At 29.7% G+C, this 144,179-nt stretch overlaps 12 protein-coding genes, 3 long non-coding RNA genes and 1 other non-coding gene across 27 annotated transcripts; 7 read left to right on the top strand and 9 right to left on the bottom strand.

Moving 5' to 3' along the window:
- Positions 1 to 24,889: 24,889 nt before the first annotated feature.
- On the bottom strand, positions 24,890 to 26,279 carry LOC123269465. Its single transcript, XR_006510421.1, has 2 exons — positions 25,994 to 26,279; positions 24,890 to 25,343 (listed from the first exon to the last, which is right to left on the bottom strand). It is a non-coding gene; the product is annotated as an uncharacterized LOC123269465 (long non-coding RNA).
- A 1,313-nt stretch (positions 26,280 to 27,592) lies between these two features.
- On the top strand, positions 27,593 to 29,991 carry LOC123269786 (ribonuclease Oy-like). Its single transcript, XM_044735619.1, has 2 exons — positions 27,593 to 27,600; positions 29,014 to 29,991. The coding sequence occupies exons 1-2, from the start codon at positions 27,593 to 27,595 to the stop codon at positions 29,546 to 29,548; spliced, it is 543 nt and encodes a 180-aa protein (XP_044591554.1). The 3' UTR covers positions 29,549 to 29,991.
- Positions 29,992 to 35,991: 6,000 nt separating this feature from the next.
- Positions 35,992 to 63,517, bottom strand: LOC123268424 (membralin). 2 transcript variants are annotated; one of them, XM_044733451.1, is made up of 13 exons: positions 62,882 to 63,517; positions 61,540 to 62,093; positions 60,539 to 60,774; positions 60,249 to 60,462; positions 60,037 to 60,175; positions 59,522 to 59,765; positions 59,358 to 59,448; positions 57,671 to 57,728; positions 56,508 to 56,591; positions 52,335 to 52,467; positions 39,086 to 39,185; positions 37,042 to 37,408; positions 35,992 to 36,489 (listed from the first exon to the last, which is right to left on the bottom strand). In XM_044733451.1, the coding sequence occupies exons 2-13, from the start codon at positions 61,873 to 61,875 to the stop codon at positions 36,260 to 36,262; spliced, it is 2,232 nt and encodes a 743-aa protein (XP_044589386.1). In that variant the 5' UTR covers positions 61,876 to 62,093; positions 62,882 to 63,517; the 3' UTR covers positions 35,992 to 36,259. The 2 variants fall into 2 exon arrangements, with proteins under 2 accessions (XP_044589386.1, XP_044589387.1); XM_044733452.1 differs by having other exon boundaries at positions 59,522 to 59,756.
- Positions 46,920 to 46,991, top strand: Trnat-cgu. Its single transcript has one exon. It is a non-coding gene; the product is annotated as a tRNA-Thr (tRNA).
- A 507-nt stretch (positions 63,518 to 64,024) lies between the features above and the next one.
- LOC123268407 (ATP-dependent zinc metalloprotease YME1L) lies at positions 64,025 to 69,172 on the top strand. 5 transcript variants are annotated; one of them, XM_044733427.1, is made up of 7 exons: positions 64,051 to 64,110; positions 64,595 to 64,723; positions 64,788 to 64,980; positions 65,071 to 65,222; positions 66,015 to 66,261; positions 66,628 to 67,883; positions 68,929 to 69,172. In XM_044733427.1, the coding sequence occupies exons 1-7, from the start codon at positions 64,066 to 64,068 to the stop codon at positions 69,115 to 69,117; spliced, it is 2,211 nt and encodes a 736-aa protein (XP_044589362.1). In that variant the 5' UTR covers positions 64,051 to 64,065; the 3' UTR covers positions 69,118 to 69,172. The 5 variants fall into 5 exon arrangements, with proteins under 5 accessions (XP_044589358.1, XP_044589362.1, XP_044589361.1 ...); XM_044733426.1 differs by having other exon boundaries at positions 64,788 to 65,007; XM_044733423.1 differs by having other exon boundaries at positions 64,025 to 64,110; positions 64,788 to 65,222.
- A 1,937-nt stretch (positions 69,173 to 71,109) lies between these two features.
- Positions 71,110 to 78,514, bottom strand: LOC123268401 (putative uncharacterized protein DDB_G0289263). Of its 4 annotated transcripts, XM_044733412.1 has the most exons (7): positions 77,729 to 77,912; positions 77,029 to 77,247; positions 76,727 to 76,989; positions 76,388 to 76,642; positions 75,161 to 75,350; positions 74,876 to 75,092; positions 71,110 to 74,487 (listed from the first exon to the last, which is right to left on the bottom strand). In XM_044733412.1, the coding sequence occupies exons 2-7, from the start codon at positions 77,176 to 77,178 to the stop codon at positions 71,312 to 71,314; spliced, it is 4,251 nt and encodes a 1,416-aa protein (XP_044589347.1). In that variant the 5' UTR covers positions 77,179 to 77,247; positions 77,729 to 77,912; the 3' UTR covers positions 71,110 to 71,311. The 4 variants fall into 4 exon arrangements, with proteins under 4 accessions (XP_044589347.1, XP_044589346.1, XP_044589345.1 ...); XM_044733411.1 differs by lacking the exon at positions 77,729 to 77,912 and adding an exon at positions 78,380 to 78,514 and having other exon boundaries at positions 76,727 to 77,247; XM_044733410.1 differs by lacking the exon at positions 77,729 to 77,912 and adding an exon at positions 78,234 to 78,496 and having other exon boundaries at positions 76,727 to 77,247.
- LOC123268422 lies at positions 76,452 to 78,137 on the top strand. Its single transcript, XR_006510228.1, has 3 exons — positions 76,452 to 76,563; positions 76,770 to 76,957; positions 77,905 to 78,137. It is a non-coding gene; the product is annotated as an uncharacterized LOC123268422 (long non-coding RNA).
- A 1,374-nt stretch (positions 78,515 to 79,888) lies between the features above and the next one.
- Positions 79,889 to 81,755, top strand: LOC123268423. Its single transcript, XR_006510229.1, has 2 exons — positions 79,889 to 81,044; positions 81,722 to 81,755. It is a non-coding gene; the product is annotated as an uncharacterized LOC123268423 (long non-coding RNA).
- Positions 81,756 to 91,512: 9,757 nt separating this feature from the next.
- On the top strand, positions 91,513 to 100,359 carry LOC123268410 (phosphatidylinositol 5-phosphate 4-kinase type-2 alpha). Of its 2 annotated transcripts, XM_044733432.1 has the most exons (10): positions 91,513 to 92,024; positions 92,095 to 92,234; positions 93,625 to 93,722; positions 95,904 to 96,014; positions 96,159 to 96,398; positions 97,404 to 97,542; positions 98,271 to 98,570; positions 98,667 to 98,842; positions 98,903 to 99,045; positions 99,808 to 100,359. In XM_044733432.1, the coding sequence occupies exons 2-10, from the start codon at positions 92,100 to 92,102 to the stop codon at positions 99,993 to 99,995; spliced, it is 1,530 nt and encodes a 509-aa protein (XP_044589367.1). In that variant the 5' UTR covers positions 91,513 to 92,024; positions 92,095 to 92,099; the 3' UTR covers positions 99,996 to 100,359. The 2 variants fall into 2 exon arrangements, with proteins under 2 accessions (XP_044589367.1, XP_044589368.1); XM_044733433.1 differs by lacking the exon at positions 96,159 to 96,398 and having other exon boundaries at positions 91,528 to 92,024.
- Positions 100,360 to 100,706: 347 nt separating this feature from the next.
- On the bottom strand, positions 100,707 to 104,770 carry LOC123268404 (kinesin-like protein KIF23). The gene is made up of 3 exons (XM_044733419.1): positions 104,597 to 104,770; positions 103,664 to 104,477; positions 100,707 to 102,880 (listed from the first exon to the last, which is right to left on the bottom strand). Exons 1-3 carry the CDS (start codon positions 104,605 to 104,607, stop codon positions 101,201 to 101,203), a joined length of 2,505 nt encoding a protein of 834 aa, XP_044589354.1. The 5' UTR covers positions 104,608 to 104,770; the 3' UTR covers positions 100,707 to 101,200.
- A 720-nt stretch (positions 104,771 to 105,490) lies between these two features.
- Positions 105,491 to 106,163, bottom strand: LOC123268419 (CDGSH iron-sulfur domain-containing protein 3, mitochondrial). The gene is made up of 2 exons (XM_044733447.1): positions 106,016 to 106,163; positions 105,491 to 105,915 (listed from the first exon to the last, which is right to left on the bottom strand). Exons 1-2 carry the CDS (start codon positions 106,076 to 106,078, stop codon positions 105,544 to 105,546), a joined length of 435 nt encoding a protein of 144 aa, XP_044589382.1. The 5' UTR covers positions 106,079 to 106,163; the 3' UTR covers positions 105,491 to 105,543.
- A 704-nt stretch (positions 106,164 to 106,867) lies between these two features.
- On the top strand, positions 106,868 to 110,633 carry LOC123268406 (chondroitin sulfate synthase 2). Its single transcript, XM_044733421.1, has 3 exons — positions 106,868 to 108,760; positions 109,708 to 109,965; positions 110,030 to 110,633. The coding sequence occupies exons 1-3, from the start codon at positions 107,099 to 107,101 to the stop codon at positions 110,465 to 110,467; spliced, it is 2,358 nt and encodes a 785-aa protein (XP_044589356.1). The 5' UTR covers positions 106,868 to 107,098; the 3' UTR covers positions 110,468 to 110,633.
- On the bottom strand, positions 110,495 to 113,986 carry LOC123268413 (ell-associated factor Eaf). The gene is made up of 5 exons (XM_044733437.1): positions 113,633 to 113,986; positions 113,189 to 113,394; positions 111,842 to 112,379; positions 111,451 to 111,764; positions 110,495 to 110,854 (listed from the first exon to the last, which is right to left on the bottom strand). Exons 2-5 carry the CDS (start codon positions 113,298 to 113,300, stop codon positions 110,739 to 110,741), a joined length of 1,080 nt encoding a protein of 359 aa, XP_044589372.1. The 5' UTR covers positions 113,301 to 113,394; positions 113,633 to 113,986; the 3' UTR covers positions 110,495 to 110,738.
- Positions 113,987 to 117,861: 3,875 nt separating this feature from the next.
- Positions 117,862 to 122,855, bottom strand: LOC123268411 (growth/differentiation factor 8-like). 2 transcript variants are annotated; one of them, XM_044733434.1, is made up of 3 exons: positions 121,666 to 122,855; positions 119,167 to 119,911; positions 117,862 to 118,175 (listed from the first exon to the last, which is right to left on the bottom strand). In XM_044733434.1, the coding sequence occupies exons 1-3, from the start codon at positions 122,135 to 122,137 to the stop codon at positions 117,956 to 117,958; spliced, it is 1,437 nt and encodes a 478-aa protein (XP_044589369.1). In that variant the 5' UTR covers positions 122,138 to 122,855; the 3' UTR covers positions 117,862 to 117,955. The 2 variants fall into 2 exon arrangements, with proteins under 2 accessions (XP_044589369.1, XP_044589370.1); XM_044733435.1 differs by lacking the exon at positions 121,666 to 122,855 and adding an exon at positions 121,391 to 121,611.
- Positions 122,856 to 123,533: 678 nt separating this feature from the next.
- Positions 123,534 to 129,439, bottom strand: LOC123268405 (endothelin-converting enzyme homolog). The gene is made up of 12 exons (XM_044733420.1): positions 129,040 to 129,439; positions 128,591 to 128,707; positions 127,598 to 127,763; positions 127,312 to 127,521; positions 126,939 to 127,243; positions 126,513 to 126,611; positions 126,287 to 126,457; positions 126,026 to 126,180; positions 125,427 to 125,649; positions 124,757 to 125,363; positions 124,541 to 124,683; positions 123,534 to 123,958 (listed from the first exon to the last, which is right to left on the bottom strand). Exons 1-12 carry the CDS (start codon positions 129,049 to 129,051, stop codon positions 123,782 to 123,784), a joined length of 2,385 nt encoding a protein of 794 aa, XP_044589355.1. The 5' UTR covers positions 129,052 to 129,439; the 3' UTR covers positions 123,534 to 123,781.
- A 2,878-nt stretch (positions 129,440 to 132,317) lies between these two features.
- On the bottom strand, positions 132,318 to 141,633 carry LOC123268403 (zinc finger CCCH domain-containing protein 13-like). Of its 2 annotated transcripts, none has more exons than XM_044733417.1 (8): positions 141,385 to 141,633; positions 140,343 to 140,386; positions 138,909 to 139,048; positions 138,595 to 138,798; positions 136,242 to 136,873; positions 134,792 to 134,970; positions 134,199 to 134,364; positions 132,318 to 133,624 (listed from the first exon to the last, which is right to left on the bottom strand). In XM_044733417.1, exons 2-8 carry the CDS (start codon positions 140,374 to 140,376, stop codon positions 132,424 to 132,426), a joined length of 2,556 nt encoding a protein of 851 aa, XP_044589352.1. In that variant the 5' UTR covers positions 140,377 to 140,386; positions 141,385 to 141,633; the 3' UTR covers positions 132,318 to 132,423. The 2 variants fall into 2 exon arrangements, with proteins under 2 accessions (XP_044589352.1, XP_044589353.1); XM_044733418.1 differs by having other exon boundaries at positions 132,319 to 133,624; positions 134,792 to 134,967; positions 141,385 to 141,632.
- Between the last annotated feature and the right edge of the window lie 2,546 nt (positions 141,634 to 144,179).

Below are 144,179 nucleotides of genomic sequence, written 5' to 3'. Positions count from 1 at the left end.
TTTCCACTCGATAGATTTTATTTCATTTTTCCGGCTGAATAATTCTATCCAACTGTATATATAAATGCGTGAATCGCTAAACTAATAATTTACGCTTATATTTGGCTGGTATGTATTTATTAAACTCGAAAATTGGAAGTGAAATCCAGATCTCAAATTACTTCATACTTCTGCTACCCGCAACAATACGTACAACTACATGTTTGATTTGGTATTACCTTTCATCAAATGATACCAGAAAATATTAAATCAACTTTATATACGTACATATATATATACGTATATAAACAGACATTCTTTGCATACATCAAATTCCTCAAAACAAACAAACAAAGGCAAACGAATAAACTCTCAGTATTAATATTATAATATTTAATTAAATAAATTTTAGTTTGTTATAATAATAATAATAATAATTATTATTAAAGAAAGAGAGGGATGGAGGAAAGTTAAATATAAAATAATTATAAAGGAGATATAAATTTAATTGAATTGAATCGAAAGTTTGTGTGTAGAGAGAGTAACCGTGGTAAGCAACAAAAAGTTAATATCGCCATACCGGGAAATCCTAAATTATTTAATGAACAAGGAAGAAAATTTTTGGCTCGATATATATAAAAGATAACTTCTGTTGGAGCAACACTTTAGATATCACCACTGGCTTATTAAACCGCGAGTACAATTTTTTTTTTATTTCTTCGGGTGTATGAGGAACTTTTTTTACCGTTAATGTAATTGTCATATTATTATTTTTATTGTCTCCCATTCAGGATTTTATTTAATTCCATTTTTTCTCAATGAAGTAATTACTGCCGGATAATAAAAATATTTTATGGTAATGGTAATGGTAAATATAATAATTTGATAATTAATAAAATATTTATAATGTAATTCACAAGTATAATTACTCAAGGGAAAACGATAACATTTCTCAGGTTACCCAAGAAGAGGAATAATTCCCGATGGTGGTAGGTAGAAGTTGGTGGTAGGTGGTTCGTTCCCGGTGCTCGGGTAGAATTGACGTCTGCTGGGATATGACAGAGTAGTCAAGGAAGTCGTAATAACTCAAGTTGTTGGTGATACAAAGTGGAATAATTAGAATATAATTCGAATCAGTGGCAGTGAGCTGTAAGCCCTACAACCCGAAGGGTGTTTTCTCAGTCTACCGTTTTCTTAGTCTCACCATCTTGGATTAACTTAACTCTTGCTACTTCGACCCTCTACCTCTCAACCCTCTTCTATATATATCAATCCATCATCTCAATCCGCCTTTGACCAACTCTTGTCTCTTTCATCTTTGCCTCTTCCCCCTCCACTCTTTTTCGCTACTCTTGATAACTTTCTTTCCAATATATCTTTTCTAAACCTTATTATATCCATCATCAATCTATTTATTTATAAAACTCATCAGTCCTGCTAAATATTTTCGGATTAAACTTTCATCGCTGTGCTCTGAAAAAAAAAAAAAAAAAAACATTTTATTAATTCAATAAATTTTGTTTTTTATTAATAGTGTTGAAAAGATAACTTTGCTTATTGTTCTTTATTCTAGAATATTAATTATTTTAATGAAATTAAAATAATTTTAAATATGCCCAAGACTAAACTCGAACCCTGTTCAGTCTGAGTCATTATTAAAGACTGCTCCGACTTGAGATTATTTTTTTTTTTTTTTTTTTCAATTATTTAGTTAGTTAATTAAATACGAAAAAAAAAAAAAAAAATAAATAAATAAATAAAATGAGTTAAGCGAATCACAGAATGTTATCCAAAGTTTGAGTTCAACTAGAAATGTTTGACGTGAAAATCCTGTTAACTGCACACACTCTAACACACACACACACACCTTAAATCACCTAACAAGATTTTCAACATTAAATTTTAGTCTTTACTCTGGGCTGGCAGTGAGAATATATCCAACTAAATAGCGGTAGTGGGAGGTTTAATAAGGCGTTTTAAATAAAACAGAGAGGGAAAAGGAAAAGTTGAGAGAATGTGTTGACATATAGATTGGGTTTAATGGTGAATGTCCTGAGTAAAGCAGGACTTACGTCGCCAATATTGTTAGACGTACTTAGGTTATTTAATGGCCACTCTTTAAATTCAAAGATATTAAATCTTTAACAGCTGGCTGGCTGGCTGGCTGGCGGTATACATACCGTAAGTATTAAGATTCCCTCTATTTATTCTTATTCTCACTTGGGGATTTATTTATAGACCACATCAAACCATTATTTGCCGAAAGAGATTTAATACAACAGTTTTTTAGCGAAACTATTCCGGCGGCATAAACGTTCTTTAATAACTATTTTATAGAATACAACCCCTTTTAGGTCGTCATCGTCGAAACGTAAACACTTTCATTCATTTACGGAAAGTCGTTTCGTGTTTACGTTTTACGATACACTTTTTAATCATTTAACAGTTTTCTTTAACAGCTTTGACACTTTTTTTTTTTTTATTATTTTTTACACCCTCGTAACTGGGAATAATTTTAATCTTCTTGTATAACGGTTAAAAGTTGGAGAAAAATGAGAAAAATTTGTTTTTTTTTTTTTTTTACGTGTGCATGTCTGTTTCATTTATCTATCTGGTATTAAAAACACATCCAAAATGGTTCATTGGATTTAACTTTGAGTTTATATTTACACGTAAATCCAGTAGTAAATTCTTCCTCCCCAACTGGCTGTTACGTTTCCATTCGTTTCTATTGTTACATAAAAATGTCAATGAAAAAGAGAACACAACAGCACAACAACACAACAATACCACTGCAGAGACGTTAAAAGTTTTTTAAAAAAAACATGTCACTGAGTAAAAGTAATTTTTAGCTTTGTCTATTCCGTTAATTTATATTTAGCTGGGTGGTAGCTTTGTCCCAAGCGCTCTCTTCCTATTCCTAAATAATTCAATTAAATTCCTGTCGGGTTAATCTTATTAAATAACAATAGAGTCAATCCCTTTGGAGGTACCAACCTTAACTTTTACTCCTTTTGTTTACTTTTGATTTATTTCAATTTAAAATTAAACTCCAAGTAAAGTGGCAATTTGACTGGACAGTGATTCGACACTTATTGAAGCGATTATTCCACCATCGGAGGATACCCAGATGGACAGCAAAGGAAGGAATAAATGACGTTAAATTTAACAGGATTCACTCAACCACCTACTCCAATATTGATTCAAATATTCGTTTTGTTCTTTTTATACTTTTATTCAAATAAAATATAATTATAAAATGATTGACTTTATAATTAAAAAAAAAAAAAATAATTTTATTTGTTTTTGAGAAATAAAAAATATTAAAAAATTTGCCAAAGACTTGAACCCTGTACGGTCCGCACTATAAAAAAAGACTCATACTAGTTAGCAATTTCAAATTTTTTAGATTAAAAATTATAATGTTATGATTATTGAGTTAAATTATTTAGATTTAAAGGACTGTAAATGATGATACAAAATATTAACAGTGGATAAATATTTACCTTTACAATAATAAACGTAACTAATTTAAATATTGACCATAACAATCAATCAACGAAAGAATTTAAATAAATAAAATAAAATCTGTTGTGTTTTGATTTCCAGTTGATTCGTTACACTTTACATAGGAATAATTTTACGATCGGTAGACAGACAACATAAATAGATACAGATACTGATTCAGAATATTAACTCTCGGGAGAGACCATCAGAGAGATGGTACTGTAGTGGTAATATTTGTGTAGTTTCACTGGATCCAACAACGTTAACGTAAATACATAAATTTCAACAAACACAATCATACAGTCATACTGTCTGGATGGTTTAACATATATCTATATATATCTACACCCTATGCACCCTGTATGGACAATATTCACGTGCTGCACGTGCGTTATACTGAATATCATTTTGACACGCCCCATGAATCCTACTAGTTCATTTTCAAGATACACTCGCCGCTACATCGGTAACATATGCAGTTTCATGTTTACAAATTACCTCCTAAAATTCTGTAATTTTATTTTATTCTATTCTATTATAAATAGATATAACAATAATAATAATAATAATAATATTATTATTATTATTATTATTATTGTTATATTGATTTTATGCAATTACCTGTGTTCAAATCAAATGAATTGAACAAAATAAAAATAAGCTACCACCACCGCAAGAATACCTGATAGAAATAAAATGGAAAACAATAACTTTTTCATTTTCATGCTGGAAGATATTACTAAGATATAAACGTTAAAAAAAAAAAAAAAAAAAAAAAAAAAAAAAAGAAGATGTAAAAAATATAAAAATAAGAGACAGAAGTACTATAAAAGTAAAGCAAAACATTTCTTCGCAAGAAAATAAAAAAAAAAAAAAAAATACAACTGTGAGTAGATCTCGAGTAGTTGTGTGCGATCGAGTATATTATTACGTCTGGAGATACCGAAAGTACCCTGTTGCCAACCACCTTTATACATTATATCGAATCTCTTATCTTATATATTCAAATATTCCACTTGTATGTTCATATTAATATTTTATTTTGTTTTGTCAATTAATTTAAAATTTTGAATGTCCGCGTATATATTAATTTAGGATTATGTAATTCGACGGGTAGGGTAAATATAAGCCGGTCACACATTGCCGAAGCACGCGTCCAACTTTCTGACCCTTTATACTCTGCTAAATTACGATTAATATTCACAAAACCATTAATTTGATAAATATTTTTATTTTAATTTTACCGAGTAAATTATGGTTTATAAATTACAAATTATAATTTTAGTGCATTATGTATAATGTATGATTGTTTAAATGACAATGGATTAATAGACATAAAATAATAATAGTAAGAGTAATTGTATGCGTGCGAAGCTAGTTGGGGAATGTGCTGGATTCGAAATTGTTCAACGAACCTCCGACAAACCACGTTGCGGTCTGTGGGTAGATCATTAAATTGTAATTGTTATATGTCACGCTTCTGCGTGCGATAAACTTGGCTCACAGTATACTTGCTCTGTTGTTGTTGTTGTTGTTGTTGTTGTTGTTGTTGTTGTTGTTGTGTTTATAACTTTGTTGATAAATTCACTAAACGCTGTATTACGTACCTTCGTCAAAAGAAATCGATACTAATCATAATTGGATTTATACATCGGGACTACAGACCAATTGAGGTACACTGTTGAAAGTAATTAGGATGAAATATTATAAATTTGTGGTTGTGGAATTAAAATAAAAGAATTTTATTCAGTCGAAATTTTTCTTGGTTTAGGTTAAAGCTTTCTTTTATGTAACAAAATTCGTAATGTCATACTCGGTGAAGGATTTAATCTATCTTAACGTGGATTTCTCAATGAAATTAAGCCCGGAATCTAGTCGTCAAGTTAAGATTTAGTCATCTAGCCGAATAGAGAACAGCTTGTATAGGTAGAGGTTATCCGTTCTCTTGTGTTTTATCCTCTTGCAGTGTTCAGCTCTGACCTACGGGCATTTTATCTTCAGATCCTCCCCGTTTCAATCTACTCACACTTTTATTACCAATCAACCTTAAACGTTTTTTTAGTAATTTCTTAAAGTTTTTACGCATTGAATCTTTCCCATTAGAGGACACTCTTTTCCAATTTGTAAAAACTCCTCGGCGTAGTAAAAATAACTTTGAAAATAATTGAAATAGCAATAATAAAATAGTTCGATATATATGGGAGCCGCGGAGGCAGGAATGATATATAACAGCTGTCAAGTACGTCGAGGGGGTTGTTAAATCCAAGTTGCGAAAGAAGTACCAAGTAATCCATCCACTCATCCTTGAGTAATTAAAACTTATAATTTGCACCGCGGAAAACTCGCTTTCGCCTTTCCATCATTCTCTACTACTTTTATTATTCTCACATTATTCTCCTTCCATCCGATATCACCTCTCTTAACCAATAACTTTGTCATCTTTCACTCAATAAATTCAACGTTTATTTCAACAACAACAACAACAACAACATCAGTATATATTTTATTCGGAAAATAAAACAAGTAAATTTAATGCAGATGATTGATCCGCTATATTTGAGATTCGTGACTTGTCAACTGTAAAATAAACCTCTTGTTGTTGTTTTATTCCCTGTTCACTCAATTACGCCTTTATTTTCTTCGATACGCTTTATTGTTATTATTTTTTTTTATTCAATATTTAATATTTCAAATTTAAATACTCATAATACACCTACTGGATAACCCGTGGCATGTCGTGTAAGTTTGTACATATTTAAATTAATTAAAACGCTTAATTGAGAAATAAAATGTTATGTCCTCAACTCACCAAATTGAATTTTATTAAACGTTGTAATATTCCCAGCGCAACTTTACTGACTCATTTATTTCCATGGTAATCATAGTTTAATTTGTTTCAAACTTTATATTATGTTTAAAACATTCTTCAGTTATTTTTATTTCTATGTTTAAACGCTAACTAAAATTAGTTTGTCCCAACATGATAAAGTTACTAATATTTTGTTTATTAACTCATTTGAATAATCAAAATTTGACATATTTACATTATAATAAGGCTTTTTTTGCGCTCGTGTTTTGGCACACATATATTATCAATAGATGGCATTACATGCTTTTATAAAAATTATTGTTGAGATGATTTTTCGTTTGAAATACTAATAAAAGTTAAGTCACTTGAAATTTTATAAAAACTAAAACCTTTTTAGGTAAACGTCAAAAAGATATAAGAAAAAGCCGTAGATGGCAGTACAGGTCTGGCAGTTATTGTCAACATTATACGAACATACTATCAAAACAACCGTAAGCTCTATTTGGAAGAACAAAGTGCCCTTCGTTACCTGCCAACCGACAACAAAAGACATCACCTAAAGATGCGCGAGTATAAAAGTTAATGTACCAGACAACTCCATTCATTCTCCTTTTTATTTACTCCACACTAGATACCTTCTCCCGATAAAATATAATACCATAACATTAGTCAGACTTCTATCACATTTTCACCCTCGTCTTATTAAATTACCACTTCAACAAAATATATTTTTTTTTTATAAATTAATAATAAATAAATTACCCTCTGATTTTAGAGGAAGATTTTCAGTAATTATCTCTCAGTAACCTTATCCGTGACGTCCATCGACAACCACTTAGCACACCGAAATAGAGATCCGTATTAATTAATAAAAACGCGTTATCAATTACTTTGCTTTTTGTTTTAAAAATTTATCAACAAATGTTTTATTTTTTTATTTTTTAAATGAAAAAATTTAAATATCAAAGAGCTTTTGTAATAATAATATTATTGCGCTTCAAAAGACCGAATATATTTTGCAGAAAAACAAATTACACGGAACAATATAAAACAATTTAAAAAATGAGTTGATTTAATTAAATATTCCAGAAGCATATTAAATGCAGCACGGGTAAATTAAAAATAAATTGGAGATTGCATGTCGATAAAGTGTTATAAAAATAACTAGTGTTTATTAATTAAAAATCGGGATAATGAATTGATTAATTAACCAAAACAATGGAATAGACGAGAGACAGCGGACAGAGATATTGAAGACTAGTCGAAAAATTTAAAAATAAAAATAATAAAGAAGTGAGTGAAGAAGGACTTGATAAAAAGTAGAAACGAGAAACGATTGAAGAGTTTAAACCAGTCTGACAATGTCCAAGTGATAACCACTGCATTCGACGTTGTCAAACAATAAAGGCTTTTCATACAAAGGCTCTGTGACATTCCTATCCATTGGAACATACTTCAAGTGTATACCAGTACCACTAGCTCTCCCAATACTACTCGTACTTTTCTATATATATATCTATATAGCTGATGTAGAAAGGGTTTTGCGTAGACTAGATAAAATAAAAACTCCAACCTGAACTACTCAATATTAAAATACTTGAGCATATTACCTATCCGTACAGAAAGAAAGGTTAACATTTTGGTCGAAAAATTTTCTATTGGACTCAAGAAAATTCTTTTACTTAATTTAATAAATTTTTTGAGAAATTGAAAATAATATTTAATACGCCCGGGGCTCGAACCCTGTTCAGTCCGGGCTATTAAAAAATACTGATATCACTTAGCCATCTCAAATAATCTAAAGTTAATATCATAATGTTTAGATTATTGAATTAAATTATTTAGTTTTAGAGTACTTGGACTTTCTTTTTTATAACTTTGAAATTTAACCTTTACAATTGAGTAACGAATTCTTTTCTTTTTTCTTGGACACGTTGGCCCTCCGAAGTAAACTTTCCGGCAAAAGTTTTATTTATTTTATCGTATTATCTTAGACATTTTTTTCCACTTTAGTCTACGAAATGTTTAAAACTTTAAAAACAATTTGCTCATTTCAAAATCAAAGATAAAATTTAGCGAATATTATCCTGGAAAAAATTCGTGACGAACAATTTGTTTTGGGTCGTACCAATCCATAATCCGATAGGTATATGAAAAGATTTGATACGAAGAATTTCCATATCTCCGTTTCGTTGTAAAAATCCACCGGATCAGAGAAACTCGTGATCTCGGATTCATGAAAAATATATTTATATATTTAGGTTGCTTTACTTTGGTTATTTTATCTGTGGCATAAAACTTTTCAACATTTTTTTATTCTGTGTATTGGTAGTATTTTTTAAAAATATTTTACAGGCGTGTAATTAATAAATAATGAATTATTATCTGACAAATGAAATGAAAATAAGTACTTAATAAAAAGGTAAAGATTGTCGTACTTAAAAAGTTTCTGGTGGAAATATTTTTTAGTAAAAGGACCCGAAGCGTTTAGTGGCGTATGAATAATGAGGTAGTGAAGGTGGTTTAAACGAATAAAAAAATTGAAAAAAAAAAAATTAAAATAAAAAAAGAAATATAACTGAGCATGACGAACCGGGTAAAGCAAAGAGTTCACTGCTGCTACTCTTGGTACTCCGTGGAGTACACTGCGAATAATAATAAAAAATATAAAATGATATAATAATAATAAAAAAAGAGATTGAATGAGAAAGAAGACTAGTTGTACAAGTTGAGTGTAAGGGTAGTCAAGGAATAAGAATAAGAATAAGAGTAAGAAGAAGCCAAAGAGAATACGGAAATGTCAGAAGATGAAGAAAAAAATATTATAATGGAGTGAGACCTGAAAATGTAAACTTGGGAAATGAGAAGTCTGTGAACTGTTGGAATGTTGGAATGTTGGAATGTAACCTTAACATTTAAAATATATTATATTAAATATCCATCGAGATCCAATATTTTGGATAATAATTAAGTTATTTAAGGTTGTTAATTATTATGAGAAATTTATTATTCACTTTGAGTATGTTGCTTGTACATACACTGAATTAATGCGTGATTTACATTAATTGGAATAATTTCTGCTAAGTCAAACAGCGTCTAAACAGTGGTTAGTATTCGGTGGTAAATTTTAGTGATTTGCTTAAAGCTCCCGGCATATACACTTTATACACAAACCGTACAAGCCTTATTCTATACGTTGTGTATGTTGCCTCCGGTCGCACTTCCTTGGCCTCTTTATCTTTAGTAATAATGCTTTCGGTTAATTTTAGGTTCTTGTCCAAATTTTCAATTATTTAAAGAATCAATAATATTTAATAGTTAAAATGAACCTTTTATCCAGCGGAAAAATACCCTTTTAATGTGAAAATATCACACATGACTGAAAATAAAAATTAATTATTTTTTCTGTCAGAATATTGAAACAAACCGGGATAAAAGTTTGATGATCCAAGTAGAATGGACAAAATAATATATTATTTTGATGCTGTGAATTTTTCCGTATTCATCGGTGGATAAAATATGTAAAATATACACGCTAAAATATCTCAGTCCAGTCGATATTTTTTATTTATTTTGATTTTTTTTCTTTTTCTGAATTCAACGTTTACATTATTTTTGTTTGTCTTTTATTTTAAAACACGCTAATATATTTTACTTTTATTACTGCTATTGTTATTATTATTATTATTAGCATTGTTATATGAAAAAATAATATGAATAGTACTAAATAAAACTGTCCATTGTTTCAAGTACATACCTTTACCAATAATGATAATAATAATAATAATAATATTAATAATAAAATTGTTTTTGTTCCAGATAAACAATCCAGGAAAAAGTTTATACGTTCTCACAGGTAAAAATATTAATTAAAATAAAATATTTGTATGTTTTGCTGAGAGAATTAAAATAAAACAGCAAAGTATGTATAAACGGGTAGCAAATGGACGCGCTTAGCGATTAACATTTATGCATCAGAAGAGTGCTCGAAAACGGGCGGTAAGTCCATTAGCCGGTGGTCTAAAACTTTAAAAGGAACAAAATACACTGAACAAATAAAAAAATAGCATAATCCGAACGTAACGTAGGTAATAATAACCGAACAACCCTCGAATGTATGCCCACTGAAAATTCTTATTCGACAACAACCTCTACTACAGTCTACAGAGTGTTACTCTTTCTCTCTTTTACTTTTAATATATTAATATATTAATATACAAGCCCCGAATGTGTTACGGAAGGCTGCCCTTATGTTATTAAGCTGTTATTATTGAAGCTTTTTTTTACACTCTCTGCTTTGTTTAAATCTCATCTCGGAATGAATAGTAATATACGTATTGATGTTTGCGAATATATAAAATAAAAATAAAAGGAAGGAAAGAGAGTGAAAGTCTTGTCTCTGAAAGTATAAAGTACAGAAGCTCTGATACTGTGATGTGGGTGGAATTCTGGCCAGGGGATAGGAGGTGACGGTGTGATTGGGTCGTTGCCACTTAACATGCAAATTTACCGGTGGCGCAACTGCTCGAGGCTAGACACCAGTCAACCGGGCCAATACTTTAATTTACATTTAAAATTGCTCAAGGGTTGACAGCAACAGCAAAAGCAACAGCAACAGCTACAACACTATCTTCTACATCACCATTTCGCTGTTCATTATCGACGCTTTTTATAAATCTCATCATCTTTTCTTTTTACGCTTTTTATTAATCTATCGATTATAAATAACATAAACTATACTTTCAGTAATCAAACTCCATATTGCTATATTTATTAACAACAAAGTTTAGTTTGTTGAAAAGAAAAAATTTTTAATTAAAATAATTGTTTGGTAGTATTTATAGTTTTAAAATCTCACCAATTTATATTTATTTATATTTTTGTTGTTCCCCTTTATTTAAACCGGGAGAATGATACTTGGGGAGAGAGTCCGGGGACCGGTTTGTATATCATATCGTATCATATCATATCCGAGTTCTCAGCTCTGTTTGAAACAAACACAGAGAGGCTCATCGGGCAAAGCTTTGCCAATCGTGCTTTTTGTTCGGCGGTGAGGATTTGGTAGTGTCACGCGCTGCCGACCGTTTCACATTACTTGACGATATCACGTCGCACCACCACCACCACCACACTCATCGCGCTACTGATAATACACCCTTCGTTCTCTCGATGATATCGTTCCTCCTGTCATTGTCTATCCACAAACTTTCAAACCCTGTCAATGAAAAACGTGACAGCTACCCAACACAACTTTATATTATTTATTTGTCTTTTTTCATTCGATTGTTTATTTTAATCATTTTGTTTCGATTAAATTAAAATATTTTTTGTTTTTAATGGCTAAACTTTGAAGTATTGGAGCATCAGAGGAAAATAAAAAAATTTATTTCGTTCATTAGCATAAGCGATAGTAAAGGAAATTTATAATACAAGCCGGTAGTCATTAAATTTAAATGAAAAAAAACTCGGTAGTAAATGAGAGAATAATTAATAAGTAACGTTGCTCTAGAATCTCATGTTCCGAACAAAATTGTTTAGGTTTAAATATTTAACTGAAGGGAAACATCAGTTGAGCCGTAAAATCACGGTGTAACGAGTGATTGAAACACAAGTGAACTGAGGGCGTAACTACCAGCGTAACAAGGATGCGGTTACATTGAACCTCGGAATACATTGCTAGAAGTTTAATTTAATACGGTACATGCTTGCGTGACGCAGAAAGGCAAGTGTTGTTGTTCTTCCTCCTACCCGATATATATTTACCACTCACCCTTGATGATCATCATCACGATGGTGCTTCAGCTTTTCACACTCAAAAAAGGGTTACTTAACTCTTGTAAATTTTGGTAAAAACATTTTTTTATCCTCTATTATTCATTCAATTTATTCTCCACACATTGACGGCAAAAAAATATAATAATAAACACCCGAGACTCGTCTTTGTAATAAATAATTACAAAAATATAATAATTTTTTTTCAAGGCTATTATTTTAATAGTATTATTTTTTCTCATTTAAATGTTTTATTTTGCTACTCACATTCCAGCTGTCGACATCGCTGTCACAGTACATATACGTGGAAAAACAAATGTTTTTAACCCGTACCGTTTTTACGATTTTACTCAGAGCTTTTACTCACGCACTCACTTATATAAGTGTAAGCTTAAATACAGACGGATGTTGAAAAAAATAAAAAACAATATTATATACGACATAAACGGACTGAAATGACAACTGTTGTACGCATTATAATTTTTTATAAATTTATTTCTTAGGCTTTTAAAGGCCATTAATTATTATGATTATTTTCTTGACCTTACTAGTTATTGTAAGCCTAGTTTAAAATAACTAAAATTCCCCGGCACGTTTTAAATACTTTGATTTGAATATTTATGAGAAAATTAATGAGCAGGATCGTTAAATTCACGGCGATATTATCATTGAAATGATACCGAGATTTTATTTTTTATTTATTCAATAGAATATATTGATTAGGAAAAAAAGTTTGTTCTTTTGTCTTACCGTTGATTTTTAAGGGGGATTAATTTTTTATTATATAAAATACTTACTATTATATAAAAGATATTTTTAAAGTGGTGAAGCATAAGCTCTATTCCAAAGAGATTTCAAACTCGGAGAAACTTGATTCTTTTGAAAGCTCGAGCTTTCAAAAGTTCCGAGGTATCTTATTGAAGAAAAGCCTGTGAGACCCAAGACCAAGTACATAAGGCTCCTTCTCGCCCTTCGTCATCGGATTAAACATTTGGTAACCGATTGTGTAAATACACGGAGGAAAAAGAGAATTTGATTGTCGGAAAATAAGAATTTTATTCTTAAGCTCGCTGTAATTACTCGGAAAATATTCTCGGACAATCTGTGGTCTTATAAATTTTATTGTTTAAGCTCTGCTTGTGAGAAACACGGCACCTAGCGGATAAAACTCGAAAATAATGAAATTTTATTTTATTTTCCGGAAATTAAAAATAATGCGTGCAGATTATTAAATTCTCAGAGTGGTTATAATGGCAACGTAGTAGGAATTTAGTTTTTCTCGGGTCCATTCTATTGAAACGTTTCGGATTCCAATAAGGAATTGAGCCAAGATATTCAACTGAGACACGTACGAATATTCTAAATCCTTGTATAGAAAATATACCGAGCAGCTTTTCCCCAGAATTTAAGATTAAATTGTTTATTCTAAACTTTTATAAATATAAATATTGTTAAACGTTTAAAATAAAATTATTTTATTGCCAATTTATTTATGTTATCACGGAAGAGAACCCGTTTATCGCTCAAACGATAATCACTCTTGCTTGGTAAAAAACTGATCAAAAGAAAATCACTTTATTAGATAATTTTTTTACTCTTGTTAAAAAAAAAAAAAAAACGCTACTCATTTAATATCGTCAACAAAGCAAAAAGTGTCATAATAAAAAAAATTCAATAGAGGATTTAAATTAAAAGTTGTTTGTATATAATTGAACCGTTGAATTATTTTTTGTTTATATTTTATAATTAAATTCAAATGGCTAAGTGGAATGGATCTTTATTAACAGCGCGGATCGGACAGGGTTCGAGTCCAGTCTTGGGCACTTTTAGTTTATTAAAAAATTAATAATCTCAAATTAAAAAATAAATAATTTTTTATTAGTGTATAAAAATTGATATTTAATTGTAAAATAAAACGCAGAGACAAAGTGCATGATCGGGAAGGGTAAATGTCGTAATTTCAATTACTGCAAACATAATTATAGTGACATGTCAATTATTGGGGAACAGTGTAGGTACATCTAGCCGATGGTAGCGAATAAGTGGGCCAATACTGACATTCTCTGTACACAAACCATGATGACAGTGTCTACCTTTAAAGAGTATCGATCGGAATCTCTTTGACAACCTTTTTGCACTCATTAACTCTCGAAAGTGCTCGGTTATAAAACTCGAATATAATTTTTTTGCATCCTACCATAACTCTTTGAAAGCAATACTAATTGATCACAAAAACATGTTTATGTTTATGTTTATGTTTATTGTTTATTGTTTATTGTTAGGCGGAACTAATAAAAGATGCCGTGGGTGAAATTCAAGATTTGTCAATTTGAGCTTGCAATATGAAAACATCGTAGAGGATATCGAACATGAAAGAGGGAAAAATGAGTCGTAGAATGAGGCCAGACGACAAGAAGTATAAAGTCAAAATAAAATTAATGGAAAAAAGATAAAAAAAAGAGAAGAAAAGAAGGAAAAGAGAAAAATTCTTAAAGGGAGAAGCTCTTCGTTTGCGATGGATTCTTAAGAGACGCGCAAGTATTTTTTACTTTTTTTTATTTTTTTATTTTTTTAGTTTTTTCTTTATTCCTCGGAGCAAGCAGTTTGATCTGTCGACACCTTGAAATCGAAGCTGTTATGAGTATAAGTATAAGTATAAGGATGAGTAGTCTTTGCTGTACGTGCTTTATCCTTATCTTGCTTTATTACAACGTCCCCTTTTTCTTTTCACTATCTCGGCGTCTCTTATTTTTTTTCCATTTGACCCAACCTCATTGGCTTCTTTATCCCTACTGATGTCGTCTTTGCTGGTGCTTCTTCTCTGCTTATACTTTTGGTTCCTCCTCTCGAACTACTTCTGCTTCTGCATCACTAGCATCAAATTTCAAATCACAATTACATCTGTAGACCCGGGTAGCAAACTCGGGTAATGTGATATGCAATTTAACTCAATAAAATTGTTATTTTTTTATTACTTTAATTAACAACTTTTTTTTTTTAATTTTATTCAAGATTAATTTTTGTTTTTCTACCAATATCTCAAAATTTATAATATTTTCACCGGAAAAAAAATGTTGTTTTATTGCCAATAGTAATCAAATATTTTAAAAACTTTATTTACAACTATCGAAATTTTTTTCCGAAACATATATATTTGATATCAAAAAAGAAAAATATCGAGTTAATTTGAGTAAAACTGCGCCCGGAATATTTATCAAATAATAATTCGACATAAAAACGGGAAAATAAAATTACAGTGGAGTATCAGGAATATTAAAAAAAAAAAAAAAAAAAAAAAAAAAAAAAAAAAGAATATGCAGATCACGAAGCTCGGGTCTGATGTGGTCTGTGTCGTGCAGCATCCTTTCTTCAGTAATTTTTAGGTTGAATAAAACAACACACGCTCGAAATTCCATAGTATGTTCATTAAATGCGTATTTGTCTCTCTGCGTAGGGTACTGCGTGCTGTTATAAATTATGCGCCGCGAGTCGTCGAATGTGCAGTGAGCCGGCGACCGCGAAATGAAGCGAGCACCCGACGATTATCCTAGCAATTAGAGCCGAGGTCCGAAATGGAAATTTACGAGACACGAATTTTCGATTACCACTGGCGACCTATAACCCTTCAACCCGCTGACCATCCTATTCATCACAAACAATCCTTGATATTATTTTTTTTTTTTTTTTTCAACACCAAACTTAACTTGAATTAAAAACAAGGTATTAATATTTGTTATAAGACTGGTGATCTTTGCCACCCTGGTGAAAATGATAATGGGGAGTCTTTTATAACAATTATTAAATAAATCCAGTTAAATGTGGTAGCGGGTTACCAAGATTTACCTCATCTGTTATTTCATCTCCCGGGTCCGTTTTCGAGGTATATTAAGACCGAGTGAGAAAATTTATATTGTGAAATAGTTGTTAGTGATGGTCGTCGTCGTCGTCGTCGACTTAACTGTGATAATAAGATATGAATGTAGAGGTCGGAACCCCCAGTGGGTGGGTAACCAGGTGTAAGGCATATGCAGCGATAGTTTTTAGTCATTTGTAACTTGAACGGCGAGGCTCCGAGGTTTCGCTTTATTGCTGTAATAAAGATCTTGGTTTCCTTCTGAAAAGCTTCTCCGAGCCGGTAAACTAAATTCTCTACCCGTTATGCTTCTTCTTCTTCTTCTTGGTCTGTTTTCTGTTGTTATATACCAATATTGTAGTCGTAGGTAGTTAGCAAAGTAGCTGGAGGCTTCCCGAGCTATCCCGTGGCCGACTACTACGATTTATGTAGATTAGAGACTCGGATGGAAAAAAATAAGGAAATTTCACAAAGTGAAAAACTGAAAACGATAAACATTAAGAAAATATAAAAAGAAATAAAGTCACAACACTATAAATAATAAACTCTTTCGTATACTTTTATATTGCAGATTATGTCTTTTCTGATATTAAACGCCCAACTTTTTCTTTTTTCTTTTTTATTATACGTCAAACTTTTTACTTTTTTACCATTACTTTCCCGAATAATTATTATTGTTACTGCTAATGGTTGTTAATTTTAATTAATATCAGTACCTGATACACTTTAATTACTTAGTTGTGTATTATTTACGTATATGTGATAAGGCAGTTCAACGCACGACAACTAATTACATAATGGATTTTAATCAACAATTCGTCCTTTTACATCGTATACTTTATTAAATTTCTTATCGAGTACAATGGAGCATTTTTTTTTTAATGAAATTACATTAAAATTTTTTTAATTATAAATTTTCACTATATTAATTTAATTATAATATAAATATTCTTGGGCAATACTTATAGTTTTGAAGGTGATTTTTAGTTTGAGCAGTTATCTTAAATATTCGTTGAACGGGAGGACAAGGAAAAGCAATCTGCGATTCCCATCCAACCGCAAAGTACATTGGGTTTCATGAACTGACAAATCCCATTATAATGCTACGTGACATCGAGTTAATAAAATCAATGACCGTGAAGAATTTAAAATACTTTGTTAATCATAGCGAACCTTTAAACACCGATAATCCTATATAATGATCCATTATTTATACGTTTTACGATAAAATAATATTATTTTTATAAGATATAATACATTGAAAAATTTAAAAGTGGAAAGAAAATGCAGAAAAATAGCTCAATTTCGGTCTCCGGAATTGCTTACATCTCCGTTGTGACAACAAGTGCAGGAGTTTAAATAATGCACTGTTTTATTCGAGAAAAATGTAGTACGGCTCGTCCCAAAGAACGGTTGTCGGTTATAAGGTTAAGGGGAGAGAGAGGGACGGAATCGTCTAGAGAGCACCTGCTACTGATGACAGTATTTTTTCATTTATTATTTTCACTTGCCTCCATCATTTATAATTTACACAAGCCCACCCTCTAATATTATTAAATTATTAATAACAACAACAACAATAATTGCAAAGTTTTTTTCCTTAATAAAGTACAAGGTAAAGTTGTATTACACATAATACATAATATATTTAAGTTATTGAACACGTTATGTCAGTTTTCCACTCGATTGGAAGAAATCGAACAAACTCGAGGCGTGAAAAGCTCGAATAAGAGGCATCGCTTCACCAACAACTATTCCTCCTCTTCCTCTTGCTCCTGCAACTGCTGTTGTGGTGGTTTTTGTTATTGTTGTTGTTGTTATTATTATTATTATTATTATTGTATCGAGCGATGAAGCTTGACATGACTGAAACCAACAGTTGGGGCCAGTGAATGCTGACAGTTATGAGTGATCGATCGACGTCATCAAACATCTTGGCACATTGTTGGTTGATATTTTCACGGGGATCTTTTTCCTTCTTTTCACCTTCCATGTTCGACGTTATTTTTTATTGCCCACTCGTTGAAGCGATCAATAACTTTCATTTATTATTTTACGAATAAGTATAATTAATGTGTCTTTTTTTTTTTTTTATGTCGAGATTTGAATCTTTCTAATGTGTTGTAAGATGTGTAGCTAGTGCACCTCTGAGTGTTGTCAGGAGTCACGGATTCTGGCATAAGTATGCATCAAGTTAACCTGAGACAGTCTGAAATATTAAGCAGCCAAGGAGTGATATACAATCTCCACTATAAATATATATATATATATTCTAACCGTCCTTCTCCTTGTCTCTGGAAATGTTTACTTGACGAGTTTTCTTGGGTTCCTGGGTTCCGTTACTTTATTATACCTATATTGATGTATAAGAAGGAACGGGGTTAGTTTATGGTTGTATTTTCTGGAGGTGGTATTCAACAGTCTGGTTCAGTATTTCGCCAACTCTATTTCTGCTAGTCGCTCTAGGATTCGTTTGATGAATAATGCACACAAATTTTGAGATACTGTCTATACAGCTGTACAGTAAGGATAGGGTTACCCTAACTTGTCTGAATCATAGGTAAAATAATTTAGGAAACTAACCAAACTACTTGCTTTTGAGGTTTAATGATCACTTGTGCGAGCTTTAACTAAATTTTGTTTAGGAAAAATAAATCTATCAAACGGAAATATATTAATATTAAGTATACCCAAGGCGGGACTCGAACCCTGTCCGGTTTGGGCTGTTAGTAAAGACTGATAATACTTAGCAATGTAGGCAAAAATATTTAAGTAAGAGTGAAATATTAAAAGTAATATCTGGTGACTAAAAAAGTAAAAGTTTGTACGACAGATTCCTTACAAAGTTTGACTTATTTAGCCCTTGGGTCTGTGATATCTGGAGAGTTAAAAGCCCAAAGCCCACTAAAGAGAACAAACTCTCAAGCATAAAAGAGAAAAGGGATTTGAGGAGTAGTGTTGGGAAATGAAATGGCAAAATATGGTGAAAGGACGCAAATGCTCTTTTGTTGGTCACCCTTTCTCTCTTTCTCTCTTTCTCAGGGAGCATTTTATACAACAACCGAGAAGTTTATTAATTGTGCGTTTTGTTATGCTAATTTAAAGGGTACCGAGACTATATCTTACTCCTTGCTATATCCGCCTTTAAAAGATCACTCGGGAATTTAAATTTATTTCTGCTGACAATTTGAAACTTTATAAAACACAGACCTACCCCATCGTCCATTCCATTTCTTTTTGGTTACTTTTTTACCGTTTAATTCTTGTAAATAATAAATATTTTTTCATTAATTTGTCATTATTGGAAAAAATATACATTTTTTTTCTTTTCTTTTTTTTTAGGGGATCAATACTTATAAATTGTAAGAATTGTAAGCAGTGTTGTGTTTCTTAACAATGGTACACTCAGTCGGGTAATAAGCCGTTTGATCCATTGAGATTCTAGTTAGTGAGGGTGCAGAATAATGCTCAATCCAAGAATAACTTTTTTCTACAACAACTAAAAATAAAAGCTTAGTTTAATAAGTGGGTGTGATTTCTCCTCTACTCGGGGTTTTTAAATCATTAATGCACGATTCAAACAACAAAAAATATAAATAAAAATATCGAGTGCCATTATTGAAACTTTCAACAATAATTTATGGAAATATTGAAATAAAAAACGTGCTTTTAAATAAATTCAATAACTAAACAGTAACGAGACTCGGGATTAATAATACGATAATCCAATTAGTTTTTTTTTTTTTTTTTTTTTTTTTTTTTTTTTTTTTTTTTATATGAATTTGAAAGCTTTGAAATAGTTAACAGTCGTTATTACGATATGTATATGGAATTCTTTTACTCTGTTGAGAATTAAAGGTTAACAATATATGATTGAAATAGTAGTAGTTTCCTCACTTGGAAAAAATGTCTCTGAAATGATGATGAAATCCAGTCCATTGTCGAGATTTATTGAGTAACTGCCAATAGCCTCGAATCTTGAATTGAATTTGACTAGTGAGCCATGTATGCGCCATTTAATATACAGAGATCGTACATTTCTCAATACGGAGCAACAAGAAAAAGAAGAAGAAGAAGAAGAAGAAGAATAGAGTTTAGGGAGGCAGAGAAGCGCGATACTCTTCAATCTATTACTTTTTTATATTTATTGACTATTTTAGTTGTTTTTCTCGTTACAGAACTTGATATCCGTACAACGATTGTATTGTACGGAGTACTTGGTATACTTGATATTAGGAGCGCTGAATGTTGATTTTATGAATCTCCGTATCCAGTTGAATTCCCTCTATACAAGAACATAATAGTTGGATATAACTTTATTTTTTAATATATTTATTGAAGATTCCTGAAAAGGTTTTAATCTTGTTGAAATTCTTCATAATAAGAATTGATCAAAGGTATTCTATAATCAATAAAACGAATTCTATTTTTATCTATTGTGATGACTAAGAATCAAATACACTGCTCGTTGTCTCAACCTCATTTTTATAAATTTAATTTATTAATTTCTTGAATAATTTAACTGAATAAAAATAAAATAAATTGTTAGAAATCTTGTTTGTGTATAGATATGGTAAAGGGGTATGTGTTCCTAAACCGCGTGATTAAATGGAAATCAATAATCAACAAGAACCACAATAGCCGGAACAGACTTGGTGGAAGAGCATACCAGCACCCTTGTGCTCTCAAAGTGTATAACGACGCAGTTATACCCGAGGGCCACAGGATATTGCCAACGATGGTGAAATCAACATACAGGAAACAAAGCCAGAGCTCTATCAACAAATTAGTCAACTCCTTGATAATACTATTGTGCATGTCCGATTAAAACAACACAAAGAGATTATTATTATTATTATTATTATTATTTTTATTATCTCACTATATATTGTTTGTGTTTGATCATCATTATTAATTAATTAATTAATTCGATGAGACATCAATAATTATTGTTTTTACGGTTCGGTATTTTCACTATTTTATAATTATAATTGTAATTTCCCTTAATGATATTCAGCTCACGTGTTTTCACACAAGGACGCAACGTGAATTAATAGTCAGGGGATCATTTAATCTCGGATCTCGGATCTCGGATCTGCTTTATAATACATTTGGAGAATCAAGCGTTCGTTATTAGCCCGTGAATACTGGTTTAATGAGCAGCCACCAGAGTACCTCCACTAATTTCCTCAATGACAATGATATCTCTCGCCATTCAATTAATTACAATCACAATTACAATTAGGTTGACATGAAAAAATTTTTTTAAAAATAACACCGACAGTGTAATCATTTCATCAGAGCCAAAAATTCTCAGCTTAGCCAGTGTTATCACGTATTTTTAACGTTAATCTTAATTATAAAAAAGTCATTGCTGAACAGAATTTAATTCGTTGGCAACAAGTCGCCGCGGGGATCCGAGAAAACAAAATTTTATTTGAAAGTTTCCCCAGTCTTGGAGCTTTACTTTCCTTTTCTCTCCTTTTCTCTCCTTTTCTCTCTTATCTGTCTCTGTGAGCCCAAAAGTAGTTTTACTGCGCTCTAGGGTTCCTCAGGGTCGCGGGTGATGGAACAAAATTCATTTGGTCAAATTAAACAGAGTTTAGCAATTTACTCTTAATTCATTTGTCAAGCCAGCAGAGCAGGCGTCCATCAGCTTCCCTCACCAGTATTTTCTTCCTTTCCTGCTTTCCGACAGCATTTTTTTTACTTATTCTACTTTATCTCACTATTTTATACCTTACTTTATTGTTTAATCTTTTTTATTTTCTTTGGAATTTCAAAGCGTGAAAAATATTTTTGGATATGTGTAAGGTTGAGACAACGAGTAGAGAGTGTGTACTTAAACACAAGCGCAGTAAACTCCTTTTGTATATTTTAAAAAAGCAATAAAAAGTTTAATAAACTTTAAAAGTTGAAATTAGTAGTAAAAGCAGTGTCAAGTGTCAACTGATAAACTTTACAGTCTGATAGAGAAAGAAAGGAAGTTTAATAAACAGCTAGTCTTATTAGAAACAAACTGTTAGTTTGTTAGAGTACCATCGGGAGTGTTATTTTATAAAGGCATCGATGCGTATTTTCTCAACTACTTAGATATATTTACCTTTACTACTGAGCTACCCAAAATAATTCAAGTTGTTTTAATTACTTGGGTAAGATAATTTACTATTTTAAATAATCATTAATGAATTCACATATTGTTATTACTTAAATAACTTTGTTAGTTTGTTATCTGAAAAGTTTTCACTAATTAATCCAATTAATTTAATGATAAAATTTTATAAGTAAAAATAAAAGTAATTAGTATAGCGATAAGATAATTTTATGAGATTGGTTCAGTAATAACGAATTCCTAAACCGAATAAATCCATTAGAGTCCGCGAGAGATATGGCGTACATCAAAAGCTATCGACGCGTAAATTCCCAACGCGAACCATTCGACCAGTATCACTCGATTATATTGCGGTGTAAGCATATATAGTACCAAGGGTATTAAACCGTAAACCACTCTATATCGGTACAGGAAGGGCAAATACCCAATGAGAAATTTTATTAAACCAAAAAAAAAAAACAATCATAACAACTATTCTACGCTAAATATTTTCATATTTGTTATCGATTAAATTTTTTTTTCTTTATTGTCTAATTTTTTAAAACAGTCAACAGCATCCATTGAAGCCACAAGAAGATCTCAACATGGAACTTCTGATGGAACTTCTGATGGAACTTCTGAGGCCAGGTTGGCGACGCGTATTCTTGGGGAATTAACACATATTCGCGATGTTATTGCTTGAGAATACACGTATTTGCCTGGCCGATAACATCGCTCATCATCTTCAATCAACTTATTTTGGAATTTAATTGTATAATTAATTAGTATTAAGTGATTTGGCTATCAAACTACTTTAAAAGCAAAACAAATGTAAGAAGAAAAACTTCAATGAGGTGGAAAAATTTTGTCAAATTGACGATGAAAAAGTTTTTGATCCGTGGACAAACCAGAGCCAGAGTCTCACGTGGAAATCATTAATCTTCCGAGGTTTATTTTCTTTTTCTTAGCTTGAAGGTGCTACAAGTTGCGGTAAATTAAATCTAAAAAAGTTTTTCATCGCCGACTTACGATCTATACTCTTTTTATTGATCACTAATTATTCTCAGAACAATTTAATAGTGAATTACTTTTTAAACTGGTTGGTTATTTATTCAAGTATATACAAATTACTTTAAATGAAAAGAGCTTTTTCAGAAGTCAACAGCCCTTGGTGAGAGGAAACTCTTAAAAAGTTTACAAAAACTCTTTTCACCTCTGGTAATAATTAACATTATTTACAATATCTCGGATAATTATTTCCAAACAAATAAAGCTAATTCTGTTTATATAAAGTTAATTATTGTAGTGTATTATTTGGATTGTAAGCTTGAGATAGCTTGAAATTGCACTAATCTTCAGAATGTATATAGTTATGGGTAAAAGCTCTTACATATTGTACGTACATTAGTCCCGGACAGTGGGAGATGGAGAGTAGGAGCTACTAGAGTGTATGATACAGAGAGTAGTGGTTATTAGATATATCCAATTTAGATCACAGGTGAATCTACGATCTATAATCTAGATCTAGAATTTACAACAGGTACTGATGGATGCACAAAGACACGCGTCAATGTTGGATCGAATGTTATTAGAGACCTTTGAATCAAAATCATCAAAGAGGAGTGACTTCCAGTACTAACAAGAGCTTAACATCTCTCTCTCCTAAATCTACACTGCACTTACCACTAATTCAATTAGACTACCATACCTATCAGTTAAAATATATATTATTTATTTACTCGTGAGAAATATATTTATTAATTATTAATATATATATATATATTATAATTATGTAATATGAACCCCCACGTAACTATTTGTGAGACCAAAACTAATGAGATTTGTACTCGCAATTATAAGCTATAAAATTATCAGACTAATGCGGTAATTTGCAATTTATATAACTCCCGGTGCGGTAAAAGCAAATCGATAGATTATCTAAAATTAAAACATATTGAAATGACATGGAAATCTTTAGCTTTAATAATAAATAAAATGGCAAACGTTTTGTTGTGGAAAATCAATTACACATCCATTTATCTTGTCCGCAGCAATTACAATTAAAATGTCATTGTTGATATTGTATACGGTAGAGTGTGTAGTAAAAAATTTACGGTGAGAAAAAGGTTACATTAGCAAATCAAATTATTTTAAAATTACAGTGGGTGATAAAATTAGCAGGAATTTATTATATGATAATGATAATAAAAATGAGTAACGATTGGTTTAATTAAAAAAGTATTATTTAGATGATAAATAATGAAATAAATTTATTAGGGATAATGAATCAATTTGGTAAAAATAAAAAAGTCATTTAAAGAACGGAGAAGAATAAATGTTGGGTAAGTGTATTGGGGAGGTTGGGCACATTGATTTGGGGTTGATACGAAATGATTGCCCCCCGGGGGTCAAACAATTGACGTCGACCGGCTTCCAAGATAAACTCTTGGCACATCTTCATTAGAGTTGCCCGGTTCTTAGGTTGCTCTGGTTTTCCGACTATTTGTGGTGTGAGCTAACCATTCTTATTGCTGTCTAGAAACAACACAAACCCTTATACAATATATATATATCTTTTATCTTCTCAGTGAGGTTTATACCGGCCTCTCACTACTACTTAAGCCACAAACTCGAGAATAACCGGAATAATAGTAGTAGTAGTAGTAGTGGTTCTGTCTGGAACAACCAACAGCCTGCTCCTTAAAATGTCCGTTCATTTAATACCACTTTAGTTGACTCTACTCACTATCACTTTTGACATTGTTCTGGGTAACATCACATTTATCCCAAAATACCTTATTAATTAGTTTGTTGATTAATCACCTAATTATCTCTCTTTCTTGGTAAGAGTAAAACATTTTCTATCTTTTATAATCACCCCCGTTGGTATAATTTTTTCCACACTCAATGAAAGGCAAAACGATAAAACCAGAAGTTACTTATAATAAGTACAGAGGAGGAACAAAATGGAAATAAAAATAATAAAAAAGAGATAAAGAGTGAAGGAGCTCGAGTAAAAAAGGGAGGAAAAAAAAATAAAACAAGAAAAATACTTCCGTAGAGGGAAATTTCAATATCCTGGCGTTACTCTCGACCGTTCGTTCTCCCATCGGCACTGGAGTACCACCACCTACTCCTCTACCTCACCAGTTACACTTTCTTCCTCTTTGGTGGTTCGTTGGTTCGTTGGTTCGGTGGTTCGGTGGTTCGTGACTCGGTGAGACATCCAGGGATCACTTGTTCCACCGCAAAACTCTACTGACTCTCTTCTTTTTCTTCTTGTTCTTCTTCCAGACGACATTGGGACCCGACTCGAGACTCAAGACTAGAAACTGGAGACACCAAGGGTAGTATCGGCTAATTTAATTCGTAAACCCAAGAAATATAAAAGTAAGAGAGATAGACTATCAAGAGTAGTCTCTGAGTAAAGTGGCGATAGGGACTTTTAAAAAAATAAAAAAAAAAAAAAGTGGAAGCTGGTATAAAGACATTGTCGTTGTAAAAAAAAGGTAGGGGTTACACTCCTCAATGCCATAGGCACTTAATATTTTTTTCTTATACTTTACTTATTTTTCTTGTTTAGTTTTCTTTCTTCCGACTCTTTTATCGCGCATAAAAATGCTTTCTTGCATTTGGCTTTTTAACTTTTCTTACATCATCAAATTATTAATGGCCAAATAAAAAAATATCTTGAGGAATTCTTTCCGAAAAATATTGAGCAACAAAGTTAAATAATAAAAGTTGGATCGTTATTTAGATGAAATCCGACAAATCACAAAGTTTTACAAAAAAATAATAATAATAATAATAATGAAACGCAAGAAAAAAAGCCAAGTGAACAATCAAAAAAAAAAGTAACAAAGAAAGGTAAGAGCCTGGTTATTCTATTGGAGGATATAAGAGCTCTAACAAAGGCGACATAAGTTACGTAAAGTGGACCGTACATTCGCGGTATGTTATTATATCTTATATGTTACCTTACTTTTTTCAGTGTACGCTGACCCTTATTGACCCCCTTACAGCAGCACCAACAACAACAACAACAACAACAATAGTTGTATATACCTTGGTGGTTAGTTTTGTCAGGAAATCTCGTGGTAATCCCGGTAACGAATGTTATTGATGCCCATGAAAGATCCCAACAACCCGGATACCACTCTCTTATTATTGTCATTTTATACGACAGTCTCCAAAGACTAACAACTTTTTTTTTTCTTCTTTTTTTTTATACCACAAATATCACGTTAATACACCCTCTGCCTCTTTTTATTGCCTAAACTAATTTACAAAAAAAAAAAAAAAAAAAAAAAAAAAAAAAAAAAAAAAATTTAAATTTTATTGAACAATAAATCAAACTTTTTTTTATTACCTCAATATTGAAAAATGTAAAAGCACACTTTTATATGTGGAATGTCGTGATAAAATTTAAGAAAAGTTGTACTGTAAAATTTGGTAAACAAATAAAAATATTCTTTCGTGTCAATTTATCCGAGCGTCTGGACAATTATTTACAGACAGCTGGACTACAAAGGTAAATAATTAAATTAAATTTATGTATTATTTATTGAAGTGATAAATGATAATTAATGATTGTACCTGTTGGAGAATGTTTTATTTAAATAGAGTGCAATTATTTTTGGATGAAAGACATTTAGCAACTGGCAGAACAGGATGTTTGGTGCGATTGACAAATCCTTAGGCAAAATCCCCGATTTCCCTTAAACTTCAACAAGTTGGGACTGGCTTATCCGCCGGAAGTTCTCTTCAACTCCTCAGCTCCTAACCTACCAAATTAGAAACAGACTTTATAGTTTTTTATATTAACTTGCACTGTATTTCCACTGGATAAATAATAAAAATATATTTTATTGGATCAACAGTAAATAAAAACAAGGCAATAAACCCGGTCTTGTAAATACAAAACAATCTTATATATATATTCTTCTTTATTTTTCTTCGACAAACTCTCAATCAGTTTATAATTGGCTGGTAACGCCATCTATCAGAAAAAATTCAAAAGACAATAAACTGACCGATTTTATGTCGGAATGCTCGAAAGAATTTAATAAAGATACAAAGAGTTTAAAAGTTTGTTAATTTGTAAAGAATTTACGGTGAGTTTGTTAACTCTTATCAGAGTATTGATTAAACAATAAATATTGGAGATTTTACCGGTGTAACAATCTCTCTTTTTTCTTTATTACGACAGAGATAAGTAAAATAGATGAGGTGATGAAAGTGTGAAATATAAATTTAGCAGTCACTTGGCGTTTCTATGAAATCTTATAGGTTAGGTGGGAGAGTTAAAGTTCAAATCAAGAAATGTAAGACCTAAGACCTAAGACGAGGACAAAAAAATATAAAAAGGTGGATTCACCTTCAAGAAAGGGATAAGGATAATCCGACAAATAAAAAAAAGCAACTGAAAAAGTAAGAAGCGTGTTGAAAGAAGAAACGTACGTTGGGTAATGGCATCCAGGAGCTTTTATACGGGCAAATATACATTTTTATTTTTCATTTCTTCTTTTTTTTTTTTCGATCTTTTACATTATTCTTCAATGATACACCTGTCATATGTACAATGCATGTGTAAATTCAATATTTTAGCTTAAAGATCTCGGCAAAGGAATTCCATTACATTCTGTCATCTTTTTAACAATCCTTTTTAGACTAAATTCACTTTTTTTTTTTATCATCTTCTTTGTCAAGACACGGATAATAATTTATTTATTGGTTTTAATTTAGGTTAATGCTGAAAAAGTGAAACAATAATAGACATCGCGGTGTATAGGAAGACAGAGAAGAAGAAGAAGAAGAAGAAGAAAAAGACCCTGCGGCAAACTCTTGAGCAAGTGGATTCCAGGCTTTAGGGTGTGACTTTTTGACTTATTGGCACTGCCTGAATAAATTTAATTCAACCATTTTCAGCTGATACAAGAGAGAAAGTTTAAAAAAATAAAAAAATAAAACAAGAAGAAATAGAATGACACAAAGTGAATGTTGTGTGTTGTAAAGAGACTCGAGAATTTAATTTATATTAAATCTATTCAAATTTTATTTTCTATTTGGTGGATCATCTTAAATATATACTCACTGTAAATAATTTGTTTTATCATATGTCTAGTGAGGTAAAACATCTTTCAACTACGTCATATGTACTAAAGAAAGGGTCGAGTGTTATAAATAAACTTGGGTGTCATCTGGTGCACCCTGATAAACTCCTTGAAAGCTATCATCCGTTAAATAAAGATTAATTCCATACTCTTAGATGATAAACAATCTATATATTATATAGTATATAAGATATTATTTTTTACGACAGTTTTGATTTATTAAAAAATATATTAAATATATTTGTAATTGGCTAGTTGAATAATTATATAATGTAATGCTGAGTAATGTTATAATTTAAATTTAATTCATCAATGTCAAACAACTTGTAGAAGAAGACAGCTTGGAGTGATGAAAAGAAATATGCATTAAACGTTGAATTAAAATGAAAGAAGACTTTAAACTCAAACTCCAGATAAAGGATCTAATAAAAGTTGTAAAAGCAAGATCACCCGACTTTTTCACTTCCTGTCAATTATCTTTTTTATACAAATGTCTTGTAATTGGTTATCGTGACAACCAACCGGATATCTTCAATTTAACCTTTAACTTAATAATTTCACCATTTTACATGACTTATCGATGCCCATTTATCCTCTTACTTCTTAAAGTAACAAATTATCCCAATCTTTCATTCCATCTACATTTAAATACACTTTTTCCTCAATAAAGATAATTTAATTGATAATCTTATCTGTTGATTGATTTTTTGTTATCTTCCCACTATAAATAACAGCTCTCATTATCAATTACATAACATTTAGTTTAAACTTTTAATCATTCAAATGATTTTTTTCAATTTAATTATTTCTTCACTATTTATTTTTACAAATGGGTTCGTATAATTTTTTAATACTTTTCTGAATAAATTCAAAATAAAAATTTTTCCAGACTTCTGCTTGAAAATTCAGAAGAACATAATAATTTTGATTATTTTATTCTGACTCAAATGTGGCCACCGACCTTCTGCTACAGTTGGAGACTTTTGTCTTCCAAAAATACGTGCAGGCTACCGAGAAAAAAAATTTGGACCATTCACGGATTCTGGCCGGCAATTACTCAAACAAGCGGACCGAATTACTGCTCGGAAAAATGGAAGCTCAATCTCGACTTGCTTGAAGAAATTCAACAGGAATTGGACACCAAGTGGATTGATGTCAAGAACAACACCGACCCTCATAGTTTTTTGAAATATGAGTGGGCCAAACACGGAACTTGTGCGGTTTCTCATCCGAAATTAAACAACGAGTTAAAGTACTTTAAAAATACTTTGGAAATGTTCAACAGCTTCGACGCCACTAAAATACTGACCAAAGCGGGATTTCACGCCGGGGGAAAATATTTTGTCCAAGATCTTATTAAGAGTATTGAAAGTTTCACCGGAAAAAATTGCAGGATCGACTGTATTTTTGATGTAAGTCTTTAATTATTTAATTTTGAAATTGTTTTTACAGATTTTTAAATTGCAGAGGCAACGAAAGGAATATTATTTGTATCAGGTTAAAATTTGCTTCGACAAATCATTCAAACCCATTGATTGCAACAAAAGTAATAAAAGTTACAGCAACTGTTGGTTAAAAAAAAAAGTATTTTATTTAGAGAGTGTACCGAATAATCGAAGAGATCTGTAATTTAAAATTAATTATACAAAAATATAATAAAAAGTTTAGAGCATGAAAACAATTTAAAAGTTGGTATTAAATTTAAAGCGAGCGATGAATTATAAAAATAAGGACGGAGACGTTAGAATGTTTGGACTCGGAAAAATGCCCAGCTGGAAAATACTCGAATGAAAATATATAAAATTTATAAGATTTAATATTGTCAAATGCCCAGATATATTTCAATTTAAACTTTACTATTGTTTTATTCTACAAGTATGTTTTTTTTTTTTTTTATGTAATTAAATATAAATTTTTGTAAAAAAAAAAAACTTTTTATATTTTCAATATTGGATTGAGATTTGTTTATTTGATGTAATAAAGGTAAATCAGGATGTTATCAATTGAATAAAAAATATTGGATGAATATGGAGTATATTTTATAAAAATGTATTTACCAATATTGGAACTTCCGGTTGAGGAACTTCCGTTTCTATAAATTTAAACTTTTCTTTTTATATAAAAAGTTATGCCCGTCAGAAATTTATAAATATATTAAAAATAATTGATATATTTTATTGATATTGGTGAGAAATATAATTATTTGATGTATATTATTATATTATTTGGGTGTATATGTATAATAATATTAGATTTTAGTGGTCCCGTCAAATGAAGAAGAAGAAGAAGAAGAAGAAGTAGAAGGATATTAAACGACATTACGAGCAAGCTAATAATAACAATATGACGCACGTAAGAACTGGTAATTGAATAAATAAGGGTAAAAAAAGTGAAAAAAGAAATAAGAAAGAAGGAAGGTTGATTTTGAAGTAGAGTATATAACCCTGGGTGGTGATGCTTCACGTCTTCACAGTTTTTTCCTGTTCCTGGTTGGATTATTCGCTTATTGGTTCATTGTGGATTCCTCTTGTCTTTTATGAGTTTCACGTGTCATGAATAACTAAATACATCACTTGTTCGTCACCCTTGTCAACTTTATTTAAATAATAATTAATATCGATAGAGGTTCTAAGCTCTAATAACTTGACTGTTGAATTTGTAAAAATTTAACTGATGTTTTTTCTTTTTTTGTGACAATAACAACAATTGGGATTTGATAGAAAAAAAAATAGTGAGTTTTCTATTGATGTACGTTTTTAAAAAAAAATCCTTGCATTCCTTTGTTTATTCATTTTTCCAACTATAATAACTTTAATAAGTAAAGAATTTTTTTATTATTTTCGAGTTTTTTATCCGTAATGAATGGTGAAGAGTGAACACATGTGTATTGTACGATAACATTGTTAAAATCAATTGGAATCAAAGCCGGATTAAATGCAGAACAATGAAAGCTATGCAGCTTGGACATTTTTTAGTTTTTTTTTTTATTGACTAACAAATGAATGTACATGAATTTAAAGCTTTTTCTTTTACATACTCCCTGCTTGATCGAATCAAAAGTATTGAATAATTCGATAATTAAAAAAATAGTATCAGAGTAAATTTACTGGGGAAAGGTATTGTTGTAAAAAATATAAAAAAAATAAAATCTGAAATTGTTGAGATCAAACGGGTGGGTTTATAAAAGTTTATAAATGAGATCGACTATTTTCATTTGCCTTGGGGATTTTACATTTAAGGACCTTTGAACACTACATTCAGGATTAATTAATGTTTTGATAGAGGTTTTACCTACAAAGTCTAATATTTGTCAGAGAAAATATTCGCAGTTGTGCTCAAATATATATTAATCGAAAATCGTACATCTCATTTCCGAGATAATGTTTGTTAATCCTATTGAAGAATAAAAAATTATTTATTTACCAAATTTTTAAACCCCGAAGCCTTAGCTTATAATAATAAAATTAGTTAAAGAGTAATGGATATAAAATAATAAGACAGTAAAAATAATAAATAAAAAAAGTTCATAAAACAAAAGAAAATAAAGAATATGAATTTGAACATTTCGCAATTTTAATATTTTAGTAATTATAGTTATTTATCTACACTGATAGAAAAACAATCTTGATTCAAGAAACTTTTTTTCTTCAAAACTTGAACTCTTGAAACTAGATATAGATATATTTCTTTCAAGAATTTTTGTCTCTTGGTTCAAGATAGCATTGATTCAAGATGTTACCGACTTGTGTTAAGAATGGCTTTTTTTTTTTTGAGTCATTAATTAATTTACTTATTTCCAAGAAATAATTTTTATTTGGTACAACAATTAAAGACTATTTAGTTATTGAAATATACTTTGATGAATTATTTTAAGTTTTTTAAACGATAATGTTGTTATTTTGATAGATAATATAGCTCTTAAGCCAAGAAAATCTAAATCAAGACAAGAAATTCTTAAAGCAAAATAATCATTTGTCTTCGAAGATAAATTCTTAGATCAAGAAAATATCTCTTGAGTCAACATAAATTTTCTATCAGTGTAGCAGTATGATGTGTAGCACTAAATACATATCATAAAAACATATTTATATTATAACATATAATTTTTATTCCGTCAATAAAATTGTTTTTTTTAATTAATTAACTTAATAAGTTTGTGATCGTTGAAACGTAATAGAGTAGTAGCAGTAACTGGAAATATAATATAATGAATTGAGATGAGGACAAGTTGTGATCGATTAAGACGTAGATTTTAACGTTGGGATGTTCAACGAGGCGTATATTAGTACTGAAATTCCAAGTAACAAGTAGAGAAAAGCTCTTGCGTACTGTTAACGAGGAGCTGCCTATCCGTTCATCCGTTATTTACTTTCTCGCATTTATACCCAGATACTGATACTGATACAAATATCTATTTTCTGCTCTACCTGGTGAAACTAAAATTATACATTATGCCTAATAACCACTGACGCGAACAATCTTTTGCTTGACACTATAATTATCTTACAACTAGATTTATTATCATTATAATCGTTATAAAATTTGTTGTTATGGTCATTAACTAATTACGTTATTGTCCCGCGGGCAAAAACTCCATTATAAATTTACAATGTAAAAGCTCCTCGACAAAGCACACAGAGAGAACAAATTAATAACGCATCAACGTCCAACTTTCTTTTTTTACAATTTCATTCAAATTATCCACATTGCTTCTATTCAAAAAAGTTTATACAAAAACAATTAATAATTTAAAGCATATATATTTATCATTTAACGTTAAAAAGAAGAAAAGAAGAGGATTTTGATGGTAAATCTCTGTTGAGCAGTTGAGCTTTCAGTATTTCCCGAGCTGTGAGCTACCAACGAACGTTTCTCTTGTAACACATGCACACTAAAATCCAGGATCCAGAGTATTTTATCCGGAAAATCTTTAAACTGACTATCTCAACGCAACAGTACTCTCTAAACATTATTTCCAAGCCATTCGATCCAGATATTCGGTTTCCAAACACTATCTATATATCTATATAATGTATAATACTATTGTTGTCTTCTCTTCACCCTGTCATCACCGTGTCACGTTACTCGCGAGCGAGACCCGCTAGGATAACAGCCTGCGAATCGATATCACCCAGATAAAATCGATTGATTAATGTGTCGATGACCTCTCAATATCATTCACATTATTATATAAATTAATCGTTTATTCGAGAAACCCCATAAGTAATATTTTTTTCGAAATCGGGTTTATTGGATTTTTTCGTTCTTTTAATTACCCCTCACTTATACCAGCGCCAAAAAATATTAAATCCGTGTTCAAGACCTAACCAATCGGTCGATATAAATCTCGTTTAGTTGAGAATCTCCATAAGTCAGTGACTTAAGGAGTTTTTCGAATAAAAATTCAATTTCAAAATTCCAAAAATAAATTTCTTTTTTTTTTTTTTCAAAAAAATTTCTGAGAAGAAAAATTTAGTTCAATGCAAAATACTTAAATTTTCATAATTTTCTTAGTATGGGTTTAAAAAAATTAAATTAAATTATTGTTTTATTATTTGATGTGATTTCACTGACTTTAATTTTAAATTAGAAAGTAAATTTACTGTTAAATACTTGAATTTTAATGAGTTTTACAATATTCGCTTGATGAATTAAAATTATAAATATATTGTTTTATTGTTGACTCTGATTTAAATGATTTAAATTTTGAAATTAATTATAACCAAAGAAAAATACATTATATTTACTGTTAAATACTTTGATTTAAATAATTGATCGCAATTTTTATTTTATAAAATTAGATTGTGATAAATTTAAATGTTGTTTTATTGTTGACTCTCAGTTCACTAATTTCAATTTAAAAATAGATGATTTACTATAATCTTTGCTAATTGTACTTCCCAATACATATTTTGTACTTTATTTTATAAATATAATAAATAATTGACAGAAAAAAATGAATATTAAATGAATTAGTGAGAAACCCTATAAGTCGTAATTAACAATTAAATTTTTTCATGCTCTAATATTTTTCCGAGATACTAACATTATTATTATTATTATTATTATTGATCATTGGTTCATGATGTTAATGCAAACTTAACCGAGAAAAATATTTTTTGTTTCTCCTGAAAAATTTAGTATTTTTGACTTATGGGGTTTCTCAAATAAACGATTCAAATAAAAGGGGGCATTTATTAAAAAATCCAAGTAATTAGCAAATATATTTGGCTATTCGGTTGTGATTAATTTATGACGTAACCCAACTAGAACTGAAACTGGTAAACTGTTAGGAACTGTTTGATATCTAGGAACTAACAGAGAAGAGAGAATTATCCCTGAGGACATACTTTCAGGTTCTCTAGATTGGTTATACGCGAGACGGTTCTCAAGAAAAACTCAAACGATCCGAGGTAATCAAGAGTCACATCTCTCTTGGGATATTTTTGTAATATATATATATATATGTTGTCAACTGACGGTACAGGTTACCTTTCAACCTTCTGCTGCTCTATCGGACAGTCTACAATTTACCAAAACTTTTAGATTCAACTATTATCATTAATCACTACCATTTCAAAAAAATTCAAACATTTTTAATAAATATTTAGTTAATTAGCTAAGTAATATCACTTTTTATTAACAGCGCGGACTGAACAGGGTTCGAGTCCTATCTTGGGTATATTTTATTTTATTTTTAATTTTTAAAAATCAAAATGTTTAGAATTTAAATTACTGTAAGCAACGCTATTCTTATTGTCGAGGCTGACGGCTGTCGAGTATCGTGAGGCCCGAGATCTGTGACGTAAGGTCTTACCCCCAGCCCGTGACAAGACTCGCCCCCACTCAACGAGGGTTGAGAGGACTACGAGAGAGATTGTTAGGGGCATTCCGACGCCACCCTTCATGAGGACCTCACGCGATGGGTCCTAATACAACGTCACCCAGTCATTGTCATCCCTTAATTATATTGGCTTTCATTAACTGTCTCATTCCGTAGTCATTGTCGGGTTATTACTTGTAGATGTATAAATAAATATGAGTGGTATACAAAATATAAACCTCGAGTCTTACATTACCCTTTTTTTTTTTTTTTTTTTTTTTTATATAATCAGTAATTACTAAACAATTTTGTCTTTTAATAATAATAATAATTGACTCTAAAGGAGCGTATTCTGTAAACGACAGTCTATTGTTTCCGGGATAAGCCGTTTTTATTAAACCGGATGATTATTAAACGTTGTCGAGAATATCAGTGACGGACTGGAGATAATAGTAATCGATCGATTTAAATTTTGTCATTAAATTGTCTAGCTCATCAAATCCATTTTAATTGTCGGCTACTTAAAAAATCAGAGTTTATCTTTAGTCCGACAAAAGTTTTACCGATAAATAAAATTACATGTCCGTTTTTGTTCCCCCGACAGCAGTTTTGAAATAGTTTTAAAAGTGAATAGTACGATTAATTAAATTTAATAGAGACATTATTGGGAACAAAACCGAATAGATTGAGTAAAATGTATAGACATAGAGATAAAGATAGAGGGCGGTGATAAAGGGCATACCTCTGAAGACAGTCGCCATTGAATTCTCACGATTTACTTGTAATTATTCGGTAATGAAAATAAATCGTTACATTTGTTCCAGTATTGAGTCACTTGTCACTTTGTTCGCTCCGGTAGAATATATATTCTTCTCTCTCTCTCTTTCTGGTTCTGAATAATCGGACCTCTGGGATCTTCCTTCTAAGTCACTCTCACACCACCTGTTTGATTCCTAACATTAGAACCTCATTCTCTGTTTAAACTTTAACAGAATAAAATTATTACTGGCAAATACTTACATTTTATCATTTTACAACTCGTCAATTAACAAATTATTTATTTATTTTTATTAATCATATACAAAGCGAGCATATTGAGACAACCTCAAAATTACAATAATTATTTAAGTATTTTGCTTCTTAAAATAAAAAAATTTTTAATAACATCAATTATTAAAATATAATAATAAAAATAAATTAATTTCTAATCAACAATTTTTGAATGATACAAGCTAAATGATATAAATTTTGAAAAAATGTTAATTTAATTATATTAAACTTAACAGTTAAGAAAATAAAAACTATCTATCAATTAATGGGTAATATCAGTTTGAGGAGAAAGCTCCCTAGAAGAGGATTGTGGTTCTGTTGGTTCAATAACTTCAAATTCTTCGCATGTTGACCCTTGTTTGTTGTCATTACTCAAATCATCATCATCAGCGTCTTGTTTATCTTGTTCTTGTTCTAATTTTTTCGATACTATTGATTGTGTATCGGTAGATGTCGTCGCTTCACCCAACGACGTCCTTTCATTTTCAGTTGCTGAATATATACAATAAAAATTCAATAGAGCATTTTATAATAATGAATGAAAATTTGAAATTGCATACACTTTTATTGAGTTTCATTCTCTGATACCAGACAATATTCTATGGAGACTAAATCAAAGTCTATTGAAATTTAAAATATATATATATATATATATATGCATATTCGATACGCGCAATTTTTATATATCTTTTATTTTCATCATCATCATCTTCTGCTATACAATATCAATATTCAATATATTTATGTAAACAATAGAGTTGAGAACAATTAGAATAATAATGTTTGTTATAACGAACATGCAGAAGGTACATGAGTTTATAATTTCAGGGATATTTAATTAAGTTATATTTAATAGATTGAATCACGAAACTGTAATTCACGGTTCTATAAATTACACTTCAATATTAGTCCACAAAATCCTTTCATTCATTAATATACATTGATTAACACAAATACGTAAATATAAATGTCAATAGATAATTGCTCTGTTGATCTATTGAATTATTTAAAAAAAAAAATAATAATTATTATTATTATACAAACCTTTAATAGTTGGTAAGTTAATAAATTGCCTTGATACTGTTTCCGCAACTTCAGAACCGGAATTATTATTAGTTACAAGTTGTTGGTGGGAATCATTTGGATCAAAATCTAACTGAGAAAGTTCATTAATGTAATTTTGCTGGGTTTGATCTGTGGTCGGCGTCAAAGGACTCGGACTGTCCGAAGAAGGAGTTGTAGCCGGAGACGGACCAGGAGTTGTAGCTGCTGTACTTGGTCCAGGAGATTGACCAGTACCAGCACCAGCACCTCCAGTTGGTGCATGATTTCGCAAGAGAATCTGCTGCAATTGCGCCTGCTGTAGTATCACCGGGAGCTCGTAGTGATGGAAAAAATACAGCATAGAGTGCTGGTAGGATAAAACAAAATTAGATTTTTTTCCAATTTATTTAAAATAAAGTTATATTAAATCTAGTATTGAAAATTATTTGAATATCATGACTGACAAATCAGTCCACTAAAAAAGTTTTTTAAATCTCGATACTCGGTAACAAACACTAGTTAGAGTTACTACCCACGGGAGTAAAAGAGAAAACAAACTCTCGGTACTGGTAATATAGAACGAATTTCCCAAATTTCCATATAAATTTACCAGAGACGAGATGATACAAGTGAGCTACTACCGGGAGTTCCAATCGCTATCTCTATATCTGCTCATTCATCTCTTTTCATTCTACTTTTTTTTTTTTTTTCTAGTGGTTTGATTATTAGGTGTAGTGGCTCTCTTTATCAGCTCCGAGGTACTTTCTTGTTTCAAACTTCCTCTAATATAAAGATTTGACATAAAAAAAAAAAATAAAATATATTACACAATCGACATTTCTTCTTTATTATTTTTGTCTAAAAATATTATTCTATCGATCAGCAATTACAGGAAGAAAAAAAGCAAGTTGTTATTTAATAAAAAAATGTAACAAGTAAATGTGATGCCAATGACACGTGACAAATCGTTTCTATAAATTTCAGTGACCTACGCAGTGTTATATTTATTCCAAGGATAAAAAAATTATTTGTAACTTGACAGACCCTTATTAGATTTTTCATTTTTTTGTATAATAATTTGTGATTGAGTTATTTAAAACCAGTGAATTTGCACACGACACTTGTCAATTTATCGAAAGAACTAAACTAACAAAGACTTTTGATATTTGATATTTAATATATTGTTCGGATAAAAAGCACCGTGATATAAAATTTATTTTTCGATTGACATTTTACAGAAAAAAATGAAAATCGTAATAATTCCTTTGAATATTATATTGTTAATTAGCTTAACAGAACAGATGGATTTTGTAAAATTAAATGTTATTGATAATGAAGCCCCGGGGGTTAATCGTCAAAGACCGTTGAGCCATAGCTGAAAATCAAAATTACCTCCGGCCATACCCTGGTTAATTTATCGCGATATAAATTTTAGCTCGTTTCATCGTAAAACCACACCAACTATCAATCTAATCAACTAATTATTACTGTCTTTGTTAATTAAATAAATGAATGAAATAATTTCATCAATATAATATTCTATATTGATATATAAATGTAAATTATAATAATATAATAACATTGTTGTCGCTACGGTGGGTCTTTACTGCGACTGACAGGAATGAGGTTGCAAATTTTCGCCCCAATAAATAAATACTACTACAAAATACAAGAAAACTGTCAGACTGGTAAACTTTATGCCAATTGTTGTGAAGAAAATAAATAATAAAACCGTTGGGCTTTTGACAGCATAATCAATTGTAATAATTGAAATTGACGGAATAACAATTATTTTATTATAATTATTAATTATTAACGTTAAATGATATATGAGTGTACACCAGAGTAATCCAGTGAATAAATTATAAACAATACAATGTTTCGGGATATTCAACACGGATGAGTAGACACAAAGCTTTGATCTTTCAAGAAGAAGGTAGACAAGACAGTATAAGGTTGTATTATAAGGAAACGTCACTTGCAGCTGACTGCGAAAATGTAATCTGTGAAGAGAGACGAGAGAAGAGAAGATAAATCCACTCACCTGGATGAAGAGCCACGATGTGACGAGTGCAAGACTGCTGTACTGTCCATTAAATCGATAATGATAAGCGTAAAATGAAAAATGATAAAGATAGAAGAATCTGTAACAGAAAATTTCAATATCCGATCATTAATATAATACATATACATTATTTTTTATTATTATTTCAATTAACTTAAAAGTTGTTAAAATAGTAAATCGATTTTACTTTTTATTTAAATAATAATTTACACCCTCTTACCAAATGTTTTAAAAAGGAATAAAAGTTTAATTAAAGGTATCATTTGAATGCTAATCCAACCTCTTCTTATTAGAGTTGAATACATCTAAGAAGTTTAAAACCACAAAAGGTTCATTCTCGGTTTATATTCTCTTATACAGTTTCTTAAGTGGAGAGAGAAAAAGAAAAAAAAAAAAAAAAAAAAAAAAAAAAAATACGTGTTGGAATAAAATTAAAGGAAACGGTTGTTTTAATTAGACACTAAATCTGTTGTTACTTTTTTAATTTAAAAAATTGATATATTCAGTGTTAAAAGGTAACTTTTAAGATTTCTAAAAGTTTGATAGAGGATCCAACTGATGTTCCTTTCAATGACACTCTCATTGTTGAGATTATTCAGATTCCTAAAGCTCAATGCCTTTCAAAGTATTTTCACCCTTCAACAATCTTGTTTTTCTCTTTCTCTATTTATTGTCAAACAAGTCCATCTTCTTATAACAAAAAAAAAAAAAACAACAACAAGAATTGCGTAAGAAAAAGATATCTGTGAAATTTAGTATGTATGTATTTATATTTAAGTAAAAAGAAAAATATTATAGATGGAATGAGATGATAAAGCTGGTGAGAGGATAGTAGGGTGTACTACTCTGAAATCCAGCGTTACGTATTCCCATAACATCATCTCTAAAGCCGTACAAGAGAGTTTCAGTTGTGGATATACCAGACGTCATATTATGCATCTATCTCTTCTTCTTCTTGTTCTTCTTCAGTATAACACTATAATAGTGTCAAGTATTTTTATTTTAAATATAAAATATATTTTTGTTTAGTTAATTGAATAATAAATAATAAAAGGTTGTAGATACAATTAAATTTAGTTATTTTCTGTGCTATAATGTAACTATATTGTCAATCAATCCACGGTATATAAAAGCAATCTGAGCTCAGGTCGACGGGGGATATGCTGTATATACGGTAAAAGAGAAAGAGGAGGCAGGAAACCCCGCGGGGTATTGAGTGGCCAGCAACCAGATGAAGAAAGAAGAAAGACAAAGTTGAAATACATAGTCTGAGAAATAGAAGACACAAGACACAAGACACAAGACAGAACAAAGTACAAACAATTCGGCTTTCACACGAGAAACCATCTCCTATTTCTCTTGTTTCTCTTCTTTATCTTATTTCTCAATAGTCTCCTATTCCTAGACTCCTTTCTTTGACAACTCTCTTTATTCAGGATCCTCCTGGTTGATAAACAGAAAACAATGATATTTGAACAAAAATCAGTGTGTCGCTTGAAAAATTATTATTAAAAATGATTATATTGATAAAATCTCTTACCCGATCACTGGAGAAATAAAAATCTAGTTTGAAAGCAGAGATACAAATTCAAAAGACACCGAAGAAATAAAAAAATATATAAAATAAAGTCTGAAGAAGCGATAAGTGGTACGACGATGAAGAATGAGAAAGCGAAATCAACTCTCTATGGTGAATGTCACATCTATGAACAGACTACTCGAGTGCTGTGAAAATATCGGCGGCTTCTTCAAGAGGCTTCACTGCCAATCCGATTGAACATCAGTTATCAAAGGAAAAAAGGTTACTATCAGCTCCCAAGATCTAATCTCTTATTTCATTTTTTTTATTTTTTTTTACTCATTCCTAAATCTTTTCCCTCCAATCAAAAATACAACAATTAATATTTTAATTCTCATAAATATATGCAGGAGATGGAGGATGAAATAGAAGAAAATCATAGAAGCGAACCTTGACGACAGTAAATAATACCTGGATGATTGTTCGACTGGTTTCTCTTGTACCGGTAAATAAGGTTATGTGACCATTCTTACCCTTGGGAGCACGGTCCTATTTCTTTACTCGGACCACCGGAAAATGAAATATCACTAGAATCCATCCCAGGCAAAGGTGAGCACAAGATAAATACACCAGAGTTTTAGTTTTATAAATAAATCGTCGGATCAAACATCTGGATGTTCCTTTTTTTTCTTTTTGATACATTAAAACAATCTTCCAGACACAAATACTGAATTTCCAACATTGAATTGATATCAGATATTGATATCAGTCAGTTGTCATTGCGGTAATTAATATTAACGGAGCAGATAAAAGGCTTCATTGAGGAATAATTGGAAATCTGATTCTTAGAAATTGTAAAAAAAAAATTCAAACAGCCTGGATGAATAAATTTAAGAAGGTTGTGAAAATAATAAAAAGGTCTGATCCCACCTTTTCTCAATCTTAAGAGACTTATCATGCTCTAGTCATACTAAAGGAATATTTACATATTTTGGAATTTATATCTCTCAATTCATAAAAACGTACGAGCTAGTCCGCTGGTGGTGAGTCACAGGAGAATTCTAAGTTTTTTTTTTTTTTTTTCTTTTATGAAATGCAAAATACGTATTTCAAGTATGTCTGATGATTATTCCTACAGTACAACAAGAAATAATGCCAGAGGATTGTTATTTTCCCTTAAAGAGAGGAATGAAGTAATGAAAAGAAAATAATTTCCGGGTGGTATATAGAACATGAGCCAGAAAATGGGCAAGAGATGTTGAATCGACGGGAGGCCAAAGGGCCAACACAACAGGGTAGTTGCATTACTCTGGAGCATTTGAAATCTGGGTGACCGTCAACCTTTATACCGGTAGATTATTCACGTACGTCCTTTCGACACCAGCATTCACCTATAAATCGATATCAACTAAATCCAACAAAAGACACCTATAACACCTATAGAAGCAACCTCGCTTTGTTCTCTTCAATACACTGTTCCACCTTTGAACATCATCTATTGGCCTTTAACGTCCAGTAACAAGTGCTTTTAATATATTTTCATCAGTAGTACTGGTAACTCTCTAGTCAGCCATTATTTTTTCATTATTTAATAATGTCGAAAAAATAATCCCCATTTGCTCTGGAAAACATTTTAAATAATAATAATAACAATAATGATAATAATAACAGAGTTGTTTATAAAATTTTAATACTAGCTCTTCTTTTATGGCTCAGAATTTTCATAGTGAGATTCCAACGACAGCTTTCGACGCGGCGGCGACGCAATACCACTCCACTAATTAGACATTAGCGCAACAAACAACCTCGAGGTGTGCTCCCCCGAGCAAACCCTGCCCAACCCAACCCACCATCAGCAGATCACCACCACCACCACTACTGCTACTACTACTACTACTTCTACTACTACTACTACTACTACTACTACTAGCATTGGTACCATTATCACCAACAACTCTCTTGCTGCTCTTGTTCTTCCTCTACTATCCTCTTTACACTCTATTCATCTTTGTCTTTCAGCTTTACATCTATACTACACATATATACAATCTGGTAGCCTCTCATCCTACTATCAAAAGCCATTCTACTGCCAACTACCTAACGTTATACTTCGGTTTCTCTCATCCTCCGCATCACCTACTCTACTTCATCCTGTCGGCGAAATGTTCAAGTTACAAATTAACTTGTAGGGATACCAGTTTCCACTTCAACACACATACGCACTATCAATTTTTATTTTAAATTTTTATTATTTTAAATCGTTTATAACCAATCGCAATATTATTTATATTTCTCTAAATATTCCATAAACAACAATATTGTTCTTCAGCTAATATATGTTGCCTTTTCCGAAAACTCGGAGTCCAACTGTGTTTTCAGACTACAGGCCAATATCAATAACTTGTACATTGTCAAAAGCGCTAGAAAGATGTGTCAATGATCAAATTATTAATTATTTAACTGTCAATGGAATTATTGATTATTACCAAACTGGCTTTCGGGAAGGTCTGAATACACAGGATGCTGTTTTGAGGTTATGTGATGATATTAGATTAGGCATTGATAACAAAATGATTTTAATATTTAAATTAAAGGCTATAGGTTTTGGAGATCTTGCTATTGATTGGATTGTATCATACTTAAAAGATAGGCTGCAAGCAATTAGAATTGATAATTCTGGTATATCAGACTGGAAAGAAATTTTGAGTGGTGTTCCGCAGGGCAGTGTCCTTGGACCACTACTTTATTCCATTTATGTTACAGATTTGGGTGTATTACTTAAGTTAAGCGCTGTAAGCACTTGTTTTATGCTGATGATTTACTTAACATGTAAACCTTGTGATATAAAAAGCTCTGTAAGAATTCTGAATGAGGAAATTGTTATAATTCTGAAGTGGTGTATTATAAACGGTCTTAAACTAAATCCTAACAAAACAAAGGCAGTGATTTTTGGATCAGCACAAAAATTGGCTGATGTTCAATGTGAAGTGATTCCAAATAAATAGTTGTAAATGATACTATAGTTGACTATTGTAAATCAGTAAAGTATCTAGGAGTCATACTTCAAGACACTCTAACTTGGTCCTTAAAAATTACTGAGGTTTGCAAAAGTAGCATGAGAGTATTTGCACAGTTAAAGATGAATGGAGATGTTTTTTCATTGCCTGTTAGGAAAAGATTGGTCACTACTCTAATTTATCCTATTTTTGATTATTGCGCGGCTATTTATACTGATATTACAGGTCAACAACAGACTAGACTTCAGAGAAAATTAAATGCTTGTGTACGATACATTTTTAAAATATCAAAGTATGAACATGTTACTTAATATTATACTGAGCTTCGTTGGCTGACAGTTCTAGGCGTAAATTTTTCTTATCGTGTCTTATTTATAAAGCATTGTATCTTAATCAAAAGCCTCTAATTAGGCGAGACTTAGAAATTCTTGAGCCTCGCCTACGCCGAGGAGATATTCGTCAAGAGTATCTTGAGTTATCTGTTTATCATTCAGCGAAGTATGAAAAATCATTCTTGATATCTGCGGTTAAAATCTGGAATCAATTACCAGCTGATTGTACGACGCTACCAACGTTTATGGAGTTTCGAACTGCTTGTTATGAATATTTTTTACAATCTGATAGATCATAATATGTATTCATTGTATTAGAATTTAGTGATGATTGAGTGATTGAGTGTTTAACACACTATATTATAGATACTACTTAACACACTACTTTATATATTATATTAAGATTTTTTGTATCAATTTTGGATGGCCGCAAGGAGTTTCGACTTCATGGCCAATTAAATAAATAAATAATAATAATGTATCTTTTTTTTGTTTTTTCATGTGTATATTTATAAAAAAGACACGAAAAATAAAAAAAAAAAAAACTTTATTAGTTGTTTATTTTGATCCCGTGGAAAACTATTCGTAATTAACTTCCATTATGGTTGAGTTTGCACCGCCCAGAGATTTTTCCTCTATTTTCAGTTCCTCTAGCCCCTTTGTTTCTTTTCACATGTAGTAACTTTTATTTATTTTTTTTTCATTGTTCTGGCATTGAATATCAGTGAACCATGATACTTTTTCGGGTCTTTACTGTCTTTGAGATTCCAATCTTCAAGCACTTGATTCGATTAACTTTATTACATTAACATTAATAAAAATGTATATTTAATATATGAAGATCGGTGTTTTAAATTTAATAAATCAAAGATAGTTAATATTATAAGCCAGCTACCCCCGATCCAAATTGTTGGAGAATGTCTAATTTTTCATTATTAATTGTTCACCATAATATTTTATCGTTATGAAGTCTCAATACCATCAGAGAAAATTTAGGTGACGATAATAATTAAAATTTGTTTAGACAATTATTATTAGAGAAAGATGTAATTTTTTACTCAGTGTAACTTTTTTCAGTGACTGAAAATGAAAAAATTCCTGGCCAAATGAGAATTACTCAGTCTAGCTGAATAGTAATTACGGATTCGCTCTGTGCGCGACTTCAGCGCCATGGCACGTTTGAACTACAGGGGGCTATTGTAATATATTTATTATGTATTGAATGGCTGTCAGAAATAATAATATCGAATGATAAATAAAAATGTTTTTAATTAAAGGAAATATTTATAATAAATATTTGTTAATGTAAAGTGTTCTTGTGCATTAAAAAGTGAAATGTAAGTATATTTAATACCGAAAAAGTAGCATAGAAGTTAGCACACATAAAGATAGGTTAACTGAAATCAGACTGAATTCAAATAAAAAAGAAAATAGAGAAAAATTATAAGAAAACTTGAATAAACATTTAATTATTTTTTTTATAAGTAAATTTAGATTAAACGAAATTACCAAAATATTTTATTGTTTCAAAATTCTACAAATTAAATGTGCTGATTGTTTTAGAGTACAAAAATAGATTATGTTTGCTAACTAAAATTAACATATTACAATTCAATAATAAAGCTGGGAAAAATTTTTAATCGATTAAATTTATCATTTTTATTTTTAAATTTGGATTTAAAATGGAAACCATAATAAAACGGATTTCATTTTTGATGCATTTTTATCAATTTTAACTTTAATTGACCTAGTATCGTCGATAATTTCTGTTTGAGTCTCTGCATTACATATTTCATTTTTAACATATCTATTACATATAAATGTGTGAAAATTGACATCAGACTCTGAATGGAAGTTAACTTGACACTCTTGATCAACTCTCAAATGAGTTACTGTCGGCGGATCTTCAGTAATCATTTCTTGTAATTCATTAACTTCAGGCTCAGGATTGAGTGCTGAAGATGCATTTTTGTTCTGCCGGCGGTCCATTAAGCGCTTAAATCTGAAAAATTTATTACACAAAAGTTCATATTATTTGATTGCTGATAATCACAAATTTTAATAGCGACAGTATTTATTTATAAAATAATATCTAAAATTTATAGTAATACTCTCCTTTTTAGTTTTTAAATTATGTTAATTTCAATATATTATTACTCACCTATTCATGACCATTAACTCATTAACTTTTTGAGATTTATAAACTGTAGGAAATTTAGTAGGAATGTAGCTGGGACTCGATTCTATGTCAGACTTTTGGCCTCCAATAAAATGATCACTACAAATATAATCATGTGCCTTTGGAGTCCACAATGAGCCATCAATACTGCAAGGAAAATTGAAAATTTTTAATATTTAATATTTAAAATTTATGATCATTGGTATGGATAATCTTTTAGTTTAATATAATAAGTAGCAAAGAGTAAATGAATCTTAAATAATAAATGAAAAGTTTATAATAAAAAAATTCAATCTTATTTTTAATATATAATTAATAATTATTAACTATGCTAAATTTATAAATGTTTAAAAAATTTTTTTTTAATTAATAATAATATTTCCAAGCATTTTTAAACTTACTATTTTTTAAGTTTTACTCCTTTCAAGATTTTTATTATTACCGATAGTAAGGTTATGATTCTACTTACTTTTGTCTCCCAACAGCGGCTATCCATTTTTCCCTTTGATTTATTTTCCAACTTGCTGTTGGAAATTTATAAAAATGACAAGCACTTTTTCTACCTGTATTCTTACAACTAACAACACAACAACTTTTGTGACTCATTTTATGTTATGTTATTTAAATAAATTTTAAATAACAATTCAATTTGTATATTTAGCTAACTCGAAACATAAAACAGCCCCCGTAGTATCGGATATAGCCACGGGTAGCGCTGACGGTAAATCAGTTTCTCCCCACCATGGCTTCGCACTGAGCGAATAGGTCTCGGATAGTTTAACTGGTAGAGCATTTGGCGCGTAACCAAAAGATCCAGGTTCGAGTCCTGGTCTGGGATGTCCGAATTATTTTTTCAGTCACTGAAAAAAGTTACACTGAGTAAAAAATTACATCTTTCTCTAATAATAATTGTCTAAACAAATTTTAATTATTATCGTCACCTAAATTTTCTCTGATGGTATTGAGACTTCATACCGATAAAATATTATAGTGAAAAATTAGTCATTCTCCAACAATTTGGATCGGGTAGCTGGCTTATAATATTAACTATCTTTGATTTATTAAAATTAATAAAAATAATGATAATTAGTATAAAATGATATAAAAAGGGAAAATTTAATTAGCAATGTTAATCAGAGAGTTGATCCATTATAGGAGTTAGATGGGTACCAATAAAGACCGACAAATCTGGGTGATAGCTAGTAATTCGAAGCAAGCCTTACTCCAAGGATTACTCACTGAACTGTATTATTGTTAATTCCATATGAACGCTTTCTGTTCCACAGTGGGATTATAGTTTCTCTCTGTCTCAGTATCCAACTATTCTCATTAGTATTACTATTATTATTATTATTGTTGTTATCATAGCCTATCAATACTAATAACGTCTTTGTGACTTAATGTGTACATATTTGATGTATATTATATATATATATATATATATAATGTTTGATTGACTAACAAGTACTAGGTACTCTACTAGTAACCCATGCCAGGGGCATTTATTGCTTCAACTTAGTATAACAGAGAAACTCACTATTTTAATTGGAATCCACTGACAGCATCAGCATATACAATAATAATAATAATAATAATAATAATAATAATAATAAAGCTCACTGGTAGAGTTGAGTTGAGCATAATCCAGACAAGAACCAGGAACCAGAAGGCAACAAGGATTTTACTGTTGAGATTTAACGAGAAAAGGAAAACATGAATCGCCTGGAGGAGTATAAACAAATTATACATGGATAAGGTTTAGCTGGGTTGAGTTTGGTGGATGATGATGATGATGATGATGATTACGAAAAGTAGGACTAAATGCGGACCATCACCCAAGGCGTCGAAGCGTGCCGGTATTTATAAATGGAAGCGACGTAGCCATTACTATGCAAATAGATTCCCAGTGACACCATACCAAGTGAATACCAGGGTGTAGTAGAGCAGTACAGAACACCCTGGCAGTCTACCCCGAGTTCTAGGTTGGTTGGTTGTCCGACACCCGACGCCCGAACGCCCGACGACCGACGCCACCGGAACACCGTTTAATAGAGTGTCATTTCGCTGTACCACGCCACACCCGATATATCCCAAGTAATGAAATTGTCCAACCGTTAACATTCGACCGTTTGTTTCACGATCCAATGAATCTGCTATACTATCATTACTATTAATGTTCCTTAAATATTTAATTGTCATATTTATAAAATTATATCAAGTTTAATTTTTTTTTTTTTCTTTTTTTAATTTATTTTCATACTATTAAATCCAACTAAAACAGTATGTATAGAGTTATATACAAGGTATCTTCTTATTGTTTTTTGTTACCACCATAAAGGGACAAACTAGAGACATTTATACTAATTTGGGCGAAACTCTGGAACCCGTAACAAAAATAAAAAAGAAATTACAGGACTAAATAAAGATGCAAAAGTATGTAATACTGGGTACACAGTTGGGTGTCATCACCGTCAATTCTCGTTCTGTCTAACGGCGCGTTAGAACCCGCTACTGCTGGTAAAACTACTTCTCACATCATCAATTTATATTATCTCTATCATTGTTTTGTTAATTATAATTAAAATAACTTTAACAAAACGCTCAAGTTTAAATATTTGAATCCATCAAATATACAATAAAACTTTTTCTATGTATGTGTATTTTTATTTAAATTTAAACAAAATATATACTGGCAGTTTGGAAATGAATTTTCATTGAGTACAACACTAAAACGTTAGCGAACTATTCATCACAAGCAAAAAGCAGAAATAATGGGTTCTATGCCAAGTACAGAATGTCAACTTTCGTGTCGACATTTTCTACTGTCACACAGTACAAAATAAAAATATATAAAAAATAAATAAATAAAACTCGAGTAAATGCAAGAGAGAAAGGAAGAGTAAGAGCATAGTCATCATAATAATTTAAAAAAAAAAAAAAAAAGCAACATTTTTCAATGGTTTCACCTCACACAACCTAACACAAAAGTAAAGCCATTTGGTATTCTCACCAGGTCACTTTCTATCCGGAACGATCAATTGCTCTGGCTAATTATCCTTCGGAGACTAATTTTCTTGGTGGCGCTCCTTCGTGTTGCCGTCGTTTCACCCATCGATTTTTATTTTATTCCTTTGCCAAGTGTAAATAAAAGTTTAATAACAAACAAACTTTTAACTCGATCGATTTTATCTTGATATGTCTTAAATATAATTTATCGCAATTTTTTATTTATTAATTAAAAAGAAAAAAAATAAATTGGTTAATTTGTTAAACATTAAATGACGGTGACTCTCGCCAGTATGAATTAAAGTTTAAGTATGCTAGAAAGAATCTTGTTTTAAGTCTATATGTATATTTATATATTAAGAAATGCGAAATAATGGACCCGTTGAAAATGATGCCGAGTACGTCCATCAGCGTCGGCTCCAGCTCTCGAGTTGGCGCCTGCCTGACGGACGCTATTCTAGATATCACTCTCTCACCCTCTGAATTTTCTCTCATTCTCTTTCTACCCTCTTTAAAGGTAGACGGACACAGACGCTGTGATTAAAACGCCACGAGTAGTATCGGAACCCCCGTCTCGAATTCATTTCTGTATACATTCTTACCCTTCCCTTCCCCAATCTCTTTTACCTTTCTTTACATCTCCTTCATTTGTTCCGTCTTTTACTTTTTCCGCGATAAAATAACTCTTAAATAAATAAATCGATAGTTTAATTAACTACTTCTTAAACAAAATTATTAAAAAAAAAAAAAAAAAACAGATTGAGGAAAAAAATAATGGTAAAATTATTAAAATAAAAAAAAAAACCTAGAGGGATATATCATTGGAATGACAACCGACCGCATCAGGCAATTCGAAAACCGCGTGGTAGTATACCACATTCACACAGCGCAATAACAATCATTATTTATCATAGAGAGCGAAGTACGGTGATAATGAAATTTCACAAACAGGATACGATTTTGTGTTGCATCAGGAATAGGAGATCATCACCGGACGTTCCTCTCATCTCTATATTATAACCCGACCGGATGACGCTAGTCTTTGTGGCGTGGGTAATGTTTGCTCTGTAATTTTGGCTCGAGCCCTATAGTTATAGCTATACACCGGGATGTATCTCGGGATATTTGGGGTGCTGTGCTGATGCCCACGGCTAAACAGACAACGCTCCAACTAACCCTATTTTTAAATAACTTACATTCTTGCAATAAAAAATCTCTGTTTTACTTTCAACCGTTCTTCTTTAATTTATCATAAAATTCAGTGAAAGTAAAAATAATTTCGAAAAAATTACAGAGACCAAGCCAGGAATCGAACCCTGCTCAGTTCCAGTTATTAAAAAAGACTGAAATAAAAATATTTATTTGAAAATTAAAAGATCAATTCAGTGAAATAACAGATTGGAAATTGTTGTCGTACAAAAAACTAGAGCTGAATAAAAAAATAATATTCTTTGACAGAAATCGTGTGCCTGTTATTTATATAATTGCTTAACAAGTTAAATTATGGACTTTATTCAATCATAATCATAGAAGGATACTGGGAGAAGCTGGGTTATTTGCAGACAAGCCCAGCTGATTGCTGTATATAAACCCCGTTGATGATTAACAACCCCATCATCGAGATGACGTCTATAAAAATTACCCTACTATTTTAATAAAATTTATATTTTATTTTAGTTATTTTTTTAAAATAAAATTTAATAGCAAAAGTGTGGAACCTCGGATAAACTGTGAGTAGTTCCGGTCAATTGTGTTTACCTATAAGTGAATTCTGTCAAACATGTGCGTGCTCCGTCCGATAACTGCCGGCTAGATAGAGGTACTCGCGTTGATCCGATAACAATTCACTTGTGGAGTTGGTAATGCGAGACGGTCCACGCCCCTACATCCATCATACGTGCCAAGTCACCCCTAGCTCTCCTAACTCTCCTAACTCTTACCACCCCTTTCCTCCCACCACGCTGGGTTTCTCTCTCCTCTTACCACCTTTATCGATGAACCCTATCGTCGGTTAGTACCCACTAACATTCATCCCTCTTATTCTATCAACCAAGCCCTTGCCGCTTCTAATGATGATACTTTTATACTTAACAAATAACCAACTTCCTTTGAAAATTATTTTACATAAAATATATCATCAAACTACTGATTATCATCATCACGAAAAATTAATCTGTCATTTCACGGGTCGTTTACGCTACTAAAAAATTAACATGTTTAATAAAATGACAATATAAAAACTTATTCTATATTATATTATCTTTGATTAAATGGAATTGATGAGACAGAGAGTGAGCGGTTTATAGTTTTGGTGTTTGAGAATCCGTGAGAGATATTCAAACAGAGTTGGAAAGATAATTTTAGGATTCCGAGTAATATAATGTATAATAGTTGGGGGATTTTGGTAATTGAACGGCATGTTACTTGATGTTGTTAGAAGTACTACTATCCTGTAGTATATACTGGGGAAAATTAGGTTAATTATTACTTAACCAGAAGCTTATACTGCTCTACAGTTCCTTAGTGCTTTGTTCCTCATTTCGAGGATTACTAAATTCACTTTACTGTTTACTGATTCCGCTATCAAAGTTATCTAATAAAATAATATATTTTAAAATTTTTTATCCAGAATGGTATTTTAAACTTTGTATGTTGGTTGGCTCTTTGTAGTGGACGGTAACAATGTAAAAATAAATTCTTGAAATAAATATACGGATTTATACATTGAAAAAAGTTATAATAAAACTAAGAGTTAAAGTCCTGTGCCATGCGATGTAGGAATTTGATATCTTTATAATACTTTTCAGGGATACTTGTATCGTTTCTTTGATGCTTTTCAAAAGGAATCACTTTTTATGTATATTTTTTAAACTTATTTCATTCATTTTTACTTTTTTCCTTTTCTATTTTGAATAGACACGTAGATCAATTCATGTTTTAGTCTGTTGACTAGGAATAAAGAAAACCAACGGTTGGTGTATCCGCCTGAGGCTACTTTGTTTGCTGCTTACCTGTTCCTTAATACTTTTTAATTAAAAAATCTTTTTTATTCTCTTGTTGCTTTGGACTTTGTCCACAGTACTTGCAAAAAAATGTTTTTCCCCTCTTTTAATTGTTTAACTTTAATATCATGCTGTTGCTGAAGTTGCCAGACTATATAAAATATACAACTCACCGTAACCAGTGTCTCTTGGTGATTGGCGTATGACAGCAGATAACGTCATACTGATCGGCGATCCAAACAATCAGGATAATGTAAAATGCAGTGGTTGTATCATTAAAAAATTCCGACATTATTGTCTCCATTCCTGTAATATTAATCAATAAAATAAAATGATTAATCAATTGTTAAATTGGGCAATTAAACTCAAAAGTTTGTCTACTTAGAGGCAATTAAATTTAAATATTTAATAAAGTCTAAGTCCAAGTAAAAAGTTGTTTCAATATGGTGTCACACTATGGCCAGAGCAAGTAAGAAAATTTAAAAGAGAGTTTCAGCTGGCAAGACGCCGATAAAGATCCACTTTCCTCTTCTCCTTCGGGAACGCAGAGAGGACGATGAGAGATGGGAGATGCAAGATGGAAGATGGAATGAAATGGGATGAGATAGAAGTGACTAATGGTTCAACGCTGTTAAGTTCATTTGATGGAAATTTCCCCTGCAGTTTGAGCAAAAGCAACCCGAAGTCGTACGTTGAATTGCCAGAGAATCCCAGCTCCCTTCGCAACCTCAATACTAATCGGAAATTTATACGAGTAGCTTTGTCATTCTATCTTACACCAGATTCATTTCTTTTCTTTTTTTTTTTTTTTTTTTTTTTAATTTTTAAGAAATTTTATAGAAATCAAACTATTGCATGACAAAACTTTTAAAAAATTTCGCTATAAAGTTTATTAATATGTTCAATTGTAAAGATTAAGTAATAAACTTTTAATAGTATTTAATTAACAGTAAAATAATAAAATTAAGAGTAGCACAACATTCCGAAACATTAACCCGGGTATTATCGATGTTTTTAAGCTTGTGTGACCTGAAACTCTGCTTATTAATCGAATAACTCTCCCAAGCAATTAAATCGATGCACCACACCATGGATTTATACTCTGTAAATTTAACATCAACATGCACCATTATTTTACGCATATACTCTACTCACAATCATACCATTGTTATCGACCATATAAATATTTTTAGAAAATTTAAAAAAATCTCTTTGTTTTTCGAGTTAATACTCGTGCAAACAATAATGACTAGTACGACTCGCGATTTATAACTAATTGATAATTAAAATATCAAAATTGTGAGAAACAGTGTCGTGTTTGCTAATGAATTTTAATGAATTCACTAAATTGTCTAACTTTTAGCAAAGATAAAAGTACAAAAAGGACATAAAAGCGTTTGAACACGCTATGACACCTGCAGTAGTCACGAAACAGTGTATATTACTCTTGAAACGCGTTTCTCATTGCGATTAATGAATTTGCTAATTATTTTAACGAGCCACTTCTTTGCTAGTTCATTTAGCGGGTTTTTTAAAAAATCATTAATTTGTTATTGCATGTAAAAGTTGGATTAACTACAAATAAGATACTTTGAAGAGTGAAAGTTGTAAAAAAAAAAAAAAAAAAAAAAAAAAAAATATAGGCACTTCTTGACGGAAAAATGAATGAGCAAACACTTGAGGGTGTGCCGAAAGATAATTAGTTTCTTGATTAAACGCCATCTACATTCGTTCTGACATTTTTCTGAATCTAACAGAAGCAATTATTGAAAATAAAATGAAAAAAAAATTTTTATTGATAAAAAATAAATATGATAGTGGGCATTTGTAGACGTATGAATCACAAGGATGGCGTCTCCTTACCGAAATGCTCTCGTAACGCCTAGATAACAAGAAAGCTAATGCACCCGTTTAAATGCATACTAGTCGGGTATTTTTTCTCACTAACTTAAGCCAATACCCTTTACCCTACAGCCAACTTTCTTTCACCCTCTTCAAGCTCGTCCACTCAACCGTTTTTACATAAAAATCCTAGACTCGATAATCTTATTTTCGATCACCCAATATATATTCTTATTATTTTTTCTTTTACAACTATCATTACCTGTGTATAATATAATAAAAAAAAATATTACGTTATTATGAATTTATTTTTATCGAAAAAAGTCGGTTGTCATCGCGATGAAAGATAAGATAAGAAGATAAGGTTTGAGAAAGCGACAGTCGAAAACTAAGATTTGTATATATGTAGTAGGAGAATGAGATGACGGATGAAGAGCAGGAAGCGACACAGGAACCGGAACCCATTACTTCAGATAACAACTTCCTCAAGGTACCTCACCCTACCGAGAGTCTCTTACTATATCCTACGTAACCCGCTTTGCCGTCGGTATAAACCGACCAACCCTACTTGGCTACATGACAACTCCTGATTCCACCAGGAAATTTACCACTTTTGTTGACATGTTGGTCACATCCGAAAGCAACTAGTGGCTATATTATTTTAAAATAAAAAAACATATTTTAGTCTATAGCTCACTGAATATATTATCGATAACAATGCTATTTGTTATTATTGTTATAAAATTATTATCCTCATTGATAATATGTTGTAATTCTATATTAATGAGTACTAAGTCTCAGTAATATCCTCAAATCGCGTTGTTCAAAATAATGATGTTATACATAATAACAAATGGATATTATATTAGATATATATATAGATATATTAATTGATAACATTTAAAGATTAAATATCTAATAAAATAATTAATATCAACAAATGATAATAAAATAGTATAAATATATATAAGGTTGAATTAGCTATTTCGATTTCCGAGCAATATCTACGATAAAGTGTAAGCAGTAGCTGTGGAAATTCAACCGATAGTTGAGGCTTGTTTCCTCTAAACGGATGGGGTGCAGACTTACATTTAAGGTGGGTAGTAGTGGTAGTAGCATCACTATACGTAACCCGATTCGATCCCTAGTGAACTGGTGAAATTCACTTAAACCAATGTAAGAGCACTTAGAAGATTGATTTTTTAACCGGGTCGCCGGACCCAGGGATCGTTTGCAGTTCTGAATTTCGACGGGTTTGGATTTTCTTATTCTGCTAAACGATTTCTTCGATAATGAACCCAACGTGAAGACTCTTTTTAAAATCATGATAAATTCAAATAAAGAAGCCTTTTTCACGGTTGTTGTTGCTATTATTATTATTCCCCACTAATGACTACCTCTTCGCTACAAGTGTCATAGAAAAGAAGATTCAAAGCTCTTTATGGTGTATGACGTGTGATAGTTAGCGTCAGCTTTTGGTTGCTACTTTTATTATAGACGACAAAGTTGTAAAAAAAAAATATATAGAGAGGGATGAAAACCTAATGAATGGTGCAAGGGGAAAAGTTTTAAAATAAAATTCAAAGTGAAATGAAAATAGGCAACAGTACAGAGGTTTGGTAAATGAAAATGAAAATGGAAAATGGATCAGTACGACAACCCAACTGTTGCGCGTTCATCAGAAATTTATGCAAAATCCCCGGGTTAACCGTCCTGACCAATGAGCTTTGTAACAGAGCCAAAGTCATGCCGGCGCCGCTGATTTAGTAAAAAGCTCTTTAATATTTTACAGTTGGGTGGTTATGTCGGAACGCGTAACGCGCTAAACAGGGGCTTGAATTTTCACTCCTGAGTATTTCTCCCACTGTTGAAAAATAACACTGCCAGAGTACTACTGTAAGCTTAAAGGGTCACACCACTGCATTCTTTAATCATCTCTCCTCTTTAAGCATCAGGTATCCACAATAATTATTTTATACTATCAATATATTATAAATACAGATATAAATTATTCGGTTGGTTTAATTTTTTGATGAAATTTAAACACATTTGCTGTTAAACACTTTCATTAACTATTCCTCATACCGTACTTTGTTAATGCGATTAAACTCCATACAAACACATTCGAGTGCAACGAATTATATCTCATAAACTCTATTCAATGACAATAGAGAACAGAGGATTATAGTAATTAACGAGATATGATGATGGATGCCGACAATTTAAGTACCTACAGACAGACCCTTTTCTTTTTTTTTTCTTTTTCTTTAAATCGACTTTTATCTAATTTGTTTTTTTTTTTAAACTCATAATCAATATCACTGTTATCATTTAAATTTAATCATTAAAATTGGCCTTGTCTTATCAGATAAATTGACAATGCTCATCATTCTTTAAAATTAATAATCCTACAATTTTATTCATTGATCGATAAAAAGTACTTAAAAGTTCAACGACTTATTAAACTACTTATTATAATAATTATTTTTAGAATATAGACTTACCAACAAGAGCCAAAATTACAACCAACAGGGATGCTGCTGGAAAAGATGCCGTCACATTGAATTCAAGCATCTGGAATAGATCAACTGTAACAAATAATATTAAATTAAATGATTATTAGAGCATAGAATCACAAGTTATTATTATTATTAACAAAAAAAATGTAGTTATTTAAAAGTCTGAAAGTGTTGTAACTTGTAACGAAATACGAAAAGAAGATGCTAATAAAAGTTGGTGACGGCCTCGATCTTGATTCAAATTTCTCAAGCTATTACCGAGACAACTTTTACGTACATATTTCCTTGTACACATTTAATATACACACCAAGTCGTAGGAGTTTTCTAGTTGGCCCTCCAATCCCAGTACACCTGGTTTCTTTATGCAAAAAAAAACTACCCTCACTATAATTTTTTTTTCACCTCATCTATGTGGCGTTTTAATGAATTTTAGATTTTAACTTAGTGTCCAGTAACTTTTAAGACGCGCTAGTTATTATAACTTTTTCTTCTTACTCGGGTTAATATTTTATCATTTTATATTTCGATTTTAAAGGCTTAAATAATTAAAAAAAAATATATATATAAAATGATCCTTAAATTAATTTAATGAAAGAAAAAATGAAAATTGGTGTGAAGATTAATGACCAGCCGAGGACAAGAAGTAGAAAAAGTATTTACTTACCTTTGCTTACTCTGAGAGAATATATAACGACCCAAGAGTCACTGCTACGTTTTAAAAACCAATTTTTCATAATTCCCTGGATGGAAGACAAAACCCAAAGAACCTTTATATATATACATAGATATTTTTTTGTTTAATTATAATAGCGCATCAACGAGACACAAGCTCGGATGTCACTGGCCAGCCCATGTTTACTGGGGAGAAATAGACGCTAACAAAATTAACTGAGACAACCATTTTACCTTTACTGTCCATTTTCCTACACCACAATTCTTTTTTTTTTTTTCTTCCTACTGGCGCGTTTCATTATTTGCTTTAGGCCAATGCAAAAGTATAAATATAAAATATTCTTTGAAAAACAACCCTCATAAATAAACATATGACATATTACTCAGATACTTCTTAATTTAAATTGGTAAATGTGAAAAGTTCCTCAGAGTAATTCGATTTAATTTTAATTTATAAAATATTTTGTAAACTTACCAATAAAGACAAATATTTGGTGGTGTGAGTATCGCAACAGCATAGAAATGGAAACAGTCTGAAACAAATGATTAGATATGATTATTAAAAAAAGAATTATTTAAAGGAATACTGTGATTAGATATAGGTTGTATTTAAATAATGAATACTAAGATCCCTTCAGCAATTTGAAGGAGAGATTTTCAAATGAAGAACAATTTCATTTCGTTAACTTCGCCCCGGTATTGCTAGTGACAAATTGCAAGCTGCTCTCACCGGTACTATCGGTTTCCGGGTGAAACGAATAATACAATTGAATTGCGAGCAGCGCGAATTGAACAGGCACCTGTCGCCCTATGTTGGATAATCTGTTATTCTCAGCAGCTCACATCCAGCTTCTCCAACTACATAAAAACTATTCATCCATTTAACTGACTATTAATAACTTTTAATTTAAACTAATTTCATTTTATTCCTCATAATACTTATCAAATTATTTATTTTTATTTTAGCTTTATCGGTTGATAAAGCTAGATAACAATAATAAATTTAAAATAAAATGAAATCGAGTCCTCGGTCATCGTAAAATACTTCTCAACCTTTGGCAAATTGATATCATCGAGTTTTAAAAAACAATCCCGAATGCTTGAGTAAAAAGAACCAAAAAACAAGTACAACAATCAACATTTTATTGTAAAATGTTATAGTGGTATCGGATGTACATGATAAAACCAAAAAAAAAAAAAAAATAATAAATAAATGAAATCGTCAAGAGTCGGTGAAAAACAAAAAACAAAATAGTAAAAAAAAAATGTTTAAAAAAGTAAAAGCTGTAACGAACGTAATACGAGGTATAAAGGGTGGAAGACGAAAAAGCTGGAGGATTGACGACAGTCAGAGCCACGTGACCAGTAGAAATAAACCAACTACCAAATCGTGTACAGAGAGTTTGAAACTCACGTGGATTGACACGCGACACAAACTAACAGCTAAGTATTTATCCCGATAGGGATTGTGGTGACATTCATCATTATGATACAACAACTCATGCTTAGACTACTTTAGTATTATTATAAAATTTATTTATAGATTTTTTTTTTTTTTTTTGGGATATTGTATGTGTACAATAAATATCTGAAGTTTGTTATTTTAGTTATTTTTTATATTTTTGTATCTCGAGGCCTCGTTGGCGTCAGGCTCACGCATATTTCACGATAATTTGATACGAAATGACCAGCTTGGGGCTCGCGACGACGAATATGATGCCCCCTAATAACTTTGATTTATACACGAGCGGTTCAACTCTCACCAGAGGGTTGCAAGTATGGGGTCAAAAGAGCGCCAGCAAGCTGGGATTTTACCTTCCTTCTCTCTATCGCCCACCACTACCCGTGACCAACCTCCTGGGCAACGGGAGGTAGACGGTTAGTTTGAATTGATTGCCATATCCTCTTACGCTTCCCGACATTGCTGCGTGGATTCATGGCAAAAAAAAAAAAAAAAAAAAAAAAAAAAAATAAAAAAATGAAATAAAATAAATAAATAAAACCGTTTGATTAAAACCCCTGCGTATCAATCGTCCATATTGATGTCTAATAATTTTTAATCCTACCTCACTTTTTATTCCAACCATATTTTTATTCAATACGTACAACTATCAGTGCAATGTTATTAAAAATAAAAAAAAAATATTTTTTAAAATACTTACAAATACCAACATTATGAAAAATGCCGCTAAATATGAGCTCCGAGCCATCCACATGCTTACAAAACGATAGTGTTCACCCGTTACAACATTACTGTAAACAAAACTAATTATTATTGTTATAATAAATAAAGGAGATTGTTATTAAATGTAATTAAAATACAAACCGTAAAAATCCTTTGTTGTCTTCATGCTCAGCTAAAGTTTTAATGCTCGCCATAAGAAGATCATCATAACCAAGTAATTCATCAAGAATAAGTCTCGAAAATGCATCTCCAAAGCATTTATCATTTTGTGGATCCAATGTAACTATTTTAACTGGGATGTTAAGTCTTTGACGTACCGCTGGAGACAATCGCAGAAAGCCATACTCCAATGAATACTCAACTATATATTCGTCTTCTGGAAATACTAATTCATATTCAAAGAAAGTTACTAACTTCATTTAAACAATACTCGTAGCTTTCTACAGCCATTTATTTTCTTTTCCTTTTGTAATTTATCTCCTAATTACATTGTCTCATTTTCATTGTCAGCGATATAATTTTATCAAGTTTCATTTAATAAATAACTATATAGATATATAGTTATCTATTATTTATGTTTGTATTTAATATTTTAAATAAATTTAATAAATGACAGAGAATTTTTATTATTTTAAGTATTTTAATTTTTACTACACCTGCTCTTACTAATTTTTCCACTTTGGGTACGTGATCTTTCAAAGGTTGAAGAATATTATTCCCAACATCTAAATCAGAATCAACAGTTTGATTTGTTAAATTTTCTGACTTTATTGATGACGTTAAAATATCTTGATCCTGTAATAAATTTACTTTTTTTACAAACATAAAAGTTTTTATAATTTAAAAAAAAAAATAAATTTATTCTTACGTCTATCGATTCGGTAACAAAACCATTGTTCCAGATATTTGTCGATAAAGAAGGACTCGTACTTGCATTGGTAATATTTAAATTTTTGCTAAATGTTTCGGATATTGTAGCTGCTTCAACTACTTCATCGCCTGCTTTAATATTAGATTTTTCATTATTACTTTCTACTACAACTCGTTCCTCATCCACAGCCGACGGTTCAATATTTATAAATCTAAAGATAAATAAATCAATAATAATTTCTATGTTAAAAAAAAATATATATTAACTGTTGTAATAAATAATTTTACCCATCTCTTTGCAGTATTCCAAGAACGCTAGTTAAATCATCAACTTTTTCTTGGCGCAATTTTTCTTCCTTAGCATAACTTTTTTCTATACTGTAATCCTCAGCTCCATTTCTTAAGATTTCAACTCTTAGAATACCATCACGTGGCCACTCATCTCTTATATGCTCCAAACAATTGGTAGGTGCTCGTGAAAATACTATGTGAATATAAGCCATTACAAAAAATGCCATTATTGCCTGAAAAAAAAAAATATATATATATAATAAAAAATGATGATATCATAAACACAAGAAACGTGTGTGAAGAAAACAAAAACAAGAAAAAAAAAATACACAATGTAAAACCGGATTTGTCTGTTATTACAATTGTGCTGCGTCATATTTTAATGATAAACTATAAAGAGTAGGGTGGCGCAAAAAAACCGGCTATTTTTTTTTTTTTTTTTGAGTCTCGAGTGAAAAAATGTTAGTTTTTGATGTTTTAAAAGCTCTCTCTCCAGAGGATAGCTTAGAAAAAAAATTTTTAAGAGGTCGCTCAAAATTTTTTTAAATTTCAAAAATCGAATTTTTTTTTCCCGTTACGTCATAATTTTATAGACCAAAAAAAAATATTTTCTTGAAAGTTTCAGTTCAAAATGTTGTGAATTTTAAAAGGTCGGTCGTAATTTTTTTTTAATTTATTGACGACTATTAAATTGGATTAGGATTTTTTGACTCTGAAATTAAAAAAAAAAGTTATGAGCGACCTTTCAAAATTTAAATTTTGAATTGAAACTTTCAGGAACTTTTTTTTTTTTTTGGTCTATAAAATTATGACGTAACGAGAAAAAAAAAATTAAAAAAGAAAGATTCGATTTTTGAAATTAAAAAAAATTTGGAGCAACCTCTTAAAAATTTTTTTTTCAGCTGTTCTTTGGAGAGGGCTCTTAACACATAAAAAACTTACATTTTTTCACCCTAATAAACAGACTTAATACTTTTAATAAATATATATTAAATTACCTTTAACAAAACTATAAATTCAATTAATCTTCTTACAGGTTTAGGAAATGTTCGAGCATAAGCTAAAGCAGCTTTAATAAATAAAGCATGAAAAAGTCTATCTCTCATGTGGTACAATGCATTTTGATTGTTATTATTTCTAGCTCGATTTATTAAACCAGGCGCTATTGCTCCAGCTAAACTATGATTATCTGTAACTCCTCCATTTTGACTATTATTATTTATATTTATATTATTATTTGTAATATTGTTGTTGTTATTATTTATATTGTTATTTGTAACATTGTTGTTGTTATTATTAAATGGTGGAGCGTTTGACACATCAGCCGATGACATTTTTAAATTATGTTAATATCTTGTTGAATAGTCTTCAAATAAATTGTAATACAATATTACAATATAATGTGCGTGATGATTAACAAAATAATTTGTTACAATTGAAACAATAATTAGATCGACAGAATGTAATTTTACAGTTTACATTCAGCATCGCTGCTAATCAATGTTGTTTTATTATTGTTGTTGTTATTTTTACAATATTATCAATATTATACCTGAAACAGATAAATATTATTAATGTTGTTAAACACCTTGAAAAAAAGCAACTGTCTAAATAAAATTATTGATCAAATAATCAAATCTTTATAATTGAATTGCAAAGATATTGAAATTATCATGAATTATTAAATTCTTATCAATGACTCATAATATATTAACATTTATATATTCTTTAATTAACTAATATTTCTTTATCAATGTTAAGCTTTTACTTTTACACTACAGTAACTACAATTTACAATTTTCATTATTAAACAGTTACAAACTATTAATTTACTTAAAAAATTACTACCACAGATAAAATTACTGTCTAATCGGAGAATTGTCAATAAAAAAAAAATCGTTAGTTTAATAAAAAGAAGAAAAAACTTAACCTAGACATTTCTTGAAAAAAACTTGTCAGGCATGACGATCTAGATTTATTTTATCACAAACTATCAGTAAATTATAAACATATGGATTTATAGTAATTACATTGAAGTAAAAAAAAAAAAAAAAAAAAAAAAAATTACACTGAATAGAAAGTGTCGAAAAAGTAGTTATGTAATAAAAACAAGCTATAAATTTAATTAAATTATACTGTTAATATATTCAATTGAAAATTTTAACTGTTATCCTTTATAAATTAATAAATATAAAATTACTCAATTATAAATTATTTATTTAAATCACCGAAAATTATTAATAATAATTAAATGAGTCTTTAACATGACGTAACATTTAATATAAAAGAAATATGATCAATAATTAACATTATTGTTTTGTAATTATATTATTTACTTACATTATAAATATATCTATACATGTGTAGATTTAAATAATGATGATAATAAAAATTGTTGATGTAATATACGTAGATAATAATTGTTGTTGTTGCTGTTGTTGTTGTTGTAGACTTATTGTTCAGTTATAATTATTAAATAATTGTCAATAAATAGTTGTTATTACGATTAACAAATAATATCAATGCAACATTGTGATACACAAAAATAATCGGCTCATTGCTTTAGTGTTTTGACACACTACTCATTTATTGGTTGCAATATTTATAACTAGTAGTTGTGGTGGTGCTGCACTCCTCGTGATGAATTACCGTTCAAATTTTAGATCCAAATAAATTTTAAAAAACAAATTACGTTGTCAAGTTAAAACGAGATATTTTTGACAGTAATTATATATTAAATTGAATATTTATCTTTATATGATCTATTATATTATTGAAACTTTCAGATTGAGATTGAAGATTCTATCAAAATAAAAAAACTAATCAATTGTCTATTTACATGCTACTGTATTTTTAAAAGTAAAATAACACGTCGAGTCATTTCTTATTTTATTATTCACTCTCAAGTTGTCAACATAGTTATTCCACCATTTCAATTAAACAGTTCTCAATGTAATTTTGTGTGTTAAGTTGATACTGTCAATTAAAATTTTATTATTGTATTTATAGCAGTAAGAAATTCCCCAGAGAAAAAACTTGGGGGAAAAAAATACTAGCAAGAAACAGCTGCCATCTAACGGAGATTTTTACAACTAATATCTTCAGGAGATAACAATATAAAGTTAGCCGACATTTTTTTGATTTTTTTATTTTAATTTATTAAATTATGACTGAAAAATATTTTTAAAAAATTGCACTTATAGTTTTTGAACTTTTTTACAATTAAAAATTTTTTTTTTTTAATAAATTTTAATAAAAAAAATTATAAAAATTTTTACACCTCGGCTAACTTTATTTTCAATGAAAATTTTTTTTTATTAAAAAAATCATTACAGAAAAATAAAAAAAAATTTCATTTGTAAAAAACTTGAAAAACTTATAGTAAGTGAAATTAAAAAAAAATATTTTTTAGTTCTAATTTAATAAATTAAAAATAGTCAAAAAATTAAAAATGTCGGCTAACTTTAGGAGTTCTACTTCAGTCAGTGTCGATACTGTAAATACCGCTGCTGTGTTTTGTAAAAATGGTGGATATCGACTCACTTCAGAGTCATCTGGTTGAATTGTGTGTACGTGATTATTTCAGATTTTTACTTTGCTGTGGTTATATACTTGAGTGTTTTGTGACATTTTATCCGACAATTTTGTTGTGATAATTTAATTTTAAATAATAAAGCATAAAGATAATAGTAGGATAAAGTAATAAGTGTTACCTACTACAATTGTGATAAATAAAATATAAAGTTTTATAAAGTTTATCAAAAATTAATAAAATATATTTGCAAATGATTTCTTCGCAATCTCATAATCAGGTGATGCAAGATCTTTTAAATTGTATCTATTTTTATTTTATAATATGTTTTTTTTCCCACCTTATTACTATTAAGACGCAATATTTAATTATTTTGTCAGCATGTTTATTTATAATAATTTATATAACGTTTTTATTATTTAAACATTCATTAATCATTGACTATATTTTATGATGTGATAGTTTAAATTGAAATATAACCTTTTTATTTTATTTATTTAATAATTAATTATATTTTTCAGGTGTTGTATCACTTGACTCAATTACTGTCAACATGCAGACCAAAAACGTCAAGTTACTCTCGTATAAATAAAAAAGAAATAAATCCAAATAGCAATTGTGATAAACTTTGTCAAGAGAGTTTCAATGAGGTAAATAATAACAATAATTAATTAAAACTGACTTAGCCAATAATTAATTGTTATATCAAATTAGGCAACAAAAAATCTCAATGAATTACTTTGGGAGAATATGGATCTCAATAAACTACTTCGACTCCAACCTTCACAAAGATTACAGAAGAGAGAAATTAAAAAAATAGTAGATAAATTAAATAACACCTTGTATATAATTGACAAACAATTGTCAATTGACGACAAAAATCACTGGAAAGTTTCGTATACATCAGGTTCTAATTTCGCTGATAATAAACGAGGTATTATTTCTTATTCATTGCCATCAGAAATAAATACTAATTTTAATTGTTATTATAAAAAAGACGCGACATTGCTGTATCATGTACCAGCAATACCCGGACAATATATTTCAACTCGTGGGTTCAAAACAAGTCGCAATATTACTGCTGAGAGAGAAAGAAATCCATCACTTGCCGGGCGACTGAAGACATGGTTTGGGCTTTCGAAATTAGGTGTACGTTTTTTTTTTTTTCTTCTTCTAAGGGGTTAGGTGGGTTTCAGAGGTTCAAAAAAAGGGTATTTTTACTATTTTTTTTTTAGTATATACAATCATATATTTTATTTAAACAATTCAGCATATCAAAGATACATATTTAAACAGTATTGTGTTGAAATTTTTATTTAAAAATTCCGAAAACTCAGCCGTCGATACCTCATCTCCCTTGACGTCTAAAAAAAAATGCTCTTGCCGTGGACAGCATAACTCATTATTGGTTCATCTAAAATCAAAGATCCAAACATACTTCGTTAGTACATGGATAAATCTTGTTATTGGACGAAAGAGAATAAAAAAAATTAAAATTTGAATTTTTGACAAACTGAACAAAAAACACATTTTTTGGTCTAATTTTCGCCATGTATTTGCTCGAAAAAATTAGTTGTAATAAAAAAAAAATTCTTCGTTGAATAATGAGATTTATCCATGTACTAATGAAATATGTTTAGTTCTTTGATTTTAGATGAACCAATAATGAGTTATGATGTCCACGGCAAGAGCATTTTTTTTTTTTGAGACGTCAAGGGAGATCAGATACTCAACGGCTGAGTTTTCAGAATTTTTAAATAAAAATTTCACAAAATACTGTTTAAATATGTATCTTTGATATGCTGAATTGTCTAAGTAAAATATATGATTGTATATATTAAAAAAAAAATAGTAAAAATACCCTTTTTTTGAATTTCTGAAACCCACCTAACCCCTTAATTTATAATAAGTAATTTTTATTTATAATAAGTAATTTTTCAGGAAGAAAAGCTAAAATTAGCAGTCAACCGAATGGACATGGAACAATTAAAAAATCTTCTTACCAATTCAGAATTATCAAATGCAGATAAACAAAGTATAAAAATAGCATTTGCTGAGGGATATCTCGCGGGGAATGAAAGAAAACCACCAGTACGATCATTCAAGTGGATTAAAATTCTCCAGCAGATATTGTCGCCAATAATGTTTATCATAGTATGCACTATTTTATTAGGTGTGTATAAAAAACGTTAGTATCCAGTACTTAAACATTCTTATTTATATTAATAATAATATAGATATCACATGATAAGTTTGTTGGTTCACATTGATTATTAAATAGGGTAAATGCTTTTTTTTAAGCTAAATATTTTTTTAAAGCCATAATTACTGCGCAATGAATTGCGTAATTTTTTATTATGATGATTAAACGCCATACTTTTTTTCAATAAATTACAAAAAAAAAAAAAAAACCCTTGTAAAATATTAATTAATTGACTTTTTTTATACATCGGTCAACTAATTGGTGACCGGTCAACAACTGGTGCATTTACCTTATAATCCTAAAAAATAAATCAATAGATAATAATGATTTTTTTTTTTTTAATTTTTATAGTCGGTAACGGAGGTATGTTCAGAATTCCACTGGGTTCTTACACAGCAATCGATCCAGAAGAAATAAATGTTACATTCGACGATGTAAAGGGTGTAACTGAAGCCAAGCAAGAATTAAAAGACGTCGTTGAATTTTTAAAGAACCCAGAAAAGTTTTCAGCTTTGGGTGGACGTTTACCCAAAGGAGTTTTATTGGTTGGTCCACCGGGCACCGGTAAAACATTATTAGCACGAGCTGTAGCTGGAGAAGCACACGTGCCATTTTTCCATGCCGCTGGTCCAGAGTTTGACGAGGTGTTGGTTGGTCAAGGAGCTAAACGCGTGCGAGATTTATTCAGAGCGGCGAAAGAACGCGCTCCATGTGTTATATTTATCGATGAAATCGATTCAGTTGGTGGAAAGCGGACAACATCGTTGATCCACCCTTACGCTAATCAAACAATCAATCAGTTGTTGTCTGAGATGGATGGCTTCCAACAAAACGAAGGTGTGATTGTATTAGGAGCTACTAACCGACGTGATGATTTAGATAAAGCGCTCAGACGTCCAGGACGATTCGATGTTGAGATTTACGTTCATAAACCAGACTTGAAGGACAGGAAGGAAATAATTGAACTGTATTTATCTAAAATACTGGCTAAATCATTGGATGTAGACGCATTGGCAAGAGCAACTACTGGATTTACTGGAGCTGACATCGAAAGTATGGTCAACCAAGCGGCGCTGAAGGCTGCTATCGATGGAGCTGATTATGTTACGATGGATCACTTGGAGAAGGCGAGAGAAAAAGTTATCATGGGTCCTGAATTAAAGGGACGCATGCCGGACTTTGAAGAGAATCGCATCACAGCTTACCACGAAGCTGGTCATGCGTTAGTAAGTTTTTACTCTAAAGAAGCAATGCCTTTGGCTAAAGTAACAATTATTCCTCGAGCTGGAAGTCTTGGACATACTAGTTCGTTGCCCAAAAAAGATATTTACCACCAAACTAAACAGCACCTCTTAGCTGCTATGGACACTTCGCTTGGTGGCCGTGCTGCTGAAGAATTGATTTTTGGAACGGAAAAAATTACCGTCGGAGCTGCGAGTGATCTTCAAAAAGCTACGCAGATTGCTGAAGCTATGGTTAAAAATTATGGAATGTCAGAAAAAGCTGGATTCAGAGTTGAGACACAAGATAAACAAAATAAAAATGGCACCGAGTTGAGTCCCAACACTGCTGAAATTATTGACAGTGAAGTTAAACGTTTATTACAGGTTTGTTATTTTATCTATATGATATTTGAATCGTTTATTCGGGAAACCCCATAAGTCATAATTTTTTTCCAAATCGGGTTTATTGGATTTTTCGGTTCTTTGAATTTCCCCTCACTTATACCAGCACCAGCAAAAAATATTAAGTGTTCAAGACCTAACCAATCGGTCGATATAAATCTCGTTTAGTTGAGAAACCCCATAAGTCACTGACTTAAGAAGTTTTTTTAATAAAAATTCAATTTCAAAATTCCAAAAATAAATTTCTTTTTTTTTTTTTTCAAAAAAATTTCTGAGAAGAAAAATTTAGTTCACTGACTTTAATTTTAAAAATGATTGATTATTAGATAATTAGAAAGTAAATTTACTGTTAAATATTTGAATTTTAATGAGTTTTACAATATTCGCTTGATGAATTAAAATAAAAAATATGTTGTTTTATTGCTGACTCTGATTTAACTGATTTAAATTTTGAAATTAATGATAACCAAAGAAAAATACATTATATTTACTGTTAAATACTTTGATTTAAATAATTAATCGCAATTTTTATTTTGTAAAGTCAGATTGTGATAAATTTAAATGTTGTTTTATTGTTGACTCTCAGTTCACTAATTTCAATTTAAAAATAGATGATTTACTATAATTTTTGTTAATTGTACTTCCCAATACATATTTTGTACTTTATTTTATAAATATAATAAATAATTGACGGAAAAAAATTAATAAATTAATGATTTTATTACTATTTTGTTGGTTTTAGTGAGAAACCCCATAAGTCAATCAACTTCAAATCATTATTATGAATAGTAGTAATTAAAAATTAAATTTTTTCATGCTCGAATATTTTTCCGGGATACTAACATTATTATTATTATTATTGATCATTGGTTCATGATGTTAATGCAAACTTAACCGAGAAAAATATTTTTTGTTTCTCCTGAAAAATTTAGTATTTTTGACTTATGGAGTTTCTCAAATAAACGATTCATTTATGTTGATGTTTTTAGTAATATTTAATTATATATTTTTTTTTTTTTTTTTTCAGGAATCTTACGATAGAGCCAAATCAATTTTAAAAACTCACGCTAAAGAACACAAACTTCTTGCCGAAGCATTATTAAAATACGAAACACTCGACGTCGAGGAAGTAAAAGATCTTTTAAATGAAAAAAAAGTTGATTCTATTGGTGAAAAAAGAGCACCAATAATAGACGTACCGACAAATGTTATGTGAGATTGTTTATTGTTATTAATAAAGACTGAAGTGTTTATTGAAATTTCATTTTACCGACATGTTATATTTAATTTTCAATATCATGTGTGGACAAATTAAAAATTAAGTATAATATTTTCAGTTGTGACTTTATATAATAATAATAATAATTTTGTTTTAATTAAATTTATATAGGTGATTACTGTAACAATTAAAAAAACTTTGTAAAATACATCTAAATATCTTTAACTCTTATGGATTATTGATAAATAAATAAATAAAAAAAAAAAAATTATAGGCCATACAATGAATAACATTTTATTTTTTCATCATACATTATCAATTATAAATAATACAAAATTATATTTATATGTATATATACATATATTTATATACATACATTTAAATACAAATATGTATTTAAATGTATACATACATATATATATGCTGTACATTTTCTACTTACAATTAATTAATAAATCAATTATCGATATTTAATAATAAATTAAGCACTAACAATTTTTAATCAATAATATTACACAAAAAAATTTTTTTTTTTAATAATAATGATTGCAAACTACACAAATATTTATTGAAGCCTGTGTTTATTTTATTCTGATATAAATTACTACTTTTAACATGATAATCTGAGTGAGTTTAATGCTTTATAATTCTAATAAATAATAATGCAAATAGTAAAAGTACAATTAATATGAATACAACTCAATTGATTATAATAATTAATATTAAATTAAAAATTACATATATACATAAAACACACATACATTCACGCAAATATCACAGTTTACTAAAAATTAAATTAATTATTATTTTTATTATCATCAACAATAAAAAATAATTAATTGCACTAATTATTAAATCATAAACATTTTTTTTTATAATGTTACTTACTGTAAAAGAATTAAGTATTTTTTTTTTGTATTATTAAAAGTAAAAAAATGAAGAAAAAAAAACTTAGATTATTAATTATATAAAAGCATTTTTGTTCTTTTGCAAAATAATCTTAGACTAATTTAAAAACCAAGTTAATACAATTTTAAATAAAAGTAATCGATCGGGATTCGATTAAAATTTTATAAATATACGGTTATAGTATTAAATTAAAAACAGGTTATCTATTTTGTAATCATGCATTTCTACTATAGTTAATAATATAAGTCACAATAATTAATATAGTTAACTGTTAATCAAATCGCTATAAATTTTTTTTGCAAAATGTAATTTCAATATAATCTTTATAAAATGCTGACTACTATTTTTTATTTAAATTATTTGAGATTTCTGATGTTAATTTTTAAGTATTATTTTTATAGCGCTTTGATCTTCAGTAACAATAATATATTTTTTTTTCTATCTACCAACATATTTAATTTTTATTCTTCAATTTCTATATTATTTATTATGTGTATTCTGTTGTTTGTTTATAAGACGAATCCCGATAATATATATTTTTATACCTTTAATTATAGATATTACCTAATGTAGAAACAATTTTTGTGCGTATAATCTTAATTTTATAAGTTTATCAATTCAACAATTCATTTTTTAAGTAAAAAAAAATTTTTTTATTTATAATACTTTATTGGTTAAAAAAAACCAAAGTTTTAAATATTTATTTATCTAAATATTGGTCCGATAAAAAAGAAGAAATGACAAATTTTAAATTTAATTAAATTTTTTTCTAAATAATTAATCAGAAATTTTTGTCAACTAAAAATGTTAAAATACAAAAGTTTTATAAAAAAAAAGTAATAAAATACTATAAAATAATTTGTACAAAATGAATAGCATAATTAAACATTTACACCGTTGATTTGTCTTTATTTTATAGTAATTAATCTTTAAAAAAAAATTTTACGTTAAAAAATCACGAAAAAAAAAATCTCATGATTGCAAATACTTTTATTATTATTTCTATATACTTAGTGTATATTTTATTTATTCATATCTATTATCATTATTAGTATTATTATTTATCACGTTGACTTTGTCAATTCAATTTAACTTGGATTTTAATTTAAAAAAAAAAAAAAAAAAAAAAAAAAAAAAAAAAATGTTTCTGCCATTGAAACAATAATCAACAACATTATTTTGTTGGCAGTGTTTTTTATTTTCCTAAAATCAACTGCAGAAAAAAAAAAAAACCCCCAGCTCAAACAAAATAACGTTAAATATTTAAATAAAAATAATGAAATCAACGATTAGTATCAGATACTTCATTAAATAAAGGAGCCAGTGAATCGACATCCTGTAGCCCGTCAAAATTAGTCAATGGATCAAGTGCATCATCAGGATCTCCGTCAGTAAGAAAATTTGTTTCCAACAAGTCACTAACATTTCTACAAACACTGTCAGTAGGATCATTATTACCGTGTTCTGTTGAGTGCAAATTCAATGAATTTAACGTCGGGCTTGATAGCATTGGTTCGTTTGTTTCGTGATAAATATCTTGCGAGCCAATGTGAGATGAAGATATAGGAGTCGGTGGGTATGACCGTGGTCCATTGCTGTCTTCAGTAAACGATTGATGATAAGCCGTTGGAGTTATTGAATTAGGCAGTGGAGTATTTGGATATGATCTAGATTGCAGCTGGTGATGCCGATGGTGCTGTTGTTGGATAATTATTTTTTCAAATGAATCAACAGATGGATTCAATGTCGACGGGTCCAACATTGTGTCTTGTAAATTTATACTATCACTCGGTAATGAATCCAGAACAATTAAACCACTGTCATCGTCTTCTTCATCATTATTTTGTTGATTTAAAATATTATTCAAGCCTTTGTCGTTATTATCATCATCAAGTAGATCAAATATTTTATTAATATTCTCGGATGATATTGTTTTATCTTCAATTAAAAATTGTTGATCATCATTTATAAAATTAGCGTCAACTTGATCTAATAAATAACTATCTGATTGTCCAGTTATCGACCCAAAGTCATCAAATTCACTGGGTACAGGTGTATGTACAAGAGAACTACTTGTTGATTGATTGAAACTATTGGTATTTGAATAAAATTGATTTGATATTGGTGACATTAATGTTGGATTAAACATACGATGCAGTGGTACTGATTGAGAGCGACAATAATTTTCATTATTACTGTAATTATACTGTTTAACACTATTTAATAATTCACTAATCTCCTGATCAGCTGGTTTGGTTATTACAGTTGTTTTATTAGCCGGTGGTTTGCTATTTAAATTTTTTATCTCCAATAAATTTTCTTGACTTGGATAATTAATCAATAATTGTTTTTGTGGATTAACGTCTGACAATAACGGAGTACACGATAAAGTTGTTTTATTATTATCATCTGGTCCCAATGTTATTGATCCAATATTAGTAGTGTCAACTTGTACTTGGGCTGGTTTATTGGATCCAAATATTTTATCAGCTGTTCTTGATTCACCAGCCACCAAGGTAGATGGTAAAAATTTAGTTGATTCATTGGTACTCGTTGGAACACGAAAAGTAGTATCAATAGCGTCACTATTATTTTTAGAAAGATAAGTTGCGTTACATGAATTAGATCGTGAAAATTGTTTTAAATTATTACGTGATGATCTATATACATTTGCTATATTGCTTCTTGATCTTGGTACTGGTGTATTACGTGGTGATACAAAAGGACTAGCATTTGCTGAATTTGGTTTGGAAGCACGTCCATTTATTGGTGACTGTGGACCTGGTGATATTGGCGTGAAATTAAATATACGACGACGTGAATTCGGGCTTTGAGGTATTGAATTCATTGTTGGTAAATTATTGTTATTAATAGCTTCCGAGTTATGTTCAATAACATTTGTCTCAAAGCTAACACGTCTACGAGAATTATTATTATTACTATTATTATTATTATTATTATTATTATTATTATTGTTATTTGAATTATTCGAATTATTTAATAATGTCGGTAATATAATATCATTTTTTTGTACTTGACGTTTTCCTAATTGATTATTATTATTATTACTATTAATATTAATATTGTTATTATAATTGGTATTATTATTAATTTTATCATTACTATTCTTCTTTTTAGTAATATCCGTTGGTTTTATTGTACCATATTTGAGATTCTGTTGCAATATTAAACGTAATTGTGATACTTTATCAGATCTTGATGTTTGATCAATTTCAGTAGTAGTAGTAGTTGTAGTTGTTGCTGTTGTTGTTGTTGTTGTTGTTGTTATTGTTGTTGTTGTTGTTGTTGTTGTTGTTGTTGTAGTATTATTATTATTACCAATAGAAGTAGTAGTAATAGTATTGTTACAACTATTTAATAATGACAATGAAGTAGCGTCAGCGTCAGAACTAGATGAGCTTGATTGTTGAAAATATTGCAACAATTCTTCTTCAGGTTCTTGCGAATTATTACCGCCATTTAAATAATCATCCAATGCATCACTATCAATAGTAGTTAATTTATCATTTTTATTATTAATTAAAAAATCATCTGTTGTATTACTATTACTATCTTGTAAAGCACAAATTTGATCTTTAAGTAAAATACTTGTAGTATCATCAACAATAACAGGAGTTGTTACAGTATTTATATTTGAATTATAAACACTGGAACGGCCATTAGATTTTATAATACGATTATTATCTATCAATAAATTATTATTATCACGGTATTTAACTATTTTAATAACATTATTATCATCAATAATATCAAGTTTTTTTATTTTTAAATTACCCGGTGGGACAACTGTTATTTTATTAGAACGTTGATTTGTATTTATTAATTTAGATGATAAAGATAATTTTGTGTCATTATTATCATTATTTTTAATTATTATCAAGCTATCTTTATCACTGTCAAGCTTGGCTTGTTTTTCAGGGCTTGTTTCATTATTAGTACGCGTTTGATCTAAACTAACACGTTTACGTGAATTTTTAATTGTTGTTATAGTTGAAGAATCATTAGGAGTACTTGTGCAAGATCTAACATTTAACCCATTATTTAAGGGCTCAACAGACGTACGTCCAGCAGTATTATCACAGTTTAATTGTGGTGATACCGTACTAGCCTGACTAGCAGACCTCGATAACTTTCTAGACCGACTTGTGGTTACTAACGAAGATGATGATGATGATGATTTAACTGATACAATTCCTGTTGAATTTGTGGTTTGTGGTGATTGAGATAAACTAGTTCTACTTTTTTTATAAGATTTACCTATTGAATTTTTCACAGTATCACTTCCATTACTTTCCTTGGACTGACTGACGATGGCTTCTGAATTTCGACTTTTTTGATCCCGTTGTTGAAGTTTTTTCTGTAATTGTAATTGAGCTTCACGAAGTTTTACTGGTTTACCTCCTACCGGTGTCGATGACTTCAAAGGTGTCTCTATAACTAGATATTAAATTATTAAAAATATAAATACATTAGAGTGGCGCAAAAAAACCGAATATTCTTTTTTTTTTGATTCAAAAAAAAATTTTTAAGAGGTCGCTCCAAATTTTTTTAAATTTCAAAAATCGAATTTTTTTTTTTTTTTAATTTTTTCTCTCGTTACGACATAATTTTATAGACCAAAAAAAATAAGTTCCTGAAAGTTTCAATTCAAAATTTAAATTTTCATCGGTTGCTCATAGTTTTTTTTTTTTTTTAATTTCAAAATCAAAAAATGTTAATCCAATTAAATAGTCACTGATAAATTAAAAAAAAATTATGAGCGATCTTTTAAAATTCACATTTTGAACTGAAACTTTCAGGAAAACCTTTTAAAAATAATACAAACCTTTATTGGATGAATTTTGAACATCTCCAGAAGCACTGAGAATACAAACAGCTGCCAATGATCGAGTATCGACACATAGATTATCCACTAAATGACGAGCCAAAGCGCTTAACGATGTAAATTTATAACCTAATGTACTTTCAGCCCATTCACGAATTAACGTTGAAGCTGCTCCAAGCATTTCTTCACTCATTATTTCTTCGCAATCATCTTCATCCTAAATTAATTAATAATAATTTTAATAACTATATTGATATTACTATTAAGAATAATAATAATAATTACCGCAACACCAATTATAGAAGGAAGTGTTGGAGTGTCAAGCTTTATTCTTTTTCTCATTCCAGCATAACAATAACGTGAATTACCACGAGTACCAAGCCTCCGTGGTCGTACTCGTGGATAAACTTGCTTCATGACTTTACCAAAATCAGCAGTTGACAGTGGTTTCATGGAATTTTTCATGCAAAAAACGCTATTTAAAAACAAAAAACATTTAATAATTATTTATTTTTTAATAATAATTTTTACGATTGGATTACAATGAATTTCGATCTAAATGTTACAAGTTTTTTGTAGATAAAGATGATAAATAACTGTAATTACTAAATATTCAAATTAATATTATTTCTTTTCTTTTCTTTTATGAACTAAAGTCATTAGATGAATCGTTTATTTGAGAAACCCCATAAGTCAAAAATAATAAATTTTTCAGGAGAAGCAAAAAACATTTTTCTCTTATTGAAATCAAAGTATTTAACAGTAAATATAATGTATTTTTCTTTGGTTATCATTAATTTCAAAATTTAAATCAGTTAAATCAGAGTCAACAATAAAACAACATATTTTTAATTTTAATTCATCAAGCGAATATTGTAAAACTCATTAAAATTCAAGTATTCAACAGTAAATTTACTTTCTAATTATCTAATAATCAATCATTTTTAAAATTAAAGTCAGTGAAATCTCATCAAATAATAAAACAATAATTTAATTTAATTTTTTTAAACCCATACTAAGAAAATTATGAAAATTTAAGTATTTTGCATTGAACTGAATTTTTTTCTTTTCAGTTTTTTTTGAAGAAAAAAAAAAAAAAATTTCTTTTTAGAATTTTGAAATTGAATTTTTATTCGAAAAACTCCTTAAGTCACTGACTTATGGGGTTTCTCAACTAAACGAGATTTATATCGACCGATTGGTTAGGTCTCGAGCACGGATTTAATATTTTTTGGTGCTGGTATAAGTAAGGGGTAATTCAAAGAACCGAAAAATCCAATAAACTCGATTTCGAAAAAAATATGACTTATGGGGTTTCTCGATTCAGATCGTAACTTAGATAGACTTTGCTTTGAGACAACGTTATTATTTTTTTTATTATTATCATTTCCATTACTGTTAAACTATTATTATTATTACTATGTATTCATTAGTATGTAAGCCCCTTAGGAAGCTAAGGCTTCAGGGTCTAAAAATTTTGATAAAAAAAAAATAAATATTAAAATTACTTACTTGTATTCATCATAAACTTCTTGTTTTGGCAAAGAGACTTCAGGATCTTCTTCCAAATGTGTTTTAATCCACATAATAGTCTGATGAATTTCATAACGATTACCAAGAGGATTTAATGGTTGTCTCAATGGATCAACCGTACCACTAGGATTTGTCAATAATGCTGGCAATTTCAGGTACAACAGTAACTTTTCATCCACCTTAAGCTGTTCAACTTGAAGATAAATTTCGTCAACTCGTAGTTTAGATTCCTCACTAAAATATTTTTAAATAATTAATCAAGATAATTATAATAATTATAATAATAATAAGTATTATTAAATTAAAGTAAAAACAAACCTGATACTATCCTCAATAAGATGACGTATTTTATCATTTTTAGCTGCCAATGACAATCCATGTGAGTTGGTATTTAATTTAGCAGCAATAATCTCCTGAAGATCGGGATGAAAACCATTGGACTGTCGTGAACTATTTGTACTGCGTTCACGGGTTATTGCAGATGAATGATCATCATTAATTAAATTATTTGATGATAATGGGGTTGTCGAAATTTGCGTTGGTGTTGAGGTAGTTGTAGTTGCCGTACTAGTTGTTGTTGTTGTTGTTGTTGTTGTTGTTGTTGTTGTTGTAGATGCTCCAGTATCGTAGCTTCCACTATCAATTTCTCCACAAATAATCTCATTAGACTCTTTTTTAATTTTCCTCGAGTCAAAGGCACCTTCTTCAACCGTCCGATGACTTTTATAATTATATTTTGCATGATTCGTGTTAGCGTTCATCGTATCCATCCAAAGCCACCACTGCCACCACCTGCTGTTTAACCTTTTTAATCTTCTCCAGCTCCAATAATTAAATATCTAAATAAACAAAATTTTTCTTTTACTTTTTTAAAATTATTATTATTAAATATTGATTTTATAGATATTATTATGATGACTTTTATTATTAAATATTACGTCAAAGTTCAGTAAGTGACATTAGCGGCTTTAAGTCATAATACTAAAGTTAGCCGACGTTTTTAGTTTTTTTATTTTCTTTTAATAATTAAATTAGAACAAAAAAATATTTTTAAAAAATTGCACTTAAAATTTTTTTTTATTTTTTTTATTAAAAAAATCCTAAAAACTTTTAAATGTCGGCTAACTTAATTTTCATTTTCAAGTCAGCTATATTCATCCATTTTATCATTTATAACTTGTTAATAACTTCGATTTTTATTCTTCAATATTAATTATTATTAATAATAAAAAAAATAAATTTCAGAAGCTCCTATTGTTAAAACTTTAATAACCGACTCGAGTTTTTTTTGTTCATTTTTTATTATTCGATTATACTTACTCAATTTAAATATTTAATTATCACCACATTGTTGTAATCGATTGTAATTAACCCGATTTTATGTATACAAAATTTGATATTAATTATTAAAAATTTTAACAGTTTATAGTATATATTCTTAACTAAAAAAAAAATAAAAAATAAAACAAAATAATTAATTAAACCACGACTTTTAGTGCTAACACACGGGGCCGCCTTTTAATCCATTGGTGCGGTGGAGCCTCTTGTTGTCTATACCAGTCCATACCATGCATCATCAACTTATACACCAGCAAAAGCCAAAACTTGTTCTTACTTTTAATCACTTGAACTTAATATTTTGCTTTTAATGTAATTACTGCTTCAATTAATAAATTCATCACAACAAACAATTGTTAAAATTTTAATGAAATAAAAAATTACATTTAAACTAGTTTTTTTTTTTCTTTCTCTTTCTCGAGTTTATTTTTCCGAATTCACTTTTTATTTTACTTTGTTTATATTACTTTGTCTTTTTTATAATCACTTTAGATTAATATTTATAGATTTAATTATTATTAGATTTTAAACAAATTTAATAATTATTTTTCCGTGTGTTTCATTGAATTAATTTTTATTTTTCCTTCTCTCGGTTATTAAATATATGTACATACACTGGACATCATCTCTTACCTCTCACACTCTCACACATCATACTTGCTTACAGCTCACAGTAATCCGTATTAATAAGTGACATATATATGTGTATATATCTGAGAATGTGTGATATTCTTTTCTTGTTTTCTATTTTCTACTGATGCTTTCTGCTATTTGCTGTTTTTAACGGTTGTATATAGTTACGAAGAAAATAATCGCTAGATGGAGCTAAATGTATCTTTGCAATATAAATTTATTAAAAAATTTATTTTTATCCTTTTAGTTAGTTAAGAAAAATAAAAAAATGGTCGTGACTGCTAATTTTAATGTCATTTTTATTAATATTTGATGTTTCTATTTTTTAATTACTAAAAAAATAATAAGCGTGCGCACCCACCATGAGAAATATGACGAGAAATGTGTCACACTGGCGTGCGACGCCATGATTGTGTTATTTATTAAAAAATCTGCAGGTGGCTTCACACTTCAGTCACATCACAATACGCGAAATGAAAACTTGAAATTTAAAAATCATTTTATATTTCATATTTTATTAATTTACATTTTAAAAATTAAATAAGTTTTATGAAACGATTGTACTGTAAATAAGTATTTAACAGTTTTAATTGATAAAAAAAGTGTCAATTAATATTTTCAATAAAATATTATTTTTAATAAATTACCACGTGTTTTAATTTTAATTTTTCAACATAAAATTGTTAATTTCTTTGTTTAAAGTTACTTTTTTTTTCTAAAAAACTATATGAATGGATGCACGGTGGCTTGCTCTTGCTCTAAAAAATATTCGCGGTCGCGAATTAGTCGCGGTTAACCTATAAAAATAATAAAAACTACAAAAATCAGCAACTCCCAAAAAGTCACGTAAGGGACACTAGGGTGGGGGTTGTAGTGGGGGTATCTGGAAAGGGCATATGAGAAGGGGCAGTTACCCCGAGGAGCTCAGTTCCCGGACGGCCGGCCAAGGGTGCACATCGAGCAGTGATGTCGTAAACTTTGCCAGTCGTCCATATTACCCTCTCGAGTAGTTTTTTATCGCGTCTTTTTGTGTTTTGCGTATACTAGAGTCATTTTATAATTTTCAATAAAGTAGAATCAGTTTTGAAAAAATTTTAAGTGTAGAGTCATACTCGTGTTAGTTATCGGTATTTTCATTAAACTTTCACCACGCTGCCAAATTGATTCGCGTTTTTGTTGATTTTTTTTAGACAATTATTAAATTAAATTCAGTGTTTTTTTTTTATTTTAATTAAATTCAGACACATCCACACACAGACATACACACACAATTACCCTAAACCTTTACTTATCTTTCTGTCTATCTTTTTTAATTTTATTCTCGGTCAGTTTTCTTATAAATTGTAGAGTCATTTAATTTTTTTAATTAGCTTCAACCCTTAATCATACACACACACACACACACACACTTCCGGCTCTTCTTAAAGGAGTTTCTTTCAACTCTTTTGGGGAGAGTTTTCTTACCGTTCTCCGTTCGTTTGCTACCATTAGATTCTCGCGTCGTCTCGTATTTACAATTCGGTTTATAATTAGTTCGGTGGTTTTGTGCGTTCTTTTAAATAATTAATTATTAAACGGGGAGTTAGCGTAGAGTCAGTCGTCTCGGTGAATTTTCACAAGCGTGAAGTATCGTTGCTTGATGATGGTGCGCAACATCATCTTGCATATAAGATCTTCCTGGGAAATCAAATTAATCCTGATCTTTGGGAATTCATTTGGGATTAAGCATGTTCACCCCTTGAGTGCCCGGGCGCGATTTGGGTGACGGTTTAATCCCTTTTTAATTTTCTCTGATCAATTCTTTTGCTTTCCAAGTTTTAAAATTCATCGAGCGACATTGTTTAATTAAATAATAAATAAATAAATAGAGTCATTTTGTTGCCAACTGCCCCGTTTTTGCTCGCGATTAGTTTTTTTTTGCTAACAATGATAATAAATAGTATACCATCGAGCTGATTTCGCGGTTCGCGTTTTTTCTATCGCGGTCTTTTCGGGCTCCACACTATCTTTTCACACTAACACACACACACTCACCACCCCCTTACCAACCCCCCCTTTTTTTTTTTATTAATTAAATAATAAACAATAAAGTAGAGTCATTTTTTTTATCCAAAACTGACCGTGCCTTTTAGCGTCACTTCTTTTCTTTTCCTTCTTTCTTTGTCGTGAGAGCCTACTGACGACAAAACCACTCCTTACACTCTTACTTACACTTCAATAGACCGGTTGCAGTAGTTTCTTTTTTTTTTTACAATTAAATTCATCGTTTAATTAATTCATAAATAAATAAATACCGTAAAGTCACGCGTGTGGGCACAAACAATCGAATCGCAAAAGTATTTATGACTACTTTTTGCATTCGATTCGTTGCCATTTTTGTATTTTTTTTTTTTCGTGTTGTGAATCAATTTGGCATTCATCATCAATATCATCTAATAATACCGATAATTAATGCGAGGTTTTCAATTAGTTCGCGTCAATTAATTTTTATCGCCATTAGATTAAATATAAAATAATAAATAATCCAGGGAAAATCGAGAGGGTATAAAAAGGGGGCTGCTAATACGTTTTTTTAGTGTGTTTCTACAGGAAGTGTGCCAAGGAATCAAGGACAAGAGGATTCAGCCAAGGACCAGGACTCAGTAATCCAATCAAGGACCAAAAAGTAAGGATTACTCAATAATAAAAGTGTTAATGTGAATAGTGTTGAAAGTGATGACTTAAAGATATTAATCAGTGATTGATTAATGTGTGTCTAGATGGATGGACCAAGGATTAAGGTAAAAGCCCCAATAGATGATCACGTACCAGTATATGATCACTCCATGTATCTGTATATCTATATTCACAAATATAGGTATACAAATACATGGAGTGATCATATACTGGTACATGATCATCTATTGAGGCTTTTACCTACAAATAAAAAGTGTTATCAGTGATTAAGGTAAAAGCCCCAATAGATGATCATGTACCAGTATATGATCACTCCATGTATTTGTATACCTATATTTGTGAATATAGATATACAGATACATGGAGTGATCATATTCTGGTACGTGATCATTTATTGGAACTTTTACCTAATCCTGGTCCATCCATCTAGACACACATTAATCAATCACTGATTAATATCTTAATACCTTAATCACTGATAACACTTTTTATTCTTGTGTAAGGTAAAAGCCCCGATAGATGATCATGTACCAGTATATGATCACTCCATGTATTTGTATACCTATATTTGTGAATACAAATACAGGTACATGATCATATTTTGGGGCTTTTACCTTATAGTGAATTAAACAAGTTACTTAACAGTGTGTTCTGTGGTATGTTCAGAAGGAAGGACCAAAGATGCGAGGACCAAGGATGACAAAATAATTCAAGGACAAGGACCAGCGATTCAACAATTCACGGGAGAAGGAACAAGAGGACCAGCAAGCAACCAACGATCCGAGGATTCAAGAATTCAAGAGGAAGACGAGGAAATCCATGGACCAGAAGAGCCGACCAATTCAATCAAGGACTAGGATCAAGAGGACTGGGATTCAACAAAAAGAGTAAATTAGTATTTTTATAATTTTTTATTACTTTTACTATTATTTATTTAATTTTTTAAGAATCCTAAATTTAATTTCCCTCACATATGATTATTATTATTATTCAATTAATTTTTTTGCAGCGTCCCCCAAATTTTAATCCCCTCTGATATTATTATTATTATTATTTATGTATTTAATCATTTTCAGCGCCCCCTAAATTTTACTCCCCCTGATATGTTTATTATTATTTATTTAATTTTCTTAGTGCCCCAAATTTTATTCTCTATTAATATTTATTTATTTAATTATTTACAGCACCTTAAATTTAAACCCCCTCTAATATTATTATTATTATTTGTTTATTTAATTATTTACAGCATCCCAAATTTTAACCCCCTCTAATGTTATGATTATTATTATTATTTAATAATTTAATTTTTTACAGCACCCTAAATTTTAACCCCTTCTAACATTATTATTAATTATTTATTTATTTATTTACAGCACCCCAAATTATAACCTCCTTTAATATTATTATTATTATTATTTATTTCTTTTTTACTGCGCCCACATTTTAACCCCTTCCAATATTATTATTATTTAATTATTTAATTATTTACAGCACCCCGAATTTTAACCCCCTCTAATACTATTATTATTTAATTTATTTATTTAATTTTTTACAGCGCCCCGAATTTTAATCCCCTCTAATATTATTATTATTATTCATTTAATTTTTTTCAGCGCGCTGAATTTTTATTCCCTGATATTATTTTTATTATTAATTTCATTTTTTTCAGCACCCTAAATTTTAACCCCTTCTAACATTATTATTAATTATTTATTTATTTATTTACAGCACCCCAAATTAAAACCTCCTTTAATATTATTATTATTATTATTATTATTATTTATTTCTTTTTTACTGCGCCCATATTTTAACCCCCTCCAATATTATTATTATTTAATTATTTAATTTATTTATTTAATTTTTTACAGCGCCCCGAATTTTAATCCCCTCTAATATTATTATAATTATTCATTTAATTTTTTTCAGCACCCTAAATTTTAACCCCTTCTAACATTATTATTAATTATTTATTTATTTATTTACAGCACCCCAAATTAAAACCTCCTTTAATATTATTATTATTATTATTATTATTATTATTATTATTTATTTCTTTTTTACTGCGCCCACATTTTAACCCCTTCCAATATTATTATTATTTAATTATTTAATTATTTACAGCGCCCCGAATTTTAATCCCCTCTAATATTATTATTATTATTCATTTAATTTTTTTCAGCGCGCTGAATTTTTATTCCCTGATATTATTTTTATTATTTTCATTTTTTTCAGCACCCTAAATTTTAATCCCCTTCTAATAATATTTTTCTTATTTATTCATTCTTTCAGCACCCCAAATTTTAATCCCCTCTAATATTATCATTATTATTTATTTAATTATTTTTCCTGGGGCGCCCCAAAATCTGATCCCCACTAATATTATTATTCCTATTTATTTAATTTTTTCAGCTCCCCAGAATTACCCACCCCTAATATTATCAGTTTAATTAAATTTAATTTTTTGTTTCAGCTCCCTGTTAAATAATTAATTTCCACCTATAATATTAATAATAGAATAATCATTTTCTAATTTTGTTTGTATCTTATTTTATGTTGTATGATTGTATGATTGTATGATTGTATGATTGTATGAGTGAGATAATTATAATTGTGTGCTGTATGATAAATGTGTGATGTGTGATGTATGATGTATGATAAATGGACCTCCGCAATAAGGTGGTCCAATTATGTAAGCTGTGTTGGCCGGGTTTCCCTGGGGTTTCCTAAAAGTTTGGCTTTAAGAAGCCAAACGAAGGCCGGTACAATTAATATCGTTACTGGTTAACGATATTAATTGTAGGTGAATGCGCACAGTTCCGTTCCCCAGTCGCGTAATTTTTTTTTTTTTTTTTATTCAATAAAGTGAATTATTTCACCTAAACAAAAGAATCACGTCTTGTTATTTGGCTTATTCCTTCCCCTTAGTTTTAATTCGATTTTAAGTAGTTTATAATTAGATTTAAGACTCACATCAACTCTCCTGGCGCAGCTCATGGGTTAAAAAGGTAATTATAATATATATATTTATTAATTATTAAAAAAGTATGAAGTAAAAAAAAAAGTCTAGTCTTTTAGTAATAGTTTCTTTAAAAACTGTTTCGGTTATTGAAACATTGCCTTTATAAAATTCCAAAATTCTCAACTAACCATTCGATTAATTAAAAAAAAAAAAAAAAAAAAAACAGTTGTTAGATAATATATTAGAATTAACATCAATTATCCAATAATATCGCGTCATATTAAAATTTAGTTACATTACTTGATTAAAATAAAAAAATAAAATAAAAATAAAAAAAAAAAGAATGATTACAAGAAGCTTAACGAAGGCCAGTTCAATCAATGTCGTTGCCGATTAATAATATTAATTGTAGATAAATGTTGTTTTTTTTTTTTAATAAAGCAAATCATTTCTCCCTTAAAAAAAAATTCCTGTCTTATTATTTATCTGATTCTTTTTCCTTTAGTTGTAATTAGTTTGTAAGTAAATTTAAGCATGATTCTTTAAGGAAGTCCTTTCGCTCCAGTTGAGTCATAACAACTGTAGTAGTAAATTTTCAATAAATTAAAATACAAAACCCATAAAAATTCCTAAAATTAAAAAATAAATAGTATATGAGGCATTAATCGTTGAAATTTTGAAAATTAAAAAAAAAATAGTTAAATACAAAAATTAATTTGACTGTTGTAAATCAGCTGTTAGTAACCTGTCCGTGATTTAGCAACGCTTTATTTCGGTTGTTTACATTTTTATTTGCACAATATAACCTTAACCGTGTTTAACTTTTTGCAGTCAGTGTAAATAAATAAATTAATTAAAAATGTTTAGTCACAAAACCATAACATTCTAATGTCTCATGGCAGGAATGCTAGTATTTTTTAATTATTGTTTTATTTTTCAATTATGAATTATGAAAATTTGTTAACAATAAATTAACTAATAAGTATGCATGAAAAACATAAGCGCGTTAAAGTTTAGTTTGAATTTATTGAATGGTCTGAAGCTTGCGCGCTACGCAACGTTGCCAAATCTTTTGACTCCATTTTATTGTAGGTAACTTGAGAATTTTTTGTGATTTTTAAATATTAATTTCTCAATAAATATCTCGGTAACTGATATATTTTATTGCAAAAAAAGAAACCTGAATATTTGGAAAATCTGATTTTTAGTTTTTTTTTACTTCATCTAATCCATGACTGATAGTATAATTCGAGAAATACTGCAAACGTCTGATTTTCTCATAAGACTCTGAACAAATACTAACATTAAAAAATTTTATTTTTTCAAAAATTTGTCCGGTAAAGTATAATTTAAACCTCACTATAAGATAAATAAGGACCTTAACTATTAGAAAAAAATTAAATTTACTCATAATCTAATATTTTTTATTTTACATTGGCGGCGAAAGGACCTCCTTAAATTTTCTGGTGCGGCTTGCAGTAAATCATGGTAAGTATGAAATTTTAATTGCCCGAAACTGTTTAAATTTAAGTATTTTACTAGTGATGGATTTAATTTTAATTCGAGAACGATTTACTTCTTTTTTTGTTTTTTATTTTCGAATTTTTGTCTATAATTTTCATTGTTTTTTAAAATTAAATTTAACTAATAGTTATTAAATAAATAATATATAATTACCGTATGTTTATATCCTTGAAACTGCCGCAGGAACATGTAGAAATCTTTCTTAAATCTAACTATAATCTACTTATGAGCTAATTAAGACTAAAGGAACAGGGTTGAGATAAATGATAAGGCAGAATTTTATTCGTTAGGGCGAGTATTCGCTTTATTGAATAAAAAAAAAAAAATTACGCGACTGGGGACGCAACTGTGCGCATTCACCTACAATTAATATCGTTAACCAGTAACGATATTAATTGTACCGGCCTTCGTTTGGCTTTTTAATGCCAAACTTTTGGGAAACCCCAGAGAAACCCGGCCGACACAGCTTACAAAATTAAACCACTTTTTAGAGTGGCTCAAAAATTACACACATCATACGTCACACACAATAATAATTACTCGCATACAATCACACGATATAAAATATTATACCGGTATAATAATTTTTCTTATTATAATGTGTAAATACATATATGGGCCCTGTTTAAAAATATTGATTGAAAAGAATTGAAAATGATGAAATTCGAATACTTTTCAATCATTTCAATTCTTTTGTTTGTATATATAGATTTACAGTTTGCATGGAGTGACCGCTTTTCAATTCTTTTCAATCAGTATTTTTAACCAGGGGGAGTGCAGAAATAAGAAATATAAATAAAAATTACTATTATTATTGTGGGGGGTAAATACAAATAGGGGTGCTGAAAAAAAAATCTAAATAAATATTATTATTATTATTATTATTATTATTATTATTATTATTTGGGGGTAAACAAACATGGGGGCGCTGGAATAAAAAAATATAGATAAATATTATTATTAGTGGGGGAAAACAAATTTAGGGGTGCTGAAAAGAAATATAAATAAGAATTATTATGATTTGGGGGTAGTTAAATATGGGAGCGCTGAAATAAAATATATGAATAAATATTATTATTATTATTATTATTATTATTATTTGGGGGTAAACAAATATGGGAGCGCTGAAATAAAAAAATATAGATAAATATTATTATTAGTGGGGGAAAACAAATTTAGGGGTGCTGAAAAGAAATATAAATAAGAATTATTATTATTTGGGGGTAGTTAAATATGGGGGCGCTGAAATAAAATATATGAATAAATATTATTATTATTATTATTATTATTATTATTATCATTATTTGGGGGTAAACAAATATGGGAGCGCTGAAATAAAAAATATAGATAAATATTATTATTAGTGGGGAAAACAAATTTAGGGTGCTGAAAAGAAATATAAATAAGAATTATTATTATTTGGGGGTAGTTAAATATGGGGGCGCTGAAATAAAATATATGAATAAATATTATTATTATTATTATTATTATTATTATTATTTGGGGGTAAACAAATATGGGGGCGCTGAAATAAAAAAATATAAATAAATATTATTATTAGTGGGGGAAAACAAATTTAGGGGTGCTGAAAAGAAATATAAATAAGAATTATTATTATTTGGGGGTAATTAAATATGGGGGCGCTGGAATAAAATATATGAATAAATATTATTATTATTATTATTGGGAAAATATAGGGGTACTAAAATTAAAATATAAATACAAATTATCTTATTATTAGTAGGAGTATATGAATATAGGGGTGCTGAAAGAAAAATGTAAATACGAATTATTATTATTATTAGGATTGGGAGTAAATAGATATAGCGGTGCTGAAAAGAAATATAAATAAATACTATTATTATTATTTGGGGGTGAATAAATATGGGGGTGCTGGAATAAAAAATATAGTTAAATATGATTATTATGATTATGGGGGAGGGGGGTGAATAAATGTGGGGTGCTTAAGGAAAATATAAATACACAATATTATTATTAACATTGGGAGTGAATAAATATGGGATTGCATAAATAAAAACATGAATAAATATTATTACTATTATTAAGGGAAATGAAAAAATATAGCAGTGCTGAAATCAAAACATTAATAAATATAATTATCATTATTATTGGGGCTAAATAAATACCGGGGCGCTAAAATAAAAAATTATTATTATTATTACTGTCGGGGGTAAATAAATATCGGGTTGCTGAAAAGAGAAATTATGTACGAATATTATTATTATTATAAGGGGTAAATGAATATGGGGGCGCTATAATAAAAATGTAAATAAAAATAAAATTTAAAAAGATAAATAGTAATAAAAAAAACCTGATACTTTTTTTGTTGTCCTTCGTTACACTGGTCCTTGTCCTATGATCCTTGGTCCTCGTCCTGGAATCCTCTGTCCTTGGCTCCGTCTTTTGGTCCCGTGGCTGAATCCTAATGTTTTATATCCTTAGTCCTTGGTCCTCGATCCTTGGTCCTTGATTCTTGGTCGTTGATCCTTGGTCCATCCATCTAGACACACATTAATCAATCACTGATTAATATCTTAATACCTTAATCACTGATAACACTTTTTATTCTTGTGTACGGTAAAAGCCCCAATAGATGATCATGTACCAGTATATGATCACTCCATGTATCTGTATATCTATATTCACAAATATAGGTATACAAATACATGGAGTGATCATATACTGGTACATGATCATCTATTGGGGCTTTTACCGTACACAAGAACAAAAAGTGTTATCAGTGATTAAGGTATTAAGATATTAATCAGTGATTGATTAATGTGTGTCTAGATGGATGGACCAAGGATTAAGGTAAAAGCCCCAATAGATGATCATGTACCAGTATATGATCACTCCATGTATCTGTATATCTATATTCACAAATATAGGTATACAAATACATGGAGTGATCATATACTGGTACATGATCATCTATTGGGGCTTTTACCTTAATCACTGATAAACATTTCTTGTGTAAGGTAAAAGCTCCAATAGATGATCATGTACCAGTATATCATCACTCCATGTATTTGTATGCCTATATTTGTGAATATAGATATACAGATAGATGGAGTGATCATATACTGGTACGTGATCATCTATTGGGGCTTTTACCTTAATCCTTGGTCCATCCATCTAGACACACATTAATCAATCACTGATTAATATCTTTAAGTCATCACTTTCAACACTATTCACATTAACACTTTTATTATTGAGTAATCCTTACTTTTTGGTCCTTGATTGGATTACTGAGTCCTGGTCCTTGGCTGAATCCTCTTGTCCTTGATTCCTTGGCATACTTCCTGTAGAAACACACTAAAAAAACGTATTAGCAGTCCCCTTTTTATACCCTCTCGATTTTCCCTGGATTATTTATTATTTTATATTTAATCTAATGGCGATAAAAATTAATTGACGCGAACTAATTGAAAACCTCGCATTAATTATCGGTATTATTAGATGATATTGATGATGAATGCCACATTGATTCACAACACGAAAAAAAAAAAATACAAAAATGGCAACGAATCGAATGCAAAAAGTAGCTCCATAAATACTTTTGCGATTCGATTGTTTGTGCTTACGCGTGACTTTACGGTATTTATTTATTTATGAATTAATTAAACGATGAATTTAATTGTAAAAAAAAAAAAGAAACTACTGCAACCGGTCTATTGAAGTGTAAGTAAGAGTGTAAGGAGTGGTTTTGTCGTCAGTAGGCTCTCACGACAAAGAAAGAAGGAAAAGAAAAGAAGTGACGCTAAAAGGCACGGTCAGTTTTGGATAAAAAAAATGACTCTACTTTATTGTTTATTATTTAATTAATAAAAAATGGGGGGTTGGTAAGGGGGTGGTGAGTGTGTGTGTGTTAGTGTGAAAAGATAGTGTGGAGCCCGAAAAGACCGCGATAGAAAAAACGCGAACCGCGAAATCAGCTCGATGGTATACTATTTATTATCATTGTTAGCAAAAAAAAACTAATCGCGAGCAAAAACGGGGCAGTTGGCAACAAAATGACTATTTATTTATTTATTATTTAATTAAACAATGTCGCTCGATGAATTTTAAAACTTGGAAAACAAAAGAATTGATCAGAGAAAATTAAAAAGGGATTAAACCGTCACCCAAATCGCGCCCGGGCACTCAAGGGGTGAACATGCTTAATCCCAAATGAATTCCCAAAGATCAGGATTAATTTGATTTCCCAGGAAGATCTTATATGCAAGATGATGTTGCGCACCATCATCAAGCAACGATACTTCACGCTTGTGAAAATTCACCGAGACGACTGACTCTACGCTAACTGCCCGTTTAATAATTAATTATTTAAAAGAACGCACAAAACCACCGAACTAATTATAAACCGAATTGTAAATACGACGAGACGACGCGAGAATCTAATGGTAGCAAACGAACGGAGAACGGTAAGAAAACTCTCCCCAAAAGAGTTGAAAGAAACTCCTTTAAGAAGAGCCGGAAGTGTGTGTGTGTGTGTATGATTAAGGGTTGAAGCTAATTAAAAAAATTAAATGACTCTACAATTTATAAGAAAACTGACCGAGAATAAAATTAAAAAAGATAGACAGAAAGATAAGTAAAGGTTTGGGGTAATTGTGTGTGTATGTCTGTGTGTGGATGTGTCTGAATTTAATTAAAATAAAAAAAAAACACTGAATTTAATTTAATAATTGTCTAAAAAAAATCAACAAAAACGCGAATCAATTTGGCAGCGTGGTGAAAGTTTAATGAAAATACCGATAACTAACACGAGTATGACTCTACACTTTAAATTTTTTCAAAACTGATTCTACTTTATTAAAAATTATAAAACGACTCTAGTATACGCAAAACACAAAAAGACGCGATAAAAAACTACTCGAGAGGGTAATATGGACGACTGGCAAAGTTTACGACATCATTGCTCGATGTGCACCCTTGGCCGGCCGTCCGGGAACTGAGCTCCTCGGGGTAACTGCCCCTTCTCATATGCCCTTTCCAGATACCCCCACTACAACCCCCACCCTAGTGTCCCTTACGTGACTTTTTGGGAGTTGCTGATTTTTGTAGTTTTTATTATTTTTATAGGTTAACCGCGACTAATTCGCGACCGCGAATATTTTTTAGAGCAAGAGCAAGCCACCGTGCATCCATTCATATAGTTTTTAAGAAAAAAAAAGTAACTTTAAACAAAGAAATTAACAATTTTATGTTGAAAAATTAAAATTAAAACACGTGGTAATTTATTAAAAATAATATTTTATTGAAAATATTAATTGACACTTTTTTTATCAATTAAAACTGTTAAATACTTATTTACAGTACAATCGTTTCATAAAACTTATTTAATTTTTAAGATATAATTAATATTCAGAAAATTTACTATACTAATAAAAACGTATTTCATTCTTAAATTTGGCCCAGTGCTGCCGTGGCAATAGTCAAAAACTCGAAACTCCGGCGGCCATCATTGTTTTCATGACAACAGCAAGCATCGGCCATCATTGTTTTTTTATCGCCCCGCCTTCTTGTTTCATTTCTGGCGCCAAAGCAACTGTGATAGTTTCATAAAATTCATTCATTTAAATGTAATCATCATAAAAAATCAAAATGGACTAACTAAAATTTCAAGTTTTCGTTCCGCGTGTTGTGAAGTGACCGTGATCATTCCGTAGAGCCACCTGCATTGTGTTATAAGTGATATAAGTGATGACGGCATAATAATAAATGTAGTCGACATTTTTGATTTTTTTATTTTGCTTAATTTCTTAAATTATAATTCAAAAAATTTTTTTAAAAATTGCACTTATAGTTTTTCAAGTTTTTTACGTGTGAAAATTTTTTTTTCATTGAAATTTTTTCAGTAAAAAATTTAAAATGTCAGCTAACTTTATTTTCATGATGACGGCGCGTGACCTCATGACACATTCTCATTAACATGGCGCGGGCATCAGTTAAAAGCTTAATAAACGTAACTAGAGGTGGCAGACAAGTAGTTAAAAATTATATTTATCAATTCTCAATGTCGGCATCCGCCATTTTTAAAGAGATCAGTAGCCGATTGACTATCGCTCCGCGTACATCTACTGTTTAAAACAAAATTTTAAATTAATTAAATGCCAGTGAATAACTAACACACAGACGGAAAAACCCGCTTGTGTTTGTGAATAAAAACCACCTAAATTTGGAACCGGACAGTTGCTAAATTATCCAGTATAAATATCGACTAAGTAATAATAATAAATAGAATAATTTTAATGTCAATATATAAATTGTCGGATTATACACACACATACCGGAAGATTTAAGTGATCGTGTGAGCTCACAAGTCGATGGCGTAATCGGCTTGCTACGACTGTTTATCTATTGCGTTCTACCTTTGATAAGTCACCAAAATTATAAAAATTATTCACACTCAATAAATTAGTCACACTGACACCTTGACAGTAACCATCTCCGTCTCAGGTATTTTTATCATTTTTTCCCTAAAAATTCTTTTTTTTTTTTTTATTTATTGGAAAACATTTTTTTTAAGTTAAAATGTCGACACCGTACTCATCTGGCGGGCTCTCAAAGCTCAAGAAAAAACACTTTCGTGTTAAGCATCAAAAGGTCAAGCTTTTTCGTGCCAACGAGCCACTCCTAAGTGTTTTTATGTGGGGTGTCAATCATACTGTAAGTACATTTATTATTCAAAATTTTTTCTCCTAAAAAATTCACTTTCCTGGTAAAATTCTTTGAAGTTGTTTTGACGAGTATTTATTCAAGTTATTGATTTTATTTTTGTTCCCAATAACTGAATTATTTAATCACCCTGTAGAATTATTGCAATTTATATCATAATACTCAAGTCAGCTGACATCTGATGAATTTTAGGATTTTTTTCGATAAATTATTCAATGAAAATTTATTTAGCAGACATTTAACAATTTTTCTAATAAATTATAGAAAAAAAATTGGCATGTAGAAATTTTAAACAATTAAAAATGCAATTTTTTAACAATCATTTTTTAGAAATAATTTAATTAACATTTTTAGATGTCAAAAAAATTTAATAAAAATAAATTTAGCAGATGTTTAATAATTTTTAGAATTTTTTTTTTAAATAAATTATGGCAAAAGAAATTAAAAAAAAAATTGCCATGCAGAAATTTTAAAAATTAAAAAATGTAATTTTTTTAACAATAATTTTTTAGAATTAATTTAATTGTTGATTTAATTTAATTAATTAATTAATTTAATGTCATAATTAATAACAATAATAAAAATTTTCTAAAAAATTCCATTTGTAGATGTCAAAAAAATTTAATAAAAATAAATTTAGCAGATCTTTAATAATTTTTTTTTTTTTAAATAAATTATGGCAAAAAAATTACAAAAAAAAATTGTCATGTAGAAATTTTAAAAAATTCAAAATGCAATTTTTTAACAATAATTTTTTAGAATTAATTTAATTGTTAAATAAAATTAAAAATTGGTCAAGTGACAGCTAACTTTAATATTATAATTAATTATTATATTTATAATAATCTTTCTTTTTAATAAAAGATCTTTAATAATTTTTAGAATTTTTTTTTTCTTAAATAAATTATGGCTAAAAAAAATTGTCGTGTAGAAATTTTAAAAAATAAAAAATGCAATTTTTTTAAAATAATTTTTTTGAACAAATTTGTTAGCTAAAAACAATTAAAAAAATTCCCTAGTGACTAATTATAATGTCATAAAAATTTATTGTTGCTTTTTTTTAAATATTTTTTTTTTAATAGTAATTTATTTATTATAAAAATCCAAAAAATTGACAGTAGTCAGCAAACTTCAGCTTGATTTAAATCAATAATTAAAAATTCATGCTCGGCAATTTAAAAAAAAAAATAATTACATTTTATTGGAGCTACGTCGCGTGATTCGTATCAATTATTGTACTAATATGTAAATGAATTTCACGTACACGTTCACACACTTGGCATCTAATTGCTGATTCTTAATTATTACATCATTTTTAATATAAAATGTTTATAAATAAATAAAGGTGGATTGTTATTGTTATTGTATTTTTTTTCTGCAGATAAATGAGCTAAGTCACGTAAACATACCTGTCATGCTACTACCAGATGATTTTAGGGCTTACAGCAAATTAAAAGTCGATAATCATTTATTTAATAAGTAAGTCCGATAATCTAATATTAAATAAATTTTAAGTGTTTTATCCTGAGGTATTTTTCAAGCTTGTCTAGTGAAGTAGCTTTATTCTAAATATAAAAGTTTAATAGTAGAACGGTTGAGTGTCTGTAATAATAGAAACCTTGAAGGTCTTCTATGTATTACTGGCTATCTTTCAATGAATACTTAAATGTATTTAATGGTTGGGTTTAATCGCGACTCTATGCATGTCATTCGACAAATTTTTATTTTACTTACAGCTCAACTGTTTAGAAAATTGGCACCGTGTTTTAATTTTTTACGCGTACTTAATTTTAATAAATAAACACTCAGGAATGTTTTTAATTTGTAAACACTCACAGATTTAGATTGCTTAAAAATATTATCGATTACCAAAAATGTCAATAAATATTTAAAGATATAAATTTATACTTTTTTAATTATAAAGATAACGTTTAAGCGCTAGATACTTTATTGTTAGATTACACAATTATCTTTCTGTTAATTTATGAGTTTGCTCAGGTGATTAATGTCGAATAATATTTTAAGTGTAAGGTAAAGTACCCAGTAGTTGAACAGGTTTCAAAGTAGAACGCATTTGACCCTATTTTTAATATTTAAAGGTTTAATTATTAGTTTAAATTAGTGATTTTCATGAAAATTTAAATAATTTTGAATTAATTGAAGCGCAAATAAAAATGATAATTGAATATTTATTTTTTGACTATGTTTTTAATAAAAAATATGGCAATAGGCACAACTAAAATTTTCAATGTAAATTAAGTTGATCTAAAAATTTTTAGAATTTTTTTTTATTGAAAAAAAATTTTTTTTAATTTTCATTTGTAAAAAACTGGCAGTGCAATTTAAAAAAATATTTTTTGTTCTAATTTAATTATTACAAAAAATTAAAAATGGTTAATTTTAGTATTATAAAATTTTTAATGTTAATTAATTTAATCTAAAAATTTTTAGAATTTTTTTTTATTGAAAAAAATCATTTAAAAAAAAATTTTTTTAATTTTCATTTATAAAAAAACTTTAAAAACTGGCAGTGCAATTTAAAAAAATATTTTTTTGTTCTAATTTAATTATTTAAAAAAATTAAAAAATTAAATTATAAAAAATTAATTATAAAATTTTCAATGAAAATTAAGTTAACCGACATCTAATAATTTTTTTTTATTATAAAAATAAAAAAAAATTCATATGTAAAAATTTAAAAACTACACGTGCAATTTTTAAAAATATTTTTAGTACTAATTAAATGATTAAAAATTAAAAACGTCGGCTAATTTCTGTATCATAAATTTTCATTGAAATTTCAAAAGAATTATAACGTATTATTGATTAATATTAAAAATAATAATGTGAAATATTTAATATGTTCATTAAAAAATGAGAAATATTTATATTTAATTTTTTAATTACATTTTTTATTAATGACAAAACAAATTTTTAATTATAACTCAATTCAAAACATTCAATAATTTTTAACTTCACTAATTTTTAGCTATAAAAATGATTTATTTATTTTTAAATTATATTTAAATAAATAAATAAAAAAATTATTTAATTTACATTATTTAAATTCTGGGTACCGCTTTTAAAATTTCGAGGGATAGACGCTAAAATTTAATATAAAAATTATAGTTTATGTCTTTGCAAAAAATCTGTTTTATTTAGAAAAGACTATTTAATTAGCTACAATTTTTTTTACTTAAAATAATAATATACCATTTTTTTTTACTGATTGTTCGGTTTACGGTTTAGTACCTTTTTTCATGAAAAACATGTAAATTTTTAAGAAAAAAAATATAATTGTTTTGATTTATAATTGAAAAAATTCACAGAAATCAATTACTGGAATAATAATAAAGTTAGCCGAAATTTTTTATTTTTTTATTTTGCTTAGTTTATTAAATTATAATTAAAAAATATTTTTGAAAAATTGCACTTATATTTTTTGAAGTTTTTAACAACTAAAAAATTTTTTTTTAATTTTTTTGTAATAATTTTTTAATAAAAAAAAAATCATAAAAATTTTTAGATGTCGGCTTTATATTCATATTCATAATAAACATAAGGATTATTGTATTACAATATTTCAAAAAGCCTGTTCAAATACTGAGTACTTTACCTTACAATTGTACTGATTTAATTAATAAATAAAATATTTTTCAGAGAAAACATGCCGTCGCACTTTAAGATTAAAGAATACTGTCCATTGGTATTCAGAAATTTGCGCGAGAGATTTGGAATCGATGATGTCGATTACAAGGAATCAATGACTAGGTAATGATTTGAAAAAAAAAAAAAAAAAAAAAAAAAAACGAAATTTTATATTTTATAAAATTTATTTGATGAAAATTTCCATCCGCCCACTGCTAAAAAACCAACCAGGAATAAAAAAATATAAAGATTGTAATTGTAATGTAGATGTCGTGTGTTTAATCCGTCGCGACGTACGGGTCGATTGAAAAAACGAGAAAATCCAGGTGAAAATGTAAATAGGCCAATGAGTGCAAATGCGAAGATCCATCAATTGGTACAGCGATCGGCAACAGCTCCTACTATAACAGTACCGTCTTCGTCAGCGAATTCAACAAACGCGCATACACAATTACCCCATATCAATAAGCCACAACGTACCTACAGTTTTAAACCAAAGCGTCTGAGGTTTGAAATTTTATTTTGTGTTCCCCCTAATATATTTTATTGTTTTTTTTGTCTTCGTCTGTAATTAACGTGATCGTTTTTTTTATTTTTTTTATTAAATTCATAATACTAAAGTTAGCCGACATTTTTAATTGTTAGATTTTTTTTCATTAATTAAATAATTTTATTAATAAAAAAAATTTCAAAAATTTTTATTAATTTAATTAGCAATAAAAAAATATTTTTAAAAAATTGCACGTCTAATTTTTCAAATTTTTTACATGTGCAATTTTTTCTTTTAATTTTTTTGTAATAATTTTATTAATAAAAAAAAATCTGAAAATTGTCAGCTGCTAATTTTATTTTCGTATTAAATTCACGATTTATTATTTATCAAGACAATTAACTATTTTACTTAAATTCAGTTGCAATTAAATATTGAACTGTTTTATTTAAAAAAATATAATTGTCGAAAAAATATTTTTTAGCACAACTAACACTGCAAAAAATAAATCAACGAATGTACCCATTGTTTTTAAAAAAATCTTGGGAGGATGGAAAAAAAACGTCGAGTTTTTCTCAGTAAATATCAACGAGCTTATGCTTTTATCACACACACACACAGCTCACCGACACGTTTTAAACACAAGCCTGTGACTTGAGCTTGAGCTTATGAATTAATGAGGTGAAGAATTGATCGCGTAATTTATAAACATGTATTCGCATCAATAATATGTCAGTTGGAAGTTTTTATTGTAGTTTAACGTCCTTGTGTGTTTAGTAAGTTTAATATTTAACAATTACCTAATCGAGACTTGATTATTTATTTTCAATATTAAAAAATTAAAAAATAAAAATTTCTCCCATTGTTAAAAAGTCTTTTCAGAAAAAAAAAATTTATTTAAGGTAACGGTGTTTGCACAAATAATTAAAATAATAATAAATCGTCGAGCTTTGAATTTGAGGATTTTTTTGTGAGAAAAAAAATTTTATTTATGTTATTAATTAATTTTTTAATTTGTTTAGATCCCAGCCTACATTAGACGACTCGTCTGGAAAAAGCGGCGCTAAGTTTTATCAATCTTACGACAAATTATTTATCATAAAAACGTTGACAAGCGAAGAAGTCGAGAGAATGCATTCATTTTTGAAACATTATCACCCGGTGAGTAATTTATATTATTAAAATAATAAGCAAAATTTTGTGGCCAGTGTATTTATATTTATGATAAGTATTTAAGCTGCATTCAAAAATGCTCTATCTCCAGATATATAATTAAAAAATCACCTTGTATCTTGTGAACTATTGACATTTTAAAAGATATAAGCTCATCCTGATGTTATACTCATCAAGACCTTTCATTTGAGTACCCACATCAATTTTTCATATATTTATATATATTATATATATGTATATATGTGAAATATATCAAAAATGCATGTGGGTACTCAAATGGAAGCTCTTGATGAGTGTAATATCAGGATGAGCTTATATTTTTAAAAACATCAATATTTAAGAAAGTACAGTGCAATTTAACATAATTAAAAAATGACCTTGTATCTTGTGAACTATTGAAATTCTTAAAGATATAAGCTCACCCCGACATTACACTCATCAAGATCTTTCATTTGAGTACCCACATCAATTTTTCATATATTTTATATATTTATATATATGTATATATGAAAAATATATAAAAAATGCATGTGGGTACTCAAATGAAAGGTCTTAACGAGCGTAACATCAGGATGAGCTTATTTCTTTAAAAATGTCAATAGTTAAAAAATTACAGTGCGATTTATAAAAGTTATTGCTAGTTTTTATTATTTTATTATCATTAGAATGAGTAATTAAGATAATAATAATCTTGTTTTTTTTTTTTTCTTGTTTAGTATATTGTAGAAAGACACGGAAAGACTTTACTACCCCAGTATTTAGGAATGTATCGATTGACGGTCGACGGCGTGGAGCACTATGTGGTTGCAATAAGGAATGTCTTTTCAAATCATTTGACAACGCACAAAAAATTCGACCTCAAAGGGTCAACTGTTGACCGCGAAGCGTCTGATAAGGAAAAGGAGAAAGAATTGCCGACATACAAGGACAATGATTTTGTTAAAGAGGGGATGAAAATTTATATTGGCGAGGAGGCCAAGACTAAATTGATTGAAACATTAACTGCTGATGTTGATGTAAGTTTTTTTTTTTTTCTAATTAATTGATCCTATTACTGGTCAACATTTATTTTTGCTAGAGTTAAAATCAATTTATGACTCAATCTTTTCCAGTTTCTAACAAGATTACATTTGATGGATTACTCATTGCTGCTGGGATTACATGACTGCGCAAGGGCCGAGCAGGAAAATCGCGAGCGAGCTGAGCGTGGTGAAGATGAGGATAACCATGAAGATGAAGAAGACAGCGAGTCTGGCAGCGGAGTTGAATCGCGAGGACCTAATGCCGAGTAAATATCAATTAAAAAACAAAAAAAAATAGAATAATGTATAAAAATAATTATTTAAAGTCGCAATTGGGGCTGGAGTGGAGTCGCAGCAATGACAACACCTCCGGAGTCACCTCACGCTGGATTAATGAGAGAGATGAGTCTTCAGTATGAAGGAGCAATCATTCCTGAGCTTGACATTTACGCCATTCCTAGCGCAGAAGGTTATTTTTTTTTTTAACTATAAAAAACTAGCAGCTTTACATTAAATAATGACTTTTATTAAATTGTACTGTACTTTCTTAAATATTGCCATTTTTAAAGAATTAAGCTCGTTTTGGTGTTACACTAATCAAGAGCTTTCATTTGAGTACCCACATCAATTTTTCATATATACATATATATATTTATAATATATATTAAAAATATAAGCTCATCCCGACATTACACTCATCAAGAGCTTTCATTTGAGTACCCACATCAATTTTTCATATATTTTATATATTTATATATATTATATATATAAATATATGAAAAATATATCAAAAATGCATGTGGGTACTCAAATGAAAGTTCTTGATGAGTGTATCATCGGGGTGAGCTTATATCTTTAAGAATGTCAATAGTTCAGAAGATACAAGGTCATTTTTTAATTATGTTAAATTGCACTGTACTTTCTTAAATATTGATGTTTTTAAAAATATAAGCTCATCCTGATATTACACTCATCAAGAGCTTTCATTTGAGTACCCACATGCATTTTTGATATATTTTTCATATATAAATATATGAAATATATGAAAAATTGATGTGGGTACTCAAATGAAAGGTATTGATGAGTGTAACATCAGGATGAGCTTATATCTTTAAAAATGTCAATATTTCACAAGATACAAGGTCATTTCTTAATTCTCTTGAAAATTTAAATCAAGACCTTTGCTGCATTTTTATGATAATTTTAAATAGATTGTTTTTTTTAATTTTAGGAGCTCCTAATAAAGAAATATATTTCCTGGCAATAATAGACGTATTAACCCACTACGGAGTAAGAAAACAAGCGGCCAAAGCAGCTAAAACAGTTAAGTACGGTTCTAACGTCGACGGAATATCGACCTGTGATCCAGAACAATACGGCAAAAGATTTATTGAATTTATGAGTAAGGCTATTGAATAAATAAATATTTAAATATATAAATCATTAAGTCTCATTGTTAGTATTTAAGTAAAATTAAATCAAAGGATTTATCGTTGATTTAAATGATTTTTTTATCGATAAAAAGAAGCTCTAACTAAAGATAAATTTATAAATTTTAGCGTTTATTAAATACGCACTACATTGTCATTTTATATTAATATTAATTTTACATTTTCAAACTTTATTTCCATCTTTCTTTTTTATTTATTTTCAATAGTCTAATAAAAATAACGCGCAAATAGATAATAATTTAGAATCAAAATAAATTATCCACGCATGATCTAAAGCGTGACTTTAAAGGAATATTTAAAAAAATTAATAATAAAAAAACAATGATAATAATTTATAAAGTAAGATAAACTATTAATCATTTTTTATAATTAAACTATCATTAAAATTGATGTAATTAATTTTTAAATACTTTAAGAACTCTTGTCTAGTCTCGTAAATTAAAAAAATTATTTTTGCTATTTTTTTTTTTTTCTTTTTTTTTAGTTTAATAGTACTAGATTCCGGATTGTGAATAAAGAGCGTCATTTTGAGGGTGATAATTAAATATCCAGCCATAAAAATCAAAAGTGCCTTCAGAGTGTCGCTCTTGCCATTTTTAAAATTATAAAAATGCTCAATAATTTAAAATATCTTTTTTCATGTTAAATATTTCAAAATTTATGTAACTTTTTTTTTTAAAAATAAATATCACTGAAGAAACATTTAAATTTAAGAAAAAAAAAATTAGTAGCAGGGCTGTAAGTTTAATTTCCAGTCAAATAAAACAAACGTATGAATAAATAATTGGTATTTTATTTAAAAAAAATATCTTTACAACTATTTAAACATAGCTAATATAAAAATTTATTTAAGTACATGGAAAAAATAAGATGACACAGGATATAATCTTAGATTATACTGAGTATAATACCAAGTTATACTGAGTATAATCCCAGATTATACTCAGTATAATCCCAGATTATACTGAGTGAAAAAATTCGGATAATAGCTAGTATAATCCAGATTATACTCAGTATAATCTGATATGATAACCAGTGTCATCTTGTTCTTTCCATCTGACTTTTAAAAACATTTTAAGTATCCATATTTGTAAACTTTTTCCAAGTTTTAGTGTTCAAAAAATTAGATCACTCCCAAAGAATTTTAAGTAATCAAAATATAAAAAAACATTCTCAATTATTAACCCTAGGTCTCTTCTTATTGTCATTATTAAACTCAGCATTATCTTTACTATCAACCCCGCTGCGCTTGCGATTACTCGTCGGCGAGAGTTGTTTAAGACACTCAACATCATTGAAAACAACCTGAGCGCCGCCTCCACTTGTCGGCAAGATATCCGCTTTGTACAACTTGGTCTCCAACTCGCCATCAGTGTCCTGCTCTTGGGCCATAAGACAGTACCTAGAAGCGCCCTCAGTGATCTCCTTGGGACTGGTCAGCTTAGTAACACTCCTTCTGCGCCTCATCAGTGGCTGCAAGACAGTACCAATAGGCACCAGAGCCCCAGGGCGATGATCAATCCACCTATCAGCGCTCTGAGACCTTCTGTGTCTCAAATTAGCCACAGCAACCCTGGTGTCTCTCCTAGACCTGGCCTCTTCCTTCCCATCGCTCATGACCTCCTTCCCATCTTTCTGATCTTCAAAATTGCCATCATTGTCCAGGATCTGCTTGACCTTCTTCAGCTTCTCATCCTGGTTCTTCATCTGGTTGTGCAAGTGGAGCCTCTGCTGCTTGAGCCTGATCTCCAATTCTCTGTTCATTTTGTCAGTCTCCATCTGGATCTTGGTGTTGTATTTCTGCTTGACCTTCTGCTTGTCAATCAACCGCTGGTTCAAAGCCAGGTCTCTGTCTCTTAACTCCTGCTGGAGACCCTTGATAGTTTCATTAGCGCTGTTTAATTTTCTTAACAAACTATTAATCTGACTCTCTGTTTTATTAATATGATTCCCCAAAGCATCAAGAGTTTTTTTCTGCTGAGCATTCACTGCTTTAAGCGAGACATTTTCATTTTTATAAAAATTATTATCCTGCTCTAATGTAAGCAGCATTTTTCTAAACTCGTTCTGTTTTTTCTCCAAATCTCCACGGAGTAAATTCCTTTTATTGATCCTCTGCTCCAAGAATTGCATTAAAGTTGTAATAATATTATCATCGTGAGGATTTGTGAGGTCAAAGTCAGGAAAAGCTCCTCCGAGACTGTAAACCAGTCCTAGATCAATATCCAGATCAGCAACGTCTCTCCCCTCTTTTTCCAAGCGACTGCGAGCTTCCTTGAAGATTTTGTTGGCTTGTCTCCTTCCGGGAGTGAACCCAAGGTCGACTTTGGTAGCTTGAGGCCTTGCGACCTGGACTTCCTGAGTCATCTCCGCGAACTTCATCACCTGGATGGTCTCATCGTAGTCATCCGCCCGGGGATTGACACACACTACCATCCTGACTTTGCCTTCTCCATCGAAATAATTCTTGAACATGTGCGTCAATTTAGACTCTCTATAAGGCACCATCTTGGTGGTATTCTGGAGCTGGTTCTCCCTGAGGATCTCCAAGCAAGACCTGAGAGTCATCAGGGAGTTATTGATGTTCCCGGCTTCTCTGAGTCTCTGTCCGGTATTCTTGGTCCTGTTGGTACGCTCGCTGCCCGCCAGGTCTACTAGAGACAGCTGGCTGACGCAGATCACGCGTTTGTCTTGGATTACATTCTCACCGTCGCAATCAAGAGGTGCCTGGACTAGTCTGATGGTGAAGACGCTGTGGGACCTCGAGGACTCGGCGTTGAGAGCAGTGTGAGCAACCCGTCGCTTCCTCTGGCCTCTCTGGAAGACCTCGAAGGATTCATCAGCACTCTTTACCTATATAAATATTTTAAGATACTAAATTAAGAAATTACCTTATTTCTTGTGAAATATTGACATTTTTAAAGATATAAGCTCATCCTAGTGTTAGACTCATCAAGACCTTTTATTTGAGTACCCACATCAATTTTTTATATATTTTATATATTTGTATATATTTTTCATATAAATGTATTTATGAAAAATATATCAAAAATGCATGTGGGTACTCAAATGAAAGCTCTTGATGAGTGAAACATTAAAATGAGCTTATATCGTTAAAAATATCAATAGTTAAGAAAGTACAGTGCATTTTAACTAATATCTTGTGAACTATTGACATTTTTAAAGATATAAGCTCATCCTGATGTTACACTCATCGAAACCTTTCATTTGAGTACCCACATCAATTTTTTATATATTTATATATATTATATATATGTATATATGAAAAATATATCAAAAATGCATATGGGTACTCAAATGAAAGCTCTTGATGAGTGTAACATCGGGATGAGCTTATATCTTTAAAAACGTCAATAGTTAAAAAAGTACAGTGCAATTTAACAAAAGTCATTATTTAATAAATTAAATAAATGTCTTCAAATAAATTGAATTATTAATAGTTAATAAATCCTTCTATCAGTGCACTGAGTAAAAAAAAAATTTCAGATAGTAGCTAGTATAATCCAGATTACAATAAGTATAATCTGGGATAATATCCATTGTCATCTTGTTCTTTCTGTGTATTATTATTAATAAAATCAAGTTTTTAAAACAAAAAAAAAAAGCACTCATTACCTCAACTTCAGTCACCGCGTGGACGTACATATTTTTATTTCCATCCTCGCGGACAATCTTGCTCTGCATGGTCTTGGACCTGGGGTCGTCGTCATCCAGCAAGTCGTAGACACTGTTATTATAAATCTCAACGTAAGTTATAAACACTGCGTAAGCGTTGTCTGGATCAACAGTCAGCAGCTGGGACTCGTCCGGCTCCCGAATAATCATCGGGTTGCTGTCACTGTCACTGTCCTGGCGCCTAAATTTCCCGTTAGTCTTCCTGGGGGTGGTCAGCCCAGCGTGGATCTCCCCCTGGCGGTCCAGCATCGCGTCAGTCTCGCTCTGAACATCAAACCCGTTCAGTTTGTCCGGCTTGAAGACGAACTTCTTGGCCTGGTAGTTGGAGATGCTGTTGAAGATCACGTCCAGGCACCTGGGCATTATTCCTCCGTCCTGCGGCTCGCCTGTCATCGTGTAGGTCTTGCCGCTGCCTGTCACTCCGTAGGTAAACAAAAGAGCGTTCTTACCGTGGATTAAATTTTCCACCAGTGGCAGAGCCACGTTGTTGAAGATGTCCCGCTGCTTTGTGTCCGGAGTGAACACTTTCGTGAAGGTCGTTTGGATTTCCTTGGAGTTGACGTTACGGAAATTAACAGCTGACTCCGGGGGAGTTATTATTATCGTCCGGTCGGAGATTATCGTCATGCAAGACACGTCCGAGGAATTTTGCATCGGACGGATTCGGCAGTACACTTGCACCGGGTCCTTGGAGGTGCTGGTTTGCATTCGGGGACGGGTGGGTTTTTTTGCCGACACCGGCGGCTTTATTCGTCTAAAATAATTAATATTAATAAAATTATTTATTTTATTTAAAGACAATTATTCTAGTTAAAAATTCAACTGTCATTTAATATAACCTAAATTTAAAGAAAAAATAATTTAAATACTTACGAAGATTTCATTTTGTTAAAACTATTTTTTTTTTTTAAAAAACTTTCATACACTATTTGAATTTATTCACTTATTTTTAATAATAATATTTTATTGATTTAATTTATATTATTAGTTCTTAATAAGACATTTGTTTACCGACTAGCGACGGTTAACGAGCGTCGGGTTTTTGAATTTATTCCAACGTTCAAAAGAGCCAATGCTAGCTCAACAATAATTAAGGCTGATTTACATGGCTGCGCGCGAACAGACACTATACTAAAAAATTTATTTAAATAAAATTTATGATTAAAAAATTCTAATTTATTAATTACTGACGCTAACAATTTTTTGACAGTTTATTTATTATTATTATTATAAAAATATTAAAATGCAATTAATTCATAATAAAATTTAAATTTTTTATAAAAAATTTGACCCGTAAAAATGAAAAATAAACATTTTTAATAACATTTAATTTAGCTGTCACTTGACAGTTTTTTTGATTTCTTTTGATAAATAAATTATGGCAAAAAAAAATGAACTTGTAGAAATTTAATAAAATTGTTTTGTTAAAGAAAATTAAAGAATTGTCAAGTGACAGCTAAATTAAATGTCATAATTTTTAATAAAAAATGACTAAATTCTGTTTGTAAAAAATAAAATCTATAATATTCCTAAAGAAACTTAATGAGAATTAATTTAGCAGATATTTAATAATTTTTAGAATTTTTTTAACCAATAAATTATGGGCAAAAAAATGAGAAAAAAAAATTGACATGTAGAAATTTTAAAATATTATAAATGCAATTTTTTAAGAATAATTTTTCAGAAAAGATTTATTTATTGATTTAAGTAAAATTGAAAAATTATCAAGTGGTTGCTAACTTTAATATCCTAAAAATAAAAAGACTAAAAATTTCACTGTACAACTTTAATAGTGTAAAAATATTTACAATAAAAACAAACTAAAATCTCTTAGACTGGATATCATCATGGAAATGAGACCCATCGCAGAAGGGCCTGTTGGAAGTCTGCTTACAATTACATAGCCAGTACTCTTTACTTTCTTTAACTTCGAAAAAGATGGGCTTCAATTTTATTTTAAGGAAAATATTTTTGTGAGTGCCGTCGCAGATGGGCTGACTCTTGCTGTGCCCGCAGAGACACCAGGCGTACCTTTTCCCGGCCTCGAGCCTTATTTTGAAGGGCTTTTTGTCGTAGGGTTTGCCGTTGTCCTTCTGGTTCTGGGCGCTGAACAATCCTTGTAATTCATTTCGTGGAATTTCTGGCTCTGGTTCTTTGGAGTCTTGTTTTGTCGCGTACCGGGTTAGTCTTGTCTGTAAATTTACAATTTTATTTTTATACTGATTAAAAAATTCACACTAATAATTTTTTCAATAATATTTTAATTAAAGAGTATAAATAATTCATTGTTACCAAACACCAGCTGGGATTTACTCTCAAGCTTAACAATTTATTTGTTAAGTTAATAATACTCATTATTGCTTTGTTTATTTTATTTACCACTCAGCAAAGCACCGCTCACCATTCACAAACTTTTTAAGGTTATAAAAAAATATATATATCTTATCAGCTGAGAGGGATTCCATTTAAAAATTTTAAAATACACTTTTTATCAAGTATTTATTTTTAATTATTCTGATAAATAAATTACATTATATTTCTTAATAATTATTTAAATAAAAAAATTTATTTTTTATCAATTAATAAAAATCATATGTTAATTAATTTCAACAATGCTGAAGTTAGCCGTCAGCTGTCAATTTAAAAAATTTTTCTAACAATAAAAAAATGCTTCTAAAATTTTTTATTAAATTTCACACTTAGAAACTTTTTAATTAAATATTTTTTTTATAACAATTTAATTTTGCTATAAAATTCTAAACAAAATTTTAATATCTGTCAACTTTAGTGATAAAAATTAAGTTAAGAAAAAATCATATTACAAAAAAATAATTTTTTTATTTTTTAAAAACTTGAAAAACTGAAAGCAATTTTTTAAAATTATTTTTTAGTTATAATTTACTAAATTAAGCAAAATAAAAAAATAAAAAAATAAAAAAATAAAAAATGTCAGTTAACTTTATTATTATACTTCAGTGTCATTAATTTTAGAATTATTTTTTACCATATAATAATCAAATTAAAAAAAATGACTAAAAATATCAAAGCTTTAAAAAAAAAAAAAAAACAATAAAATTAATCACCCCATCAATTATTATCTCAATTTACATAAACTAATTTCAAGGTTAGCCATTATTATAGCAGTTAAATTATTACAGTTGACATGCGCGCTAGATCATAAAACTCGCTTCTTTAAAACACTGACAAAAAATCACTTAAACAATCGACAATTTCACAAAAAAATTACAACTAAACATTATAAAAAAATCCTAAAACAAATTGTTTATAATAAAACAAAAAATCTAAAATTAAAAACAATTAATCCGTTATAAATCCCGTTAAGTGCTGCAAAACTCCAATGTAAACTGGAACAATATGAGATACCTGTCAAAACTGTCAACATGCTGCAGAAAAGCAAACAACAATGGCTTCCTGATCGGAATGATCCTAGGATTGATAATAAGCCTGCTGTTCTACCAAATGTCAAGCATCAGCAACCTGGACTCCAGCTCAGAAAGTAAGACCCCCTGGTCATACCTGTCACTGTTGCACGAGAACTTAAGCATGAGCGACTACGAGCTGACCAACCAGATAAACCGGCCGTCTTCTTCCGACCAGGTAGACGAGTACGCTCCCAAATTAAAGAACCCCTCATCCTTGCACATCCAGGATTCAAAGCAGCCGTGGAGGTTCACGCGACCAAGATACTACTTTACTGAACTAGGAATCCGGGAGAAGCTCTTCCTAGGAGTTCTGACCGACCCGGAGCACCTCCATAGCCGCGGAGTGACTTTTAATAAAACTGCGGGGCAGTTTATTGAGAAAATCAGGTACTTTATCACGATTGGCGACTCTGAGAATGGCAACAAGAAGCCCAATGTCTCTCTGTCGGGGATTGTTGGGTTCACTGACACCAGGAAGATCCTCAAGCCTTTCCACGTGGTTAAATATATTATTGATAATTACTTAGAAGAGTATGACTATTATTACATCGTTAAAGACACTTCTTATGTCAACGCCAGGCAGCTGATGAATCTTGTAGAGAGTTTTAGTGTTGGAATTAATAAAGATATTTACCTGGGTGTTCCAATTTCGGAGAAGACTCTTGAAAGTTCTAATTACATCAGCGACAATTTGATTAATTTTTGTTCTCTAGATGCTGGAATTATTATCAGCAATTCAATTATGCGCCAGCTGAAGAAGAACTTGGACTGGTGTGTTAAGAATACTCTTTTGTACTCCAGTTCTGATGATGATGTTAATTTTGGAAGGTGTCTTTATTATACTACCAAGACACCTTGCAGCAACAAGCTCTTTAGAAGCAACCAGGTTTTTTTATCCAAGAAAGTTCCAGCTGAGTTTGAATTTACTTCTTATTTTTTGGATGATCTGGTGTCTGTTTATCCAATCTTCGACCCCAAGGTCATTTATAAATTACATGCTTACGCAGCAGCTAGAGAATTGAAGCGGATTGAAGATGAAATTATTAAATTAAGGAATGAAATTTCCAGCTCGGCTCACTTCAGTCCGGTTACTAATAAGACAACCTGGCCAGTGGGAATCAGCCCTGGGAATAAAGCTCCAGGAAGGTTTGATATCCTGCGCTGGAATTTTTTTAATGAGACTCATGTTTTTATGGAGACCGACTTTGATAATGTTGCTCCGCTGGTGGGCAGCAAGAAACTGGAGGTTGATTTTGTCCTGAAGACTGCTAAGAAGTTGATTAAGGAGAAGTATGATGGGAAATTCAAGTTTGATAAACTGGTCAATGGGTATATGAAGTTTGACGCTTCAAGAGGGATGGATTATATTTTAGACTTGAGGTTTGGTGATGGAAATAATAAAGTTGTCAAAAGGGTTGAGCTGTGCAAACCTTTGGGGAAAGTTGAGCTACTCCCCGTGCCTTATGTCACGGAAAATACTAGGGTTCATTTGGTTTTGATTGTTGATAAGGATAATGTTGAAGAAGCTATTAAATTTATGAAAAATTATGGGGCTGTTTGTATGGAGAAGAGAGACAAGACTACGCTTATGTTGGTAATATATTATTTAATTAATTTTTTATGATAAGTATTAAAGGTATCTCTAGATGCATAATTAACAAATGACCTTGTTTCGAGTGAACTATTGACATTTTTAAAGATATAAGCTCATCTTGATATTACACTCGTCGGGACCTTTCATTTGAGTACCCACATCAATTTTTCATATATTTATATATATATATGAAAAATATATCAAAAATGCATCTGGGTACTCAAATGAAAGCTCTTGATCAGTGTAACATTAAGATGAGCTTATATTTTTAAAAATATCAATAATTAAGAAATGACCTTGTATCTTGTGAACTATTGACATTCTTAAAGATATAAGCTCATCCCGATGTTACACTTATTAAGAGCTTTCATTTATATATATCATATATATGAAAAATATATCAAAAATTGATGTGGGTATTCAAACGAAAGGTCTTGATGAGTGTAATATCAAGATGAGCTTATATATTAAAAAATATCAATAATTAAGAAATTACCTTGTATTTTGTGAACTATTGAGATTTTTTAAAATATAAGCTCACTTTGATATATTATACTCATCGAGACCTTTCATTTGAGTACCAACATCAATTTTTTTATATATTTTATATATTTATATATACATCATATATATGTATATATGAAAAATATATCAAAAATGCATGTGGGTACTCAAATGAAAGCTCTTGATGAGTGTAACATCGGGATGAGCTAATATTTTTAAAAATGTCAATAATTAAGAAATTACAATGCAATTTTACAAAATTCATTATTTAATAATGCAAGATTTTATTTATTTATCTATAAAATTATCAATGTTTAGTAATTATAAAGATAAAATTAAAAATTTTAATAATTTTATTAATCACAAAAACTTATTGAAAAATAAATAAAAAAAAAAAATTTACAAAATTAATTTTTAAACAAACAAAAAAATTATTTTTTTAGGTATTTTTATACACTGATTCAACAAAAGTGAATGACATTTACGCCAAGGTGAAGACTCAGGTTGTAAATTTGACAGAAAAATACAACAAAAGCAAGGACTTATCAAAAATAATTTGGCTGTCAATCCAAATGCCGGAAGTTGATGATCCAAGAGTGAAAATTGCAATCACTGATTTAATCATAAAGAAATTTTCGCCAGAAAGTCTTATTTTATTCGTGCAAACTCAAATGGAACTGACTACAGATTATTTAAACAGAGTGAGTAATAAAAATTTATTTATTAAATTAAATAAAAACAATATTATAAATAATTAATTTGCAGATACGAATGAATACAATCAGCCAATGGCAAGTATTCAGTCCGATTCCTTTCGTAGAGTACAATCCAAACTTGTACCAAGCTGACCAGAAGATCAATTTCGACTTGAACCACAATCACGGTTATTACGACAAGTCAAACTACCAAAGTATTTCATTTTACGTAAAAGACTACCGGTCAGCGCGTCGAGCCAGTGAAAAATTATTTCCGGTAATTCACAGTGACCGGGAAATAAAACAACTGCCGACATCGACATCGTCTGCAAAAGAGCTAGACTCGGTGTTCAAATTGTTCGTTTTGTTCAGCGACTTGCATGTCTTTCGCGCAATAGAACCTGCGCTGAAACTCCGCTACAGTGATAAAAATAATTGCAAAAGCTTGCTTGGACACCGCGGACAGCTCGCGAGACTGATTGACGAGTACCAAAAACAAGTCAGATAAATTTTTTATTTGGCAAGATTTTTTTAGTTATATTAATCATTTATTGTTATTATTATTATTATTATTATTATTATTATTATTATTATAAACACCCCAATACCTTATCAACACACAGTCCTGCTGGACATTAATATATTTATATATAAAAGAAATAATTGTACAAGCATTTTAAAAATTCGTGTCGCAGTCCCCTGATAAGTAAATAAAAATATATTTATTTAGGTAATTAAACGGTCTAATATCGCATTAGATTTATTTTTATTTATATACTTCAATCGCTGTCTGATTCCGATTCGGACAGTTGGAGATCTTCCTTCAATAAATTATCGTGGATATTTGTCGTTGATAACGGTGGTGATGTAATACCTTTTGTTCCATTAGTGTGTCCTAGAATTTTAATTTTAATTATCAATAATAATTAATTAATTTTTAATCTAAATCTATGTTATTAAGAAATGACCTTGTATCTTGTGAACATCTATTGACATTTTTATAGATATGAGCTCATTCTGACATTGCATTCATCGAGACCTTTCATTTGAGTACCCACATCAATTTTTCATATATTTATATTATATATATATATATGTATATATGAAAAATATATAAAAAATTGATGTGAGTACTCAAATGAAAGGTCTTGATGAGTGAAACATCAGGATGAGCTTATATTTTTAAAAATGTCAATAAGAAATTATAGTTCAATTTAACAAATATCTTGTAAACTATTGATATTTTTAAAGATATAAGCTCATCCCGAGATTACATTTATCGAGAGCTTTCATTTGAATACCCACATCAATTTTTCATATATATTATATATATGTATTTATGAAAAATATATCAAAAATGCATGTGGGTACTTAAATGAAAGCTCTTGATAAGTGTAACATCAGGATGAGCTTATATTTTAAAAAACATCAATATTTAAGAAAATGCAGTGCAATTTAAGAAAATAATATTTTAGTAAGATGAATAATTACCATTTGTACTAGCAAGAACAGGACTGGTAACAGGTTCCATATCTGAATCACTATCAGAACTATCAGAACTGGATCCACTGCTTGAGCTGCTATCACTGAGCACGCCGATTTGATCATCCAAGTTGATCGGTAGCTCCATCGGATTCGGAGTAACTACAGTAGTAGGAACGGATACAGGCTTTGGAGGTTGTGCTGGTACTTGGAAGTCTTCAGGATCCGAAGGATTATCACTGTCGTCTAAGCCACCAATCACTGGAAGGCTGGTCAGCGATGGCAATGCACCGTGATTTGAACTAATGGCTCTTGCGGGGGAACTGGAAAAATTAAATAATAATTAAAAAATATTATTATTAATAAATTAAAAAAAAAAAAAAAAAAAAAATAATCAAACCTTATATTATTAGAAAACGATGGCCCGTTAGAAGGACTCTTTCCGTGGTAGGGAGATTTACGTAAAGGACTAGCTGCAGGCTTGGGATGATACTGAAAATGCGGTTCTCTCTTGGTGCCACTGGTAACTTTGGTCCTGCTACTTGACCTTCCGTGACCGGCGTTCATTGCCGGATTATTCGTCGAGGTACTTTGATTGCTAGGCTTTGATTTGGACTCTATTGGAGTGTTGGGACGATTCAGCGAATTGGAAGCCGTCGAGTTTAGTGTCGGGCCAGCCGACAGAGACTGGGCTCTGTGGTCTACCCTGGTCTTCTTTACTTGGATGTTTGAGGACAATTTTTCTAGGGTTATTTCACCGGTCTTCCGGTCGAATATCAGGACACACTCCTTGCTGTAGGGCCGCTGCGAGCCCTTGAACACTGTATGAGGGAGTCCCGCACCGTCCAGGTGAGGAACTGTTACTGTCATCATGTTGTTTGGACCCACTTCTACTGTTGCCATCTTTGAGACGTCGACACTTGCTGGCTTGAAGTCATCTGAAATTTATTTAATTAAAAAAAATTTTTTTCTGTACTATTTTAATAAAAATAAAAAATTGGTCAAATATCAGCTGTTATTTTTTTTTTTTAAATAATAATTATGAAAATTAATTTAACATATTAAATAATTTAAAAAATTTTAAAGCAAATAAATTATGGCAAAAAAAAATTGATATGTTGAAATTTTTAAAAATAAAAAATACAATTTTTTAAAAATAATTTTTTTAATAAATTAAGTTACTGTTAGTTTTAATGTCATAAATATATATGAAAATTAATTAAGCATATATTTAATAATTTTAAAAATTATTACAAAAAAAAAATTGACATGTAGAAATTTTAAAAAATAAAATGCCGTTTTATAAAAATAATTTTTTGGAACAAATTTTTTTGTTAAAAAAAATTTTTAAAATTCTCTAGTGACTGCTAACTTTAATGTAATAAATATATGAAAATTAATTAAGCATATATTGATTAATTTTAAAAATTATGGCAAAAAAAAATTGACATGTAGAAATTAAAAAAAATGCAATTTTTTAAAAATAATTTTTTAGAACAAATTTTTTTGATAAATAAAATTAGAATTGTTAAGTGATTGCTAACTTTAATGTCATAAATATATGAAAATTAATTAAGCATATATTTAATAAGTTTAAAAATGATGGCAAAAACAAATTGATATGTAGAAATTTTAAAAAATAAAATGCAATTATTTTAAAATAATTTTTTGGAACAAATTTTTTCGATAATTAAAATTAAAAAATTGTCAAGTGACTTAACTTTAATGTCATAAATAAATTACTTACATTTGATAGTGTGGAAGGATGTTTTGTCACCATTACTGCCAGAATTATTATTGAAAGAGGATCCAAATTTAAGCTCTCTAATTTCAGGGCCAAGACCCAAGCGTTTTGCCATTTTATCAAATAAATTATTTTATTAATTAAATTAATGAAAAAATAATTATTCTCAGGCTACATTACTCAGTATTTTCAAAATTTCCAAAAAATTCCTGAAAAAAAAATAAAAATTAGAATATTAAGAAACTAAAAAAAAAATAAAAGTTAGGTTAGCCGACATTTAAAAATTTTTAAAATTGAAAATATTATTACAAAATGATAAAAAAAATTTTTATATGTAAAATTATTGCAGATTTTGAAAAAATATTTTTTAGTTATAATTTAATAAATAAAAAGAAATAAAAAAAATGAAAAACGTGGGCTAACTTTAGTATTAATATTTAAAAATACCTTGGTGAATATAAAAACACATGGAATGGTTATTTTGCCAGCTCGAAAAACCAAAATATGGCAGTCATTTTGGTAAATTAACACACACAAATGGTAACAGCTGTTACTCTAACCAAATATCAACTCTACGTTTATCTTTCACCTGACTAGATCTAGGTTATCTTGGTTGAATTTTATAAAGATAACCTCCAAGAGTTTTAGCTTTAAATCTTCGCTATTTATATTAATTAATAATTATATATTTTAACAGATTTTAATACTGCTCTTTCTTATTTTATTCACACACACTGACACACGAACACGACAGACGTAACAGAAATTGTCGGAGAAAACTGTTCAATGGTTAAGTACTTAAGAAATGTTGCCATATGTATAAGACGATACAACCAACTACAATTAACACGCGCGAAAATTTAAAGTACAATTTATGTCGACATTTTACTTTGTCGGTAAGTTAGAACTTCATTTTTTTTGGTTAGATTTTTTGACACTGAAGTTTACAGACATTAAAAATTTTTTACCAATTAAATTGTTATAAAAAAAATTTAATTAAAAAATTCCACATGTGAAAATTAATAAAAATTACAAGTTATAATTTTTAGAAGCATTCTTTTATTGTTATTAATTTGTTAAAAAAATTTTTTAAATTGACACCTGACGGCTAACTTCAGTATTACGATTTTTTTTTAATATTGACAACAATGGTGAGTTTTTTTTTACTAATTTTTTAAAATAAAATTGTTATAACTATTTTTTTTTAGTTTTAAAAAATCAATTGGTCAATTTTGATAATTCAAAATGGCGCTGTCAAAAAATTATGAAAATGAAGTTAGCTGACATTTCAAAATTTTTTATTGAAATAATTTCAATTAAACAATTAAAAAAAAAATATCACATGTTAAAAACTTGAAAAACTATAAGTGCAATTTTTTAGAATTATCTTTTTAGTTATAATTTAATTAATAAAAAAAATCAAAAATTTTTAGACGTCTGCTAACTTTTGAAAATTAAGTTAGCCGACATTTAAAAATTTTTAGAATTTTTTTTATTGAAAAAATGATTGCAAAAAAAAAAATTTCACTTGTAAAATACTTTGAAAATTGTAAGTGCAATTTTTAAAAAATATTTTTTTGTTTTAATTTAATTATTAAAAAAAAATTAAAATCTTCGGCTAACTTTAGTGTTATAAAAAAATTGATGACACTGAAGTTAGCAGACGCTTAAAAATTTTTGATTGTTTCTATTAATTAAATTACAACTAAAAAGATATTATTAAGAAATTGCACTTCTAGCTTTTTTTTACATGTGAAATTTTTTTTTTCAATTTTTTAATTGAAATTTTTTCAATAAAAAATTTCTAACAATTTTGAAATGTCGGCTAACTTTATTTTCATGAAAAATTGACGAAGAAATTTAAAAAAATAAAAAGTGCAATTTTTTAAAAATAATTTTTTTGTTAAATAAAATAAAAAAATTGTGACTGCTAATTTTAATGCCATAAAATTATTATAATTATTTTTTTTTAGTTTAAAAAAATCAGTTGGTCAATTTTAAAAATTCAAAATGGCGCTGTTAGAAAAATGGAAGTAAAATTAATAGACGGGAGCTTTATTATCGATGAATTTTTTTATTGAATAGACAATCATCCTAGATGAAGATCCATTGTTATGATTTGTTGGTTAGATTTAGCAGTAAATTATTGAAGAAAAATTAAATCATCAATTAAAAATCAAGTAAGGGAATTTATTTTTAAATAATTAAATGTTTAAGTGGTAAAAAAAAAGTGAATTCGGGGAAAATATAAAAGCTATGAAAAATTATGGGTGCGTGAGGCGGTGATATATGTCAGAGTAAATTAATAAGTTAATCTAGATTGAGTTTGGTGTCTGGCTGTTGTCTCGACAGTTGATTGCTGGCCATCAGAAATATTGTCGGTGTCGGGTGCGTTCTTCCCAGAATGAGAGCTAAGCCAGACAATATTAATTTTAGTTTTAACAATTTTGGGTGTGACCTTGCTGGGTTTTATTTGCCAGAGTAGAAATAAAAAATAAAAAAATATATGTAATGCGAAGAAAGATTAGAAGCGACTGAGAATTTATCGAAAGGAAGCGGTAGATCATTATGGAGTTTAAAAAAATTTGTATGGCTTCCTCAGGCAGCCCCATAAGGCCGTCCCCCTTGTGCGTATGCATTTTTTCCTATACGCACATGTGCGATGCAGCCTTATGATGCGAAATTGTCTGTCGGGGGCATCAGGTAACATGTCAACCCTAAAGACCACACACGCACTTAATATTTTTTAATAATTATTATTATTCAAAATAATAAAATTATCAATTTATTTTTTATTTGAAACACCTAAATAATAACAATAAAAATGGAATTTTATTATTATTTAATTGTTTCAAATTTTTCATAATAATTAAAGACAATTTCTAATTTTTTTTTAATTAATAAATTGCATTAAAAATTTTTTTAAATTTCTACTTGACAATTTTTTGTCTAATTTTTGTTTGCCATAATTTATTTAAAAAAAAAAAAATTCTAAAAATTATTAAACAGCTAATTAATATTATTATTATTATTATTTAATTGTTTAAAATTTTTAATAATAATTAAAGACAATTTCTAATTTTTTTTTAATTAATAAATTTGTTTTAAAAAATTGCATTAAAATTTTTTTTAAATTTCTACTTGTCAATTTTTTGTCTAATTTTTGTTTCTATTTTTAATTCTAAAAATTATTAAACAGCTAAATAATAACAATAAACTTGGGATTTTATTATTATTATTATTTAGTTGTTTAAAATTTTTAATAATAATTAATGACTATTTCTAATTTTTTTTTTCAATTAATAAATTTGTTTTAAAAAATTGCATTAAAAATTTTTTAAAATTCTACTTGTCAATTTTTTGTCTAATTTTTGTTTGCCATAATTTGTTTTTTAAAAAAATTCTAAAAATTATTAAACAGCTAAATAATAACAATAATTTTGGAATTTTATTATTATTATTATTGAGTTGTTTAAAATTTTTAATAATATATGACATTAAAATTAGCAGTCATTTTTTTAATAAATTATTTTTAAAAAATTGCATTTAAAATTTTTAAAAATTTCTACGTCAATTTTTTTTCTAACTTATTTAAAAAAAAATTAAATATATTCTAAATTAATTTTCACTATTAACAATAATTTTGGAGTTTTATTTAAAAATTAATTTTATATAATAATAAAATTCAATGAATAGTTTAGAGCACTTAGATTTATTTATAAAGACTAAAAACTAAGTTACAATATTTTACGATACATTAATTAATAATATTAAACCGCGATATTATTGAAAAAAGATATTTTATTTTATTTATTTATATTCTAGCAATTATATAATCGCGCTTTATTCACACACATACACACATAAATCATAATTTAATGCACACGCTTATGAATAATTAATAATTATTATTAAATGCGAAAATATTCTATAACTTTATTACTGTTATTATTAATATTATGGACGTATTAATTTATAAAAATCGTTCCCGCGTCTCAGTTTAAAATTACAGACAATCTTATATTATATACATACAATTTTATGATTCAGACACTTGTATAATTAATAATAATAAAAAAAAATAATGTTTGATAGTTTGAATTGAGGTCATGCTCTCATATAATCTATCAGGACTCTTTGAATAATATCATGTATTTATTTATTAATATTGATGCAATTATTAATCATATTTTTTTTGTCTATCTAATAGTTTACAATTGCTGCAACATTGTAGGCTATTAGCGTTTATTAATATTTATCGGCAATTACTTTATCGAGAGATGTTTTTCCAGAGACGCTATCGCGATTTATTAAAAGTATTTTACCAATTAGTGATGTAAGTATGTAATGCGTTGTTTATTTTTTAAAATTCGTTCCATTCACTTTGAATGCAGTTGAGGTAGATTATATATATAATTAAATATATATATAATATTAAAAAATTTAAAGGTATATATACGGATAAAAAAAAAATAACACACACGTGCGAGTTGCGTATACAATTATTAAAATATTATTAATTATAATAGTGTAAAAATTATAAATGTATATTATATATCAAAAAATGTATTTGTTCAGTCTAAGTATTTTGTTAAAAAATTTTTTTATCGTTTAGGTCGTGAATTTTTCAAGTAAATTCACTAGATTTTTAAAAAGAATGAATTTAATTCAAGAAAAAATTTTTTCTCTTAAATTAAATCTTCAATCACATATACTTACAAAAAGCGTAAAAAATTGCTAATAGATAATCAAAATTTAACAAAAATAATTTTATGAGCATCCGCAGCGCTCGACGACCATACCAGGCAGACGAGAAAATACAATTTGATATTCATTATCAAAATATAACATCGTAATTTCGGATAATTTCCTCGGTGCGCAACAAGGCCCGGTATTATTCGGCGGCTCCGCTAAGCTCACGATATGTGTATTCGGATACGCTGGAAGGAAGGCCATCGGACAGTCGCCTGAGCAGTAATTTGCATCGTACCTGTCGTCAAATAAACAACAAACAATTTTAAATAAAAAAGACGCCATTCGACTATACCCGAAATGCAAGGTAGATTTCATAGAATGAATTATCATCTTGTCTCAATAACTTTCGTTTGACATGCAATGAAATTTATTTTAACATACATAAGTAGGTTGTATTACACATTGCCTAAAATAACTAATAATGGTCAAAAAGTTAACGTTATGTAGTCAAATTAAAAGTGATTTTATGAGTTTTCATATAATTTTATCGAAAATCATCTATCTTTTTGCTATTAAAAGTTAAACATAAATGAAGTCGTCAAAAACATAATTTTTACTATTTTGATCATTTTGAAGAGCTATTATTTCTGAACTAATCGAAGGATTTCGCTTATTTTAAGGCTCATGCAAGCTAATTGTCCTAGGAATCTATATACTAAATTTCATAAGGATCTGTTGAGAATTCTCGACAGAATAACATTCATAAGTCGGCTGCACTACACATTGCCTGAAAATGGTTCAATAGAACTCTTAACTTTGATAAAATAACTAAACATGGTCAAAATGTCAATGTTATATACGTCAAACTAAAGGTAATTTCATGAGCTTTCACATAAATTTATCAAAACTTAGCCATCTCTTTTCAATCAAAAGTTATACATCAATGAAGTCACAGAAAATGTGATTTGGATAATTTTGAAGAGCTGCCATTTCTAAACTTATTGATGGATTTCCATCATCTTCTAACTCATTCAAGGTTATTATCCAAAGAATATGTGTAACAAATTTCATCTAGATCCGTCGAGAATTGTAGACACAATCGCGGCAACATCCCGCGTTATATGACATATGTACGTATAAAGTTTTTAACTAACGTTATTTTTTAGCTTTACTCGACTAGTTAAGTGATATTACGACAAAATTCCGACATGAAGACCAATGCAAAAGATTGATTTCTATGAAATCTACCTAAAAATGTTAATCTAAAAAGACAACCTTGAACTTACTTTTTCGGAGCGATAATCCAGTCCCAGCCGAATTTCTCAAAGTCGACTGTGAGTTTGTACCGGCAGCACCTGGTCTCTTGGCTAGCTTCATCGCAATTCAATCCGACATTCCTCTTGACCCTAGAGCCGCGCTTAGACTCTGGCTCTTGCATCTGGATCTCGAGATACGGGGCGAACTCTGCCTCGGGATTTGTCTCGACGTTCCAGACAGAGTCCGGCCTGGTTTCGGTTCCAGTGACGTTGCTAGCAGCTTCTTGGTCGTCATTTAGCTTCAGAACGACGCCCAGGTTGTTCCTGGGGTGTCTGAACCACTCGGTGACCATCCGGGCCAGCTCTATGGTCACCCAGAAGCCTGACTCTTCACCGGGGTGACGGGCTACCAGGTGCTTGGTGATCAGCGGCGGGCCCAGAGACAGTTCTTGAGGGTTGTCTGAGTCTTTTAAAGGGAGGATTCTCTGGAGGGTTATCGAGAGCACGTCTTTGTGCTCGTGCTGGTGATAATGTCGCTGGTAGTGGTGATGATTGTGGTGGTGATGGTGGTGATGATTGTAATTGTAATAATGGCTCTTGCTTTCTTCTTTGTCTTTATCTTCTGGGTCTTTTTTATCTGCCTCTGTTTTGGGCTTGCTTTCCCAAATCCAGAGCGAGAGCTTAGCTCTTGTCACCCGGTGCTGCATTATTTTATCAGAAAATTTAAAGTACAGTATATTTAAATAATCTTGCTCGGTGTGTCTCAACCTAGAACCTGTAACATTTAATTTTAATTGTTTCATGAGCTAATTTTTAATTCTTTGCCGAATTTCTTTTAATTAAATTGAGAATTCGCGAGGTTATCAATATTGCGTACTTGTGAGATAAAAAAAATACTTGAATAATGATTGGGTATATTGTAATAAAATTATAAAAACGATTTTTTTAAGTACCTACTACTTGGAGTAAGCTCGTCATGACAGCGATAACCTTATTTATAAATAGCAAAAAAAAAGTATTACGTTTTAAAATCTTTAAGATAATTCAATCATTCTTGTGTCTTTATTTTTTTTTTTTTTTTTGATGACGATATTTAAATTTGAAATTAAGAATATTAATATTAATAGTAATAGTAATAACAATAAAGAGTTAATGTAATGAAATAAAAAGGCCCGGATAATTTAATGCCAGATAATAACCGAAAATTACGGCTGGGATCGATTTAAAATTATCCAATTTGCGTGTAGGGACAATTGGATATAAAAGGGTGTATCGCATTAGTGTGTGTTGTGTGTGTAATATGTCGATACGTGTAATTTAAAATTATACGACATAGAAGTCGTTGCGCGGATACGGAGATTACGATTAAACGTGTAGAGTGTTGTTTGCCATGAAGGGTAAAAACGATGCGTGCGCGTTTTATTTGGCTAATGTTACTTCAGCTATATAAATCCCCGCATGGTACACCGTTATACTCTCTACTAGTATGTAGTCACAGTCCCGGTTTTTTAAAACAAAATCAAATAAACTATCTCTACCTTATTCCTTATTTTTTACCAACAAGACCTACTGGTTGTAAAAATAAATTCAGTCAACAAAACGGTAAATCATTTTATGTACATCCAATATTCTTCTTTTTTTACCACAAAAAACTGTTCTATTAAATTAGATTTATGATTAAAAGCTTCTAATTTAATCATATAACTCAATAATTTGGAAAAAAATCATATCCCTTGCCTTCAATTAATTTGTAATGGCCAAGTTGCATAAGTATTTTTTAACAGAGCGGACCGAGCAGGGTTCGAGTCCGGTCTAGGGTATATTAAATACAATTATCAATTTTTTTTTTTTTTTAACTTCTCAAATCTCTAATAATGTTTAAAAAAAAAATAAATTTTTAATAAAATAAATTTTAAATTAAATTTGTTACATACAGAATAAAATAACCGAGTGCAGGTGTGTCTGTGTTACATAAATCTACACGTGGTCACATAAATACATGAACACATATATGTATCTATTATATCATATCATATCAAGTATTAGTAGTCTGTTTAGTGTCTAGACAGACCGGTGGGTACATTAATTATAATTTGGGGAATCCTCGACAATGCCCCCAGCGAATAAAGAAAAAAAGGTATTTTATTACCTACATACAATTGCTAATTGGTTTATAAAATAGTGTGATTAAGACTATACTAGGGTAGGTCTTAGAGGTAATGATGCCATGACGGGTGTGACTTGTAGTACTGACCTAGGTCATGTGCACCGCTGCTGGCCATGACCTTCATGTCTCCTACACATACACACACATATGTATTTATATTTCAACATATTAGGGCACACATGCCGAGCCGGTTGATTCTTCTTACATCTTACTTACTGTCCTTGTCTTGCATTAATTTATGTTTATTACTCCTTGGGAAGAAATGAAGAAATGACGTCAGTTTTTTAACGGACACCATGTGGGAGTCTCTTATCTTAACAAATAAACCAACTAAATAAATAATTTGCTAAAAATTAACTTACGTGGATGAGCAAGCGCAAAGACACTCTCGGTTTTCGCGGTGAATTCGTCTATCTCGTCGTAGTAGTGCTTTGTCCCAGGTAGGCTCTGCTCCCTTAAGACGACAGGCTCGTCAGCTTGCATCCCGTACAAATCCATCAGCTTTGAAATGGGGGGTATTTTGGGCAATGCGCGTCCCGTCATATTTGGCGCCTGCTTAAGTCCCAGTTTGTTAAGAATTTGTTCCTTAATAGCTTCTAAATTTAACGCTCTTATTTCTTCATGCATTTTACACGTATTACAACCACCCCCGTTATTATTATTATTATTATTATTATTATTATTGCTATTATTACTATTATAATTTCTTCTTGTACTAGTTGTCGTAGATGATACAGCCATTATAATAAACGGTGCGTTTTTAATCGCCAAAGGCGTTAAGTCGAATGCTCCGAAAATTATAAGCAACGAGGTAATAATTATTTTTTTATACATTTTACTATTTATTATTAAATAAATAAATATTATATTTATATTGTCGATAAACCTCGTCTGCGTCTTCGTCCTCGTGTTATTAAAAATGATGATATTCGCATCATCAGTTATTATTATAAAAGCGCCACAAGGCGCTATTTAATTTTTTTTCTTCAATTGTTAATTTACACTTATCCATTTTTGGAGTTCATATTTTTAAAACAATTACTAATAATACAATAATTAATTTATTTAAATGATATTAATTTCTTCAGTGTCTGTCATCTTTAAATTCACAATTAACACTCACAAATATTCTTCACAAAACTCGCGGGTTGTTTGATCGATAAACAATAAAGATTTAGAAGAAAACTGAATTGTTTTAAATGATTGAAAATAATTTTTGAATACTTTTGAGAAGAAATACTTTTTTAACAAAAAAAATTAAATAAATTTTTAGGCGCGATATAGAGTTTGCAGAAAAGTTGGAAACAACCTGCGTGTACGTGAGCGGCTGAGTGGCACACACGTTATGTGATGTGTAGTGAATCCGCACGGGTACTCGTCTGCTCTGATATATATATTATAGTTGTGTTGTCGTGGTGTAGATCGTCGTCGTCAACGTAGACGGTCTCAGTTTGCGGGTGTATTGGTTGATGGTTGCTAAACGAATGACCAAGACAACCTCTCTGTATATATTTATATCTATATGTGTGTATAATGCGTGCAAACTAGTAGAGAACATAATATGTGAATAAAAAAATTGCAAAGAGAATGCGAAAGATGAGAAAAAGAGAAAGAGTTAGCATGCGCGCGCTACTCACGAGACCTGCCAAATAAAAATTAATCCGCGAAAAGTTGATCGGCACGCGATACCTTGCGACCCTTCCCAAATATTTTTTTTTTTTTTTTTTTTTTCTTATTAGTTTTACCTTTTTATTTTACCTTTTTTTATCTTCCCAACACTATTGATTACGTGGCGATTTTATTTTTACTTTATCCCCACTATAAATAACTATTTTATTTTAATTATAAATATATTTTTAAACTCTTATTATTTATTTCTGTCATTTGATATCATCATTATATAAAATATATATATAGAGGAAGAAAGAAATTTTTTTTTTTAAATAAAATAAATAGTTGGCTAAAATAAAAATACATGTGGTGGAAGAAGACACATGGCCGGTTGAGCAAAAAATTTTAGCAACCTCGCTTAAATTCGCTCTGTGTATAAAGTGTATTACAACACTTAATTGCTATTACTTTATTCATTTGTGTGCATGTATTGACAGCATTACCACGTGTTTCCGCCCCACGCGTTGATGACGCGAGTATAGATTAAGAAGAAATAATAAAATAATAAAAGAGACATTTAATATGATTAATTAATAAATAAATAAATAAATAGAAGTTATTTTCTTATTTATTCAATTTTTTATTCATAACTTTTCTTAAATTTTATATTTATATATATAATTTGTCACCATTTTATCTAGAGTGCACAAAGGTCCTCAGTAACAAAGAACGAGATAAAAAAAAATAATTCATTGGATTAAAAAATCAATTAGACTTTTTATTATTTGTTGTTTTTTGTTTTGGTAAGAAAAAGCACGTAGGCTTTTGTTTGTACAAACGGTTTGTTTTAATCAGTAGTTTTATTGTTCACCAGACTTCGCACTTGGCATCCGGGTTCATGTGGGACCTTACCGGGCAGTTGAATTCTCGGGAAAACTCTGGGAAGTTTGATAGAGGTCCTATCACGCGGAATTTTGGCGGACAGTGCGAGTCTTTTTCTATCTGCAGGTTCAATGATTCGGACGTTGTTGCTGAGCACCATACCTAAAATTATTTTATTAAATTTTGCTTTATTAAATAATGACTGTTGTTAAATTCCACTGTACTTTTTTAACTATTGCCATTTTTAAAGATATAAGCTCATCCTGATGTTACACTCATCAAGAGCTTTCATTTGAGTACCCACATGCATTTTTGATATATTTTTCATATATATATAAATATATGAAAAATTGATGTGGGTACTCAAATGAAAGGTCTTGATGAGAGTAATGTCAGAGTGAGATTATGCCTTTAAAAATGTCAATAATTTACAAGATATTTGTTAAAATGCCCTGTACCTTCTTAATTATTGACATTTTTAAAGATATAAACTCATCCTAATGTTACACTCATCAAGAGCTTTCATTTGAGTACCCACATGCATTTTTGATATATTTTTCATATATACATATATATAATATATATAAATATATGAAAAATTGATGTGGGTACTCAAATGAAAGGTCTTGATGAGTGTAACATCAGGATGAGCTTATATCTTTCAAAATGTCAATAGTTCACGAGAAACAAGGTCAAATACACTGGCCACAAAATTTGGTTTATTCTCTTAATAATATAGATTACCTGAGCAAAATTTATAAAAAATAATTGACGATGGTTCAAGTGACTCAAACCAGGTAGCGGTAATTGGTCATGATAATTTAAAGGCGAATTTAAATACGCATGATAAGCTGCTTTGAGTCCACCATTATCAGCAATATTCTCACCTAAAACAAGAAACAATACCAATAATAAAAAAAAAATTTTTTTTAAATGTAAAAATATAAAGTATAAAATTACCTAAAGTCTGTCTTCCATTAATATGACGATTTTCAATCTGATAATTACCATACTGTTGAACAAAACACTCAGTCTGATTCTTAAACCTCTGAATGGTAGCGTTATTCCACCATTTATTTAAATTACCGTTGAGATCATACTCACGGCCTTGATCATCGAATGCATGGGTAAGTTCATGGCCCATAACAACGCCAATGCCTCCGTAATTGAGGCTGGAGGGATTATCCATCGCGTAGAACGGGCTCTGGAGGATTCCCGCGGGAAAGACGATCTGGTTTTTGGTCGGGGTGTAGTACGCGTTTACCGTCGGGGGTGTCATGATCCAAGTTGTTTTATTAACCGGGTGATCTAGCTTCTCTAGATTCTTCTTCAGCGTGTACTTATTAATCCTAATATTGTTCTGGAAGTACTCGTTTTCTTCTATAGCCAGGTCCTGGTACCGCTGGTCAAGCTCGCTGGCCGACAAAATGAACGCCGGGAACCCGATCATGTCCGTTATCGCGTTGGCCTTCTCTTCCGCCAGCTTTCGCGTCTCGCCGTCCATCCAATTTAGGTTTTTAAAGTTTTTTACGAACGCTTCTCGGATGCTCGATATCATTTCCTCCGCCTGGATAATTCAATTAATTATTCATTCATTCATTTAATTAATTATCTATCGATTATTACGTACCTTGGGCTTGCTTTTACCGTGAAACACTTGTCGTACGAACATTGCGCCGATGGCAAAACCCATAACATTGTTAGCGTCAGTAACACAGTACCTCCATTGTTCCTCTCTACCTTCCGATCCAATTAATGCTTTTCTCAGACCCTTGTACGCTTCCCGAAAGGGTCGAGAGAGGAATGCTGTTAATGATCTTACTGTTTGCCAAATTAAATAATTATTTAGTATCCTAGTGTAACAAATAGTCTTCATTAGTAACATTCCTATTTAATTTTTTAATTATTTATCGTATTTAATCAAATTAATTTTTTTGCTTTGAAGGATTATTAAAAAAATTATTTAAATATAGTAATTTTTTTAATAAAATAAAAAAAAAAATATAAAATTTACCCAAGACTGGAATCGAACCCCGTTCGGTCCACGCTATTAAGTAAGAGTGATACCCCTTAGCCATCGTAAATAGTTCAAAGTCATCATTTTAACATTCTTGAGATAAATTCTTTAATTTTGGAGTAAATAAAACAATATTTATTGAAAAAAAATTAAATTTTACTAATCTGCAAAGCATAAAAATTTATTTGATTTAAATTAAAAAAAAAACTCACACTTTTCCCTCTGTAGTGTTATTGTACTCTTCAACAAGCTTTGAAAGCTTCCTAAAATACTCTGGCGCAAAATTAACAATCATATGCCGGCCGTCGATTTTTTTGCTCTTACCCACCAACTTAGTAGCATTTTTGAAGTAATTAACCCACGAGAGCTGTAACAACACACAAATTAGCGGAAGGACTACTAAGAATTAAGGGAACCAACGAACAAGTAGTCGTTATAAACACATACACAATATTTTATATGGATATACTAACAAAAGGCGCAAGTTTTTGCAATTGATTAATGGACATTAAATTGTACAATTTTTCTTCATCGCGTCTGTCCTCTTGGGGGATCGTTATTTCGGCTAATTTTGTTTCAAAGTCAATTACCGCTTGCATTTGTCTTCTAGTCTCTTTCTCTTCCCCTCCCAGCAGTACGCCGATCTGCAAAATCACTCTCATCACAATCATCATTTTTATTTTAGTTTATTGAAAGTACCTTGGTCATGTAATCCAAGTAGGCCGCGAGAACTTTTGCGTGTTCTGTTTTATTTAAATAATTATCAGTTGTCGGTAAAGTTAATCCGCCTTGATCAATCTGAAATAAATTAATTATATATTAAAAAACTGTAAAATTTGCTTACTTGAAAGCTAAAGAATTCAAATCTAGAATTTTTATATTATATTTTTGACTCTAAATAATTTATATTGGCTAAGTGGCATTAGTATTTTTTAACCGCGCGGACTGAACAGGGTTCGAGTCCGGTCTTGGGTAAATTAAATATTTTTTTTTTTTTTTATAAAAAGAAATTAATATTTTAATATTCTTAACAATAAATAAAGTTATTTTTTTAATATTAGAAGTTGAAAAAAAAATTTTTTCTGCGCGCAATTAATTAAATAAAATACTATAAAGAAAAGCAACCTGTATAATATGTCTTGTACTGTTTCTGTCGTCTTCATTGACCGCCCAGGAGAACAAACCTCCCATGTTGTAGACATTTTGTAGCACATGCATGCTGCTTTGCAAATTCCAGTTGGAAACATTGAATCCGCGGTCTGTAATACTTCTGTTAGTGTTTGTGATGTTCCAATCTCCGACAACTTTCAGGAGATCTATCATCGGTTCGGCGCCAAGTGTCTCTATCGTTTCATTGGCGTCCATGCAAGATAAATAATACAACTTGGCTTTTTGCTCGGCTTTTGATTTCATTTCACTCAACTCTTTTTCTGAAAAGGAATAAATAAAATGACAGTCCGTAAAAAATAACAGCCAGAGCATTAATAAAAATATTCACCCAAGGCTATTTTAACAACAAGCTGATTATCTTGTTCTAATTTGCCAAAAGTACCCCACATACTCTTGCCATCTGGAATTGGATTTTTTTTAATCCAACCACCGCAAGCGTACTCGTAGAAATCATCACACGGGTCCACAGACGGGTTTATACTGTTTATTATTGATGCCGCGACTGTTACGCAATGCTCGGTTAAACAATGAAAACTATCTGTTGGGAAATAATTTGTTTAATAATTATTAGCTTTTTTTCTTCTCTTTTTGTTGACTCAATTTATGGTAATTACTGTTTGACGACACGTGAAGGATCTGAGCGTCCTCCCATTCATTTTTACTTCTTGTTGCCGTTTTTATGTCAATAAAAAGCAGGGTGAAGGTAAATATTGACAGACCGATACATACACAGAGTAAACATCTCTCGAGTTTTGTTCTCGCTCGCCAAAAATTAATACCCTTTAATAATTAATCATTTTTTTTTTATTAGATGCTTAAATGAAATTTTTATTATTTTTATTTATTTATTCTTTTTAAACTGAAAAATTATTCTTAATTTGAGTAAATTTTATTCAATTTAAAAATTTTTGACTAAAAATATAGTTTTTTACTTATTTATTCAACGTTTTTACTAGAAAAATGATTAAATTGAACAATTGTTTTTTATTTGAGTAAATTTTATTCAATTTTAAAATTTTGACTAGAAAAATAATTTTTTACCTATTTATTCCATTTTTTTACTAGAAAAATTGAACAATTGTTTTTAATTTTAATCAATTTTAAAATTTTTGCTAAAAAATAGTTTTTTACCTATTTATTCAATTTTTTTATTAGAAAAATTATCAAATTGAATAATTATTTTTAATTTGAGTAAATTTTAATCAATTTTTAAATTTTTGACTGAAAAAATAGTTTTTTACCTATTTATTCAATTTTTTTACTAGAAAAATTGAACAATTATTTTTAATTTGAGTAAATTTTAGTCAATTTTAAAATTTTTGACTAAAAATATAGTTTTTTACCTATTTATTCAATTTTTTTACTAGAAAAATGATTAAATTGAACAATTGTTTTTAATTTGAGTAAATTTTATTCAATTTAAAAATCCTTGTCTAAAAAAATAGTTTTTTACCTATTTATTCAATTTTTTTGCTAGAAAAATTATTAAATTGAACAATTGTTTTTAATTTAAATAAATGTTACTTGATTAAAAAATTTTTTACTTAAAAAAATTGTTTTTAGCTTTTTAATGGAACTTTTTTTGTTGAAAATATTAAAATACATACTGAGTGATACCGTATATGCGTCGCCGAAGTACTAATACCTTCGCTATTGAGTATAACAGATCCAATACTGCTGCTACAACTATCATCCTCAAATTCAGTATGCTTATACTTAGTCATCTGCAAATAATTACCAAAAATCAATCTAAAAATCCAACTAAACAAATAAATTCTTTTTTAGCTATTAAAAAAAAAAAAATATTCGCGTCACACTAAAAATGAAGCTGTGTTGTGAGAAAATCGCGCATATGAAACTTATTTAAAGACTATGACGATGATACACATTATAAAGTACGCGCATAATAATAAACCGCATGCGCACGTATTAACGTAATTTATAAAGAGCGCAAACTCTATCTACATATAAAATATTAGTTATTAAACGCATTATATGTAATTACATAATTAGAGGACTTTGGAGGAAATAAAATCTAAATATTAGCAGTACTTACTTTGACAGACATGTTTGCTCCTTTGAGGTTAAAAAATTATTTAAACACCAAATAATTGTCTAAAATTTACATTAAAAAATACATTTTTATCCATATAAATATATTTGATAAGACAGATTTGATAATAAAGCGTAGCTCGCGGCCTGTCACCGCGGTTTCATTTATCTGATTTTTTCTTGGTCATTCCGCCACCGAATTAGTCATTTAATCGACAATTACCCAGCAACACTTTTAACAACCGACAATAATAACAACAATTATTTCCTGTTGTTTAGTGTTTAGCTTAATGTGTATATCTTGTTAGTGCACTTGCGTTACTGATGTTATTCGCCGCGGCAATACAGCACACGCGCTTTAGTTTGTCGGCGCTGTTTTCAGACGGACCTCGCCGCTATTGATTTCTTCATATCAGACACTCGCTCTACATTTGTTAAAATAAAATAAAATACTATCAAAATGATAGTGAACATCTGGTCATTACGAAAAAAAAAAAAAATTATCAAGTTAAAAAACTACTAACAACCTTGCTATTTTGTTAAATTACACTGCACCTTCTTAACTATTGACATTTTTAAAGATATAAGCTCATCCCGATGTTACACTCATCAAGAGCTTTCATTTAAGTACCCACATCAATTTTTGATATATACATATATATAACATATATTTTAAAGATATGAGCTCATCTCAATGTTATACTCATCAAGAGCTTTCATTTGAGTACCCACATTCATTTTTGACATATTTTTCATATATACATATATATAATATATATAAATATATGAAAAATTGATTTGGGTACTCAAATGAAAGGTCTTGATGAGTGTAATGTCAGGATGAGCTTATATCTTTAAAAATGTTAATAGTTCACGAAATAAAAGGTCATTTCTTAATTATTGACATTTTTGAAAATATAAGCTCATTCTGATGTTACACTCATCAAGAGCTTTCATTTGAGTACCCACATGCATTTTTGATATATTTTTCATATATTTATATATATATAATATATATAAATATATAAAATATATGAAAAATTGATGTGGGTACTCAAATGAAAGGTCGTGATGAGTGTAATGTCAGGATGAGCTTATATCTTTAAAAATGTTAATAGTTCACGAAATAAAAGGTCATTTCTTAATTATTGACATTTTTGAAAATATAAGCTCATTCTGATGTTACACTCATCAAGAGCTTTCATTTGAGTACCCACATGCATTTTTGATATATTTTTCATATATTTATTTATATAATATATATATAAATATATAAAATATATGAAAAATTGATGTGGGTACTCAAATGAAAGGTCGTGATGAGTGTAACATCGGAATGAGCTTATATCTTAAAAAATGTCAATAGTTCTGTTATGTAAGAAAAATTAATTTAGGGAAATTAATTGATTTTACATTTAAATTATTTATTGTGTTTAAGTATTTGGTCCTAGCGTGTTAGGCTAATAGACCGGGAACTTCCGAGTTTCTATTTATTGAGAATGATAGGTTTGTTGAATAAATTGGACGTTGAATAATTTTAATACATATATTGTTTAAATCAAAAATTAATATCATTAGTTAAATTACAATAATTACAATTATTACACAGTGATTTAAAGTTAACTTTTTCTTTCATATAACGATTTTACGATATTATTAAATTCACAAATATTAGCTATTTAAAATGTACCTGATAAAAATGATGAACTTTGTTGATTTGACTTACTCTTTAGATTTGATTCACTTCATAATTATACTTTTAATTTTACAATCTTTTATTCGTTATTCGGTAAATTTAACACGTGGTCTATTCAGACTTATTAAAACTTTAGGTGATGTTAACACTAGGACGTCAGGACAACGAGAGAGATTTTCTTGTGAAAATTGTAAGGTGTCGAATTTTAGGGCGTTACTAATTTCCACTCATTGGGGGAACCAAATGTCCAATTATTTGTCTATTGTCTTGGGCCCTTACCCTCTCTCTTAAGTTGTTCAAAAATATCGCATGAGTCCCCTCTACTTGGGTCAGAGTGCAATATAGTTTTCTTACTTATTTTTATGTACTATTAAACATCTATGTGTTTGTGTATATGTAAGCGTTTAACAATAATTTATTTATTTAAATCGAATAAATAGATATGTACTTGATTCTAGCATCTCTTACGTTTTTTGAATTTAATTATTTATTTGTAGAAATACTTCTGTTTTATCATTTTATAAATTTGTTGCATTATTTTAGAATTTCATTATTTAATATTTGTTTATTTTAAATTGTTTAACTTTCAAGTTCTATTTTTTTTATCTGTTTCATATTCGTAAAGTTCATTTATCATTTAATATTTAATTTTGATTATCTAAAAATTATTTAAAACTTGCAATATTAAAATTCATTTAGACATTTGTCTCAACACTCAAAATTCTGTACTTAAGTTACTCTACAATCTTTTGGTTTAAAATAAATCTTTTTATCTAATATTCTTTGTCATTACTTAAGTATTTTTTTATTTTAAGTATAAGTGAGTTTGCTTACGTATAACAAAACTCCCATTTATCTATTTAATCTCTTAAATGTACCTGGGCCCAAACTAATTACGGGAAATTCCCTGGGCCTCTTACAGGAGTCGAACGAGACACTTAATGATCACACTCGAATTATATTTTACAATCGTTAAAAAATGCAATAAAATCATACTCGAATTTTTTATAATTAATAAATATGTAAAGAAAAATTCTTTACATAACAGTTCACAAGATATTTGTTAAAATGCCCTGTACTTTCTTAAATATTGATGTTTTTTAAAGATATAAGCTCATTTTGATGTTACACTCATTAAGAGCTTTCATTTGAGTACCCACATGCATTTTTGATATATTTTTCATATATACATATATATAATATATATAAATATATAAAATATATGAAAAATTGATGTGGGTACTCAAATGAAAGGTCTTGATGAGTCTAACATCGGGATGAGCTTATATCTTAAAAAATGTCAATAGTTCACGAGATACAAGGTCATTTCTTAGAAACCCATTTTATCATCACTGGCCACAAAATCTTGCTTATTCTCTTAATAATATAAAAAGGTTCTTTTAAAAAAACAAAAATCAAAATCCTTATTAATATTTTAATTTATTATTTCTTCATGACAGCAGACACTCGTATCCTATAAAAATAATAATTTAACGCTCTAATTAAAAAAATTCATCAATTATTTACATTTGCCCCTTAGAAGGCTAAATTAACTAACGGAAAAAAAAATATTTATCCATTAATTATAAATAAAATAAAAATTAAAGACAGTCGAAGAAATCTTAAATAAAAAAATAAATTCGACCTAAATTATTAAAATCTATAAAATAATCGATAAACTTTATCTCTAATTCAATAACCAGTGTAATCATGCCAAGGATTTCTCTCCGCTTGTCTATTGTACGTTCCAACGTGAACGACTTCAGGAGTCTTGAAGAACTGTGAAGAAGCAGTAGGTCTTTCGTCATTGATTCGCGTTAGAGGAAAAAATCCGGGAGTTGGAGGAAAACTTTTTTGCGGCGAGTTTAATTGGTGGTTCTGTTCGGCTTTAAAAGGTCTTACGCGATAATTATTTTCGGAAGGTTGCAGAGCCGGTTCTCGATTGATTTGTCTCTGTAGAGGAAGCACGAATCCGCTGGGCAGAGGGTCTTGATTAAACGCCGGAGTGAGAGCTTCATTTAGCGCCTCGTCGTACTCGCTCTCGGGAATTTCTTGCAAATTATGAGGAACTTCATTGAGCCTCTGCTTGGCCAAGCTGCTCGGTCCGGTCACATCTTTACCGTAATTAGTATTACTATTATTATTATTAAAACGATAATTTCCCCGATTGGCCAACGGAGCGCGAGGTTCTTTGTCCTCTATCTTTTCTTCGACTTTCCAATCGTCGTAATTCTCCTCGATCCTTTTTTTCTGATCGACATCAATGATTTTGTAAGCGTCGTACAATTTATCTTGCTCGGATAAATTGACAGGTCGCTTCTGAGAGTGAGAGAGAGTCTTTATCAAGATGCTGGGATTCCCAGAGTCGGGAGCTTTCACACCGACGGCATAGAGGCCGCGAGGGTTCGGATTTCCGCCTCTCGAGGGAAGAAAAGGCCGCTTGACGATCCTCACTGTCATTTTGGGCGCCAGAGTGCTCGAAATTGGCGCAGAGGAGGACGAAGTCGAAGAAAAAGATTCTTCTTCGTCGTAATACTCGTCTTCTGAAGGATAATCCGGTTCTAGAGGCTTAGACGGTTCAGTAAGCTCCTTAGGATCTTCAATCGGGCGCGGAGTCGAGTCACGATCTTTAGACGTGTCCTCATTATCTTGTGAAAGAGGATTTATAGGCTTGGACTGGATCTCTTCAGGAAGTCGATCGGTCTCTTTGTCTCTCAATCCGGGACGTCGCAACGGTCTGTGATCTCTCTCACGGTCCCCGGGACCAGTTACTGGGTCTTTTTCTCGGTCCAGGGCCCGGTCACGATTTCGGTCGTAGTATCTGTCTCGGGGACGTTCAGGGTACTTTCGAGCGGGTCTCATGTCTTCCTCGTCCTCCTCTCGGTACCGCGGTCTGCAATGTCAAACATCAACTGGTCTGAGATTTTAATTATTAAATAATGACTTTAGTTAAATTGCACTGTACTTTCTTAAATATTGACTTTTTTAAAGATATAAGCTCATCTTGATGTCACACTCATCAAGAGCTTTCATTTGAGTACCCACATGCATTTTTGATATATTTTTCATATTTACATATATATGACATATATAAATATATAAAATATATGAAAAATTGATGTGGGTATTCAAATGAAAGGTCTCGATGATTATAATATGAAAGTGAGCTTATATTTTAAAAAATCTCAGTAGTTCACAAGATACTAGGTAATTTCTTAATTATTGACATTTTTAAAGATATAAGCTCATCCTGATGTTACTTTTATCAAGAGCTTTCATTCGAGTACCCACATGTCATTTTTTATATATTTTATATATATGGTATTTGTGAAATATATAAATATATAAAATATATGAAAAATTGATGTGGGTACTCAAATGAAAGCTCTTGATGAGTGTAACATCATAATGAGCTTATATCTTCAAAAATATCAATAATATAGATAAGAACGGGTAATTAACGATACCTTAATGGTCGATCTCGTTCTCGATCATAAAGGTGTCTGTCGCGTTCCCGATATGGTCTTCTTCTCATAGGTCTTCGTGCCGGTCGCTCTTCTAGCTCGTCCTCGTAATAATCTTGATCACGAGCGACTGGTAACTCGGTTGTTGATGTTGTACGTTTGTGTTCTCCTGTCATGTAATTCCAATCTCAATAAATATTTATGTCTTACTTGTTCCCATTAATTTAACAACTACAACTCAGATACACATATTTACAATTTACAATTATCGTTTATTTAATTTATTTAATAGAAAGATACATTTTATAATAATAAAGATTTATTAGCCCGTGAGAATATTTCAAACAATATTTTTATGTTAAATTAACTTGTTTTTTTATCACATTGTAAGAAATATTAATTTTTAAATTTGTTAAAAATTACACTTTCGCATAAAATCCAACAGGTGGCGTCTTCCATAAATTTATTCTCGATAGATGGCACCGCATTTTTTAATAGCAAAAAACATTAATTTTAAATTTATAAATTTAATTAGAACAAAAAGAAACACTTTTGAGAAGAATAATATAAGATTAAAAAATAATTTCATCAATTACCGACAATCGGTTGAACAGACGACGCTTTGTAAGCGAATCGATCTTGCTCGGACAGCGGAACCGGTCGTCGGATTTTCGGAGGCGCTCTTGGTCGCGCGTAAACTGATGTACTGGGAGCTAAGGGTTTCACCAGAGCTTCGCTGGTTGTTTCTTCGTCGTATTCTTCTTTAGCGAATCTACTGATAAAATCTCAGAATAAATAAAAAAAAAAAATAAACCACACTGTTAAAAACTTTTCGTAAAATTACAATCATATTACAAAACAAATAAAAAGTAAAATTACGAATCAGTGTAATAGCAATGCAAAATTAAATACAATTCATGTAATTTTCCATTATCTTTCAGGAAATCTACTAAGATGTATTGTAATTTTACAATCTTCATGGATAAACCTAACACGCATTGTAATATTACAGAACCGCTGGTCAATTTTTAAGAAAAAGCTTTTTAATTTTGCAAACATTATTTGTCATCTAATTCGGCATAATTGTATGTAAAATTACAAAAAAATTTTTTAATTTATATTACAATAATCTCATAAAAAATTTAAAAAGCTTTTTTTTATTTTTACAATTTTCATTGTAAAATGCCACAGTGCAATATAATGTTACCAGACAATTTTAATTATATTACACGAATTGTAATTCTACTTGACTGTTTTCCAATTTTAAAAACAATACATTTCCTTCATATTTATTTTTACTAATTTTTAGTCTATGGTTGTTTATTTGTAATAATAAATTCGAGGCATCATTTATTTTTTATAAATTTTAATATTCCGCTCAAAGGATCATTTCGAAATCAATATATTTGAATAAGTATACGTCAGACTTTAATTTTTATAATATTCAATGAATTATAAATAATGTAAAAGTTAGTTATTTTCCATCAATAAACAGCATTAAATAACACAAATAATGTAAATAATAAATAATAAGCCGTAAAGCTCAATCACCACATAGGATTAGCTTATAAGAATAATAAGATGTTAAATCACCTATCGGTCGTACGGCGTAGGGCGTTAGGTATCGGTCTGACAAGCGCGCGGCTCGCGTTCGATTCTTAGTTAGGGTAAATATTATTTTCACTTTATATCATCAGAGTTGTAAAAATTAGGTTTACGTGAGATGCAAAATCTAGTCAGCACTTCATAAAAATAAAGTGACAACAAATATTAACTCAAATCTTTTTTTTTTATTATTTCAATTAAAGTAAAATTCAAGGAAAGTATTGTAATTTTACAAACTTAACTAATCTAAAAATATTTGTAAAATTACAAAATCGTTTTGTAAAATTAGTAACCTCTAGCTATATATGTTTTGTAATATTATTATACCCGATTGTTATTTTAAATAAATGCTTTGCCTATTAGCTTCCAATACATTTCTTGTAAAATTACAATAGAAATTTTTAACAGTGGCAATAGAAAAAAAAAAAAAATATAAATTACCCTCGATCGTATCGCTGAGTATCATCAACTCTGGGTGGATCTCTTCGGTTGTTCCTCGCGGGAAATCGGTCACGCCTGCCAGCATCCTCCTCATCTCTGGCAACCGGTCTCTCAGAAGTGTACTCGCGTGGCCGCGAAACCTGATCGCGATCGCGATAATCCCTATCACGATCTCTCGGATGATCGCGAAAGTGGTCTCGATCACGGTCTCTGTTGCGGGCGTTGTACTGCTGGCGATCGTCGTAATCATAGTCATCGCGGCGATCGTAACCAGACCCACGGGTTCGAGGTCGCTCGTAATCGTCCTCGTAGTAATCTTGGTCGTAGTAATCATACGCGGGCCTTCTTCTAAAGGGTCGACGTCTTCTGCCAGACGATCGCGGATTTTCTGCAAATTCTGGAGCTATTGTTGTCGTTGTTGTTGTTGTCGTTGTTGTGGTGGTAGTTGTTGGAGGTGCGATTGTTGTAGTGCTCGCTGCTTGATAAAGCGCGTCGTTCCGGTGCCAATATTTCTTGGAATTAGCGCAGTCGATTTCCGAGACAAAATGGCAGATGAAAGTTTTTTGATCAAACGCCGTGAAGTTTGCGCATAGAAAATCGTACCTAGTGCCGTAGAGACAGTGATGGTAAACCTGGAATCAAATAAAAATTAATTATTAAATTAAATCATAAACTTAAATTGCGCTGTATTTTTTTAAAGATATAAGCTCATCCCGATGTTATACTCATCAAGAGCTTTCATTTGAGTACCCACATGCATTTTTGATATATATTTTATATATACATATATATAAATATATAAAATATATGAAAAATTGATGTGGGTACTCAAATGAAAGGTCTCAATGAATATAATGTCAAAATGAGCTTATATCTTTAAAAATGTCAATAGTTCACAAGATATTTGTTAACCCTAGACTGGTCACCCGTATAGCGTGACGCCGCATAACAACTACTCAACTTATAGAGACTCGCTATAGTGCGAGCGAGAAACTAAAAAAATGGTGACCAGTCTAGGGTTAAAATGCCCTGTACTTTCGTAAATATTGATGTTTTTAAAGATATAAGCTCATCCCTATGTTACACTCATCAAAAGCTTTCATTTGAGTACGCACATGTATTTTTGATATATTTTTCATATATTCATATATATAATATATATACAATATATAAAATATATGAAAAATTGATGTGGGTACTCAAATGAAAGGTCTCGATGATTATAATATCAAAATGAGCTTATCTCTTTAAAAATGTCAGTATTTTACGAGATACAAGGTCATTTCTTAATTATGTATGTAAAATCTAGAGATTTTAACCCATTTTATCATATAAATACACTGTCCACAAAATTTTTTTTATTCTCTTAATAATAAAGATGATCTAGTTTTTAATTATTTTGTAATTGAACAATAGTAACATTTCTCTAACTATGGCTTTCACAGTCCATAAGTGTAAGTGTAATTTGTAGTTTAGAATGTTCGTCATACATCCACATAAACTTCCATACGGATTTGTAATTCGTGTGGTTACGGTTTTTAAGAACCGAATATATTCCAGAAGTGCGTGTTACTACGCAGCGTAAAGTAATTTACCTGTTTGTACACACTCGTTAGTATGGATGTATATCTCGTGGAATGATCTAGAGTAATTTACTAGAGCGCGTCGAAATTCAGGACCGAATACGTCCTGGATTTCTACATCGACTCGGCTGTTGTTATATTAACAACAATTGTGTATGTTATCTACGAATTACAATGTTAAATACAATGAGCCAGTCAACCACAAGATATGTATTGTAAATTGTAATAAAAAAAATAAACCCAATAATTATGTTAATGCCTTCCGATGAAATATTAACGACTAAATGTCAGGAAGCGTATTTAGTATTTATTATTGCGTACTATTGCGTATCTTAGATGGTATTTTGCATGACAATGCTTCTTGACGGTTCGCCGGACAGGGTTTAGATCGATATTGCGACATCTGCTTTCATTTATTATTTAAAAAGCATTTTCTTTTACTTTTAAATTCTTACTACCGATACATAACAATACTCTTGATAAAAAAAAATATTTTTCACTGTTAAATATTTAATTTACACTTTTTTTCATATCATAATATGAAATTTTACGATTATTAAATTTATTTATGCATTAAAATAGTGGAAAAATCATTTTCTGCGCATCGTGTTTTGAAAAACACTCTTTGCTCGTTGCCTCAATCTCACACATACTCAAAAATCCCCTCCACAATTTTATAATTAAATATATTATCAATAGATGGTATTTTTCTTCAAAAGCGGGAAACTAAAAGGATTTTTAAAAATAAAATAATATTTTGTAATGATTACCTGGCATTTGTGAGGTACACTGGCGTAAAATCCGTCGTGGAGGCCATCGCACTTGAAGTCTATGTCCTTGGGAATGGTTTCGTAAAAAGGATAATCACTTAAATTGTATCCGTTCAATTCCCGCGGTAGATTTGGATCCCATATGTAATCAATTTGCGGAATTCCTGTTAAATTGTGAGTGGCTGTAGAATTTCCATCCACCACCTGCGTAATTTTTAATTATTTTCCCAATTAAATTAAACATTACATTAAATATAAAAATAACTGTGCAATAAAGTAAAAAAAAAAAAAAAATAAAATAAATAAACACTCACCTCGGTTTTATTACCATCAATTTCGGGTTCATCATTATCTAATGAAGCTGATGGCTCTGTTGTGCTGCTGGTAGTTGCTATTTTAAATTTCGTCCGCCCGTTTTTTAAGGCCGCTGACACAGCCGAGGCTAATAAGAAACCTGAAACAAATTTATTTATTTATTTATTTATGTATTTTACGGGATATAGAGAAGAAATAATGAGGTAAATCGACGGTATTGCGAAATAACTGAAGAAGCGACTGATAGAATTGCAAAAGTATGAAAACTAGGAGCTTGTGAGAGCACGTGATGCAATTACAAATAACACCGACGAAGGAGGACATATACAAACAAGAGGTAAATTGAGAAATTGTTTTCAAATCAGATCAAGGCTCATATACTCTGCTATTGTCAATCATAAGGAATTTCTAACAGTAAATATCACGGATATCACCTTAACTGGATCTATAATCACAATTCTTTTTTTTTTTGTTAATCATTTCTTAGCTGTTAAATAACTTTATCAACTTCACAGTTACTTTTTTATACTCTTTTATTTCTTCTAAAATCAATTATAGAATTTTATAATGATATCTTTTGGTCAAGATAAAGTGTATTGGCGAAGTAGTATCAGTTGTTATTAATAGCCCGGACGGAACAGGGTTCGAATCCGGTCTTGGGCAAAATTTATATAAAAATAATTTTTTTTTTGTAGATTAAAAATTAAATCTTTATGTAACAATGTCTTAAAAACAACATATGTTTAGCAATAATTAAAATATCAAAGTAACCTTGTATTACCTTTTAATATTATTTTATTTTTTCCAAAATCAATTCTAGAATTTTGTCACGATATCTTTTGATCAAAATAAAGTATATTGGCGAAGTAGTATTAGTTGTTATCAATTGCGCGGACGGAATAGGGTTCAAATCTTGTCTTGGGCAAAATTTATATTTTTAATTTAGAAAAATAATTTTTTTTTGTAGATTAAAACGTATGTTTATGTAATATTGTCACCTTAACTGGATCTACAATCACAATTTTTTCTTTAATCATTTCTTAACTGTTAAATAACTTTATCAACTCCACAATTTCTTTTTTATATTCTTTTACTTCTTCCAAAATCAATTCTAGAATTTTTTAATGATATCTTTTCATGAAAATAAAGTGTATTGGCAAAGTAGTATCAGTTTTTATCAATTGCGCGGACATAACAGGGTTCGAATCCTGTCTTGGGCAAATTTTATATTATTAATTTAGAAAAATAATTTTTTTATAGATTAAAATTCAAATCTTTACATAACATTGTCGTGAAAACAAAATATCTTGATCAATAACTATCAAAGTAACCTTGTATTATCCAACATTTAATGGAAATAGTGATTTGGTAATAGAGAATATTAAAGAAAGCTTACGACACTATAAAAAATTAATAAATAAAATAAAAATTACCATAAAGTGTGAGGAGAAGCGACGTCCTGCGCATGTTGCAATATCTGAAAGGAATAAAAAATCTAGATAAATAAAAGTTGATTGGTATGTTTTTGAGGTGAGAATTATCGAGTATCAAGTATAAATTAATAAATATCATATTGAATATATTGTACCGCTATTATCATTCATAGAGCTGGTACATACAAGTATAGAAAACTTTCTCTGTGCTGTCACCACCAGCAGCCATATAATGCAAGGATAATGTGGGTGTTATATAAAACCCGTATCACGTAATACCCAGTGTAATCTTTGACATCTAGGTCCATTGATGCCCCGATAGACAAATTCTAAGTTTCTTTCTATTGAGTAACTTTGCTATTTCTTCTTCAGATAGCTTCATCAGATTGAATATTAAATAGGCATTTATGATAAAAATTAAAATTATTAATCATTAGTTTCACCAAGGACAAGTAACCTTGGGTCTTAGGACTGACCACTGTTGTCAACATTCCAAGTAACTTCCGCGTTACGACAGTTGCTGCCTTATTTAAGAATAAAATTAACCACCTCTCGCACAAATGGTGAAAGTAACCTTGCGACTTGATATTTAGATTTTTAATCAATTTTTAAACTAACTTTTTCAATCAATAGTTCAATATTACTCAACAAATCCGTTAGTTACACCGGAAGAGTTTACTTTTGGGTAACGGTCCGGTAAAGGTCAAACGTGATGGAAAATTTTAATTGATAAGGATAATTTTTCTCAAGTCAATGACTTTATAAAGGATTCCTTTCTTTTTTTCATTACTATTAATGTGTTCAGTCTACCAAATGCTTCCTTTTCGCTTTAATAATCCCGGTATTAAAATATTAAACATTAGTTTTATCAGGGTGACGAAAAACAACGTGTCGCAATCCAACATCTCTACTTTAAAGTGGAACATTTGCGTTTAAAGTGAACGCTTAATAAAAAACAAACTTTAAAAAATGATGAAAAGTTTCTTATAATAAAAAAATAATTAACAATACTTATAGAGAGTAGAAATAAATAATGTCGGACCTCTCTCAAGAGTTTCTCTCTTTTCCTCGGTTGTCTTTAGATACTTTGGCGCTCACATTAATCTCACCGTTTTGGTCCTTAGATTAATTAATAACAGTTTAAGAATTTTATTCTAATTCACTTAGCAAAACAATTTGAATTGTTGAAGCACAGAGTTTAAATAAAAAAGTAAATCACAAACTCATAAGCGATTTATGAAGAAAATATTGGAGTTCTCGCGGCGTTAAGGCCGGCTTGATACTAAAACCGAATGGGAATGGAAGTGGAAAACCCCAGGAGTTGATGGTGGGTTGTGTCCAGGCTCTACGAGCTTTCTACATCGAGGATAAACACCTCGGTGGGGATAAGACAAGACTTGAGAAGCATTGGCGTACTGTTTGTACATTTACCTGGTGTTTATACGTGTATTGCACCTTTCTTTTCTCAGATCAACTCAACTTTACGGGTTTGATGTGTGTGCAACACCATAAAGGCAAACAGTGGCGTCGAAGTATCTGGTACCGCTTTTTAATATCTTCTCTTGGTGTCAAGTGCCGTAATTTACTCCCACTCATCGCTATTTCATTACTATCTAATCTCTAATCACCAATTATTAAAATAATTCTCGTTTAATTGCCCTTCGATGAGTGAAAGTCTAGAACAATAACAACTTTTAATAAATATTATTAAATATCAAACGAGATTTTGCCTACGCAAATTCCATTCAAATGTCTTCATTGTTATATTTTTAGCTTCAATATGTCATTAATAAACTGCAAATACTTGTTTGCTGAAGCTGAAGATCAACAATATTTATAATGGCGTTAAATCATAACTACAAGGGCTCACGGAAAAAAGTTAACTCTAATAAATAACAGTCGATTTATAATAAGTAATGATCAACTGCTAAAAATTACCATTTCAAACAGTAAAATCGTGATTTAACTATTCACTTTATAATATTTACCATTTAAACGTTACAATTTACTTTTTACATGGAAAAAAATACTATTTTAAACAGTAATATTCGCTATGTAAATGTCTAAAATGTTTAAGTATAATAATTAACAATTCAGACTTTGATATTTATCATTTCGTACCTAAAAAATGATCTTATGATATGTAAAAAGTATAAAATAAAGTTAGTAAATTTCTAATACAAGCAACGTCAATATTTACAAAGTAAAATGGCAAATTTTAAACGCAACGCTAAAAATCAAACTGTAATTATTGACTTGCTTGGACTGTTAAAATGTATATTTTAAAAGTATAATTTTTACTATTTCAAATGTTAAATTCTCTCAGAGTAAGACCCCCTTCTCTTTCATCTGAGTCCCCCTTCTCATAATATCGACTATATATTAAAATGGCAATTTTTACTGTTTGAAACTGTAATTTTTTAAGATAAAACAGTCGTTATTTACTATAGTGACAGCTACTAATCACATTTTCGATATTGAATTATAAATTGTGGCTTTTACACTTTCTACACGGAAAAAAGTAAACTGTAATAAATAAAGTAATGATCAACTGCTAAAAATTACCATTTCAAACAGTAAAATCGTGATTTTACTATTCACTTTATAATATTTACCATTTAAACGTTACAATTTACTTTTTACATGGAAGAAAATACTATTTTAAACAGTAATATTCGCTATGTAAATGTCTAAAATGTTTAAGTATAATAATTAACAATTCAGACTTTGATATTTATCATTTGGTACCTAAAAAATGATCGCAATGATATGTAAAAAGTATAAAATAAAGTTAGTAAATTTCTAATACAAGCAACCTCAATATTTACAAAGTAAAATGGCAAATTTTAAACGCAACGCTAAAAATCAAACTGTAATTATTGACTTGCTTGGACTGGTAAAATGTATATTTTAAAAGTATAATTTTTACTGTTTCAAATGTTAAATTCTCCCAGAGTGAGACCCCCTTCTCTTTCATCTGAGTTCCCCTTCTCATAATATCGACTATATATTAAAATGGCAATTTTTACTGTTTGAAACTGTAATTTTTTAAGATAAAACAGTCTATAGTGACAACTACTAATCACTTATTTTGGATATTAAATTATAAATTTTGGCTTTTATACTTTCTACATTAAGTTTTGTAATATTTATATTTTTGCCACCCCGATGTCCGCTTTACTGTTTGAAACTATAACAAATTAACCGGAATCCGAGTGAATATTACAATTTACTTATTTCCGTGTATATTTTCTTTTTGTTATTTTCATCTTTATGCTCACCTGCTCGAGTAATTGTCAAGGGATTGATGCAATTCGAATATGTTATTTAATTTTTTCTCTTTTTGGTTCTCTTTGTCAGTAGAAAAATAATTTTAAAAACTACTTTTTAAAGATTATTAACCCTGTTAATGGCTACGGCTGTTGGGTTCGTTTGTTAATAAATAAAAATAAAAATAATAACCGGGCAAAAGAAGACCTGTCTTGGATAACTCGTTTCCAAATTCACTCACACCGTTTTAAATCTATAGATATTTAAATTAAAATTCCAATGATAAAGCCTTGTTGGTGTTTTACGTGCCTGGAGTTTAAATAAAAACAATTTTATTTTGTTGGTAATTAAAATAAAAAATAGTTGCGCGCCATCGGATTGTCATTTTGACGACTTTCTTTTTAATCTTAAAGGCTGGTGATTGATCACCGGATAAATAGTGCATGTTAACCACATAAATAGTACAATCATGGTTGATTACAGATTTATATATTTGTATTTAAAGTTTTGAATATCGGGCGAGGCGAGACCAATCACTATACCACTCTACGTCCAGCCACTCACTTT

Source organism: Cotesia glomerata, linkage group LG7 (genome assembly GCF_020080835.1).
Source record: "Cotesia glomerata isolate CgM1 linkage group LG7, MPM_Cglom_v2.3, whole genome shotgun sequence".
Classification (NCBI taxonomy): Eukaryota; Metazoa; Arthropoda; class Insecta; order Hymenoptera; family Braconidae; genus Cotesia; species Cotesia glomerata.
The sequence above is the reverse complement of the archived record's forward strand: the minus strand, read 5'-3'. Positions and strand labels throughout refer to the sequence as shown.

Bases quoted from the DNA above. Each gene is read 5' to 3' on its own strand.
- LOC123268424 (XM_044733451.1), bottom strand. From the start codon at position 61,875: ATGTCATCGGCTGATGTGTCAAACGCTCCACCATTTAATAATAACAAC. The intron at 60,176-60,248 runs GTAAGAATAAAT...AATTTATTACAG, and splicing joins TTGTTACCGAATCGATAGAC to GATCAAGATATTTTAACGTC. The intron at 56,592-57,670 runs GTAAGTTTACAA...TATTTGTTACAG, and splicing joins CCAAATATTTGTCTTTATTG to TTGATCTATTCCAGATGCTT.
- LOC123268407 (XM_044733423.1), top strand. From the start codon at position 64,066: ATGGTGGATATCGACTCACTTCAGAGTCATCTGGTTGAATTGTGT. The intron at 64,111-64,594 runs GTACGTGATTAT...TATATTTTTCAG, and splicing joins GTCATCTGGTTGAATTGTGT to GTGTTGTATCACTTGACTCA. The intron at 66,262-66,627 runs GTTAGTATCCAG...TAATTTTTATAG, and splicing joins ATTAGGTGTGTATAAAAAAC to TCGGTAACGGAGGTATGTTC.
- LOC123268401 (XM_044733411.1), bottom strand. From the start codon at position 77,178: ATGGATACGATGAACGCTAACACGAATCATGCAAAATATAATTATAAA. The intron at 76,643-76,726 runs GTTTGTTTTTAC...AAAATATTTTAG, and splicing joins CTTATTGAGGATAGTATCAG to TGAGGAATCTAAACTACGAG. The intron at 75,093-75,160 runs GTAATTATTATT...TAATTAATTTAG, and splicing joins CTTCTATAATTGGTGTTGCG to GATGAAGATGATTGCGAAGA.
- LOC123268410 (XM_044733432.1), top strand. From the start codon at position 92,100: ATGTCGACACCGTACTCATCTGGCGGGCTCTCAAAGCTCAAGAAAAAA. The intron at 96,015-96,158 runs GTAATGATTTGA...ATTGTAATGTAG, and splicing joins TACAAGGAATCAATGACTAG to ATGTCGTGTGTTTAATCCGT. The intron at 96,399-97,403 runs GTTTGAAATTTT...TAATTTGTTTAG, and splicing joins TTTAAACCAAAGCGTCTGAG to ATCCCAGCCTACATTAGACG.
- LOC123268404 (XM_044733419.1), bottom strand. The intron at 102,881-103,663 runs GTAATGAGTGCT...ATATTTATATAG, and splicing joins ACGCGGTGACTGAAGTTGAG to GTAAAGAGTGCTGATGAATC.
- LOC123268419 (XM_044733447.1), bottom strand. From the start codon at position 106,078: ATGAGTATTATTAACTTAACAAATAAATTGTTAAGCTTGAGAGTAAAT. The intron at 105,916-106,015 runs GTAACAATGAAT...GTAAATTTACAG, and splicing joins TAAATCCCAGCTGGTGTTTG to ACAAGACTAACCCGGTACGC.
- LOC123268406 (XM_044733421.1), top strand. From the start codon at position 107,099: ATGAGATACCTGTCAAAACTGTCAACATGCTGCAGAAAAGCAAACAAC. The intron at 108,761-109,707 runs GTAATATATTAT...TTATTTTTTTAG, and splicing joins ACAAGACTACGCTTATGTTG to GTATTTTTATACACTGATTC. The intron at 109,966-110,029 runs GTGAGTAATAAA...ATTAATTTGCAG, and splicing joins CTACAGATTATTTAAACAGA to ATACGAATGAATACAATCAG.
- LOC123268413 (XM_044733437.1), bottom strand. From the start codon at position 113,300: ATGGCAAAACGCTTGGGTCTTGGCCCTGAAATTAGAGAGCTTAAATTT. The intron at 112,380-113,188 runs GTAAGTAATTTA...AATAAATTTCAG, and splicing joins ATCCTTCCACACTATCAAAT to ATGACTTCAAGCCAGCAAGT. The intron at 111,765-111,841 runs GTTTGATTATTT...TAATTTTTCCAG, and splicing joins TCGTTTTCTAATAATATAAG to TTCCCCCGCAAGAGCCATTA.
- LOC123268411 (XM_044733434.1), bottom strand. From the start codon at position 122,137: ATGTATAAAAAAATAATTATTACCTCGTTGCTTATAATTTTCGGAGCA. The intron at 119,912-121,665 runs GTAAGTTAATTT...TAAATGTTACAG, and splicing joins CTTTGCGCTTGCTCATCCAC to GTTCTAGGTTGAGACACACC. The intron at 118,176-119,166 runs GTAAGTTCAAGG...ATTTGACGACAG, and splicing joins TGGATTATCGCTCCGAAAAA to GTACGATGCAAATTACTGCT.
- LOC123268405 (XM_044733420.1), bottom strand. The intron at 127,522-127,597 runs GTAATTACCATA...ATTTCCCAACAG, and splicing joins CCTTCACGTGTCGTCAAACA to ATAGTTTTCATTGTTTAACC. The intron at 124,684-124,756 runs GTAATTTTATAC...TTCTTGTTTTAG, and splicing joins TAATGGAAGACAGACTTTAG to GTGAGAATATTGCTGATAAT.
- LOC123268403 (XM_044733417.1), bottom strand. From the start codon at position 140,376: ATGCGCAGGACGTCGCTTCTCCTCACACTTTATG. The intron at 139,049-140,342 runs GTAATTTTTATT...AATTTGTTTCAG, and splicing joins GCTTCTCCTCACACTTTATG to GTTTCTTATTAGCCTCGGCT. The intron at 134,971-136,241 runs GTAATTTATATT...AGATTTTATCAG, and splicing joins ACTCAGCGATACGATCGAGG to TAGATTCGCTAAAGAAGAAT.